This window comes from Pelodiscus sinensis, chromosome 6 (assembly GCF_049634645.1).
Source record: "Pelodiscus sinensis isolate JC-2024 chromosome 6, ASM4963464v1, whole genome shotgun sequence".
Classification (NCBI taxonomy): domain Eukaryota; kingdom Metazoa; phylum Chordata; order Testudines; family Trionychidae; genus Pelodiscus; species Pelodiscus sinensis.
The window spans coordinates 22,618,458-22,742,432 of NC_134716.1; the positions used below are offsets into that span (position 1 = coordinate 22,618,458).

The 123,975-nt window shown below is 41.9% G+C and overlaps 1 protein-coding gene across 11 annotated transcripts; it reads left to right on the forward strand.

Moving 5' to 3' along the window:
• Window positions 1-5,261: 5,261 nt before the first annotated feature.
• Window positions 5,262-114,722, forward strand: FREM1 (FRAS1 related extracellular matrix 1). 11 transcript variants are annotated; one of them, XM_006117829.4, is made up of 37 exons: window positions 5,263-5,693; window positions 20,377-20,883; window positions 26,452-26,546; window positions 29,402-29,703; window positions 30,212-30,408; window positions 32,446-32,769; window positions 35,280-35,388; window positions 36,282-36,413; window positions 41,341-41,685; window positions 41,995-42,137; window positions 43,453-43,649; window positions 44,907-44,997; window positions 46,286-46,453; window positions 46,743-46,951; window positions 47,443-47,536; window positions 50,850-51,102; window positions 52,745-52,942; window positions 54,262-54,447; window positions 58,078-58,274; window positions 60,102-60,327; window positions 61,766-61,910; window positions 64,585-64,726; window positions 66,090-66,285; window positions 67,560-67,824; window positions 77,199-77,613; window positions 80,412-80,613; window positions 82,134-82,278; window positions 85,983-86,112; window positions 87,420-87,492; window positions 91,036-91,185; window positions 93,574-93,812; window positions 96,255-96,302; window positions 96,589-96,768; window positions 97,685-97,813; window positions 98,638-98,753; window positions 112,743-112,828; window positions 113,972-114,722. In XM_006117829.4, the coding sequence occupies exons 2-37, from the start codon at window positions 20,653-20,655 to the stop codon at window positions 114,169-114,171; spliced, it is 6,558 nt and encodes a 2,185-aa protein (XP_006117891.2). In that variant the 5' UTR covers window positions 5,263-5,693; window positions 20,377-20,652; the 3' UTR covers window positions 114,172-114,722. The 11 variants fall into 11 exon arrangements, 8 of the variants coding, with proteins under 8 accessions (XP_006117891.2, XP_075787664.1, XP_075787665.1 ...); XR_012904626.1 differs by lacking the exon at window positions 98,638-98,753 and having other exon boundaries at window positions 113,972-114,109; XM_075931549.1 differs by lacking the exon at window positions 54,262-54,447.
• Window positions 114,723-123,975: the final 9,253 nt, after the last annotated feature.

Consider the following 123,975-nt stretch of genomic DNA (forward strand, 5'->3'; position numbering starts at 1 on the left):
TTACAAAACTGTTTTGGAAGTGATGTTCTCATTCAAAAGGAATTATTGGGGGCGGGGGGATGTTCTGCAGCCTCTGTATACAGGAGGTCAGACTACATCATCACAGCGGTCCCTTCTGGCCTTGGAATCTATGAATAACTAAGAAATCCCTTACTACTTTTGCATCCACCTGTGCTCTTTGCTCCTGCCTGCAGCACAACGTAACACGGTGCCCTTAGATCACCAGAGCATGCAACAATAAACTGGTCTCTTGAGCAGCCACCATGTTACTTGCATTAGATATAAAAGCAAGATGGTGACAAGCACCTGTGCACAATTCTCTGCATAGAAAAGTAGCAGAATTCTAGGTATTTCTATTCTTGAATTATATGAACATGCTGGTAGTTCACCCAGCTCTACAAAGTCCATAAGGAACAGTCTTCAATGAATGATTTATTTGACACATTTCGCCGCTTTTTCTGATTCTGTAAGTGAATTTCTCAGTCAGGCTTTGATATTATTTTGGGTGACAAGTTTATTTCATTCTTATTTTGGGTGACAAGTCTATTTCGTTCTGTTGATTACTCTCCAACTATCCACTTCAACTGCTTAGTATTCACCATTTGCACTGTGTAATTAGCCAGTGCATTTGCTCCCTAATTAGATGACTCCAGAAGATATGCACAGCTTTCAATGAGACAATATGAATCTTCCCATCATGATTTCTCATGTGAATGATGAACAATGAAAAAGTATTTGCTCACTGGAACAGGGGTGGCAGGTTTGTAGAAATTTTGGAATAATTTTTAAAGAACAAAGCTTCTTCTTCAGTAGACATTGTCAAATCATTTTGCATTTGGAGCTTTTGAAATCCGATAGTTTTTGCTCTTCTGTATTGAGGGTTTCAAATCACTTTGCAACTATAGTTCCCAGTCTGGCACGCAAGCATGTGAATAGCTTTGAGACATTGTATCTGTAACATTACTAACTGATTGGAGAATAGTGACCTTAGTGGGTCAAACTCTTCCCCTAATTATACTGGTGTGAATCCACTGAAGTCAATGATATTGTCATGGTGTGATGAGGGGAGATGATTGTGCCAATGAATTAGCACACCTAGAAGTGGGTAAACATCATTGTCCCTGTTTGATAGGGGAACTGAGACATGGAGAGGTTCTGAAATGCCCAAAAATCTTGCACAAAATTTTTTATAAGTGCTGGTGCTAGTACTCAGAACTCCTGACGTTATTGCTTAACTTAAAGACCTTCCTTTCTTGCATTGCATTGTGTTGGACAATATTTGGAAGTCCTATCCCCCATTACAAATGAAGTTCTCATTGAAATCATGCCTGCACATATTTTGGCCCAAATTCTCTACACAGCAATATTTCCCTCTACTGGTTTGAACCTTGCAATTTGGAGTTAAAAAATCAGCTTGCTAACATCTGATAATTAGCTGTTGTCAGTACCTGTATCATAGGTAACTTCCTCCATTCTCTAAGAATAAAAGCATACCTTGCTATCACTCTCATGGAAATGTGCCCTCGTTAAAACTCACTTTACGTCACAGTTACATGCTTTTCTTGTTTCAGACAACACAGTGAAGTCATGGTTCATGAATTAAGAGGTCAATTGTTTGTCACTGAAGCTGAAAATATGTCCCAGAGGTTAGGCACCTGAGAGAGCCTTTAAAATGTTGTTAGGTTTCTGTGACACTAGTCCTTTGAAATAATGTGTTTGGGTTTTTAAAAAATACTTATTAAGGAAGAAACCAGCACTTGCCTTGATCACCGTCATCTGGAACTCTAGCTTGGAATCTTTTACCACTGTATTTGAATGAAGTGGCACATATCAGTGATACTTTGTTGTTGTTAATTCAGAAGAAGTTAAACTCTTCTGCTACATAGTGTAAAGCTCAACAGGTTGCTGGATTAAAAGTCTCAGGGGGTAGTCATGTTAGTCTGCAACTAAAAAAACTTAAACAAAAAATGGTACATTAGCACCTTAGACACTAACAAAAATATATAGAGATAGCATCATGAGCTTTTGTGGACACAACCCACTTCTTCAGATGAATGGAGTAAGGGGTCCGGAGGTACAAATATAAAGCAGAAAAAGAGGGAAGAATAGGAGGGAAAAAAACTGTCAATTAAAGTGCCTGTGCTAAATGAGGCTAATAGAGTGGGCTGTATGTGTCTGATACTTAGCTTTTGATGTCATTTGGGTGCTGAATACAAGGGCCCATCCAAGATATGTCTTTGTTCAATCCTTGGGTGAATCTGTAAAATTTGCATATGAAGGCCAGTTCTGCAGACTCTCTCTAGTTGCTTCCTGAAATTACTTTGTGAGAGGATAGCCACTTTTAAGTCCATTAGTGAGTGCCTGGGCAAGTTAAAATGTTTCCCAACAGGTTTTTGTGTGTTACCATTTTGAATATCTGATTTGTGTCCATTAATCCTTTGTTGTAGAGGCTGTCCAATTTGGCCAACATGGCAGAGGAGCATTGCTGGCACTTGATGGCGTATATCCCATTAGTGAATGTGCAGTTGTATGAGCCTCTGATATGGTGATTTAGGTCCCGTGATGGTGTTGCTTGTGTAAATTTGTGGACAGAGTTGGCACTGGAGTTTATTGCAGAGTGGGTTTCTGGGTGAGTATGTTTGAGGTGTGATGTGTGGTTGCTGGAAATAATTTGTTTCAGGTTAGGGGATTGTCTGTAGGCAAGGATAGGCCTGTCCCCCAATGTGAGCAAGGGATTGTTTTCCAGGATAGGCTGGAGATTAAAGATGCACTTGGAGGAGTTTAAGTTGGGGGCTGTAGGCGATAACTAGTGGTGTTCTGTTATTTTGTTGTTTGGGCCTATCTTGAAGAAGCTAATGTGTGGGTACTTGTCTGGTTCTGTCAATCTGTTTTTTTTCCACTTCCCCGGGTGGGTTTTAAGAATGCCTGATAGAGATCCTGTAGGTGTTTGTGTCTGTCTGTGGGATTGGAGTAAATCCGGTTGTACCTTAGGGCCTGGCTGTAAACAATTGATCGGGAAATGTGTCCTGGATGGAAGCTAGAGGCATGTAGGTAAGTGTAACAGTATAAGGTGGTGGAAATGTGACCATCATTTAATTGTAGAGTCGTGTCAAGGAAGTGAATCTCTTGTGTGGATTGGTTCAGGCTAAGGTTGATGGTGGGGTAGAAGTTGTTAAAATCCCTGTGGAATTCTTAAAGGGTCTTCTTCCGGTGGGTCTATATGATGATGATGTCATTAATGTAGCATAAGTAGAGTAAGGTGCTAGGGGATAAGGACTGAGGAAACGTAGCTTATCCATAAAGATGTTGGCGTGTTGTGGGTCCACGTGGGTGCCTATAGCTGTGCCGCTGACTTGAAGACATAAAGTGTCCCCAAATTGGAAATAGTTGTGGGTGAGGACAAAGTCACAGAGTTCAGTCATCCGGTGTGCAGAGCGTCATCAGGGATAGTGTTCCTGGCAGCCAGTAATCCATCATCATGTGGAATGTTGGTGTAAAGAGCTTCTACATCCATGGTGGCCAGGATGGTGTTTTCAGGAAGATCACTGATGTTCCGTGGTTTCCTCAGGAAATCATTGGTGTCTTGAAGGTACCTAGGAGTGCTAGTAGCATAGGGTCTGAGGAGAGAATCAACATAACCAGATAATCCTGCTGTAAGTGTGCCAATGCCTGAGATGATTGGAAATCTGGGATTTCCAGGTTTGTTGGTGTTGGGTAGCAGATAGAAAACTCCTGGTCAGAGATTTGGGGAGGGGGGTGTTTGTATTGATTTGGGCCTGAGTTGTAGCAGGGAGTTTCATGAGTAGAGATTTAGGGGTTTTTTGGAATTCTTTAGTGGGATCAGAGGAGAGAAGCCTGTAGAATCTGGTGTTGGTGAGTTGTCTGGCAGCCTCCTGTTCATAATTTGTTCTGTCTATGGTGACTGCAGCACCCCCTTTGTCAGCCTCTTTGATTATAATGTTAGAATTGTTTCTGAGGCTGGGAATAGCATTGCATTCTTCATGGCTGAGGTTCTGAGCTTGATGATCCAGAAAACCAACTCTTATGTGGAAAGAGACCAAACTACCCTGCATACACGTTCATTACAATTGAAATTATTTTTACTCATCTTAGGAGTCTGGCTTCATATGGATAAAGAGGTGGGCCAGGGAAGACAAAATTCCCCAACCTATGTGGCAGACAGGACACGGTGCATCAGTGAAGCTGTTCCTATGGCTGGTACTCTCGTCCGGCCGTGATGCAGTAGCACATTCTTACCATATTTCCATGAAGGGAACTTGATCTGTCTGACACTAACTCTCATCAGAGTCCTGTCAGGTTTAAGAAATGCCTAGGCCTAATATTACAGGGCACTGTGTGACTTCATAGAAGCTTGTCAGAGCTGAGGGAACTACCCAGCAACTCGCCAGATCAGGCACTCTGCCAGCATATCCATTTTCTTGAGCTCCCCACTTAGTTTGGTCTTGCACCTCGGAAGTCAATGTGATTTTTTGCAGGTGGCTTCAGCAGGAGCTGGATCGATCTCTGTCTGTATTGTTGAATTTCATTGCTCAGGTGATGAGAAATGGCATCATTCAATGCAGTTAAGATTAGGCTTGGCTTCCGAAAGAGTGGGCTAGGGATCCTCAGCTAAATGAATCCTCTAGTCCTCTCCCACTTCCCACTCATTATGTTGTGGGGTGCAGGTATTGCACAGACTTAACATACCTTTGTGATGGCTGCAGAGCTGCTTTGATGCCACTTTCAGCCAAGGGGAAGGATCTTTCTTCTGCACAACTCTTTAGCACTGTGTCTCTCAACACCTTTCCAGATTGTCCCAGTGAGCCTATTCTCCTTCCATTTCCTGTAGTTTCATATGGGAGTGGGGGAATCTGAACTTGTTACTGCTCTTTATTATAATTTGAAAGAATATTTGCAACAAACATGCTTTAATTTTAATATTTGGACTGCAATAATATTTCCACTCTCAGCCAGTTGAAATATTTCAACTCGTGGAAAGGATCTATCCTGTAATCTAAACACATTGCCATCATAATGTACTTGATTTTGATTTTCTAGCCATCCTGACATGAGCTCAAGACCTGCCTGGTTATCCTTTTTTCTTATCTTTATTTGAATAAAGCCTTTTTCTTTCTTGTTTAGTAGTGGAGAAGGGGGTAGGTTGGAGACATTTCTAGGACCACCATTTACAATCAAACTTTAGCACTTAACTAAAACAAATACAAAATAGTCTAACAGAAGCGGAGGTTGGGGGAGGGAAATGAGCAGACAGGAGCTCAGTTCTTCATTCCAGCAGACTCAACAAGCAGCAGAAGGGAAAGATCTGGGGCTTATTGCCAGAGAAACATTTCTTAGTGTAAACATTTGAAGGCATCTTTAGAATGCCCTTATCATAGGGAGCCCGGAAGCTTTTGTACTCTGGAAGTTTTCAACTCATCACCAGCTTGGCAGGCAACTATGGCAAAAAGACTTTTTATTGTGGATTTTTAGTACACAGAAAACTAAAACCTAGCTGACCAGAAAGACTGGAATTTCAGCTCTCTCTCTCGCCCCCTCATTGGATTTTTTTTTCTCTCTCTCTCTTTCTGCAAGCTCCTTAACTCAGAGATTACTTGGGTCAGTGACTGACTTTCATTATCCCTCTTGTACCAGTATACTCTTGTCTCCAAGCTCCTGAAGGAATATTGCTACCTGTAAGTATTGTCTCTGTGTCCTTCCTCTCCTATTGAATATATTGTATCAATTGAATGAATTTAGAATTTAGTTGTAGAATTTAATGTTTTTACTTAATGTTACAACAAGGCATACAGGCAATATTTACAGTATTCGGTATGAAAGCTACATCCCAATTTAAGATGCAAAAGAGGCACTAAATATTGGACTTACCAGTACCTTTAGATTAGAAGTGAAAGATTCCAAGTGTCATATTATCTTTAAATGATTTTTAACTAATTGATATGTATTTTTAAACTTTCTTTATTCTACCATCAGCACACTAACAAAGGTTTATACTTTTATATTTTGTTACTTCTACCTTAAACTAAAGGGTCTGGCTATATTTTTTAGCAAAGTTTCTTTGAATGTGTTTTTTTTTAGTGAAACACACTAAAAGAGAGAAATGTGGTACCAAAACTTGAATGTGCTTTTAATATTAATAAAAAGGCAAAGTAAAGCCCTTCAGATAGATATATTTACTTTAGCTGGGAGACTCTGAGTTTTTAAAGCATATTTTACAGATATATTTTACCTTGCAGTAGAAATTTTGAGTTAAGTTTTGTTTGCTGTCTTCTCTTGACCTGAATTCTACAGATGTCATTTGTAATATATTTTAAAGAAATGCTTCACTTTTCTCTTCCTACATTGATAAAAAACTAATTCCAAAATTCAGCTTTCTGGTTGTGTCTTGTTTAACTTTTCTCCTCAACATTACACAGAACATTAATAAGCCATGCTGCTGCTGATAATTATAATTATAAACTTTTTGGAATTTATGATCTGGGAAATTCTATTAACTGAGTCAATTAACTGATTCAATGCTACTGGATTGGTACAATGAGCAAAATTCATCTCCAATGCTAATCATGTACAGTACCCAGTATGTGCATATGAAGCACTGGAACTTGACTGTGATCTGCTGCAGCTGTGCTTCAGTAATATAAGAGCTCATGTCTTAAGTCACTTGTCCTCTGTCTTCCATTATGAACCTTCCCTATCATTTTTAAAGGTTTTCACCTAGTACTTAAACACAGAATTAGAGCTTCTGCTCTGAATTCTTCTTCTAATTTGAAGTAAAACCTTGCTTTGATGCTAATTTAGTGTTCTGTGATATGAAAAAGTCACTGTATGAAAAAGTTGGTGGGAGCATGATCTTTCGAGTTTATTTTTCCATGTGGACATTGTAATGCTGTTTAATTGCTCCCCTCCCCTGCCTATGCAAAAACAGTGACCCCTCTCTTAAGGAGAAAATGTAATACAAGTAGCTTAGAAACCAATTACTTTCTTTCAGGGGATGAATTTCTGCCCGGATAAGGGAGATACTCTTTATATTTTAGGAACTTTCCCAGAAAATGAATTTCCCACACTATTATGCCCATTAGCTATGTTTAGTGTATGGAATGACTATATACTGATGATATACAGAGTTGTGGAGACTTGGTTTGGATTCTAATCCTATATCTGAGACTTTTTCTACTGAGAGGATTTGTGCTCTATGCAGAAATAGACAAGTAATACAGCAAAAACAGGTCCATAGATACATTCATTTAAAAATAAATTAATGCCTCAGTTATGTTGTATTCAGTTTCTGCAAGAATTCAAGTGATCCAGGTTAATAGCAACCATGTTCACGGCAAGTGAATTTCAGCATTCACACCAGAAGTGAGCTCATCCAGTGAAGGAAAAGAAACGTGATCTGACCAATCACATCTGAGCAACACATTTAAAATGGTCATTTAAAATAGTTATGATCAAATGGTCAGTATTAGTTGAATGATGAATAAAACTAGAGGAAATAGTTCTCTGCTTCTAGATAGACTGTGGGCAGAAAGAAAAGATATTGTCCACTGGGAATTATTCACTTTGCTCTATTTAGCATGATTACAAATGATTCTGCAATGGTCTCATTTTGCACAAGGATAACCTTCTCTCATACATATAGCTGTCTGTGGAACCAGTTATTGTACCTAGGTGGTCAGTGCAGATGGCAGCAGCTCCTTCACAATTTGCCACATGAGATACTAAGGAAGATTCATTTGCCTTTTATGCAATTAGGTGAAAAACTTGACTAGGCTGAATCAAATGTTTTATTTTGTCTATAGCTGCCATTATTGTGATGGCTGTAAGCAGCATTTCAAAGGCTCTAAAAGCCAGCTGTGAAGATAAACTGTAGGTATTTTTCCATCTTATTATATATAAAATATTGATACATTGCTAAGGAGTGATGTGTTACACTTTTCATTCCTAAATTACCACATTTACAAGCCTGAATTAACTCTTATGAGAGAGACTATACATGTTAAAAATAATGCACTCACCTTTGTAGGTTAATCAGCAATTGCAATTATTAATAGCAATACCATGCATGTATACAGCATCTTTCATTCAAGAACCTCAGATTGCTTACAAAGAAATGTGTTATTCCTACTCCACTGGTGGGGAAAATTAAGCACAGAACAGTTCAGTTACTTGCTTGAAGATCACACACTAAGGCTGTGTCCAGACTCAGGGGTTTTTTCGAAAAAAGTAGCCTTTTTTCGAAAAAACTTCACCTGCGTCTAGACTGCAGCCGCGTTCTTTCTAAATTAAATCGAAAGAATGCGGCTTTTCTTTCGACGGTGGTAAACCTAATTCCACGAGGAAGAACGCCTTCTTTCGAAAGTGCTCTTTTGAAAGAAGGCGTTCTTGAAAGCAAACAGGCTTTTTAGAAAAAGAGCATCCAGACTCACTGGGTGCTTTCTTTCGAAAAAGCGGCTTGCTTTTTCGAAAGTTCCACGTGCAGTCTAGATGCTCTCTTTCGAAAGAGGCTCTTTCGAAAGAGGCTTGCAGTCTAGACATAGCCTAAGTCAGTATGAAAGTCCAGAACAGAGCCCAAGTTTCCTCACTTCCTGCTCAAACCACTAGATGACACTGCCTCCCTCTCTTTATGGGATACTCGCTGATGTTAAATTCAAGCATTCAAAAGCTGATCTTTTTTAGAAGGTTTGAAAATTCTCAGTTAAAATTTTCCTCCAACTACTGCCTCCCCGGCTACTTCTCATATGTAGTGATAGGAAGTTCCCTACAACTTCAATTTTAAATGACCTGTCTGCTGTCTGTCTATTATATTGCACTCTTGGGGGGATGAGGGCCACCCATTTATGCACACTCTCACTCTCCAATGTTGCATTTCCCTTTAGGAGACATTTGGTAGCTCACCTTCCTGCTTTTGTGCATCAAGACATGGTAATGCTGTAAATGGTATTCCAGGCCCCTCAATTTATAAAGCAAAACACATAGCCTGATTGCAAAAAACCCAGAGTGCCTGGTATCCCTCCCTCTTCATATTAATTGCCAGTTTTACACAAAAGAAGAGGGGGACCATACATGCTTCAGGATTTCATAACTCTTTTAGTATGTTGCAAGGAAATTTCAGTGTATTCTTTAGTTTTAAAACATGGATACCAGCAAAACCACTGGAGAGGATACTCGATTTTATCATCAAAAGTGAAGTATGGCGTACTGCCTGATAATGCAACATAGAATAAGGTAAAGCGAAAACTCATTTACCTCTTACCAGAGGTAAACAGTAAAATAGCTGGTTATGGAATAGTTGGGGAAATGTTTTAACTGGTAATGTTCAAACTTTCCAAAAAGTTTGATGTGTGATTGACTGAATTCCTCTGTTCTCAAATAGAAGCATAATGTTCAGGGCTCGTGCTCCTATTTGAGGACAGAGGAATTCAGTCAGTGCATAATTCCACAGGGCTCAAAAAAGAGGGAGGGAGGATAACATGGCAAGTAATATTTTACCAGTGACATAAATTCTACCATAAGCTGGAATGTGTAGTTTCCTTCAGACAGCTATCAAGACGATACAGCTATTTATTTGTGCATGGTATTTGTGGTAAGGGACCTATAATTCCTAATAAAAAATATATAATTGTTTAACGGTGTAGGTTACATTCAGCGCAAGGGCTGCCCTCTGCTCTAGGGGAGGAGTCTGCCGGCAGCAAAGCCTCCTCCCTACGCTCTATACTGAAGAGCCTGCAGCGCGGGTAAGCATGTAACCACTGAGAATTCTCAGCGGTTACACGGTTATCTTATGACACGATTTTTAACATCCCTAGAAGAGACCCAGTAACATAGATTCAATTTTACCTTCTCAGCTTCTTATGGGTCAGTTGTTTTCTTCTGGGGATAAATGAGAAGAGTCTAGAAGCCTCCTAGGGAATTTTTTTATGTGGAAAATATTTACAATATTAATGCAGTTCAACCCAACAACTAATTTCCAGCTGAAGAGACTGAAATGCATTAAGAACTGATTTTAATTGTTGGTCTCTCTAATTGCAGAATATGAAATGTCCCTTTTAAACAATGCAGTCTCTAGATCTAAGTTTTATAACTCTCAGTATGAACAAATAAATATACCACTTTAAAGAGAAACAATGCGCTAAAAGGAACTGCGTGGAAGACAATGTTTTAAGGAGAGACAGCAATGGACAGCACATGTTGGTTAGTCTCAGTCAGAAACTATGAGCTATTTAACCACAATGCCTTTTCAACAATGCACTGTTAACTGTACTGGGGTACTGTGTGGTTTTTGAAGAGGTCTGCGTTATTGAAATAAAGTTTAAAGGATCCTGTTCCTGATGGAGGAGAGGGGCTCACAAGACCTTTTTAGGACTTGTCTGCACCTGGAGAAGCCTAGAACACCTGGTATGGAGTATGTATTGTTAAATAGCTATTCCATGTTAGAACTCTGTGTGGACACAGTGATGACACTTAAAAATGTTCCAGTTGTTTTAGAAAAACAATATTTGTAATTGGATGTCTTCAGTAATTGCTAGGATAAGGAAATTCCATGAACAATGAAGCAACCTTATAGGTGTTTGTCTCAGGAAAAATGGCAAGGCCCAGAACCCAGCTATTCTGGAAAACACATTGGGTGCGTCTAGACTGGCAAGATTTTGAGCAAAAGCTTTGCGCAAAAACTTGCCAGCTGTCTACACTGGCCACTTGAATTTGCATAAGAGCACTGACATTCTAATATAAGAATTCGGTGCTTCTTGTGCAAATACTTTGACTCTTCCGCTCAGGGATAAGCCCTCTTGCTCAAGAATACTTGTGCAAGAGGGCCAGTGTAGACAGGCATCTTAATTTTTTGCACAAGAAAGCCTGATGGCTAAAATGGCCATCGGAGCTTTCTTGCGCAAAAGTGCATCTATACTGGGCACGGATGCTTTTGCGCAAAAGCATCCATGCAAATCTAGACACTCTTTTGCAGAAATACTTTTAACGGAAAAACGTTTCTGTTAAATGTATTTCCGCAAAATCATGCCAGTCTAGACCCAGCCATTCAGTTTCATCCTCAAATACTGTAGGTTTGTCTAAGCGCAGCAATGTTTTTCCCCGGGGACATGGGCATGCATGGCATTGTGTCAGGATGTGATATGAAGTAAACTGAGTATTTCAGTAAACATAAAACAGGTTAAGTGTGGATGAAACATAGGGGATCATTGGCATTTTTGGCATTGGCTGCCTGTTGTATAACCCAATGTTCCACTGATGATACCTGATGTTACAGGAATTAAAAGGAAAATCTGTTTGTTTGTAGTCAGTCTCATAAACACCAAGAACACAAGAAGTGACAGGAGTGACAGCCCACTTCTTCCGGAGTTTTGAGTCAGCTGAAGAAGTGGGCTGTGCTCATGATACCATCTACATGTTTTGTTCATCTATAAAGTGGTACCAGACCATTTGTTATTTTTAAGTTTATCCTGTACAGACTAACTCAGCTACCCCCTGAAGCTTCTATATATACAATGTTCACTCTTATTTCAAGATAAGCTGCAATACAAAAAGGGCAGGTCCTTTCTATGTCTAGGTTCTTTGATGTAGATCAGAGTGGAAGTGGAGGGATATGCCAGGAAGACCTGGATACATCTGAAATAATTTTCTGTCTGAGGGCTGTTTTCCCTGTTTGAGAGAGAAGATTGCTGTGAAAGAATGATTAAAGCATCATGCACTGAAATAGCTAAAATCAAAGGACAATAACTTTTTCAAGTAACAAACAAAAGTTACTTACATAGATAAGGGCTATTTGAAAAAGAAAAAAGGGGGTATTGTTCTCTAGCATCACAAAATTCAATAAAAAAACTATGCTAAGTATCTGGTTTCTGTATGGCCTGTAATCTGTGTTTGTGGTGAATGGGACTAGTACATTTAACAACAACTTGCCAGAATTGTGCTTGTGGTAATTGCATGTGACAGCTACATAATTTAACAGCTCAGAGTCCCTGCCTTTGCCCCTGGCAAAGTTTCAACTAGAGTAATAATCTGTTTCTTTCCTAAAGCACTGTAGGACTGATTTTGTTCTTTAATTCTCTTTTTTTCTAGTGTGTATTTTTTCTACCTCACATTATTTTTTCTTAATATTGTTCATTACAAAAAAACCTCCCAAACCTACTTTTACCCCATACTAGCCACACAACACACTCCTTACCCCCCCCCCCTTTAAAAAAATACAATTGCTAAGTGAAAACTTCCAGGCATCCAGAGATTTTGTCATGCACAGTGCAACTCTCATGGCCTGATCCAACTCCCTCTGAAGTCAAGGAAAAACTCCCACTGATGTCAGACCCCAGCAATTAAAGGTCTTTTACAGAGTATTCTGTACTCTAATTAATTGGAAGCCATTGAGCCTATTTCTGATTTTACTTATGGTGGTTTTACACCAGTATAAGGCCAATGAAGTCAATGGAGTTAGTCCTGATTTGTATCAGATTAACCATGATTACAATTAGGCACAGAATACACAAAGATAAGTAAGCGCATGAAGGAATATTTCCTAGATTCTTTTAAGGTGCACATTGGTTATTTAAAGACCATCTTAAATCCTGCCATTTGATTGTGCAAAGGGATTTAAGACATTATTGGGGCAGATCCTCCCCCAAGGACAGGTGCTCAGCTCTTACAGACTTCAGTGAGAGTTGCACAAGTATATCGGAGGACACAATTGAGCCTTATAAAGTTTCCATAGCGTTCAAGTTTGTAAGGAAGTGATATTTCACTACACTTTTCTAGTGCTTGGAATGTGTATTTCTAGCCAAGTAACACCTGGTAGCATTTAAGAATGGCACATTTTTTTAAAGGAACACATTGTTTCAAAATAATGTTTGGGCTGAGGATGATTTGCAACAAGACATCCTGCTTTGAGATGATTTTGTCCACTGATTGCTTGAATGACTTGCAATAGTAATTCCAGATTTAAAATTGACCATACTCTGAATGGCGGATGTTAATCTCAAGGCTCTCACTCGAATATTTTTCATTTTTGTGCTTCTCTATAAGGGAAAGGATTCCTTATATCCTTCCATTTTCAGCCATCATGTAAGTGACTGAAAAAAACCAAGGCTCCCATTCTTAACAACTTAGAGACAGCATGGTCATGGACAAGGGAGATGATGGCGGGAGCCTATGGAGGGAATGTGTATATGTGCACTGATGTAAGAGTAGTGCTTGCAGGCACAAGTGGTTAAAACTGGTCCCTAACAGACAGTGACAAAAGGGCAACAGATCCATCTTCAAGCATTTCAAAGAGAAGACACCTCCCCTAGGGTATGTGTAGGGGAGTAGGGGTGGGGAGGGGCTGACTCTGCACCCCTGCAAGGGATGCGGCCTCAGGGAGAAGGGGTGGGGCTGATGTCAGCCAGCCCTCCGGGTTCCTGGGCCATAGCGTGCCCTCATCCCACAAAGCCACTTGCAGCACTTGGTGTGTCACTCCAGCACTCTGGTGGCAATTCAGAGAAGGAGAAGGAGGGCTAATCAGATTTGAGCAATATTTGCCCATTCCCCCTGGAAAATGAGAGAATGTCTTGACTTTTTTATGGAAGGGGGCAGAGTATGTGGAGGGTTAAAGTGTGGGATGCTCGGGCCCACTGATGGGGGCAAAGGGGGCAGCAAGAGCCTCCCACCCCTTCAACCTCCACACACTCTGCCTCCCCCATGCATAAAAATGTCAAGACATTCACTCATTTTCCGGGGGAATGGGCAAATACTGCTCCAATCTGTTTAGCCCGCCTCCTGCATGTGCACACCTTACTAATTGACACAGGGCAATTAATTTTGCAGAAAGACAGATAAGAGCGGCCTGCTGGGTCAGTCCAAAAGTCCATCTAAGTCATTATCCTGTCTTCTGAGAGTTGCCAATGCCAGGAGCATCAGAGGGAATGAACAGAGCAGGCAATCCTCAAGTGAGCCGTCCACTGTCACCAGTGCACTGCAGCACAGTTTCACAGGTGATTAATTAGGCCCACCCAGTTAGTGAGCTCCCTGCAGGGAGCCCTGAGCTTCTGACTGGGGGAGTCTGATTAATCACCTGTGAAGCTCTGCTGCCCTGCAGCTTAGAGGGAACACTGACTGTCACCCATCTCCATCTGACAAACGTACTTGTGCCGTTGCCCTGCGTTTATGGGACAACGTCCAGGGGCACAGAAACTAGATTGGCTCATTCTTACACTGATTCAAGAAAGGCAAGTAAGTCTGACATGGGTTGTGGCCCAGGCTCTGAAAATGCTTCTTATGTGGCGCAAGATTGGGCCCTCTACTTCTGCAGGCTCACTGGGCGCACAATGCCATTTTGTTCCCAAACAATATCTATGTTTATCTCGTTCTCCTGTTGTCCACGCTCCAATTCCATCATGTCTTGCAAAATCAATAGTGTCGGGTTCTGTTAATACTTCAGGGGACACCTCTATCAGTTCATCCCTGCGCCAGATTGCATCTTGTCTGTGGATTGAAATAATTATTTTCTGTGTGAAACAATGACCCTGTTCGGTGTTAGGAAGCACCAAGCTACCGGAGATGCCTTCCGTTGGGACAGATGTAAGCCTGTGGGTCTGTTCCCTTGCAATCATGGACAAAGTGCTACAGAATAATTAATGTCCCAGTCAAAGCCTAAAATCAGTAGCAAAATACAGGACAATGTAGCACTTTAAAGACTAACAAGATGGTTTATTAGATGATGAGCTTTCGTGGGCCAGACCCACTTCCTCAGATCAAATAGTGGAAGAAAATAGTCACAACCATATATACCAAAGGATACAATTAAAAAAATGAACACATATGAAAAGGACAAATCACATTTCAGAACAGGAAGGGGATGCGGGGGGGGGGGGGGGGAAGGAAGGTAAGTGTCTGTGAATTGATGATATTAGAGGTGGGGAGAGTGGGATGTCTGTGAGCTAATGGAATTAGAGGTGATAATTGGGGAAGCTATCTTGGTAATGGGTAAGATAGTTTGAGCATTTGTTCATTCCTTCCCGGAGAGTGTCGAATTTTAACATGAATGACAGTTCAGAGGATTCTCTTTCAAGTGCAGATGTAAAAGGTCTTTGTAGCAGAATGCAGGTGGTTAAGTCACTGAGAGTGTCCTTTCTGGTTAAAATGGCAAGAAACTGTTTTTTCTTTGTGATCTTGTCTGATATCTGTTTTGTGGGCATTAATCCTTTGGCGAAGTGTCTGAGATGTTTGTCCAATGTTCATAGCAGACGGACACTTTCGGCACATAATAGCATAAATTATATTTCTGGATGCGCAGGAATATGTGTTCTTGATCTTATAACTCACTTGGTAGGAGCTACTCTTCCTACCTCAATACCCGCTGTGTTTTTAAGAAATCAGAAGCTTATCTGTAAGTGGACAAAGGGTTAGAAGGTGAAAGCAGTCCCGATTCTGTACAAATGCCTCATTAATTCGGCACTGGCTTGCATAAATGACAACGTTATGCTCCTAATGCACAGTCTTCTGTCTTTTTGTAGTCAATACACAGCTTTACATGTGGTAGTGTGACAGCACTGTGAATGGTCAAAAGGGAGGTAGGAAAGGCCATGCTCGAGCTGGAATTGTCTCTTCACCTTCCTCTGCAGACTTCTATCTTCCAATCTAGAAGTTTCTCCTCAAAACTGAAGCCAGGGACTTATCTCAGTTCCTTCTTCCAGCGTCCTCGAGCAAGAAGAGGATATGGAAAATAGAGACGATCCCTAAGGGTATGTCTACACTACCCGGCTAGTTCGAACTAGTGGGGTAATGTAGGCATACCGCACTTGCAAATGAAGCCCGGGATTTGAATTTCCCGGGCTTCATTTGCATAAGACGGGCGCCGCCATTTTTAAATCCTGGCTATTTCGAACCCCGTGCTGCGCGGCTACATGCGGCACAGAGTAGCTAGTTCAGATTAGGCTTCCTAATCCGAACTAGCTATGCTCCTCATTCCACAAGGAGTACAGCTAGTTCGGATTAGAAGCCTAATCTGAACTAGCTACTCCGTGCCACGTGTAGCCGCGCGGCACGGGGTTCGAAATAGCCGGGATTTAAAAATGGCGGCGCCCGGTTTATGCAAATGAAGCCTGGGAAATTCAAATCCCGGGCTTCATTTGCAAGTGCGGTATGCCTACATTACCCCGCTAGTTCGAACTAGCGGGGTAGTGTAGACATATCCTAACAGTGGCCACTATAGTCTCCATTAGGCTTTAAATGCTATTTATAGGTTGGGATGTGATGCCATTCTATGGATACTAGGATTACAGCTGATATAGTCTAATAATCCTGGCATGGCAAAATGCATGCCAAACTTCTATAACAGGTATCCAGACTTCTTCTTAGTTACATTCATTATCTATCTCTGTAGTGCAATTAAATGCCTCATACTGCTGCCCTTTACTCAGTGATATCCAATGTAGGAATAGGCGAGTTATCCCATTAAGGATTTATATGGCTGGGCTCCTGGGCTGTAGTTTCTTATCTGTGGGGATGTTGTCTCCTTATATTGTACCATAAAGCACCATGTACTGTAGAAACCATTCTGATTAGTTACTAAATTAAAATCCAAAGAAATGTTGAGGTGGATTATTAGCTGCTTAAATAAACTGCAAGTATATTTGGGGGAGGGGGATTAGGGTTCTTTTAGAACACTTTACAAATGTACATAGCTAAGAATGGAGAGAATATATTTCTGTTCATTTCCTGAATAGTTGCCCTTATTATGGTTATTTATTTTGGTCCTGGATTGCCCTTGTTTGCATGTGTTAGGAATTGCTGATTTGGAAACACCACTTATAGAAACGACAAATCTGGGAACTGGTTACCCGTGGTTAAATAACATTTTATATGGACTTTTTTCTTGAAGAGAAAACAAAATGTATTTAAAACATTATAAACAGGTCAGGAACTTGAGTGTGAATCAAAGTTCTCTGCCCTTCTTGGGCAAATGAAACTGTTGTCTAATGATGCAATATATGAAGAAAAGGAAGACACTGGATTGTTTTGCACTTATTGGGACCTATGACTTGAAAAAAGGCAGAGGTACTATATACCAAGTCATTTTCAGTGCAATATACAAAAGCTTGACCTTGTCATTCTTAATATACTGCACTGTTGAATTGCAGACTATTTAAAGTACTATTCAACAACATTAAGCAATTTGGGGTACATCTAGATTGCAGGGTTTTTTTGGGTATATCCTGAAAAAACTCTGTCACATGCAGGGAACGCATTTGCTCTTCTGCTTTTTTTTTGCGGAAGCACAGACATGCTCCTTCAGAAGCCCTGTGTTCCTCGTCCCACGAGGAAGAAGGCATCTTCTGAAAGAGGTTTTTTTTCATGAAATTTGACCCAGTGTAGACAGGCCAAATTTCAGAAAAGCCTCTTCTGGAGAAAAAAAAAAGTGGAAAAAGGTGTAGTCTAGATGTTGTGACGGTCTCTACGTGGCTCAGCAAATTACTCACCTTCTTGAAGTCAATTCCAGACCAACTGTAAATTAGTACAATTCTAGGGAAGTACACCATGTCTGAATCTGATGTGGTAACACTGTTTAAAATCCAAACCGATGCCTGCATACTTTATAAATTTATGCTGTAACAGATCTGTGCCACCTAAGTTTTTACATTTCTCATATGTCAGATACCACTGTAATTTGGAACTTCACATCAGTAGAAGGTGTTGGATGATAGGATCTGCCTAGTGTGAAAGCACAGAACTCCACCTTTTGAACCAGAAAAGTATCTCTATGAATTGCTAGCTATATAGGGCCTATGACATGCAGCTGAGCAGTCTGATTCTATCCAGTTAAGGACAGCACACATTAACTAATTACTGACAATTTATTTACTGCACCATTGATTGGAGCTCAGCAAGCAAATACTGCAGAGCATGCTGGATGCAATATTTCAAGTATAGTAGGAGGCAGTCATTGGGTGTTATCATGTGTCTCACGGTTACTTGGGGAGATGGTCCTACATCATATTGTGGTGATGAGACATAGCGGAGAAGAAATATGTTTGAAATGTGTTTCTGCTCCCAGTCAGGTCAATAGCCAGATACATGTTTGAATAAAAACCTCTTATCTTTGTATGGGACAGTGGTATAGGGAGGTGGATGAGGCATATTTTTGGTGCTCCCCACCCACATTCCTATTCAGATTTGACTAGGCTGGGAAGTTGTGGGGTTGCAATACAAAATGGGGCAGGTAAAGAAGGCCCTGATGCTTTACCTTACCATTAACACATTTCAAAAAATAAATGGAATCTTGCATAAAAATGGATTTCCTAGTGATCATCTGTCTTTCTCAGGCTTTGTCTAGACTGCAAGGTTCAATTTGGAAAAAGAAATGTAATTCGTGGTATGCAAATTGTGTATCTTTTTCCGCTTTACTGTCGAAACAGGCTTTTCTGAAATTTGGCACGTCTACACGGCACCAAATTTCAGAAAAAACTACTCTTTCAACACATCCCTTATACCTCATAGAATGAGGTTTATAGGGATGGTGAAAGAGCGCATCCGCTTTTTCAAAAAAAAATTTCGGAAAAGTGGACACCTTCTTTGAACACGGCATTGCTTTTCCGGGCTACCTCTGGTAACCCGGAAAAACAATGCAATCTAGACGTAGTTCTAGAGAGTAGAAGTGTCTACTGTTGGTATCATTTGTCCGGGGGTTTTATGGAGGTGACTATTGATTTATTTAAGTTAGCTTTTCAGAATGGAAAACTTCTTTAAGGTAGAAGCAGATCTCCTATCTGACCTAGAGAGTTTTGAGGAGAGGAGAAGTGTATTAGCAGGTTGTTAGCCAGGAGTCAAAGCTTATGTTCCATGGCTGTCACTTTTAGCTTTTTCCAGAAATGAAGAAGATCAAAGGGCAATGGCTAGAGTTTCAGTGGCCAAGTTCTGTCATAGTTGGAGTTTGCTGAAATTGACCACAACTGGTAAATTCTAGGGTTGCAAATATATGCTAAAACAAACAAAGAAAACCCAACCATGCTATGAAACAATCAGGTATCTTTTCTGAGTTGAGGTTTAAAGGGTTCAATTATGTAATCAGGAGCCTAATATCAAGGATGTGAGCAGTTCCATTGAAGTCACATGGCTTAAAGCTAGGCATATGCTTAAATACCCTGCTGAATCAGGATCAAAGTGAGTGATCAGCCTTATGCAAAACCATAGTGATTAGTATGTACAATTGTAGGGAGCAGTGGGGCCAGTATACCAGGAAAAACCTTAGCAGGAGCTGAACTGTTACCTTTAAGGAAGGAAATGAGACAATGAGAGGTATGTAGTTCTAGATTTTTATCATTTTGGGGGAAAAACAACTGGTGGCAGCACAACTGTGATTAGTTTGGACATTGTATATAAATAGAGGGTGAAGGTATTCGAAAATTTCTCATAGAAACTTAAGGAGTGTCTATAAGGGCCTGTAGTTTTACCATCATGGAGATATTTAAGAGGTTATCAGATTTTATTAGAATAATGTAATTCTCTAAATGTTATGAAACGTCTTTAATTTGTCTGGGAAATTTTAATGTTTGATTCTGGGTGTGAAGGAGATGCGGGTCAACTAAGCCCCTAGCTAGATAAATGGACTGTGACATTAGAAAGACTGTTATTACTCAGAATTCAGCTGATTTTTAACAAGGTTCTTCATTCAAAGAACCCCAAGCAAAGTAAATTTACTGATACTCTGTTTATCCACCTCAGAAGGATGAAGGTTAACTCTAACTAAGCTCTTTAAGAGCCATCAGACAGTTTTTATTTCCTTGCTGCAGCTCCTCTTGGCTGGAAATGGCAAACTGCAGCCAATGGGAGATGAGGCTCTGTGCCTATGGACGTTTGGATAAACAAAGCATCTTGTGGCCCACCAATGGGTTACCCAGGCGAGTGTGCAACCCAACTTTGAAAATCCTTATAGTAGTAGATTTAACAAATAGAAGGTAGCTCCAATACCCTCCATGCAGATATACTGAATCTAGGAAACTATTTCTATCTCCATTTGTAACCTACTTAGCTATTGTCTTAACACACTACTCAGAACAGAATCCAGTTCAGACTCTCATTGTGGCTCTGCAATGCTAACAAGAGTAAAAAGTAGTTGGATGTAGGATTCTATACACACTCAAGATTCAATGTATGTATATGTACAAGTTTGCAGAAACAACTCAGAATTCATAGACGTGAATTGAGTGAGATGGTGCCATTTCTAAATAGTCCATTTTTTGACCATGACTACACTTAATATTGCCTAGAGTCAATTTATTTTATTGTTTGACATGAACTACAGTTGTAGAACTTATAAGAGATCTCTTTGTCTACCTGTTTCATACCACATTTTCCCTCTAATTTTTTTTTTTGCAGGATTAGCAGACATATAAAGCACCCTGAAAGCGCATACATCATTTTTGTCACAATTGGTCAACGAATTTTATTAAAGCCCAAGAACACTCTGAAAGGTGCCCTTGTCCAAATTTCAATCACACGGGCATATCTTAATAGAAAATATATAGTACGTTATTGCCTGCGACTAAAGCTGTTTCCCTTAATTATATGGTGAAGTTCTACGGTAGAACGAAGAGACAATCTCTTTTGTTTGGGACGTTTACTAGTTGAAGGCAACTGGATTTCCCTAAAAATATGAAGCCCTTTGAGATTACCTGTTTATTTCCACTGCTCGCTGTTATCCTGAGATGCATCTGCTCCTCCTTTGTCAGCGTCAATCTTGGGGTGAAAGTGATGAAGGGCCAGTCTGTCTTCCTGTCAGAAGATGACCTGCAATTTTCCATCCCGAGAGAGAAAGATGCTTGCAAAGTGGAAGTTGTGATTAATGAGCCAATAACACAGAGGGTTGGGAAACTAACTCCACAGGTATGTAGGGTCAGAATTTTACTTCAGTGTTGTTTCTTTAGTTGTGTGTGTCTTACAAGATGTGAAATAGTTTTATTGTAAAGAGCAGTCATCTGAAAGGGTGAGGTGGTAATTAATAGACATCCTATTACATTGCCTTTGTGAATGACATTTAATTTTTCATTAAAAAGAGTTGGATGGATGAGAATGTTATCACTAGTACTGCAAACATTTTGTTTATGAATACAGTAACACCTGCACGTGAAGGTAGAGTTGACCAGTATCTGGTTTCCACTGTAATGATCTTAATCAGCAGGTCTTTCAAAACTTTTGTTAGAAGTCAGTGTGTAATCTACCAGCTGCTTGTTTGTGTTCAGTGAGGAAAACCAGTGTCCCCAGGGTAATGCATAGAAGGCAAAAACTCTTTATATTTTAGTCACGCAGTCGCTACATAGGGAGCAATTAAAAATAATCATCACATACATTAAGCACATTGAGTGCAATGTTATTTGTTCTGCTTCTCAATGACCAGATTACTAACAGATGGGAAGTATATAAAAGGATTTCGTTTTCTCTTTACACTTCTAATATGTAGTAACATCAAAGTGTACTTCATGTATCACCTTTCCTCTAATCTTTCTGGTAAATTTCACCATATGAGTTTTTTAGAAAGAAACTCTTGGTAATAAGCATGGACGAACTGGCATTGATAAGAGATGAATAAACACAAAACAAACCATAATCAAACTTTATTTCCTACTAAGATTTGAAAGGGTAGGGTTAACTTTAATATATGCAGACTAATGTATAATCTCCTTGCTTCCTGATTTTAGAAGCAGAAGTAATAAACTCCCCAGAGAAATATCACTTTCTTGAAGTATTTGTGATCTGGGGAACAATTTTTTCATACCAGAATTGCTTAACTAAACTGAACTAAAACTTTGAGTTAATTTTTTCCTGTAAGAGCCTGAGCATCTGCAGACTGTAAGGGCAAGTAGAGAATGCTGAAGTTGTGGTGCTGGGCTATTACTCCTCTACATGCTGTTCTCATTACAGCTTCTTTGAGTCATTCTGGTGACCCAAAGGAATTGTAGAACTAGTTTAACTGCACATGGAAGATTCCCCCAGTGTGGAAAAATCCTCAAGTGGGACAAAAGCCCTGCATTAGCTTCTATATGTCCTCCTCCTCCCCTGCTCCTTCTCTCCCCCTCTCCCCGTTGCTTTGGACCCTCTGATATTGGAGACATATGTAAGAGAAAAAAGGGGAGTGGCCAATACTTCTCTATGGCTAGGTCTACACTGCAAAGATAAATTGGAAAAAGAAATGCAATTTGCGTACTGCAAATTGTGTATCTCTTTCCACTTTACTGTCGAAAGAGGCTTTTCCGAAATTTGGGGCGTCTACATGGCACCAAATTTCGGAAAAAACTCCTCCTTTGACACATCCCTTTTTCCTCATAAAATGAGGTTTACAGGGATGGTGAAAGAGCACATCTGCTTTTTTGAATTGGATGCGACATTCCTTGGATGTGGCATTGCTTTTCCGGGATACTGGAGGTATCCCAGAAAAGCACTGCAGTCTAGATGTAGCCTATGTCCTAGTACATCCCCCAGGGCTAGAGTGGCTCTTTGGGGAACATGCAGCTGGGTGAAAGTTTGAGCAGACCTGAAGATGTTGCAACTTACTTTTGAGGACTGCCTCAGTTCATAGGCTCAAGGGAGTGCAGGCAACATAATACAATCTGAGCTGCATCACTAGCCTGAGCTGTGCCAAGAACTAGATTGGAGCCACTTCTCCAGGAGCACCGTGGAATATGATTCACCAGAACCTTATTACTTGGACATCTGGAAAACACAGCCAGCGGCTGTTCTCTCATCCACAGCTCCTTCTCTTCCTTCAGTGACCAGGACCCTATTAATAAAACATTCTACCCCATGTTGATAACAAGGGCCTCTGTTCTACCTTTGCTATTTGGAGGAGGCAACAACCAAAGCAAAGGCTTTCCTCTCCATTCCCCCAGCATCCAGAGGAGCTGGGAGGGCCAACTTTTTGACTGGTGATGGTGACCTTCCATGTAAACAAACAATTGGGTGGCACCCAGAACTGTAGCAGCCTCACTAGGGCCTCCTAGGTCTAGTCTGGAGTGAAGAGGCCTGCTCTACTTTGCTGTTGTATTTGGAGCCACATGGCTTCATCCTCGACTCTAGTCTTTGTCGCTCGTCCTTTTGTGGGAGGCTGCCTGCAGACTCAGGCAGACGTCACTGCAACACTTAGACTCAGTTCATGTTTCCAGTCTGTAGTTTGCAAAACCGTTAAGGAGAGAACCTTCTTTCAAGATGAGAGCTTAATGAAATAAGAGCTTTTAATCTAATCACATGGCTTTGTGAGGCAAAGTCTTAGGCACTGTCCTAAAGTGGTAACTCATCCTGAGAAAAGTTTTTAAGCTGGCCCATGGTTGGTGCTGAGCATGCCCTCTGTCCGTGCCCCCTGTGGGGGAGGAGAGCAAAGGCAACACTTGCCCTGAGGCTCTTAGCTACAAAGGTGGAGCTGCCCCCTCCCTTTTCTTGTCAGGGGCCTGTGGATGCTGTCAGTGCCCCTGCCTCTGTCAACTAGGAAATGCTGCAGTCAGATCTAGTCTCTGGACTGATATGTTTTACTGCCATTACAGTGAGTAATGTGCTAGGAATGTGTGACAATTTAATTATAAATTATAATTGAAAAGGAGTTGAAGTGGAAAAAACAAAGCTAGACAGTAATTAGGAAAAGATTTAGCTCTCCTTTGTTTTACTTAGGAAATTTATAGACAATTACAGTTGCCTGTTCATATAAAAGGAAAACATATTAGGAAACATAAAACAGATGTTTCTTTTAGCAAAGCAGATTGTGCCTTTATTTTATTATCACTATCTATCAATGGTAGGAAGCCTGTGTGGAAAGGTCCTTCATTTTTTTAAAATCTCCCTTGTTATCAGTTAAGAACAAGAACTAATGATGTCTTGTAAAAATGTTTATTCATAAGATAAACCTTCTTCATCTGGTGAATCACAAAGCCTAACACCAGAGATGCAAGATGAAAACTGGGTTCCCAAACTCCGAGGCCAGATTCTCAACCTGTATTGATCTGTGTAATGCCATGGAAGTGGAAGGGGCTACATGGATTTACACCAGCTGTACAGCTCTGAACTCTGGAGAGCTAGCACATAGAAAGGGTTTAAAAATTATACATTCTGCATATTTGTTGTTTGGGCGAACGGCCCTAACTTAAGCTGAGTATTCTTTCTTAACATCATGCTTTGAGAATTTCAATTACCATAAATTAACGTATATAACCCGCAGGTTATACATGTTTTTACAACTTCCCATGCCCCACTGGGTATACATGTCCATGAGTATACACGTTTATTTTTACTCATTAGAATTGGGTTGGGTCAGCTCTGTTCTGCTGCAGGGAGGGCCTGATGAGCTTCCAGTGCGCCTGTGCTGTGCTCTCCATTCCCCCACCCGGAGGAGGGTGGGTTGCGCCTGGCTGCGGCTGCGCGGGGCCTGGGCACAAATGCGGCTCCCCTTCCACAGGCCGGCCAGCTTGCCTGCGCTGCACTCTCCGTTCCCCCCGCTGGCAGAACAACAGATGGATGGAATGCAGGACCCACGGGTTATACACGAGTGTGGGTTATACATGGATGCGGGTTATATATGCTAAAATACGGTAACACTTTCTAGTTCACTAATTAAAATAATATTTGCATACCATTCCTCTCTATAAAAAGAACATGCATTTCACAAAACTTTGATTCACTTAGTTTGTTAACCAAAGTCATCACTAAACAAAAAAGAGGCAGGTTAAGGTTGATAAAACTGATCAATCCTCAGAGGTATTAGTCTGTATCTGCAAAAACAACAAGGAGACCTGTACTATACTATAATCAGTTAAGTCTATTTTAACCCACCTTTATCTACCTGTAGAACAAATTAACCCTTTAGTTGCTGCATTAAAATATTATTGTCTGATAGGCATTTATGAAAATATTCGAAAGCCCCAGAAACAAATTACAGCTTGGCTTCAAGACTACAAGAACAACATACAGCAGAAAAGCACAATATATTTTTAATGTTGACAACCTGATGCAATGTAAATACGTTTATAATAGTAAAAATAATGTAAATTCTAGTTTTGTAGTATTTACTGAAAGGAACAAAAGCTAGTATTTTCATCCCACATTAATTAACAGCTATTCAATTATCTAAGGGTTGACCTATTGCGGAATGAAAGAGTGCTGCTGTTGAAGAGAGTTGCTGCCTGGGATAAAGATACATGGCATCAGTGAATCTATGTCTTCACATCAGGCATTAGTTCAGCAAAGCATTTGAGTATGTGCATGAATCCATCATTATTCTACAAAGCACTCAAGCAGGTCCCGTTAATAGAACTTAAGCGCATGCTGCTTTGACTGAAACTAACTTGTACTTTTTAAAATTGTAGACTCCTGGTAGCCCCTTGGTGCCTAATATTTCTCTGCTCCTTTTTGCTAAATCTACCACAATTCAGGGCAACTGCACTGGCATTTCCTCTCAGTGCTTCAGCCAAAGCACCCACTCTCAGGCTTCTAGCTCCCCAGCCATTGCCTTTCTGGATGGAATCAGATATGTCTCTCCCTTCTGACTGGCGTCTTTTCAGTTCCCTGTCTTTGCTGTGTGGTTCACAGAGCAGACGGGTTGCCCAAGGACACATGTTTGCATTTCCTTTGGAAATGGTTAACAGATGTAATTTGCTACAATTATAATGAACCACACAATACTTCCTAAGCAAACCTACTCCATTCTTAAACTAAAATATACAAGAAATACACTGAAAACATATTTGTTGACATCACAAAACATTTACAGAGAAGATGTAATAAAAATAATAAATGAACCAACATGCATGCTAATGAGCTTACCAGAATTAACCCCAACCCTGACATGGATTCTGTCAGGAGCAATCCTCCAACCTTGCATCCAACAGGAGTTCTTGAAAATACCATTTTATCATAATTTCCTTTCAAAAGCATCCTTCTCACAGCATGGTTAATTCACACTGTATACAGTTTGGGGGTCTTTGGGATGGAGTTTTCAGAACATGCAGCTCCTACTCAATGGGTATCTTCAAAAGGTTGGCTTTGGAGGGGAAAATGTGCATTCCCCGCAAGATATTTCCTAGGAAATCCACTTCACATTTATTGTTCCAAAAAGACCTTGGATGTTCTTAATGCCTTCAAGAGATGGCATTAGTCTTGTCTTCCTGATAAAGTTCCATATAATTTCACAATAATACCTAATCCTTTGCAGGTCATTGTATTAGAAATATAAAGATGATAAATGTAACTCAGTTACGTTTAACTTTTATTCAGTGAAGTTTGTTCAGGATATGGATAGTCTGGCACACACTGCACAACAAAAGTGACTCTGTGTTGTAGAAACAAACTGCAGGTTAGAAAGCGTGCTTTGGTCTAGCAGCAGTTCAATGACAATCAAAGCAGAACTAAAGAAAGCAACTCTGGAGCCTGACTTTCATGACAGCATTTGCTTCTCTATTTTTTCTACCTCAATAGGTGTTTGACTGTCATTTCCTTCCTAATGAAGTCAAGTATACTCATAATGGTTGTCCAATTTTAGATGAAGACATGGTCATGCTTCGGCTATACAGGTAAGCAGCACTGAAGTATTATTATGCATTGTTATCACTAGTAAAACTACTGTTTTTCCCATGAAGAAAAAACACTCCATGTTTCAGGCAAATAAAAATTCTTCAGTTTATATCTGCAGTAACTACTTAAGCACACCCGAAGGCATCATTAACCAGTAACCCATACCGTGAACTATTTATAGTTTTAGCTGTCAAAATGTATACAAGAAACACTCTGATGACATATTTGTTGACGTTGCTAAACATTGGGTTATTTGTACAGTAGAGAAACTGATTCTTCGTGTTACTCTTAGTACTGACAACAGCACTTACAAAGTGTATGACATTCTCAAAGTGCTGACATTAAGGGTCAGATTCTGTAACCCTTACCCCCACTGATCAACCTTTTCTTCCACAAGTAATTCCTTTGAGTTCAACAGGATTTCTTGTGGTGTGAGGTACTATTCAGTGTAAGCAAGTAAATGACAATCAGGACATACATAATTCTCATGATTCCCCTTTACATATAATTTTCCTGGATGGAAAACAGAAACATACTACCACTGTCCTTTCCACTGGGGTTTTAAATAATTTATTCTCTTTTCAAAAAAAGGAGTATATCAAACTTGCCTGCTGCCATACTACCATATTCCTTCTATTAATGGCACTTGGGTTTTCAGATAGGATGGTAATTGGGGCAACACAAATTTTTAGTATATTTATCCTCACAGCATCCCGAAGAGATATAGTACAGTACTATCAAACCCATTTGACAGGTGGAGAACTGAGGCACAGAGAGGCTACGTGACTTTCCAAAGGTCACACAGCACAGCAGAACCTACTAAGACCCTAATCCCCTGGCCACTAGATCATCCTTTTTGTCCAGGCACCAGAGGAATGACAAATGGGAATTAGAATAGATAACAGTGCCCAGAATGAGGGATTCAGGAACGGAATGTTTTCCTTGGAGGAAGTTGTAGCATGTCAGTATTCAACACAGGCTCTGCTTGTCCCCTTCTCTTCCTTGGGTGAGCTCCACTGATCTCCTTCTCCCTAAGATCGGAGTCTATTACAGTCCTGTCTCCATTTTGATATTAAAGGTGACAGGTGACATTGTTTATCACATCAGATGTGCAGGTCTAACTTTCATAAACCTATGAGCAGTGTAATGTTAGAGCACATGATCCATCTTCGAGGAAGACAAATTGATGAGATAAGGATACGTGGTTTCTAACTGATCTCATTAGCGTGTACAGAGGAAGCACAGCCAGAGGGTAAGAGCTACGCAGAAGATTTGTGGTTCAGCAGTAGCAAGGCTTGGAAGAAATAGAGTCAAAGCCAGTATTGGAAGAGGAGGAAGCTGAAATCAGGGTGTAGGAGTAGGCAAAAGGGAAAGAAATCCAGTCCATGAGCTTGGTGGAACAAGTTCCTGGGAAGTTTTATTAAACAAGAACAATTTTGAACTGGATCCTGAAATGAATAGGGAATCGGTGGAGTTTGAGGATGAAGGTGGCATGATCATACTTTTTGTACATGTGGAAGGGGGGGGGGGCTGCAATATCTGCACCTACTAGAATCTGGGGATCTAAGATTTTAAAACGCCTCAGAGAAGGGAGTTGAAATAATCAAGATGAGGAGGCACTGATAAGTTTCAGCTGTTGTAAATCTGAGTGTCCTAGAGATGGTGTATAAGTAGGTAGCAGTCCCACTCTGAGTTTTCTAGCATAGTACACATTCAGGGGGTAGGATGCAAAGTCACCCATGTGTTTCTGGGAACCCCTTATTGCTTGCTTACATGAGAGCAGCCATAAAATTCCCTTAGCTTGTTTGTTCTCACTGTTTCCTGCTCTAAATTCTGGACCTCCTGCTCTAAATTCTGTATACTTTATGTGGCAGGTCCTGCGCTTCCTGACAGTTCTTAAGAAGCCTCAGAAGCTTGCAGCAACCCTCGCACTGCCTCTCTGTGCTTTTAGAGAGAGGGTTCCCCACTTAATGAGCCCTTTGCCTCATCAGTCAGTCATTAGCTGGGAGGGAAAAAAAACTCTTGCATGGACCAAAAGTCCCCTTTCACTAGTGGCAATTCACCAGGTATGGGGGAGGGTTGGGGGGAACCTGGGCCTGCCCACTTATTCCAGGATCTGGCCCAGGGACCCTTGGTAGCAGCTACTTGGGGGGGGGGGGTAGGGGAGAGGCTCTTGACCTTATCCCCACCATATAGTAGCCTTTTCTCTGGGCCACTTTCCTAACCCTCCCGCAATACCTTCTCCCTAGTACCTTGAGAGAACAGTACCTCTTCTGTTTTCCCCTCACAGTCTGTCTCTCTGTACTACGTCCTCTGTTGTGGTTCATCCCTCTTTCTCCTCTCCCCTCCTTGTCTGAGGGGAAGAAGCCTTTTATAAGGGACCAGCAGGCCCTAACTGGCTGCAGGCTGGCTCAAATGAGTTCCAGGTGTCTTCCTGTCTTAATTGCTGGGGCAGCAGTCTCCGGCAGTCTATTCAGGGAACAAGGACATGGTCACCCAACTGCCTGTATACCTGCCCTCCCGCTAACTCCTGTAGCCTGCTGTCTTTTGCCTGCCACACTTATGCGACAATCAAATCCTTTATTATCCTGGATTCAAACAAATAGGAAGTATCTGTTGTGGGATGAGTCCATGGAAATAATTGTCCAGTTCCAAGTCAGAGCTCTTAATACCAGGGCGAATCAGGAGAAAAGCCCTTTAGTTCTATTAGGGTCATAGAACTTGACCACATATTTATGTAGCAATAAGGAGATCTGCAGAAATGGGAAATTTCAGAGTTGAGGATAATGCTGAATTCATGGGCAATGGAGGAGGTTGGCTTGACATATTACTAAGCATCTTTTGTCCTTTACAGATTTACAGAAACTGAAACGTTCACAGAAACGTTCATCCTTCAGGTGCAATTACTTGAACCAGATTGTAATATCATCAAAATCAGCTCCAGTGGCCTGGAGGTCCCTGAGTTTTATGGCCTGTCCAGGGTGATTGACAAGAATATGCTTACTTTTGACTATGACAAGAGGACAAACCTGGAGTGCACCATCACACTGGCCTCGTTAGAAATGCTTCTACCAGCCCACGGTCAACTTGTCATTGGAGAACCTCAGCAAGAAGAGCCTCGTGGAGATCAACCTCATAGCTTCTTCCCCAGATCCAGTATGCCATGCTTTAATTGTTTGCTTTAACGCTTACAAAGAGAGGGGGTGGAATACCTGCCACAATAATATCCTTCAGATATATTGCAAAGATCTGGTTCTTAAAATGGATGTGGTGATGCAACTGAGAGAGAGAGAGGAGGAGAATATTAGGGATAAAATGGGAGTTAAAGATGCTCAGTTCTCTGATTGGCTGTGTCTTTGTCCAAAGATGGACAATAAAGCTTCTAGGCTTTGAGTCTAGTATTGTTGGATTAATATCTTAGCCAGAATTAAAGGCTTACTTGACAAGAAACACAACGAAGAAATTGAAGTAGGAGCTGGAAAATATCTGTCAACCCAACACAATTATTATTCAGGGAAAGAACGGAGGGGAAAAGGTTCTATGCTGTGTCATGCTGCCCTTTTATGACACTTTTAGCTTAGCTACATTGATTGAGCTTTCTTATAATGTTTATCCATTCTATTCTTTAAACAAATATTTTACAACTGCTTCTGTTGAATTCTAGAGCACAGGACGAGCCAAAGGTGCAGGAGTGGAAACTGTGTTCCAGAACTGAAGATGATTCAGAACACCAAAATGAGCTGTGAGGAATTTTTGCTGATGGGAATTAGATACCAGCATCTTGATCCTCCTTCACCCAACATTGATTATGTTCCTATCCAGCTGCACCTCACAGACAGCAGAAGCAAAATTCTACACAAGGTAGAGCTTTCTACAGCTGTGTAGCTTCTCATATTCTGTCATGTTCATGACTGTATTTATGTGAGTCAACAACAGGCCAAATTAATGGCTGCTATAAATCCACTGAAGTAAATGGAGTTACAATGGGGACAAATGCTTTTAACTCCTCCTCCAATACTGGCAAGATCTGCAGCTTCAGGGGATGAGGGGGTTCAGTACGCAGGCTGCCTTGGGGAGAGAGGAAATAAACACATGCTTGAATAACTTGACTACCCAGAGAAGCAACTACTAAGCATTAAAAAAAGGGGTGAAGAGGGGAGGGGAGGGATGGTGAGGAATGGGAATAATGATCATGACAAGGGAATGGTTATCATAAACTGAGTAGCTTTGTGCAATAACCTCATAGCGAGAGTCTGTGTAGTGGTTAAAATACAGGAATCAAGGCTTCTATTATTGGCCCAGCTATTGACTACTAATGTGACTTTCCTGACCAAATCACTTAAGACCAGTTTTTCAGAAGTAGGCAGTAATTTTGGATCCAAGAACTGATTTGCAGGGGCACTGAAACCCAGAATTTCAGCTGAAAATCAGGCCCTTGGAAGCTCAAGATGAGCACCTAAGAACAAGATCAACCAAGAATAGGATTTGGATTCCACATCCTGGTGAGTCAGTGTCCCCATTTGTACACTGTAGATACTATCGCTTACCTATATCACAGCAGGACAGTGAGCATTCATTAGTGCCAGCAAAACTACTTGGAGATGCTGTCATGAGCCTATCCTGGATAGAGAACCCCTTTTCACTTTAATTGCCCCTTTTGACTTTAATTGCCCACACCCCAGCAAGTATGAGTTGCAGGTGACACAAACAAAACAGTCCATGGTCACCAAACAAAGTTAAATAAAAGCATAAAGGAAAAGAAAGAAACCTGTTAACAGCTTCAGTGAGAATATTGATTCCTCTCACTTCTTTGAACCTCAGCAATAGCACAATCTGCCCCAGAGTCCATCAGGTCTCCATGATTAGTCTTGGTCTCTCCCCACTTCCTTAGCCCAGAGGATCTGTGCCTTCCTTTCTGCAAAAGCAGAGGCTCTGTTGTCTGGCAGACCTCTCTCCCAGAACAGGCGGGCTCTTGTTGTCTTCCCAGTTTTGCAAGCATCTGAGTGGAGTCTCCTTCTTTGAACTCCTCCTCCAATCCTGGCATGATCTGCAGCTTCCAGGGGCGCAGCCGAAGCAGTTCCTTAATAGTTCACAGGTTCTCAGTGTGGGTGATTATGCTGCCCTTCCCATAACATGGCAGGGAAAACCCAACACAAAAAAGTTGAAAACAGGTGGATTAGTTCTTTAGGACTCAGTTCAATAAAGGAAATAAACACATGCTGAACCTTAAGTACAAAATATGCTTAAATACCATTGGAGTACTCCTCTACTATATATTTGAGAGAGTTTGTGAGTCTGTCTGTCTGTCTATCTGTTTGTTCAAGAACTCCTAAACGGTAAGAACCACCACATTCGATATACAGATTCCACTTATAACTTAAAGCAGGGTAAGGGTTTGGATGTGCCAGGAAAATGGGATGGGACTAGAATAGGATTGCTTCTCATAAAACCATACAGAAAAGAGACAGAATCACCAGGCCGCTGAAAGGGGCTGCCTGGGGGCATGCCCCCCCATCCAGGAGCCTCCCACCCCTCGGCACCCTTTAGGGAGTGCTGAAAATCCCCCCCTCCCTGATTTGGATGGAACATTTCAGGCTGTTTCCCTTTGTCAGGGAGAGAGGAGAAGTGCACAGTTTGCTGCATTCCTCGCTCTGGCTGAGAAGCGCCAGGAGCAGATGCCAGTGACATGGACCCCTCCCCTTGCAGGGCAGCCTGCGTACTGAACCCCCTCATCCCCAGCCCCACCCCAGAGCACTGATTTAAATGAAACATGTACATTTTCATTTCATTGTCTAAAAAGAAATGTAATTGAGTCAAGGGCCCAAGCAACGCTGGGTAAATCTAGTCTAATATAAAATTTGAACCATATTTTGTCCTGACTTTTTTTCCCTTTCATAGACAGAGCATGCCTGGCTCCCTGTCCGAATCAAAGGTGCTGTTCCCAACCAAATCCCCAGAGCTGCCTTCATATCTATGTTCATCCTGGAGGTGGACCAGTTTATTTTGACCTCCTTGACAACAACAACATTGGATGCCGAAGACAGTGAAACACCCAAATCCCTGCTAGTGTTCAACATTACCAAGCCACCCTCCCAAGGCTACATCACTCATCTGTTAGACCATACCAAGCCTATCACCTCCTTTACATGGAAAGATCTCAGTGAGATGCTTATAGCATATCAGCCTCCAAACAACAGCCACACAGAGAGGAGGAATTATGAGGTAACAATGGGACAAACAGAACCTTTTATTCCCCCCACCCCCAGCATTCAAAAAGTTACAAAAAGCTATGTTCATTTCTAAGAGGTTTCTATGAGCAAAATTCATTTTTAATTGACATGAAAAATACCTCACTAAAATGGGAAGTATGTTTTAATTACATACCTTGAAGGCTGATTTCATTAGTGGTAGGACTCCCAGGGGAAGAATCTTGTGACCCTGGTGAGCTAAGATAAATCCACTAAAACATCCCCTCAATCTACTGTAATGCTCAACCTTGACTGACAAAAACATATCACTTAAGGGATCTTATTTCTCTACATTCCTGCCCATTGAGCACTGACTTCCTCACAGACATTTTTCATGAAATTTTATGCCTGGTTGTGCAAGAGCCATATTCTCCGTATCTACTGGAGTCACTAGTATCTACTGTAATTTGCTTCTGCGGTCTAGTGCCATTTATACACAATAGGCCTGGTTCTGATCTCATTTGCTTGTCTTTCATATCTTGTAATCCCACTGTCTACACCAGGGCTGGGCAAAATATAATCTGGGGGACAGATTCAGCCCAGGAGAGCCTCAGCCGGCTCCCTGCCTACTTGCCCCCACCCCTGTTTGGCACTCAGAAAAGCCAGGCTGCAGGGCCATGTGTGCATCTCTGAATGCTGAGAGCCCAGGGAAAGGGGGAGGGAGGGAAAGAAGGATTCTCACGCTGGCCCCACTCCCACAAGCTCCCATTGGCAGGTTTCCAGCCAATAGCAGCTGGCTGTTTGCAGGACAGCAAATATGGCTCTTGTAGCTGCTCTAAGCACAAACACGGGAGTGGAAGGCAGGACTCTGGCTAAAGAACCTGCTGGTCTGCTGGCTGAGAGCCACCCAGGTAAGGTCTCCTAGCCAGAGTCTGCCTCTGGCACCCCAGCCCCTCCCTCCCCCTACCCTCTGCCCCCTCCTGCACCCCTACTCATGTACCCTGAACCTTCTGCAGCCCTGCTCCAGCCCCCATACACCTTCCCAGATACTGCATCCCCTCCTACGCCCCTGCTTGGGGTCACAATCCCCTCCCAGACCTTGCAACCCAATCCACTGTCTCTGGTCATAACCCAAATCTTTGCACCTCCTCCTGTACTCCTTCCCCAGGTCACAACTCCCTCCCAGACCCGGCACCCCTTTCTGCACTTCTGCCACAGGTTACAACCTCCTCACACACCATACACTCCTTCCTCCTACACTCCTCCTTCCAGGCCAGAAACCTCTCCTGCACCTGGTAAACCTTGTTGCATGAGGGATAAGGGATGGTTCGAAATAGCACATCATTTCGAAAATTGGTCCTGTGTAGAGGCGCCAAATTTCAAAATAAGCTATTTTGAAATAGGTTCAAAATAAGATACGCAATTTGTGTAGTGCAAATTGCCTATCTTATGTTGAGTTTAGGGTGCTGTGTAGACTCATCTTAAGATTAAACATATTTTACATTCTAATGAAATTGCACATAATTTCCAACACTACCCATTTTCAACATACCCATGTGCTCCTCACTTCAGGCCTGTGCCACTGGGTTTTACTTATTCTTTTATGAAGTCTTCTTGATGCATTATTCTTGATATAAATAAACATTTGTGGTTTCAAGTGTTATAGAAATGCAACGTTAAATATAGTACACTAATAGGAAGGAGAAAGAAAGAAGAAGAGGTGAGATAGGAAAGAAATTGTGTATTTTCAGAAGTTGAGATCTAGGCAGATGGCTGCAGGTGGCAAGATATGCAAAAAAGGACTCATTCTAACAGCGTTGAGGTATATGAAGATAGGAAGTCAGTGGCAAAAGAAGTGGACGAAGTAAGTAGAGATACAAGGTCCATGCAGTAAAATAGTATAGTAGCTTAGTCTGCTCCCAGTCGACAAATAGGGCCTGGCAATTTTAGCTCAGGGACTCTCACAGGAGTTTAAGCAGGAATAGCAACTTCCCAAGGAAATTAAATATCTGCCTGCTGGGCACATCTTTATTAATCCCTGGAAAGTGTTTATGTTTTTAAAACTTATTTTAATTTTTATAGCTCATGTACTTAATTTTCCCCAGTTTTTATTTATCGTATTATGCTTGACAGACTTATAAAGCGGCAGCTGAGCAAGGAATGTACCCCAACGCTTCTTTTACTATTGCAATATCCATGTGTAAATGCATAGTCTACTCTAGTGCAAATTAAAATGTATGTCTTTCCTGTTAATTTATATAAATTTACAACTATATTAATCTTATTTCCTCTGCATTAACTGTAAAGAACACAACATAGGAAGCCAGAACTATAAGGTAGTACGGAAAACTGGGAGGGATGCCTTTAGTGACATCATGAACCACTTGCGATTTATTCCTTTGGTTATAATATTATCAGAATCTCTTGAAGTCTATAGAGCCTTATCTTTCAATTATCTGCATGCTGCATATATTTTGTATGCACATAGACAAAGGTATTTCAACCTTTTTTTCCCAACAAACGATATGCCCTTTTATATAACAGATGGAGTTAGAGGTTCATGACTTTTACTTTGAAAGGAGTTTACCAATGACTGTGCATATCTCCATCAGAACCACAGATACAAATGCTCCTCGGGTTTCATGGAATACAGGTGAGATGGAATTTCACTGAATGAATTCTGCTACAGAATGTATGTTTATGCAGAGATGGGCTGAAGGGACAAAGTTCTGGTCTCAATCGACAGTCTGAGCAGCCCAAAGTTCACGGCTGTGTAGCTCTGAGTCGGAGTATGTTTATTTGTTTCCTCCTCTCTATTTTTGTGTGATCCAGTCATAGAAGCCAGAATAAATGTCAAAACGAAGCAGAATGAAAACGCAGAGTAACAGAAGAGGGAAATGGGGACATGAGAAAAATCAAGATATTATTTAGGATTGACCTCTGAAAAGATGGAGAGCATAGGGTGTGCAGATTAATATACAAGGTGCAGAGGGAATGATATGGGAAACAAAATGGGTGGAAAGGCATTTAAAAAAAAAGTGGCAATAAGTAAGTAGTAAGTCATGACTAACAACTTAGAAAAGCCCAAGGATCTGTGATGTGGGAGGATCACATATAGGATCTTACATTTAGGGGCTATGGAAAATTAAGTGATAAAGTAATAGAAAGGGATACAGAAAAAGAAGACTGGAATTTGACTGAATGATGCACATTTAATTCTCTGTAGTAACTCAGAGCCCTCCCCATCTAGTACCCTATCTCTGGCTGTTCGAGATATTTGCTGCTAGCAATCACAGATCATGCTCTTGTACATGGTCTCGTTATACCATCCCCGCCAGAAACTTATCAAGATCAATCTTGAAGCCAGTTAGGACTTTTGGCCCCAGTGCTCTCCTTGAAAGATTATTCCAGAATTCACTCTTCTGATGATTAGAAACCTTCATCTAATCTCAAGCAGACTGGTTAACTGGTTAAAAATATAGTTTAACATTTTAAATCGGATTTTTGTCATCTTTACTGTCTGAAGCAATTCTTTGTTCTTTGAAGGCCTGGATCTCCTGGAAGGGCAGTCCCGACCAATCACATGGCAACAGTTTCAAATAGTGGACAATGACAACATCGGGGGTGTTCGCTTGGTCACAATTGATGGCTTGCAGCACGGACGGCTGACTGTAAGAGGTAAATTGCCATTTCTTCTTTAGGGATTTGGAAACAAAATGCTTATTGTTTGATCCACTAAAGGGGGAAAGCACAAAAGCATTTAGGCCCGTAGCTCCCATTGAAATCAATGGGAACTGTATGCCGAAATTCCTCTGAAATCCATTAAGTTACACCATTATGAAACCAATGTCTCTGGAAAGAGAATAAGGCCCAAAGTGTCTTTATGCTGTTAGTAGAGAAGAGTAGTTTTCACTTTTGCAAAAATGTTGTATACATTGCAAAATGCGATGTACATTAGGAAAACAAAACCATGGCTAGTTTGGAGCCAAATCCCATATGGTTTGAGGAAAAGGTTAAGGAAAAGATCCAGTCCTTACTTATTTTGGTATAAACAGCTGCTTAAGTTTATTCACTTTTGCTGAATTTATATATAATACTATAAAAATACAGTAAATGAAAAAACTCTGTAAGTGGTTAACTGCAAAGATCTAAGCAACTGAACAGTATCTGGTTATGAAGATCTTGATCTTGAACTGAGGGTATGTCTACACTACAGCGCTAATTCGAACTAACTTAGTTCGAATTAGTTACTTCGAACTAAGCTAATTCGAACTAACGCATCCAGACTAAAAAACTAGTTCGAATTAGCGTTTTGCTAATTCGAACTAGCATGTCCACATTAAGTGGACCCTGAACCGGGGTTAAGGATGGCCGGAAGCAGTGCCGGCAGGGCATCAGATGAGGACTTAGAGCATGGAGCTGCTGCCTCAGGCTAGCCGAGGGCTGTGCTTGAAGGGACCCGACCCCCACCCCGGACAGACAGTTCTCAGGGGTGCCCTGCTTGCAAAGCAGTCCTGTCTTGGAGTGCCCTGAGTGCCCACACTGGGCACATCACAGCACTTAGCCATCAGACCGGCTGCACTTGCCATAGGCTGCCATCAGGGGAGAGGGGGCAATTGGGGGGCTGCAGGAGAGCTTCCACCCCCAGAAGCCCGCAGAGCCAGCCCAGTCCTCCCCATCGGGGGTTCATACCCCGTTCCTCCCTCACCTTCCACTTACCGTTCCCTAGCCCCCATTCCTGATGTACAAAATAAAGAAAACGTGTGGTCAAAAATAGAATCTCGCTTTATTGAACAAAACTCGGGGAGACTAGGAAAAGGAGGTGGGAGAGGGGACGAGAGAGGGTGGGAGAGGGGAGGGCAACTAAAATGATCAGAGGTTTGGAAGAGGTCCCATATGAAGAAAGGCTAAAGAGACTGGGACTTTTCAGTTTAGAAAAGAGGAGACTGAGGGGGGATAGGATAGAGGTCTATAAAAGCATGAGTGGGGTGGAGAGGGTGCATCAAGAAAAGTTCTTCATTAGTTCCCATAAAGAAGGACTAGAGGACACCAAAGGAAAGGAATGGGTAGCAGGCTTCAGACTAGTAACAGAAAGTTGTTCTTCACAAAGCAAAGAGTCAACCTGTGGAACTCTTTGCTGCAGGAGGCTGTGAAGGCTAGAACTAGAACAGAGTTTAAAGAGAAGTGAGATAAAGTGATGGAGGTTGGGTCCATGGAGTGGTATTAGCCAGGGAGTAGGAGTGGTGTCCCTGCCCAAAGTTTGTGGAAGGCTGGAGAGGGATGGCACGAGACAAATGGCTTGGTCACTGTCTTCGGTCCATCCCCACCAGGGTCCCTAGGGTTGGCCGCTGTCGGCAGACAGGCTACTGGGCTAGATGGACCTTTGGTCTGACCCAGGACGGCCACTGTAAGCTCAGGGCTCAGGGTCGGGGGTCTCAGTGGACCACCTTGATTTTCATGCACACCTGCTCCTGGGTGGCCAGGCTGGCAGCTCTCCTGCCCTAGGCGGCCACTTTCCTGTGCCTAGTGCGGAGGTCGTGGACGAGGTCCACGATGTCCACACTAGACCAGATGGGTGCCCGCCTCTTGCGGTCCCGGGCAAGCTCCCGGGAGCCGCCAGCCTGGTCCCGGGAAGAGGGGGAGGACTGGGGGGCATCGGGTGGCTGGCTCGAGCCATGCCAGGTGCAGGGTCTGCTAGCTGGGTCCTGGCAGGCTTGCACCTGGCACGGGCACCGTAGCCAGCCCGTGCCCCTTTAAGGGGTCCGGGGCCGGGAGGGGGGCAATACAGTTTCCCTGGTGTTGGCCAGAGTGGCCACCAGGGAAAGCTGGGGAGGGCTAGCCTCCCACTAGTTCGAATTAAGGGGCTACACGCCCCTTAATTCGAACTAGTAAGTTCGAACTAGGCTTACTCCTCGTAGAATGAGGTTTACCTAGTTCGAACTAAGCGCTCCGCTAGTTCGAATTAAGTTCGAACTAGCGGAGCGCTAGTGTAGCGCCTATCAAAGTTAATTCGAACTAACATCCGTTAGTTCGAATTAACTTTGTAGTGTAGACATACCCTGAGGGAGTAAAAATGCGGTACTGCTGTGCATGGATTTATTTTGTCCCTATTTGTCAAAAGCACACTCAATGATGTCTTCTGTTGTACTGAAACAAAATACAGGACTATGTAGCACTTTAAAGACTAACAAGATGATTTGTTAGTCTTTAAAGTGCTACATAGTCCTGTATTTTGTTTCAGCTACACCAGACTAACACGGCTACATTTCTATCACTATTCTGTTGTACTAACACTATTTTAAGAGACGTTTTTGTTACTTAACTGTTTTGCTCCCTCTGCTGACTGGCCACTTCTACAGCTATTGAATAATAATAATACTAAGGTAGAGGCAGGTACTAAGATGTTGGTATTTTAAAACAATTATGTAAAAAGAGGTGAATTCAGTGATGCTGGAACAATTTTTAGAGTGAGGGTATTGAGCTGCACTCTTCCGCCTTACACCATTTGCACCCCTCAACAACCCAGCCACGAACCACAGGCAGAGCCCAGGATGCAGGGCTAACAAATGAGGTCCCAGGGGCTGCAGCTGCCAAGAACCTTGGTAGCAGCAACGCCCCTGGTAGCTGGGACCCCAGGGCTGACAGCAGAGCCTACAGGACCAGTGGCAAGGAGCCGAGGTGGTGGCTAGGACCCCAGTGTGGGGCACAAAATTTGAGTGATGGTGTAGCACTCCCTGCATTGCTACTTCCCATGCCTATGGGGGAATTTAAGCAACTAAATGATATCTCAATAAACTAGTCACTCAACCTGAGTAAATGTGACCTAGTTAAAATGTAATTATTTTCTTTTGCCACTTATGTACTAAAGATGAAACTAAAGAACAGTGGCATTTGCTAAGGACAGCTCCTACATAACTATATATCATTTAGAATCCAGAGTTTATCTAATGTAGATGAAATTTTTTGTCTAAACTCCTTTACAGTATTGCTGTAAATCAAGTCCAAACGTGGCTTTTTAGGGTGCTAATCTTTCATGCAGTGAATGTTGCTTAATAACAATACAACATTCCTTAAACATTATTTGTAGCAGAAGAATAGTTTTATTACTTTAAAGACTTATGGGCCTAATTCTTTATCTCATTTACACCTTTTCACATTAATGTAGCTCCATAGATACATACAATCAGAGTAAGGTTCCAAAAAGCTGTTAATGTAGTTTCTTTGGAGCCAAAAGAGACATTATCAATATAAAAATCATACACTTAAAAATCCTTCCCTCTATTATTGTAACAACTTTGATTATAAAGCAGATCTTTCACATTCTTTCAAAGTGATTTTTCTCTAACTATGCAGTGTTGCTATTTATAATGGTTTTTACATTTTATTTGGCTTGGCAATGAAGTGAGACTGCTCCATTTCACTTTAATTGTGATTGTCAGTTGTACATTTTGCTATTTATGCACTCGCACAATGCTGTTCTGTTTGGGAAAATATTTAAAGAAAAGAAATTCATCCCTATTGTTCAAATAAAAGAAAAATCATTAAAGTCTTTTTAAAAATGTTGTTGAACTTGCATATGTGCACAGATATAAATGATTTCCGAATACATATGCATAAGACAATAAAGTACATATGAAAAGAAAATAGGAAACTCATAGGGGCTGTTTATGGAGCAAAGAAAGGCTTCTGAAGCCAGGGAACTGGTATAGTCCTTTGGCATAATAGGTGGGATAGCTGTTGAGAGAGAGACTCTGTAAAGGGATTTTGCCCCTTGTGTGCACTGTAAAGCAGTGCTGTAGGCAGCTCTCTCTGTACAACCATACAAGAGCAAGACATAAAAAGTGATTCTTCTGCTCTACTCTTCACTGATTAGGCCTCATTTGGAGTATTGTGTCCCGTTCTGGCCATCACATTTCAAGAAAGATGTGGAAATAATGGAGACGGTCCAGAGAAGAGCAACAAAAATGATTAAAGGCCTAGAAAACATGAGCTATAAGGAAAGACTGAAATAATTGGGCTTGTTTAGTTTGGAAAACAGAAGACTGTGAGGGAACATGATAGCAGTTTTCAAGTATCTAAAAAGGTGTTACAAGGTCGAGGGAGAAAAATTGTTCTCCTTGGCCTCTGATGATAGGATAAGAAGCAATGGGCTTAAACTGCAGCAAGGGAGGTTTGTACCTTAGGAAAAACTTCCTAACTGTCAGGGTGGTTAAACACGGCAATAAATTGCTTAGGGAGGCTGTAGAATCTCCACCCCTGGAGATATTTAAGAGCAGGTTAGACAGACATCTATCAGGGATGATCTAGACAGTGCTTGGTCCTGCCGTGAGGACAGGGGACTGGACTTGATGATCTCTCGAAGTCCCTTCCAGTTCTAGTATTTTATGATTCATTCAGCCCACTCACTAGCACTAGTCTAGGTTACTCATCACTTGTCTATACGACAATTCATATTGTGGGGAGTTTTGTTTACCATGAAAGTTATATAACTGTTCGAAAAATATATAGCTTATTGCCTGTGTTGGCCCATGTTAATATTTTAATATTAATATTTTAAAGACTGAACTACATATCTTTGAAGCATCTTTTTTCCTTGTTTTGACAGGAGGGAAAGGATTCATGTTCATGGTCTCTGACCTTAAGGCTGGGGTTGTTCGCTACCACCATGATGACAGTGACTCTACAAAGGATTTTGTGGTATTTAGGATCTTTGATGGCCACCACAGTATTCGCCATAAGTTTCCAATCAATATCCTGCCTAAAGATGACAGCCCCCCTTTCCTTATCAGCAACATTGGAGTTGAACTATATGAAGGGCAGACGGTTCTGATCCAAGGCTCTATGCTTCAAGCTTCTGACATGGACTCCAGTGATGACTACATATTCTTTAATATTACCAAACTACCACAGGCTGGAGAAATCATGAAGAAACCAGGACAGACCCTTATAGGTAACCTAAGAAATCCACAGCAAGATGATTTTTAGATACTTTTTGTTTGTATAAATTCACCTTTCCCTCCTCATCAGTGGGGTTCAGATCCATCAGTAAGGATGCTCTTACGTTGTATTAGTATTATCTTACATATTGAAGAATTATGAAGTTATATCAAAGTTTTTATTAAGGAGTTTTCAATCAAGAAGAGAAACTGTATAATTGGTCTCTCCCTTATGAGGATTGAGATAAGAATAAGTTTTATCAATGAAAAAAATTATAAATAGTTCCATGAAATGTGTTTTCTTTTATTCTTTGATTCAACAGGCTATCCTGTTATTGGCTTTCTTCAGAGAGATCTGTTTAATGGACTAATTTATTACCGTCACTTAGGAGGAGAAATATTTGAGGATTCCCTTGAATTTGTCCTGTGTGATAGCCATGACCCTCCCAATCTCTCAGAGCCACAGGTAGGATTCATTGCAGCATGTGGAGTAAATATCAGGACACCAGCATACCTTCCTATAATGGATTGTTGAAAACATTGTGATTTTTTTTTCTTTCTAATAGTCGGTCTTAAAGTTCAGTATAGGATGTGAAAACCAAGCTGGATCCTTTACCAATAATAAAATTCTCCAGACCAAATTCTCCCCTTGTTTATAACTCAGTAACTCAATTTTCTTTAATTTTTGTCTGATAGAAAAATACTGCCAGTTCTCAAAGACATTAATGGAGATTGTATCAGGTGTTGACAGGTCAAATTCATTCTAAGGGTTAGATTCTCAGTTAGTACTAACTGGCAGTAGCCCCTTTGAAGTCAATAGATCTGCACCCATTTGTACCACATCTGGATTGATCTGACTGAATTTAATGTATTTTTTTTTTACTTTAGAGGCACACTGCCAAGATTTATAGAATTAAAATTTGCCTTCCTGAATATTTATGGTATATTTTACACATGAGTCCATCAGTTATTTTTCTATACAGATTTTTTAAAAAATAGGTTCAAGGCCTTCCTATCTTTAAAAAATATTTGAGCCCCAGCGCTTATGTACAATTCTACAGTAGCAAAATGGTGTACACTGTAAGTACAGCCGGTTAGAATTTTTTCTCAAAATGTGCTTTTGATGGAAAATGCTATTTTTATCTACACTGAAACATTTGGGAAAATATTACCATTTTGAATTCTTGCTTCAAACCCAAACACATATTGGAATTTCATTTCTTATTTCCAAATTTTCATTTCAGAATTTTTAAAAATTATGTTTTTTTAAAAAGTTTTTTAACGTTATATTAATTGTATTATTTTACATTATTTCATGATAATTTAGTAGTTCAAAAATGAAATAAAATAAAAGAATATATAAAATCATTAAGGGTAGCTGATACATACTACTATTTTTTTTTTAAATATCTTGTCTTCTGTCTCTGGTCTGCAGAAATTTTCAAAAATATTTGTTTTGGTTCCAAATGAGAAAGAACCAACTTTTGAAATGGCAAGATTTCCCATGCACTCGAAATTCTGAGTTTTAACCAGCTCTAATTGTAAGCTCCTCAAACAAATAATAAGGGAGAATAACCAATATTACAAGTGTATGCATTTTGCAGGAAAAATCGAATTGGAAAATGTACTTCATTTTGAAAAGATTTGTTCAAATATTTTAAATCTGACCTAAATAAACTCTGGGGGGAGGGTTTCTTAAAGCATAATTCTGAGAGTTCTACAAGCAATTAGTATGTTTCCAATACTCTACCAAGCCTGTGATATTTTTCTGTATTCTTTAGGTGATGATAGTTCACATTATTCCTGTGGATGATCAGCTTCCAAAAGAAGCTTCTGGAGTTACCCGTCAACTAGTTGTTGAGGAAACTAAGATAGCTCATCTAACTAAGAAACATCTCCATTTCATAGACATGGAAGCACAAGAGAGGGAACTCACCTACATAGTAACCACCTCTCCATTTTTCTCTTCTACTCATAGGTATGTGAGAGTGAATGTACATTTCTCCTCACAGGAGAGGAGCAGGCATCATGTTGATGGCAAAGTAAGACTGTTGCCATGGTGCACACACACATGTCCCCAATTGCGCATGCGTGGGCCTACCTGTATGGAGCTAGTTGAAGGATTGGGATCTACTATATTAATAATCATGCAGGTCAAAGTCTAAAACAGGACATAAGGGGCAACATCAGGATGTTAAGAGAGAGAGGCAGAGAACAGACAGGCGCACATGCTTTTTTTCCCCCTATTTTTGATTGAGTTTACCTTGTGTTTCACTGTGGCCCACTGGATGGTTCCTAGCACCCACAAATTTTATGCACAGTGAATCCTTATATATATATGTGGTGAGTGACATTTTAGCTAATGCACCGGGGTGAACCAGGGACATCCAGAGCTAAAAACATGAGCTACCACAGGTTGAGCTGAAGTGTCAGACTGTAATAGATTCTTATCTTTATGAATCAGGCACAGAGAAGGATTTGTAACCTACACTCACCTGAGGGTAACATATTCTAGATATTTTGCCCATTTGGTGAGTTACCAGTACTCTCCCCAATTTACCCAGAGGAAGGAGTTTTGCTTACTACTGCTGTGTGGCTGAGGCAGAGGATCAGCACATTTTTGTATGAAGCCAGCCAACCGAGAACCAGTCTGCAATTTTGTAGAATGACTACCTGTCAGGTAGGCACATGGTTAACAGCGTTGAACAAGACAGTGGGCTAATCAGAAGAACCGCAGCTGAATCCCTATGGTGGGCAGAAGAGAACTCAGAAGCCAGGTGCAGAGAAAGACAGGAGGGATGTGGGCCTTTTAATATGCATATGTGATGTGAAGTCAATATACTCAAGATCATAAAAAGGGGAAAAAGTGACTCCAAACTATTCCATACGGTGTGAAGGAGATCTTGCTAATAACTGTAAGAATGTGAAGAGCTTATGTGATCTTAATAAAACAATGGCAGAAGTTGTTTGCAAGAGGTTAAACAGAATAGACTGTAGGGGTCATGTTCAAGCTCCCAAAGCAAATAAATAATGAAGTCTCTTTGGAAGGGATTTGTGTGTGTATATAAACATTAAAATAAGAGATTTGTAAGTTTGATGCACATCATTTGACAAAGTCGAAGGATTAGGAAATATCATACGTAGACAGCGGAGACAAATTTTGCATAATTATCTTTTCTCCTGTTTTAGAAGTTTTGCAAGTCAGCACATAATGTGTGTATGTGTCTTTGTACAGCCCCTCCGATGCGGGGAAGTTGTTTATGATAGACAGCATGCCAAAACCAATCAAAGATCCTGCTGCTCCAGCATTGAGATCATTCACTCAGGTTTGTTGCTTAATGATACCATACTGGAACTGGACCTGGTTAAGAACTACCTCCAGTGGGGCTCTCATTTTTCTTCAAGTCACTTCCTTTCAGGCTGTCATGAGGCTTAGATGTGGAATCCAGCCATACACAGTGCTATCACTATCTCAGTTTAACAAACACAAAATTCAGATAACTCAATGCAGATTTTAAGGAAGTGTCTACTATGACTCACATAAGTAGGCATAGCGCCTATTGAGGCTAAAAGGCACTGAGCTTGCTTCGCTCAAAGTATTTGGCTCAAAGTATTTGGCCTGAGATGGCATAATGTCAGGTTAAGAGATGGCTACAAACTGGGGATGGTTTGGGCTTTGCAAAGACTCATCAATCTGATTTCTTATCACCTCTAAGAGTCTTTCACACTGGCTGAACTCCGTTGGAGAAGTTCTGTGCATCCACATTTTTTTGTTTGAATTTTAAATAATTTGTGTTATGGTTTTTTATTATGTTGCAGTTCAATAAATCCCATTCTTATTAATATTTTTAAACTGCCTGGTCATCACAATTTACTGTATGGGTGAATGTTGCAAGCAGTTTTCACTATAGCCTTTTAATTGGGGTCCTGAACCTGAAAACACTTCACTAAGTTCATAACATCAGTTTCTGGAGGGGAAACTTTGCTGATCATTTTAATTTTCTTCTAGCATCTTCTTGTTGTTTGGGTAAACAAAAGCTTGTGCCATTAATAAATATTACTAAAGACAAATTCAGAGAGTTCTAAAATTCAGAGATTTACAGATATTATAGTGAATCATAGATTAATAGAAACATAGGGTTGGAAGAGACCTCAGGAGGTCATTAAATCCAACCCCTTGCTAAAAGCAGGACCAATCCCAACTATTATGTATTATTGTAAAAGTATTATTATTAGGAATGTAGTATTAAAAGCTATACTATGATGATGGTGGTTATATAAAAAGATTTTGGGGATGGCATATCTTCAGCCAGGCTGAATAATCCATATGATGTTTGTAATTGTAAATTGCACCTCCACAGATCTGGGTCTTTGCATCTCTATCTAAATAATTCATAGTGAGAGGTGCAGATACTCAGATATGTGCCAGTAGTTGTAATGTGGGTGCAAAGATTCAGAAGGGAATTTTGTAGGCACATGCCAAACCCAAAGAAAAGATTATACTCCTTAAAATGTAATGTACCCTCACCAATTTACCCAGAGGAAAGAGTTTTGCTTAATACTGAAGCTTTGAAATGACATGTTCCCTTTCTTTTTCCTCCTCACTTCTTGCAGCATGCTGTGAACTATATGAAAGTTGCCTATATGCCCCCTATTCAGGACATTGGGCCTGAGCCCCAACATGTCCAGTTTATTTTTTCAGTCAGCAATCAGCATGGAGGCACTTTGTACGGGATCTGCTTTAATATTACAATTCTTCCAGTGGACAATCAAGCTCCTGAGGTACATCTGGGGGAGGAAAGTCTGTGCATGAGAAGAAGGGAGGGAATCTCTGAATATGGATATTGCTTTACTAGACAGATAAAACACTGCTGTAATGATCCATCTGTTACCGATTGGCAGCTGGGAAGAATATTTGTGCTACGTGTTGTAGTAATTTCCTAACATCCTCCCAGCATATAACAGACAAGTTAAACCTTTGGCATTTTGATATTTATCATGTTACATCTTTTAAATCTAAAATTTAAAGGTGCAAATGAAAATGGCAATTCATCTCTTCCCCTCTGTTCAGGTATTTACAAACAACTTGAAAGTAAAAGAAGGGGGACTGTGCATCATTACAGGGAACCATATTCTGATGTCAGATGTGGACACAAAACAGGATAACCTCCACATTTACCTTCAGAGGCAACCGCTACATGGAATAGTGGTACTAGATGGATTTCCCATGAATGAAGGTGACAGGTTCACCTGCAAGGACCTGCAAACATTAAGAGTCAGGTAAGAAAAGGGTCCTGTTTTTAGTTTTGTTTGTATTAGTTTGCACAATCCAACTGGTATTAAATTACAGAAAACATAGAAAGCAAGAGCGTCAGCTTGTTTGAGCTGGCATAGCCTAACCCCTGTGGAGCTCAACAAATTAACACCAGCTGAGCCTCTGGCCTACAATGTTCTCTGCAGAGTCTTAAGTTTGCATTAAAAATAATAATATATCATTACCACATGGTGAATGAACTGCTGAGTCAAAAAACATGTTGCATTAGGGTGAATGGTTGGTTAGTATGGGTAGCGCCAAGGTAGTAGGGCCAAAGAAGGCCCTAAACACTGTATAAACCCACATCAAGGGGTATAAGTAGTACCCAGACCTTTTTGCACTGGGGTAAATTTTCCATTTTGGGGACACTCATCCATTTTGCTGCAAAGCTTGATTTTTTACTTGATGCAGGCACACATTGTCCATGTGAAATTAGTGCAGAATTTAATTCCCACAGGTATCAGCACGATGGCTCTGAGACTCTGCATGATGACATCCTCTTTGCAGCCACAGATGGCATTAATTCTTTAGAGTTTGTCCTACAGGTCAAGGTCAGTGTGTTATTCCCTGTTTGTACTCATGAAGGCATTCATCCGCAAAGAAAATGATAGAGCATGAGTTTTGAAAGCCTTCAGAGCACCTCAGAAATGGGAAGGCGTTAGATGGGCTTTTTGCTGTTAACTTTGGAGCTTATGTGACAGTATTGGTTAGAGAGCAAATTTGGCAGGTATTACTTATGAGACATCTGCACCTGCTCCTACTTAGCCACTACTGTCAGGAGAGAATCCCCAAAATTAAACTTGGAACATGTGTCAGATCAGTGAAGGACATGGTTTTCTTTCTGAAGACATCAGTTCCGTACTTACGGGGAACATAGCAATATCATATTCCTTTTTTTAAAAAATGCACTTTCCTTCCAGATCTGTGATCCTAATAACTCCAGTGAATGCTTGGCTTGGGTTGCAAAAGCTGCAAAGAAATGTTTAAACCAATTTTTCATTGGAATTAAAGGAAAATCACAATCTCTTGACCATTAGGTTTTGCAAATGTTTGTTTCTACAAAACTTAAATGAGTATGGACTTGGTCTGACATCGTCCTTCTAAGATCTTTATATTCTCTTTCTCTCTCTCTCAAAAAAAATTGTTTCCTGTGGGATGACACAGTGACATCATCATGCCACTCTGCATCCCACCTGCCTCCTCTCTCCCCTTTCCCTAGTGCTTGGGAGCTGGGAATGCAGCAGCCTCCTTCCTCCCCCCCCTTCCCTCTCCCCAGTGCTCAGGGAGCCAGGGCTGCTGTGCCATGGCCTCGCCCCCACAGTGGCCAGGGGGAGAAAGTCAGAGCTGGCAAGGCCTCGGCCCAGCGTCCCCCTCTCACCTCAGTGGCCAGGGGGAGAGAACCAGGGTGGGTGAGGCCCTGGCTCAGCCCCGCCTCTGCAGCAGTCAGAGGGAGAGAGTTGATGCCTGGGGGTGGAGTGGGGGAAATCTGGGGCTGGTCTGGCTTCAGCTCCCCCCGGTGTCTGAGGGAGAGGAAGAGCTGGGGCTGGCCCAGCCTCAGAGCAGCCAGGGTGGGGAGAACCAGGACTGGATAGGCATCACCCCCACTGTCCCAGTGGCTGGGCTAAGAGAGCCGGGACTGACCCGGCCTCAGAGCAGCTGGCAGGTGGTGGGGAAGTCAGGGGTGGGCCGGCCTTGGCCCAGCGACCAGAAGCGGGTAGGGGGCAGGCCAGGGTTGCCATGCTTCGGCCTGGCCCTCCCTGGCAGCAAGGGGAGAGCCGGGGCTGCCTACTCCCAGAAAGAGAGGGGTTGATGATTGTAGCAAATGTGAGGCACAGTGCCCTAGCTTGTATATATAAAGATAAAGGATGTATGGTCACACAACCTCCTCCAGAGCACCCCCTCATGGCCAGAGATGGCTCTGCAGCATCCTACTTCAGTTCTCCTCTTCAGGGGGCTTCTTTATAAATTTCCACATAGGCTTTTTTGTTCAGTAATGCCAATTTATTAGCATAAGACACAATTCCAGAACTCTGTCCTGGAGTTTCTTAACTTCCCCCAGTCTCCTCTCTGGAGCTCTTTTCAGCCTTGACAGGCCATTCGCAGCTTACAGAGCCGGATACTTTTTCCACTTCGGTGGAATCTGTTATCCCTGGCCTTCAGACTGCTCACCCCAGCTTTTCCTCAGTCTTTGCCATGGCTTCCTCTAAACATACCCCCTCTCTCTGAAGCTTCCTGCTACTTTTATAAGGGAATCACCTGAGCTCTGCTCCGGTGTGCCATCTGATTAGAGTTGGCTGAGGTCAAGCCATTAGGTCTTAAAGGGGCAAGCTAACCTATTACAGGACAAAAATATACAAAAGTGCTTGGAGTGCCGAAATCTTGTGTATTTAGGTGCTGGTTAATTTCAAAGCACAGTTGCTAGAGAAGAACTGGATTCAGTCCCAGCACTTCCCTAAAGCCAGATTTACTAAACATTTCCATAAGGTGGGCTATCTGTTAGTAGAGAGATCATCAAGCCAACCCTCTCCCCTCCAAATCATGCTCCAGTTTGTGATCACACAGTGTTTCACTAGCAATAGGGAATTGCACGTGTGAGATTTTGCAGTGTTGCCATCCCAAGTGCTCAAAAATCACGAGTCAGGGCCTTTCAGAATCATGAGACTGGCTTGAAAAATATGAGATTTTTAAATATGAAGTCTCCCCTTCAATACACACACACACACACACATGTGTATGCACAGTTCCTCTGGCTGGACCTGAATCAAAGCAGCTGCACTAAGTGATCATTTCAACAGTCCTAACTGGCTTTGCAGACTCCATAATTAAATTTAGTGATCATGATAATACTTCTGTATTACATTTCATCCGAGAATCACAGAGCACTTTCCATTATTTAACAGCACACTGCATTGCTTTGAGGTAGATAATGACTATTCCAATTTTATGGATGGGGGACAGGGAAGTGAAGTGGCTCATCCAAAGTCATGCAGTGAGCTGGTATTCCAGTTGACTGTGTCTCGAGTGTCAGTACCTGGTCCTAACCATTAGACCATAGTAGTTGTAGTTTGGAATTTTTCCCCCTTCTTTCTGTCCCCCATCATCTGAGCATCATGGTGTTTTTGTTCTACAACTCGATAGTTTTTAAAATGCCAGAATATTAGTTGAAAAGGGCACTGTTTTCTTGCGCCTGTGGTAAACTCCTAACTACTGTAAAGCTGAAAAAAGATGCATCGTGTATACTGCTGCATCTCCACTGGAATCTTTGGAGTTGTACTGGCTTAGACAAGCAGTGAACTTGGCTGGAAGTTCCAGGCTTATCCCTGTTGATTTGCACTCTTACCACAGGTTATCAGAATATGTCTGATGAATTAGCTTTCTGATGAGTTATGAATGGCATTGCTGCTTCAGAAAAAAATATTAATGTGTGTGGCTGATTGAATCCTGCTGTGTACTTAGTCCTTACTCAGGCAAATTTCCCCTTGATTTCAGTCAGACTATTGTTCCTTCATTGTTAGATCCTCTTAAATGAGGGTCCCGGGATTTAAGACTTTTATAAGATAAGGATTGGCTGTCACTAATTTAGGATACAGTGGTTGGTAGTACATGCAGCCTGAGCGAAGAAGCTAAATTTTCTCTGTCTTTTCATTTATTTATTTGTTTCACCTTTAAATGCGTCCTGGAATATGTCTGGTTTTTTAGTGGATATGTTATTTATTCCAGTTTTTTGACAATTTATATATCTGCAAGTCTAATCATTTACTTTGGTTGAGCATGCCCCATGTTTCCTCTCAGTGAACTGTGCTGGAAAGGAGTAGTGATGAAGTGACATGTACTTGATGTGAAACTGTGTGTCTTTCTGTTTAGGTATTACCTGTAAATGATGAGCCACCTATCATGAAAGATGGCCTCATTCCCCTAATACAATGTCCAGAGGGTGAGGAAGTTGTGATCACTTCAGAATATATTTATGCCAATGATGCAGACACTGATGACATGAAACTGATGTTCATGCTGGCTCGACAGCCCTACCATGGGGTTGTGAAGAAAGCTGGTATCATTGTGGATCGCTTCTCCCAAGCGGACATTGTCTCTGGAGTAGTGATCTACAAGCATACTAGTAAGTGAAACTAAAAGCATTAGATTGGAGGTACAGCCAGATATCTTTAGGATTTTGTATAAATCCAGATTATGCCTAGCTCCTCACTTGGAGATACTGAAAGGCTGCATCTACACTACTGTATATAAATAACCGCATGCAAACACAGCTGCGTAAGGTGGCTGTGGCCCAAATGTGCTGGAACACACTTTCTAATTTCCTGTTTGAATGAGAAATCATCACATGGCCAGTTTATACAGCTGGGGTTTTAATCCTTCTAAATATATTCAACCATTGTTGGATATTAAGCTAAAATACAGTTCCTTAAGATGATAAAAATAAGTCATAACATCTTTGCAAGTATAAACATTTTTCACAACTAGGTTTGGATAAATCAAATTATTTTTATACACCAGAAAGGGCTGGAATATAACATTATTTTTATACTCCAGAGATTTAATAGAACAACTGAAGAGTCCCTCAAGTGGTTGATGTTGTCAGCATGGTAGACTGAAACACCTGTTCTGGAGAGTTTACAATCCTTTTGCACTAGAAAGTAAATTGTGTGGTTTGACAGACGGCCATAATATTAGCAGCGAGCTCTTTTTATTTTCTTTTTAAAATCAAAGCAACTTTTCTTTTCTATAAGCATCATACACGGTTTGGATTCATTTGATTACTTTTTGTGTTCCAAGTGTTTGCATGTCAAAAAAGCATCAATGACTGCACATGCAAATCAAGGTCAATTGCAGCTCCCTGAAAGTTCAGTCTTTAGGTTTCTCTTCAGGGGTTTTCCCTGGCTAATAAGTGTTTTCCTTGTATATGTGTGTGAACACTACTGTTCCAACTCTTGTTTCAGAATAGAGTTGAGAATAGACTTGACCTTTTCACTATGATTTTTATCTGTAGTTTAATTTGAACAAGGAGGGATGCAGTTGAATATAGCCATTCTTGAGAGACTTATATGTAATGCCATAGAGGAACTGGGGAAATGTCTCTACACTTCAAGAGTTTATTCAGGCAAAACTGAGATTACTTCGGAGGCATTATAATATATTTTGTTGTCCATTTAGCAATAAACCCCCACATTTGGCAGTGTCAGTTCTGGGGAATATGCAGTACATATAGATATGAATATTTCTAAGTCCATAAAAAACATGCTGGTATGATTTTATTGCATCTTCTTCCTACATCCTTTTGTCAGTTCTCTTCAGGACGTGGATGCATTTCCATCCTCCATCAGAGGATTGTCAGTGAAATTATAGGCCTGTTCTCCATTGATGCACAGGGGATTCACAACAAGTAACTCCCGTCCTTAATAAATTGGGTTTTGAGCTTTAATTGGTCGTGTGCAAAATAGACCTTCCCTGGAGGCAAAAGATACAAAGTAGATTATTTGTAGTAAATGGTATTGATTAACATATCATTTTTCATCTTGTTCTTAAAACAGAGTAGGGCTGTATATAGATTCTGTTTGCAATCTCTGAAACACATATAACTGAGAAGTTTCAGTGTTTTCATTTGAATTGTGTTGATTTTATATCCTGTCTCTGTCCCAGGATAGACCTGTAGAATATTGTTGACTGCCCATGACTGATACAAGTCACTGCTTCATCGAGTTTTGGTTTCTTATTGTGGAATATCATCTATATAATTTTTCCAGGTGGGGAGCTTGGCCTGACTCCTTGCTTTGACACCCTAACCTTGGTTATCTCAGATGGTGAAGCTGGTGTGGATGTGAATGACTGCTGTTATGATGGACTTCTTCCTCCTCCAGTTCCACTTCATGATTCCTTTCCAGTATATGACCTTAACATCAGTGTATTTCCAGTGGACAACCAACCACCATCCATTGCAATTGGTGAAAAGCTTCCTCTTTATTTCTAGTCTATTATCTTATCCCTGTATAAGCTAGTGTTGGCTAGAGGCTAGCATCTCAATATTTGCTAGCACCAAAAATTGATCGGATAGGAAGATAAATATGCAAAACTTGTCATAGGGACCAATTTTTCAAACAGGCAGCCTTCTTTTCTGCAGGTATAGTTTGCACCTAGAATTTCATTTCAAGTGCAAATCTTAGTAATTGCCATTAGCTCAGTGTGCAAATCAGGTAGCTAGAGATTCAAATACTCAGATCTGCCCCAACTTTTTTTTTTTCTTGCAAATGCTTCCAGAAAGTGAGGCTGAACCTCAGCCGTCTGAAAATTTACTCCATATCCTTCTAGTTAATAAATCATATAATAGAAATCATCCTGAACCAAAAACTCAGATCCAAACAGCCCTGAATGTCACAAAAAATTCAGAACTGATTAAATAACTGCTGGTATTACATGAAACAAAAATATAGCCATAAATATCTCTACTTTATCCTACTATATCTTAGAATGCATTTGACAAACTGGCCTTTTCCATATGAAGGTAGAGGGGTAATATTTATAGTACTTTCACTTTACTCTGTTAATTGATAAAGTCAAAGATAAGATTGTACACTTAATTCATTTAATATATGTTCTTACAAGGGTCAAAAAACAAATAGTAAAGAAAATAAGTCATCTTGTAGTTGAAAGCCTAAATTTAATCTACCAACAGACCATTGTTAGATAGATTTTTCCATTGACTTTGATGGGTTCTGAATCAGGCCCATAATACATGTCACAAAGACTCACTTTCTATGGATGTATCTTTTTCTTTTACAGTGCTATTTTATAAAGCTACTTATTGTAGGCATCATGTATATGTTCTGTACTGCAAAAGAACATTTAAACATATGTATGGGTAACTTTGCAATTTGCAGCCTATCACCCGAGCAATGTTCTGGAAATGAAGTATTGTCCCAGCAGGGAAATTAAGCTCTGATGCATGAAAAATTGTTCATTATGAGCAATTCGTAACAGCTCTCAGGCAATTAATGCTCTGAAAACAGAGGTAACAACTGATCTTGAGCAGCACATAAACCATACTTAATGGCTTATCAGTAAAATAGTTTTGTAATTTTCTCTTCAACCCCCACCCCACCTGCTTACCCCCACCTGGAAAGGAGAGTTGATACCATGATTAGAAAACATTTGCACCAGTCTGTTTGAAGTGCAGTTTCCCATTAGCTATTGTGCCAATTTCTTCAGTAAAATATCCCAGTAAGTTGAGTTAAATAATACTCATCATCATATCGTTTGTGTTTAGGTGCCATGTTTGTTGTGGATGAGGGTTTCTCAGCTGTCATTACCACTAACAATTTGTTTGCTACTGACCCCGACACCGCAGCAGATGACTTAGAGTTTGTTTTGGTTTCTCCTCCCCAGTTCGGTTACATTGAAAATATATTACCTTCTCCTGGGTTTGAGAAGAGCAACATTGGTATAAGTATAGGTAGGTGTAGAACCAATGGCAAGAACATCAATACATGCATGTTACATACATGATTAATGGATTGCCATGCAGTAGACTGATGTGTAATCATGGCAGATGCCATATAAGTGTATATAAATAAGGAGCATTGAGTCTGTGTTGGAGGGATTCAAATAGAGAATGTAACCCTGTGAACATAAAGAATTTGCACTCAGATAAAATAAGCATATTTCAGTGTTACACATTTGAGGTGCAGTCTGTATTAGAAATTACAATATATTAGCCAATTTTCTCTACTCTGCCTTGTCAACATTTCTCCCAACCTCCCTCCCTAAACACACATACCTGTTTTTTAATAGTAAATAACTTATAACCCTATGTGCATGATTTAAAAAAAATAGATGACTCAAGATAGACTCTAGACCTATGTTTTCAAAATGACTTAGTTATTTTAGTTGCCTCACATTTGAGTCGGGGGGGAAGGCGGGAGAGGCTCCCAACTTCAGATGCTTTAAAGGAACCTAATTTTCAGAGCAGCAGTTTCTGAAAGTCAGGACTCTTACTGGTGTTTCAGGTTGGGCACCTCAAGTCACCAATCACTCTTGAAAATGTAGGATTCTTGCAAGGGACTGAGTGATACAAGCCTCAGTGAGTCCCATTGGCTTTTGTGAGCCTCGGTTAACAGGCCTTCCCAAAATCTCTCCCACAGTCCCTGTTTAGACAAACCTTTTTCCTATCTAGTTACTTGTGTTTACTCTGTGCAAACCAGGTATCTTCCATAATGAGGGTGGTGCAGAGCTGCAACATCCTAGGAGGAGCACCACGTCAGGCATTTGGGGGGCAAAGCAAATCGGACAGCTGCCCCAGAGCCCAGCAATTTAAAAGGACCTGGGGCTCCCAGCCACTGCCATCTCAGTTGTGGCAGTGGCCAAAGCCCCAAGCCCTTCAAATCGCTGCTGGACCCCCTCCCCACTCTGTTGGCATTCGCCCTGTGGCCCTGGTGCCACTGAAGGGTTGGCTGGAGAGACTAGCTCCTAGCCCCAGTCTTTCTTCTTTAGACTCCGTCCCTTCCATTGGGGGAAGGAGGGGAGACAGAACTGGCCTCCCGCAGGGCCTGGCAGTCCCTCATCAGCACTATTGTCTCAACCTCCCAATTTGTGTCAACAGATTCTGGCCAATACTGCTCATGCTAGTGCACTAAAAATAGCTTTACAGACAGTGCTTTGAAGTTGTAGCTTAGCTGCTGAAGCCTACAGAGAGGGGTGGGCTTGAGAGAGTCTAAGCCACAACTTCAAAGTGCTGTCTAGAACATTAGTTCTCAAACAGGGGTATGGGTACCCACTGGGGCCTTTCCAATGGGTATGACAACTTGTCTAAATATTTGCCTCATTTTACAACAGGCTACATAAAAAGCGCTAGTGAAACCAGAACAAACTAATAGACAATGATTTATTTCTAGTGCTCTGTATACTATGCGCTGAGATGAAAGTACAATATTTATATTCCAGTTGATTTATAATATGCTAAACATGAGAAACTAAGCAATTTTTCAATAACAGTGTGCTATAACACTTCTGTATTTCTATGTCTGATTTTGTAAGCAAGTACTTTTTAAGAGAGGGGCAACTTGGGGGTACATAAGACAAATTAGACTCCTGAAAGGAGTACAGTAGCCTGGAAAGGTTGAGAGCCAGTGGTCTAGAGTGCTTGTGTGAACCCCTAAGTCTGTCAACCCCTTAGCTATAACTATTCAGACATACCTTACGTGGCTAGCTAGCACAGCTGGCTTGTGATTGGCAGGAATGCAGCCCTGTCTTGCTCCCCGCACCTTGAACATTAACTTTGCGGCACTGTGCACCCCAGACAGATAACACAGAGACTCTGCCTTCTCTGTCTTGAACTTCAGCTCAGCCATTATACATGTTGCACAAAGAATGGGAGATGGGGCTCTTCTAAACCCACAGTTATAAGTTCAATCCTTGAGGGGGCCATTTAGGGATCTGAGGCAAATCTGTCAGGGATAGTACTTGGCCCTGCTGTGAGGCCAGGGGACTGGACTCAATGACCTCTCCAAGTCCCTTCCTGCTCTATGAGATGGTATAAGATGAGGCAGACTATGGCTCTAAATGAAAAAGAACCTACCCAGGAATTAAGAAACTTACACTGATCTGGTCCTGCCTTGTGCCATTTACTTAAACCACTTCCACAATTGGACTACTGATAATCATATTTGATCAGTTTGGGCATGCAACTCTGAGCCATTTAAAATGCTTACATTTATACTACTGTAAGAAGCAGGAAGACACTGTTCACAGTGATGTCAGATTACCTGTCTTGGGAAAAGTCTGTACTTCTTTTGGCTCTAAACCTCGTGAGCTATGCTGGATTTGAAAGAAATTGAACATGACAGGTTAAATTCATTCCACATGTAACTTCACCTTGAGTAAGGATAATTAAAATGTGTGCTATTTAGAAAGATGTACTATTTAGGCTTGGTCTACATTTAAAAGTTAGGTCAACATAGTTATGTTGGCCAAGGGTGTGGCAAGCCTCCCCCGTTCCTCCAGTGTCCAACATAAACATGCTGACCTAAGTTCCCAATATCAACACAGCTATGTCACCAAAAGAATGCTTACCTCAATGTATAGCTGACTTCATTTGGGGAACTTGTGTTCCCATACTGATGGGGAAAGTCTTTTCTGCATCTGCACTTTGCCTATGTAGCTACACAAATGTAATTATGACAGTATAGACTCCATAGTGTAGACAAAAAGGCTACGTCTAGACTATAGAGTTTTTCCAGGATACCAGTGGTATCCCGCAAAAACTCTGCCATGTCCAGGGAACATGTTTGCTCTTCCAACATTTTTTGTGAAAGAGCATACGTGCTCTTTTGGAAGCCCCTGTATTCCTTGTTTCATGAGGAAGAAGGGCTCTTCTGAAAGAGAAGATTTTTCCAAAATGTGGCCCAGGGTAGATGTAATGTCTACACTGCGCTGTTTTGCGCAAGAAATATGCAAATGAGGCAAAGCATGGAATATCACTGTGCCTCATTTGCATAATTCATGAACAGCCGCTTTTTGTGCAAGAGGCTTTTGCGCAAAAAGTGTCCGCTCATTAATTATGCAAATGAGGCACGGCAATATTCCACACTTTGCCTCATTTGCATATTTCTTGCACAAAACAGCACAGTGTAGACATAGCCCTAGTGTGGTTCGCTGTCCCATGCAGTGGCACCTAGACCACAGCAACAGCTAAGAACAAGATACCTCTAAAGCATTGGCTGAGACCTAGATGGCTTTTAGCTCAAAGAGTAGAGGCTCCTATAGTGAGGTCCCAGGTTCAAATCTGCCTGGTAGCAGTTGCATAGATGAAAAACTGTCAGAAAAAGGTGCACAAACTGTGGAGTGCAATTTGCATACCTTTTTCCGATAAAACTCCATAGTCTAGACATAGCCAAACTTTGTTCTCTTTAGGGCTCATATTCCCTAGATTCCTCAGCATTTTAAGAAGGCTTAAAGATCCATCATACCCAAATTATTTGTACCTGGAATGTGCATGGATTTACAAGTGTTTAATGGGTTACAGTGTTTGTTAAAAGAAGATGAAAATAAACGTTATGTTAATTTGTTATCTCTTTTAATTCCCTAGCTTCATTTCAGCTGAAACACCTGATAGCCTTGCATATCAATTATGTGCAGTCCAGGCATGTGAGAACAGAACCAACTTCAGATCAGTTTATGATTTATGTCACTGATGGGAAGCATCATTCAGTGGAGACCCCATTTTATGTCCTGATCAACCCAACGAATGATGAAGTCCCAGAATTCATAGCAAGAAACATAACTGTAAGGAAGGATACAAAATACTAGATATCTAATGACTTTTGTGCCAGAAAATATACAGCCAGTAGATCCTTTTAAATATACATATTATCATCTTCCTAAGACCTAATCCTCTTTATTTGGCCTGCACTATCATGATTCATCCCAGTGCAGGGAAACACAAGGTCTATTCATCACATAAATCTTCTGTCATCCCTTAAAATCTGGTGTTAATGTTGCACCGGCCTGGTGCTGGTGCTCTGCACTAGAGTGAAATTCACCATTTAACCACTTCAGTAGTGTTTTAACTACTTACCTGAGCAGACTTGATTTATGTATATTTCTGTACATTGTCTATGTATATTAATCAAATTGCTTGTATAGACATGTTTGTGTATATACATGCACAGATGTAGCTTCAGTACATTTCATGACTCCAAATCTCAACACACCCAGGGCTAAATGCCATTTTATTGGCAATTTGCACAGATCTTGGTATCTGAGGTAAAAGTAAGCTGGTACAGTCCGGTATGCTGTACTGTCAAGAAACTGTCTGGCAAGGTCCGGTACACTCCCCAGTACATCATATGGGAAAGGCACTGTACTGCTCCCAGCCCCTCCATGAAGTTGCCTCTCAGGAGAAAAGAGCTGGAGGGAAGGATCCTGGAATGATATGGCAGCCAGAAGAACTGCTGGTGTTCTGCTCCTTTCCCACATGCTCCTGCCCCTCCTAGCAGAGAAAGGAGCAGAACTCCCTGTCCCACCCCACAGCCCTGTCTGCTGCTGTATGGAGAGGAGACAAAGCTCCATGGAAGAGCATGGGGGAAAGGCTGGGGCTTCTGTTCCTTTCCCCAGATCAGGGAAAGCAGCAGTTCCCCAGAGCAGGGAAAGCAGCAGAACTGCTCCTCCAGCAGTTGTACTGGCCCCATTCGCCCCCCCCCCCCCCCCCAGGTAATGTGGGATGGGGAGAGAGGGAGAAAAGCATGAGGCCCCAAGCTGGGGTTGGGTTGAGGCCTCATGAAGATTTATGTGGGATAGTCATGTGGACCCCTTAGCTGGTGTGTGTCCCTCCCGCCCCTCCTCCCCCCATACTGGGAAGAAATTAATTTTACATTTACTCCTGCTCGATATCCTTTACAATACTCTGGTACAAGAAATTGTCAACTTTTCTTTTCACAACAAAAAAAGGCAAGGGGCAAATAATGTCACCACAGAAGCATAGATTGAAATCCTGGTCCCAGCTGCCTTTGAATTCAGTAGAGTCAGGATTTCATCTTCCATGAAGCCCATGGAATTTGGATGCAACTGGAGCGTACGCGATGTTTCACAAAACTGATTTTTTTCAAACTGTGTAGAACTGTCATGTAGGCTCTTCTTAATGTATGTAAGCACGGCCTCTAAAAATAGCATCTTCTCATTCATTCCTGGCTGGATTCTCAGCATGGCACAGGAGACAGAGGAGAACCAGGGAGCTGATTTCTTGTGTTTTATTGATCTGTAAGTGGCAATTCCGGCAAATACTTACTGCTGAGCATAACAACATTTACTACTGTGAATTGTCCCATTGACTTCATTTGGGCTGCCATAATAGTAAGCAGTGTGCTGGTAAACAAATAAAAGCTCAAAGAATCAAATTTTTGAATAATAAAAGAATCTTCACTGAGGAACTGTAGGGTTGGGATTTTTCCCCTTTTGGTTTCACAGGAACCTCTGTGATTTGTGGGGGGAACAGGCTGCTCTATGTGAGGGATAAATATTCCATTTCTAATAAGTAAATAAATAAATAAATAAAGCTACTCTTTCTACAAACAAATCATGGTTCTTTTTGCTTTATTTTGTTTTTCTGCTCAGGTGCAGGAGGGCCACATACAAGAACTAGATTCCTCTGTAATCAACGTGATTGATCTGGATGTTCCTCAAGATCATCTGATGTTTACAATTATCCAGCAGCCCCGGCATGGATTCCTCATTAATGGAATTTATGGCAATGACATAATGAGTTACAAACGATTCATTAGCAATCACCACAATCATGAGTTTCCTGTGCATGACTTCTCCATGAAGCTTCTTAAAAATGGTAAATGCAGTATTTCCTTTCTATCAGTCCTTCTGTACCATTAAAAATGTATCCTAAAGTGACATTGAAAGAAACATTTGCCACTTATTTATTCACCTGGCCTAGATGTAGTTTCATAGCAAACTTTAAGAATAGAAAACTAAATGTGAGCGGCTTTTTCTTAGTTCCAAATATTTTAATCAGAGGCCTGTATATGAAATGGGTATGGTATATAAAAAAACAGCTTGTTCAATTAAGTGAAAATAAATCTGGATTTAACAGGTAGCTTTATGGAGCCCTGTTTTGTCTGGTGTTTTAAGTGCACTCGATAAATATTGCTCATTTAAATCCTTGCAGTCCTTTTGGCAATGTGTAAATGAGACTGGCATAAATATAAAAAATGACAAAAAATGATGTCAGATTCTTCTCTAAGAAAATATAATGTTATTTTTAAAACAATATTTTCTGTCCATGATAAAAACTTTATGGAAGTTGTATCTATTGCAGTGATAATGACAAATATGTACGGTCTATCCATTATGCTTATTTCTTCCTGGCTCTATTTCGAGAAGAAATAGTCCAACTCATTTAATTTTTTGTAATTACTTCTCCAGTGTTTGAGTATTCACAAGTGGGGTTTAAGTGTCATTCATTTGCACTATTGTGGCACCCAGAGGTGCAATGGAGATCAAGTCCTCATTGTGTTAGGCACTGAACAAACATGACAGTTCCCTATAGGACATATAGTCAAAGTGAATAAAACAGGTAAGATGGGAGAAAGGAAATACATTGTCAGGCTTTTTTAGATTGGGAACTGAGGCACAGAGAGATTGAACAACTTGTCCAAGGTCACACAGAAAGTCTTGTATCCATTCTTTCAAACATAATGCCAGCCTTCCTTCCTAAAGTAAGCCCCCACCCCGCAAGGATCAGGTAAGGCACAGAAGAGTGTTTTCTGAGCATCTTATCGCCCAGGCAAGGGTGATATTTTGGGAGCATGTGGGGGGAGCATAAGCCCCTCATACTGGGACACTGCTTATTCTTCTTCCCCTCAGTATCAGGAAACAAGGGGAAAGTATGCAGCATGACTCTCACCAACCTCCCACTCCACACTCCTGAAATGGCGCCCTTGCCACAGTCAAGTAGAAATTTTCAATTGGGAGGGAGGAAGGGATGGAAAAAAATATAACCTATTCATTCAGAGCAAAGATAATTTGGAAAGGAGTTTCATTCTTTTAACAGGTCATACTGCTCTCTTTTAGTTGCTGGTATACTGATGGATTAATGAACAGCTGCTGTTTACTTGGCTTCTCGTGTACTAGCTGAAATAAACGGGATGTGACCAGAAGCTATGGTGGGTTGGGGAGAGAAGGAGGATGATGAAGGCAGAGGGGACATGTCGTGAAATAGATTTTGAAGGAGACAGATTTTATTTTCTCTTTTCCCCTCCTCTCCACAGGACTGAGGCTGGTGTACATGCATGATGACTCTGAAAACCTCACTGATGGTTTTACCCTCCAGCTGTCCGATGGGAAACATAAAGTCCTCAGAACCATTTTGGTAAAGGTCATCCCGGTTAATGATGAGAAACCAATGCTGAGCAAGTAAGCCACATGTTCCTATCCCCAATTGTGGAATGTGTTCAGATGAAATGATTCAACAGTGATCAACACAGCAAAATGGTGATTAATAGGGCTATTCTGCCATAAATAGCCACAGACTAATGCCAACAAAGATGTTTCTGCATGTTCCACCATAGGACTGTTCAACAAGAGCATTCCCAACAAAGGTCACAGTTGATAACAAGAAGTGCCTACATCACAAAGTTTGTTTTCATGTTTTTTATTTAGGATATGATATATATGTAGGGATGTATTCATTCAGACCTTAGTTAAAATATTTAAACACATCCGTAATCTTTGTACTCCCTCTGCTGGCCAACACATTCAGTGGGGTTGACTTTAGCGATCTCAAAGACTAATAGATTTATTTGGACATAAGCTTTCATGGGTAAAAACTACCTACAATAGCTTATGCCCCCAAAAATCTGTTAATCTTTAAGGTGCCACAGGAGTCCTCATTGTTATTGTAGATACAGACTAACACAGCTACCCCTTGGAAATTTCTCTCTCTATTTCTTCTGGCCAGTGGTGACATGTAGCTATTGTATACATCAACCAGCACTGTGAAAATAGCATAGGATTTGAGAACCATTGGACTCCCAGCCAGCTCCAGCACCCTCTGGTCCTGCCGGACCACTGATATGGCCGGACCAGAGAGTTCCAGACCAGAGAGATTCAACCTGTTCTAGAATTCCTTGCTAAACACAGAGGTATATATTACACTTCAGCTGGAGTGATGACCATAGCTTAGAATACAGAGTACAGTTTACATATTAATAAAATGAAATGAGATAATCATAATTACTGAGCACATATCCTTTGATATTTTTCTAGTTAGGATAAAGCTCAGTACATCATTCCCCACATTTTCTCTTTAGAGTGAGGTATAGAAGTGACTGCAGATAAGTGTGTTTCACCTTCTATGCCAAGATGAGTCCAGAAACTGTGTTGCTGCCTTGACAGGCAGTGATTAGATCTTATAATTGGTGATCCCCAGTTGGGGAATCTTGCTCACCCACTGATATGGGATCACCTTTCCTTCCCACGTTAGCCTTGTTCTCCAATAGCCTGCACATATTATGCAGCTGGCAGAGTAAGCAGTTTTGAAAAGAACAGACAGAATGTTCCTGATTTAGCAGACTCTGATTCACTATGAGTCGTGCACAATTAACTTTACATCTTCTTCCATTTAGCTATATGGATCACCTTCCCTAAATGTAAATCCAATGGGTTTCTTTTCTACCCCAAAGCCCCTTCTAAAGACCCTTTACTCAGACACCGGAAACAATTAGCCAACTAATTCCACTAATGAGATGAAGAATTGGGGTCAGATGACAGTTAGCATTTTTAAAAACGTACCTATAATGGCTTTGTGTTTTTAACCCATCTTCTAATCCCTTTGCATGTTGCTTGTCTTCGTAGATGGTAGGCTTTTTGGGGCAGCGATTGTGTCTCACCTTATCTCTGGTTGGCATCTAGTACATAGTTTCACTTGTATAAAAGTAACTATAGTAAAATTATATGATGGGAGAGCTAAGAAGCAGGTACTAGCTAAAGGGAAGGAAATGGAGGGAGAGAGAGACTGAGAATTAAATTGTAGTAAGTCTCTGGGGGAATTTTAAACCATTTTGGGACTTCCATCCTACCTGACTTGGGGGGGGGAGGGTTTGTGTGCAATGGCAGCGAGAGCCACCAAGAAGCAAACGGTGGTAAGCAAAACCTTACAGTGATTTGTTCCTAAAGGGCTAATGGAAAGTCTGATTAGGGAAGTAAAGGCAACCAGCAGAATGGGCCTCTGTTCCTCATGAAAGTTCTTTTTCAGAGCTTTGCCAGCCAATGATTAAACAGCCAGGCTACGTCTAACACTGGCATGATTCTGAGTTTTTTCATTAAAAGTATTTGCGCAAGAGAGCGTCTACACTGGCATGTGCTTTTGTGCAAAAGATGTGCTTTTGTGCAAAAGCATCCGTGCCAGTGTAGACGCTCTCTTGTGCAAGAAAGTCCAATGGCTATTTTCGCCATCAGGCCTTCTTGCGCAAGAAATTAACGTTGCCTACACTGGCCTCTTGCGCAAGAATACAAGAATACTTGCACAAGAGGGCTTATCCCTGAGCGGGAGTGTCAGAGTATTTGCGCAAGAAGCACTGATTTTATACATTAGAACGTCAGTGTTCTTGCGCAAATACTCGCGGCCAGTGTAGACAGGTGGCAAGATTTTGCACAAAAGCAGTCGCTTTTGCGCAAAATCTTGCCAATGTAGACACAGCCCCAATTAATTAAGTCACCGTCAGAGCCAATAGAGCACCTATTGATATGGTCTGTAATAGCAGTTTGGCCACCTTGTTCATGCTTCTCCTCTACGGCAATCCAAATAATGACTGTAGAGGGGGCAGACAAAATTGATACTTGTTAAATCCAAAATTGCTTCTGATCTGTTTTGTTTTTGTTGCTTTTCACTGTTGTTACAAGAAACCAGTCTTCTCTGCTTGTTGTTTTGCAGATAAATGTGTTCTTCTTTAGTCATTCCATCTGCAGTTATTATTCGTGTCAGCTTCTGAGTAATCCATTTCCTGGCAGTGCTATCACTTGTTAGAAAGATTACTTTTCTATTTTCACATCAATGCACGAGGTTTTTCTTTTTCTTTTTTCCCCCCAGGAAGGATGAGCTAGAGGTGAACATGGGTGAAACCAGAATAATTTCTAGTGCTGTTCTGTCAGCTGAAGATAAAGATACCCCTAGGGAGAGAATTTACTATTTATTTGAAAAAATTCCAGAATATGGGCAGCTTCAGCTCAAGGTTAGTCTTTGTGCTTAAAGAATAAACAAGCAAACAACTCTCTCTTGTTAAAACAAAAAGAAGCTGATTCTCCTTTATCCTGAATGCCTTCCGTGTTTTGGAATACAGTGCTACGGCTAGCTGACTTGTGTAGCTGAACCATGCAAGATACTAAATCAGAGGTTTTGATACTAGTGGTGGGAGTCTCAAGTCTGGTGAAGCAAAGGTTAAAACCATCTGAGGATCTTTACAGGATAATGGTAGAGATGGGAGGAATAGGAAAGAGAACAACTAGACGAAAGGGGATGAATGAACAACCCGAGAAACAGAGGATGGGGAGATATTTCAGAATCCTGGAAGAAAATGGAAGGAGACCTCACAAATGAGACTCTAACAATTGTTTAAGAGAGAACCTATCAATAGGGGGAGAAAGAGAAAAGGGAGGTCAGAAAATAAGTGTTTGAGAGAGAAAAAAGGAATAGAGGAAAAAATAGGATAAAAAAGCAAGGCAGAAATAACAATCTTTTCTTTTTCATGTATGTAGAAATTGGATATTGTATTCCAGGTAGCATGATTCTAGAAGACAAGTGGGACTTGGTTCTGAATGAGGGTGTTGGAAATGGGAGCCTAGTGCCCCAAACACCAGGGAGGGAAATAAACTGCTGTCCATGGTGTCCAATATTTGGCCAGCTATTTGGCCGATTGAGTGTGGCTAGTTGGCTTGAACAATGTGGCTAGTTGGCCAGTTGAGTGTGGCTAGTTTGCTGTAGTAGTAGCCACAATAGTGGCTACTGCTTCAGAACGGAATATGAGTGTGTCTGAAGCCTGTGCTTGTTGGTATTTTAACATCGTTTGCTCCAGCAGCATGTAATGCTGGGACACAACTCCTGCTCAATACCACATAGTGTATTTGTTGTTAGATATCTTGAAATCTTCTGCAGTGCAGGATATTGCATCTGACATTTTAATTTTTTCCAGGGAAAGAGTCCATGGTTCCCCAATTCTCCCTACCTCTCTCTAATTCCCCACAGGCTCTTCACTTATGCCTGGCTGGCTTTGAGCCTGAGCAGAACTAGGAGTAATGGGATGAAATTAAGAAATGGAAAATGTAGGTTGAATATGAGGAAATACTTCCTAGCAGTGAGTTCTGTTAGGTTCTTAGCATGTGTTTTTCCTCCTGCTCCTATGGCTGCAAAACTCCTTCCAGCTAGTGTCCCTGAAACTTCCTATTAGGTAGGGGGTCCAAATTGTGAAAGGGGAATACAGGTAGGCTATTGTTGGCAATGGTGTAAATATCTGAACTATGTCTACTAACTGAGCAAAGTTAACTTAGGGGAACTTATGGGATAATGTGAGGTTGCTGACAGATTTTTATTCTTTCTAGGTTGGTGGGGAGTGGGTGACTCTCCAAACTGAAATGAAGTGCACCCAGGAGGAAATAGATATGAATCTTGTGAGATATGTGCATACAGGAGCTATGGGATCCAGGAACCAAGACAGCTTCACATTTCATCTGTGGGATGGGGACAACAGGTCCCCAGCACTGGATTTCCACATAACTATCAAGGATATAGAAAAGGGTAAAGATCTGGCTAATTTTGCATTCTACCATGCCTAATCCTTATACTAGGGCAATCTGAAAAAAATAGCCATTTATGATCCCTTCTTAGGCCTTAACCCTTTAATGAGCAGGGTCTAACTATCTTCAGCGGTCTAATTATCTACCGTAGTATCTGCCGGCAAAGAAGTCCTTGTGGGATTGGATCTATTAATTATTTTTGAAGAAGGCTTCCTAAGATTTCAAAAGGTTGTATACTCCGTTCATACTTTATCCTTCACCTCATGGGACAATAAAGTGGGTATTGTACATATTTTGTACATGGGTAAACCTATGCAAAGAAAAGTGGGAAGCAATTTCTTCAAAGCATGTAATGAGAACAGCAAAGCTGAGCGTATGGTTCAGGATTCCTGACTTCTCATGGAATTAGGCCTTACTTCCTTCACTGGATTTGTATTACAAAAGATGTTTCCTCTATTGTGGATTTATTCTTGATAAATGTGACACTACTTGAAAACATGAATACATCTACCTACATTATGTAGAATCCTATATATAGTAGCCCAATGTCTGTGACTCTAACACTGAAATGCTGGCTGTTGCCTCTGGGTGGCGTTGTTGCCTCAGTCACGTCCTTCGCCTCCCGCCGTGGCACTCAGCTGACTTCTGCGCCGCTCAGCCGGGCCACAGCGGGGAGCAAGTGGTGCAATCGGCTGTTTGGGTGCCGCGGTTCCCATGCAGCACAGGCGCCATGGTGCCCAAACGGCCGATTGCACCACTTCTCCACCGTGGCGGACCAGTAGAGCGGCGCAGAAGTCTGCCGAGTGCCACGGTGGGAGGCGAAGGGGGGCGGGGCGGTGACATACAGCGTGACAGCGGCTCCAGGCCCCACCCCCTTGCCGTCATCACTCCGCCCCCCTTCGCGTCCCACTGTGGCGCTCCATTGACTTCTGTGCCACTCAGCTGGACCGCTTTGTGGGAGCAAGCAGCGGTTTGGGCTCTGCGCTCCCTATGCAGCATGGGGAGCGTGGAACCCAAACAGCCATTTGGACTCTGCAGTCCCCTGAGTGAGAGAGAAGGGGGAGAAGAGAAAGAGAGAGATGGAGAGAGAGGCAGGAGGCGGAGGAGAGGTGAGGTGAGGTGAGGCAGTAGGAGGAGGAGGAGGAGGAGAGAGACACGGATGTGGAGGAGAGACCCGAAAATCCCATCTTATGATGGGCTATTGGCTACTGTTATAATAATAGGCCAGAGAGAAATATAGATGACACTTTTACCTTGGTATCATGTATCTTGCAGGGGATATTGCTGTTTTCATAAGGCCACTTACTGTAACTAAGGGGGATAGAGGTTACTTGACAACTGATGTTCTCCTTGCAATTGATGGAACTGACAAACCAGAAGAGCTCCTCTATGTGATAACTTCTCCACCTCAGTATGGACAGCTGCAGTACGTCAGGTATCCTGGAGTCCCCATTGCAAGTTTCAGCCAAATGGATGTAGCAGGTCAAGCAGTCTGCTATGTCCACAGTAGCAAGGCAGCTGCTCCCCAAGATCTATTCAGGTAAGCTCTGAAGAATTCCTTCTTGCTTGTTACTTTTGCTAATAACAAAACTGATGGAAAGATGGTAGTGATGGTGCTGTAGCAAATAGCCAGTGTTTATATGACAAGAGGCATTGCTTCTATCTTGAATTTAGCCCTGACTTACACTATCTCAGGGGTGGCCAACCCACGCCTTGTGAGCCTCATAGCTTCCCCCATGGCTGCCCCACATGCCCCTACAATTGGCCCCCAGTCCCCTATGCTCACTGGGTGCAGGGGAACCATCCAACACAGAAAATGGCGCCGGCCAATGGGAGCCTGACGTGGCCAAAAAGCCTGCCCATGGGGCAGTGTCCTTTTTTTTTTGCTCAACAATTTTGGTGCAGCTCTTCACATTTTTTCTGCTGCTGTTTCGGCTCTCTTTATTTAATGGGTTGGCCACCTCTGTGCTCTGTGATCACTACTCTTCCTTTAAAACATGAAATAGGAATATGGGCTATATTGGTTTGTCTATCATGGTTCAAATATTGTTAGAACATGCAAATAAACTAGGCCAACAGCAACCATGTGAGGAGAGTGGGCTTCAGTAATGTTCCTTGTGGCATTTCTCCTTAAACTATAATATTTTTCTTGTTATTTATGACACTGATTTTAGTATTAAATTTGTCAGTAGACAGGAGACAGAACTGGGATGCACATTCTTTCAATATTCACCTGAAATCCTTCAGTACCATATATTATTTCAACTACATGTTCTTTATATTCCGTCTTAAAAATCTATGGATTTTGCTGCATCATGTTACAATTTGTGACTTTGCAACATATATTTTTGTGGGGATTCTTTTCATTGTTGTTTAACATCAGTCTGCTGATAACTTGTCTAGGTGTTGCCCTACCATGGTTTTGATGGGATTTGTTATCTTCATTTTGGGATTGCTTGCTTTTAACTCCAAGGTTGTCAATCTGCCTCTCACCCATCACTGAATACAATGAGCACGTTCAATAATTCCTTGGTGCCCCTGACTGTCTGGCCTCTCATCTGGCCCTCTGGATGCTGTGCTGGCCTTCATGCTAATCTCTTTTCAAATGCTCACGTTCTTCACTCACGCAAAGAAGAATTACATGGTTGCTTCACACAAACAAGGATTACATAATTGCTTTTGTAAACAAAAAAAGATCTAGTGCAAAATGTTCTAAAAAGTAAATACTACTATTACTACTATTCTCAAATTTAAAAAAGAGAGCAAGTAAAAGGGTGACCATAGTGAGTCCCAAGGACCCTTCTGGTCTGTTCTTGCCTTGACATCAGTAACAGACACAAACAGCCCGTTTGGATCCATCTTTTCCAATGGCACTAGTCCATTCCTTTCTGCAAGTCAGGGTACACCTAGGCACACTATTGCACAAGGGTACATTTTAGCTACATGGCTACAACTGAAGTATTGAGATCTTTGCTAATTTCCAAAGCATTGTGGTTGGTGTTCAGTGACACACAGTTTTCTAAGGCCCATGGAATTCCCAAAACTTCCCATTTCACTTTGCACAGAAGATCTTTTTGACTGTTGAAGGGAAGATTTAATTAAAGGGTAAATCTTTAGCAAAGCACCTAAACAAAAAGGCTGGCTTGATTGCTGGGGAGCTGTGTGGCATAAAAGAATTGCCTCTCCTCCCCTGTAGAGGGCACATGGTAGTAGAAGTTGTGGAGTGGCAAAGATATAAGAATCTGAACTAAAGTGGAGCCTCTCTCTCTGGAATTCCCATTTAGGGATGTAAGTGACTAATCGATTATCAATAAGCCAATGCTTATCGGATAGTCGACTAGTGACTTGACTAGTTGCTTCCCCCTGCCTTTGCTGGCTCTATCAGAGAGAGGCAGCAAGGTGGGGAGCAGGATCCAGTGCTGGGGGAGGGGGGAAGTTGGCTAAAAAGCCGGTTCCACCCCAGTACCATCTCCATGGGGTGAGGGAACTGGAGGCGCTTCTGCCTTTAAAATATAGCAAGAGCAGAGCTCTTGCTACATTTCAAAAGCAAAGCACTGTACTCCTGTCTTATGCACTCATCTTATAGAAATCCCATCTAAGTTGTATTTTCATTCTCTATTAGTAAGTAAAATAATAGCTTTTCAAAAATAATAGCTAATGGCTCAGATACTTCCTCAATCAGCTCCTTGAGTATTCTGGGATGCATATCATCAGGCCCTGGTGACTTGAAGACATCTAACTTTTCAAAGTAATTTTTAACTTATTTTAACTTCAGAACATACCCAATTTTCACTAGCACCTAGCACTATGTTAATATCCAGTCCAGGGCTGGCCTTACCATGAGGTGAACTGATGCGGCCGCCTCAGGTGCCAGACTGTAGGGGGGCACCACTAGGACCCAGAGTGTAAAAAATTGTGTCTGCTGTTGGTGCATATATAGGTAGCGGAGCAGTACCATGAGAGGAGCAGGAAGAAGGCAGAATTGAGCACTTTCAAAGTTTTGGCCCAAGCGAGGGAGCATGAGGGCATCATTTCAGCTCCCCGCCTCAGGTGCCAAAATGTTGTGGGCCGGTCCTGTTCCAGTCACCACCAAACTTCTAGATGAAAACCAATAGAAAGATGTTAAGCTAACCCTAACCCTCTCCCATTTCCACATTTTCTGTTATTGTTTCTGCCTCTTCATTGAGCAATGGGCCTACCCTGTCCTTTTTCTTCCTCTTGCTTGTAGAATGTCGTCTTATGCCTTCGCCTTTCTAATTTTGCCCTTATATATTTGTGTTATTTCCATCCTTTGTACTTTGACCTAGTTTCCATTTTTTTTATAGGACTCTTTTTTTATTTTTAGATCATTCAGGATCTCCTGGATGGTCTCTTGTCATACTTCCTATCTTTTCTATATAGTGGAATGGTATGCTTAATAATGTCCCTTTGCTCCCTGACCTTAATAAAGTCTGCCTTCTTGAAATCCATTGTCTTTATTTTGCTGTTCTCCCTTCTACCATTCCATAGAATCATGAACTCTATCATTTCATGATCACTTTCACCCAACCTGCCTTCCACTTCCAAATTCTCAACCAGTTCTTCCCAATTTGTTAAAATCAAATCTAGAAAAGCCTCTTCCCTAGTAGCTTTCTCCATCTTCCGAAGTAAAAAATTGTCTCCAATACATTCCAACAACTTGTTGGACAGTCTGTGCTCTGCTGTGTTATTTTCTGAACAGATTTTGGATAATTGAAGTCCCCCATAACCATCTAAAACCATTGAACTGAATTAATCGATAACATATCCCATTGATTCCCCCATTCCTCTTTTGTTTATTCTAGATGGAAGTCTGAAGCTTGGGCTATCCATCAGGGGTGTGTCTAGCCTGGCAAGATTTTGCGCAAAAGCAACTGCTTTTGCACAAAAACTTGCCAGCTGTCTACAATGGATGCTTGAATTTGCACAAGAGCACTGACTCTAATGTACAAAATCAGTGCTTCTTGCACAAATACTTTCACGCTCCCGCTCGGGAAAAAGCCCTCTTGTGCAAGAATACTTGCGCAAGAGGGCCAGTGTAGACAGAGAAGAACTGCTTTGCGCAAAAAAGCCCCGATGGCTAAAATGGCGATTGGGGCTTTTTTGCACAAAATCACGTCTAGACTGGCCACGGATGCTTTTGCTCAAAAGCACTTTTTTCACAAAAGCATCCGTGCCAATCTAGACGCTCTTTTGCGGAAATACTTTTAACAGAAACACTTTTCCGTTAAAAGTATTTCCGCAAAATCATGCCAGGCTAGACGTAGCCCAGCTGTTTTTCTATGGCTTTAAGGTTGGTTGTTCAATACTTGAGATCTCTCTGCCTGAGGTATTAACATATCTTGATTATCTCTCTGGTTTCAAAACCAATTTTAATAAATAAATATACTAATAAGGTAGCCAGATTACATTCTTTGACACAGCTCTCTTTTGAATAATCATAAATTAATTTAAATACCTTGGTGCCTATCAATTTGAATCCTCATATTAGTGTAATGTCTTCCTGATGATTTGCTTCCATGAACCAATGTAATAATAACAACACAGGTAGGTAGGCTCAAACTTGGCAAATTGTAAATTTGCCATTTTCTGTCTCATATTCCAGTACCTTAATAACAGATCTTTAGCTGATGTACACAGGAACATCATACATCATTTATTCTTTCCCAGTTCTTTGTCTTCCTAAGAAACAAGAAGGTCTCGCTCTGCCTAATATGAAAACTGGCTTTTGGTGACAGAAAGTGAGAGCAAACTCACCACAATGCAACTTGTGTTGGGAATCTTCTTTTTTTTTATCAAAAAGAACATAAGAATGGCCATACTGGGTCAGACCAATGGTCCATCCAACCCAGTATTCTGTCTGCTGACAGTTGTCAATGCCAGGTGTCCCAGAGGCACTGATCAAGCAATTTCTCTCCTGATATCCATCTCCACCCTTCTGACAAACAGAGGCTAGGGACACCATTCCCTTAATGGACTTAACCTCCATGATTTATCTAGTTCTCTTTTAAACCCTGTTATAGTCCTAACCTTCACAACCACCTCAGGCAAGGAGTTCCACAGGTTGATTGTGCGCTGTGTGAAGAAGAACTTCCTTTTATTTGTTTTATCAACAAATGACTTTGTTATATGACGGAAGAACTTAAAAAACAACGAATAGGCCTGCAGCACCTTAGAAAAATACTGTTTGTGACCATGGGTGGCAGATCATGTAGGCGAAGGAAGGCACAGCCTTCCCAAAACTGCCTATGTGCCCGACCGCTGGGGAAGGCTGAGACCATGGCGCTGCGGCTCAGCTTTCCCAGACACCGGAAAGGCTGGGGCTGCGGTGCGGCAGCCCAGCTTCCCCAGCCACCAACGAGAGCTGCCCCGGAACTCCAGGTGGCCAGGAAGGAATGGGCTGGAGGTGGGAGGGACTTGGCTCCAAGGGTAGGCTTCATGCAGAAGGCGTAGACCAGGGGCTTACCTTCCCCAGCTAGGCCTTCACCTGACACCAATGTCTGTGACCGTCAATAATGTATTCCCTCATGTACATAGACTGTGCCTTTCCTTCTTGTGCTGTGCATCTCATTTCAGTACAATACGCTTATTAAGTCTTCAGTAACATTAATTCTCCCACAGGATTTTTGAATACTATAATGATTCTTTGACATGCTGATGAGCATTAATCTATTCTAGTTCCGCAAGAGGAGGAAATGAAGAAATACAACAGAATTTGTAGACAAAAGTTTGTCACCTTTAAAGCCCGGTTGGCAGTCTAGTGTCAATCAAATGCTCTGTCACATGCCCAAGTTCTGGGTTCAGATCCTGAGCCAGCTGCACAGGCCACATAGACTGAAGGCAAAGTGTCTGGAAGAACAAAGTTCCCGATGGTGTTCATAATTTATCCCCATGGGCCATAGAAAAGAAGGGTGTAACTAGAGGGAGATTCTCTACTGCACACAGCCTTTTTTTTTGGGGGGGGGGGGGTTAAGCTGATGAAAATGCAGATCATGTTCTGCAAAAATAATGAGTTTTGAGTAGAACCAGCTGAGAATTGTCCATAAAAATATTTCATTTATTAGTTTTTGTTTTGCACAGAAAATGGGATGTCCATAATATTCACATTTTCTATGGGAAATTTTCTATTTTTCCAACATTTATGGATTTTCCTTTGGGCAAAGTCAAATTAAGTATTGGGTTACCCTGATCAAAATACTGTAGTTTGTTGAACCAAACAGAAACATTTAGTTTTGGGTCAGTTCTATATTAATTTGCCTGAGCTGCCATGGTGCCTCGTGGGAGTTGTAGTTTAGATGCCTCCATGTCTCCAGTCTCCTGTAAGGGCTATGCTCTCAGATTGGACTACATCACCCATGAATCCTTACATTCCCTTGTATGGTAAAAGTTTCATGAGGCATTTCAACAGTTTTATGATTGCAGTATTTCTTGGGAGATGTAGTCCAATCATAGAAGAGAAGTCCTATGTGACTTTGTGGCAGACATAGTTCAACAGTGAACCTAGTTGAAATGAAATGTTTAGACATTTCTGAATCAATATGTTCAGTTCAGAATATGAACTTTTCATTCTACAAAAAAATTTATATTGTGACCTTTTGTCCCCATTTGAAAAAAAAATCAAACATTGAAATATTTGAATTTCCTATGAAGTGGAAAGTCTGATTTTCAACAAGCTCTAGCTGTGCTTATTTCTGTAACAGAGAACACAAGTGAGTGAGTATTTGTTAACTTCCTTGGCTTTGTGATAGCCATGAAGCAATATGGTATTGTATAGATCAAACTTGCACAGTTTAAATTAAATCACTTCAAATCTTTGTGGGGGTGTGATTATTTTAGTTTGAGTGACTTTTCAGTTTAGCTCAAACCAGTTCTTAATTACTTTAAGATTATCTGAAATAGATCCAGTTTAAATTAAAGTAAGTGTCCACACACCCTTTTGCATTTGCTTGACTAAATCAGTTTTAAATGACCTCTTCAGCTAAACTGATGCAACTCTGCATGTAGACAAGCTCTTCATTTTCTGTCTGGATCAGTGGAGCAGAACCAAATTAGAAAGGCTGGCTTAATAAAAGTAAGACTGTGGTATTTTAATAAATATGTCAGTATGAATCACTATAATTTATGTGCCTTTCTGTTATAATTTGGCAAAGAATTTGGTTGTGTTTAGGGATATAAATACAGTAACAGATTATTTTCTTTTTGAACTAGGAATGGTAACATTAATTATATGAGGTTGGGGGAGTTAAATGATCAGATTTTTACCTTCCACTGAAGTACTTTCTTCAGTAATAAATTTTCTTGCATTGTTTGGTGCTGCTGGCCTGGAAGAAAGATTTGGCAATGCTTGTTTGGACAGATGACTTCAAATGATTAGCAACCTGACATCAGATGCTGGCAGCAGGACGCTAAAAGAACATGCTAATGTCCTCCATTTTGACACGCTGGCTTGCTTTTGTAATGAGCTGGCTCTATTTATGATTCCATTTTTATCTTTTAAATGCCATGACAGATGGCAGGTTCTGCAGCCAACTCTATTGCCATGGAACTGCAGAAAGCATAAAACTTTGGTAATGGTGAAATCAAACCATGCGACATGTCCTTCTAACTAAACCTGAGAGTTCTGCCCCAAATTTCATCAGAGTGATGAGAAATTTGGCTGCTTTTCATTCCTTGGGGAAAAAGAGTCGCAGTAAATCTGAAATAAAAAAGACTGAAGTGTAGAAAGAGGAAAGTAGAGGAATAGGAACTTCTTGGACACAGCCTCTTCATTATTTGCTAGATCAAGTTACATCTACTTTGTCATTTTCAGCCTTATTTATGTATCTAAGATAGTCACAGAATCTGTCTAGTGACCTGTAGAAGAGTCTGGATTAATTTTTTGTACACATGAACTGTTCTTCCTAACTCTTTTTATTAAATATTGGTTTCAGAGATTTCTCAGACAACCATCCAAGGAGATCTCCAAAAAGGTGGCTTTGTCAATTTGCACTTTTCCTCTTTCTATAAAGCCAAAAATAATCTTTCATGACCATGAAAACTCTTTTGTGCCTGTTATTTAGTATTATTATTTCAGCGGTATATTGGTCGAGCTAGATTATCAGTAGTACACCCCCTTTATCACTGGCACAGTAACTTCAGGTCAGTACAGACAGCTGCCACTATGTTCCCTGCTGGGAATACTGCCCTTAGTAAACATACTTCTTCTAACTCCTATATAGTCTCTGGCCTGCCTATATTCATTCCCATCTGTCTCATGGCATAATGCCTGCTTACAAGTTGGTCAGACCCTAATCATTGGGCATTGGCACAGGCAGTGAAGGGTTTTAGTTGGACAGCCTGTGTAATTCTGCAAGTCATTTCCATGATGAAGGTCACTTATAAACAAGGTAAACCACTGCAATCTTAGTTCTGAGCATTTGGTTCTTTTAATACCTCTCTGAGTTCAATTTGCAAGATTCTCAACCTCCAGATCAAGGTGAAACAAATTATCAAGTTGTCGACTATCTTTTACTTGGTTTATGTAAAATGGCAGTCCAGTGCTGAGAGGAAAAAGCAGCTAACTGGGAATGCATCTGTAGTTATGCTTGAAATATCAGTTGCACTTTCCCATGTTAATTTACAGTGCTGAGCCTGATGATGCATGCACACAAAGTGCAGTATATTTTGGGAGGTAGGATGGGGGTAGAGGAAATATATCAGCACAGAAAACAGCTTATTGAAAAGCAAATCTTTCCACTTAGTGCATCCACACTGTGGGCTAAAGTTGAATTACGATACGCAACTTCAGGTACATTAATTGCTTAGCTGAAGTCAAGTAGCTTAACTCAGCTTTAAGTGCTGTCTACACAAGCAGGAAGCTGAAAGAAGAACACTCTTCCTTCAGCTTCCCTTACTCCTCATGAAATGAGGGTTACAGAAGGCTAGGTCTAGACTACACTCTTTTATCAGAAAAAGCTACGTAAATTGTGCTCAGCAATTTGCATAGCTTTTTTCTGATTGTTTTTCCAGAAGAGGCTTTTTCATCATTTGGTCCCAGGACCAAATGGAGGGAAAGCCTCCTCTTTCGGAGGAGCCCTTATTCCTCGTAGAATGAGGCACACAGGTCTCCCTGAAAGAGTGCATTTGCTCTTCCGCAAAAAAAAAGAAGAGCAAATGTGTTCCCTGGATGCGACATATCCCGGAAAACCCCGCCAGTCTAGATGTACCCTGAAAAGCCTGTTATTCCAAAATTACAGGCTTGCTGTGTAGACACACCCTCCGTTATTCTGAAATAATGTGAGTTATTTCAAAATAAACGTGCAGTGTAGACGTAGTATTAGATGGATAGCATAGTCATTAGTACACATTTCCATCCTTTGGGATTTAAACTCAGGATCCTTGAGTAAGAGCCTTACACTGAACTATACAGCCACTCAAGAGCTGAGCTATTTCATTAGGGGGGAAGGCCATTGCCAATTAGGTAATGAGAAAAATAATTAAACAAAGTCTTTGGCAAGTGAGGTCCTTTCATGAGCATTGTGCATGGTTCATGAACCAAAAAACAGCAGAAACAACTTTTAAAAAAGCAGTGAGTAGCCCTGTGGCACCTTTTCAGCAGACACACATCACGGGACTACTTTTTTGTTAAAGTTGCTTTTAAAGTTACAGACAAACATGGCTACCCCTCTGAGACTGAAAAACTGCAAGATAGATATACCCTAAGTTGTGTGACTAACTTCCCTTTGGTCTAGGCTTGAATTAAGAGAAAGGCAGATACTGTCGGAGGTGCAGTTTTTGATGTGTGTTTCAGAGTCAATGCAAGGCAAATCCTTTAGTAAAGGTGTGTATTATCATTTCATTTCAGTAGATGGTGAATCAAGAACACATGTTGAAGGCTGCCTTGCCTCTCTTTGCCAGATTTATCATCAGCAATGGACTGAAGACTAAACATGGAACGTTCGAGATCATGCTGGAAACAGTGGACCAAGCTTTGCCCATAGTGTCTAGGAACAAGGGGTTAAGATTAGTGGAAGGCACTATGGCACTCCTTTCTCCTGATGTCCTGCAGCTTTCAGACCCAGACACTTCCTCAAAGAACCTTACTTTCCTCTTGGCACAGCTCCCTCAATATGGCCATCTGTACCACCGCGGGGCAGTGCTGCTGCAGCACAATTTTACCCAGCAAGATGTGGACAACATGGACATTGCATATAAACACGGAGGAGGGGATTCCCAGATTGACAGGTTTACATTTGTTGCAACAGACAGGACTAATGCAGGCTTCCTTGTAGATGGGAAGGTGCAAATGGAGCCTGTGGCATTCATCATTCAGGTAAGTATGGCCAATCGGCCTGTTTTAAAAAGATGAGTAAAATTAGATTAACAAATATAAAAATATTGGCTCCAATGGGCTTAGTGCTAGAGCTTCCTTGCTGTTCTGCTTCAGGGACTCAGCAATGGTAGGGATGGCCTCACAGGATAATTAACCAACGGAACTCATTGCTACAGGGTATCACTGCAGCAAATAGTTCAAAATGGATTAGACAAAAGAATAGGAAAATATACCATCTCTGTTACACAAAGGTGAGATGAATATTACAAGGCTTTTCAATCTTCAAGTATTAAGGCCTGTCAGGGGTGACAGCCCTCAGAGGCCCTTCAACCTTATTCTCTTTATTGAGTGACCTAACAGCCCCCAAGTCTATTTACAGAACAGCCACATGGACTCAATCACTATAGGCCCCTGTATTCAGGGTATTCGAGCCCAGTGGCCTCAGTCAATATGTCCACCCATGTATTTGGGGTATTACAGCCCAGGGGCTTCAGCAACATAAAAGCCCCATCTTCAGGATATTACAGCCTGGCAGTCTCAGTATATATACATGTCCCTATATGCAAAGTATTATGACCCCATAGCCTCCGTTGATATACATGCCCCTATAGGCAGGGTCTTACAGCCCAGCGGCCTCAATCAATATGTCCGCCACCTAAAGTCAGGGTATTATGGCCCAGTGGCCTCAGTCAATATGCACAGGTAAAGCTCCCACCCCATGCATAGGTAAATGAGGAGGAGGTAGGGGGACCCAAGCCCTCCCTCTCCACTGGATCTCAGCTCAGGGCTCTGTTGGCAATGGCACAGTCCACTGCTCACTTAGCAAGGAAACCTGCTGCAACACACTGAGCACTCAGGGAGCAAGTCCCTGCCCTAGGCTACTTCCTACCAGATCCTGGCAGACGTCCTCTCCGTACTCTCACTTAAGTCCTGCAGCTTCTCTTGTAGCACCTCTCGGCCTGGCTGCCACTGCTTGGTCTAGCTGCATTTCCTCCCCTGAAGCTCCCTCGGGTCTCTTTTCCCTTCAGCAGTCAGCCCAGACTGAGCTGCTCCAGCAGCCTTTATAGTTAGTCTCCAGTTGAAGCAGAGCTGTGGGGGAGGGGCCTTCTCAACCAGCAGGGCCAAGGTAACTCCACCAGCTGCAGTGTGGGGTTGATACACCTCATCACAAGGCCCCAAAGTTAATGCCAGCTGCAATGAGGATGAAAACCTGTATTTTCCTCCCAAAGGTATATTGCACAATAAGTTGCACTTGATGTGGCTGGGTGTTGTTGGGCATACGAAAGCATCTGTCATGAGCCACATCCAGGAGAAAATACTCAACTAGATAGCCTATTGCAGTTCTGTGAGGGAAAGTATGTTTTACAACTCTTACAAGAATCTATTTAAACTTTAACCCTGCCCTAGTGCTGAACCAGAATCCTTTACAGAGTCCTCTCTCCTTACCAGTATCAGGCTATGTCTAAACTGGGAAGGTTTAGTGACAAAAGTGCTGTCAACATACAAAAGTGGCCAAAAGTAAAAACCAGTCAAACCATATTTTCTGCCTCCCATTGTCAACATTTCATTGCCACATTGCTAGCACCCTATTGACAAATAGAGCAAAGCAATGTGGGTAAGCAGTGCAGTGTTGTAGGAAGGCAGAGCTGATACCTGTGCTCCTTTCTATTCCCTCTTAGTTGCTCTGTGAGTTTTCCGTGCTGTGGCATGCCAAAGTAGCATAGCAGTTTCTCCAGCCTTTCTTCTGTAGCAGCAGTGTGCCTGCCACTGTGTTCCAAGTGCAGGTCAGAACAGAAGTAATCCAATGATTTGCTCTTTGTTCCCCAAACAGAGCAGCTCATTCAGCTGTCAGATACTTCTGGGAGCTTTGAGAGGGGAGGGTGCATGCCTGCCGGGCACCAGATATCACAAAACACTGAGTACAGCCATCAGGCTCAGCATTGCAGGATATTGACAGAAGCCAGCTCTCTCAACAAAACAAACAACAGAGTCTACATTGACTTTTTGTCATCAATAAGGGGAGGGAAAAAGACAAAAGTCTCTCACAGGGCTGGATGTTTTTTGTCACCAAAACTAGGGGTTTTTTCCAACAAAAGCAGCATTGCACTGTAAACATGATCTTTCTTTTGTCAACAAAAGGCAGTTTTTGGCGACAAAACGTGCTATTGTAGATAAAACCTCAATGCTTGCAATCTGTATTTTCATCCTTTCCTTGCCATTAATTCCAGATTCCTATCGTTTGCCTACCATTAGCCTAACCCAGTTCCTCTTCTCCATACTATGATTGTTCCTTTGGTCTACGATTTCTCTCATCTTGAAGAGTTCTCATCTATGTCAGCAATAGGCCTACGTGTGTCTGTTTTCTTGTATTATTAAGTTCTTGTATTATTTGGCATGTTTTAGCATCAAGTGACTCAGACTGCTTTGTATAGCAAAACATGAGACCTAGTAAAGTACAGATTTAGCAAAGAGGCTTCTGAGCCTCATACTGCCTGTTCACAAGAAAGCTTGAAGATGGATGGGGATGCAGAAAATAGTTTTGTGGGAAGATAATGGGATGTAGATGGAGCAGGAAGCACAGTGGGAATTTGACGGAAGGAATGCCTGACAGCATATGTTTAGGGATGGTGAGGCAAAGGTAGCTCAGGATAGGAAAGGATATATTGACCAGGTCAGTGGGAGAGATTACCGAAACCTTGATTCAGATGCCAGTTGGTACCTGTGTACTCCATAAAATTCAGGGTAATGTCTGGTTCTGTGAAACAAATGCACATTTGTTGTTTTTAATCCTGATTCAGGTGGACCATTTGGACAAAACTGCACCAAAAATTGTTCATCTCCGTTGTGCTTCAGATGTAGAGCTCCTAAAAAATGGCAAACATGGGATTTACATTACTGCCAGGTCCTTGAAGGCATATGACCCTGATACAGAAGAGGATGAAGTTATTTTTAAGATTTTACGAGGCCCTCGTTATGGCTACCTGGAAAATATAACAACAGGTATTGTTCTCTAACCTCTTCATATGATGCTCTAAAACAGTCGTCACCAACCCAGTGATCATGATCAACTGGTAGATCTGGAGCCTCTGCCAGTCGATCACCAACCTCAGGTATGCTGTGTCTGCCCTCCCGGCCCTGCACTGCTCCCTGAAGCAGCCCGTTGACTGAATGCAAGCGTTCTTTGCAGCCCCTTCTGCAGTGTCTGGGAGGGGGGTAGTGAGGTAGGTCTGTGCTGTTTCCACCTCCAGCAGCATCCAAGCAGCTTCCATTAGTTCAGAACTGGCCAATGGGGCAGCACTTGAAGTTGCCAGGCAGCAGTGCAGCACATGAAGGCTCCCTTCCCTCTTCTCCTCTCTCCAGGGGCCACGTACAAAGAGTGCCTGCGCTCAGCCAGACAGTGTTTCCAGGAGCAGTATGGGGCCGGGCAGAGCAGTTTGCCTGAGCCCCACTGTGCTGCTCACTGGGAGCTGCCTGTGATTAGCGCCCCCCAGCTGCAGCCTGCGTCCTTGCCCTGTGTGCCAGCCCTGAGCTGGCACCTAACATCCCTCCCAGAGCCTGTACCCCCTTCTGCACCCCAACAATCTGTCCCATCTTGGAGGCCCCTCCTACATCCAAACTGTCTCCCAGAGTGTTGGGGTGCAGGAGGGAGCGAGGGGTGCAGGATGAGGCTTCAAGCTGCGGCAAACTCCCTCTCAGAGCTTGCACTCCACACTCCTACACCATATCCATAGCCTGGAGCCTCCTCCTGCACACTCCCTCCCAGAACCTGCACCTTTCATCCTCTCTCACACCTCAGTCAGATGAAAGTGAGTCAGGGAAGGGAACAGCAAGCAAGTCGGGGAGAAGGAGGGATGGAGAAGGCAGGGCCTCAGGGAAAGGGGTGGAGTAAATTCTGGGTTGTCCTGAAATTCAAAATGAGATCTGCAGCGTAAAAAGGTTTTAAAACATCTTGTGATACACTGAGGCAGATTTCAAACCCTGTGCCCCTATCTATATAGAGAATCTCTTAGCTGTGCTAGAACAAACTGAATTATGATTCTGGGCTTCTTTGAGAGGCTCAAGTATGATAAGAAGGTTCCAATACTAGTATCCAGATATAAATTGATGAATTCTTAAACACCTTGGTCACCTATTTCATAGCTACTACTTAAGACCTGCTTTTTGCAAATGAAGCTTGAAACATCAGAGTAGAAAGGGACAAAGCCCTGAGGAATCACAGACATGTTATAAGCTTAATGGCAGATAAAACAATGATAAATATTGAACAAAGGAAGCTAATCTGTACCCAGGTAATTTGATGTGATGTCACCTGCGAGCTGGCTAATTGCCAGACATTTTTAGTAAATAGTGCAGTGGCCCTGCTGGGAGAGGAGTTTTCTGGAAGATCTAGGAACTACATTGCAGAATTCTAAGAGTTAATAAAGAGACAGTTCTATAATAATCAATCCAAACCATGTGGCTTTTGCTAACCCTTGTTTCACTGGATTTTGATTGATCTCAACATTTTCCCTCTTTCCCAGGTGGATTTATTCAGGAAGGATTCAGCCAAAAGGATTTAAATAGCAAAATCATATTTTATGTCATCAATCCATCCTGGGGGGTGAATTCAGACAGTTTGGATTTTCAAGTCACAGATCCCACCAGAAACTCTGCGGCCCCCCAAACGTAACTTAGATTTTCTATTCTAAACAGTTCAATACATTGTGCATGACTTGTACACTGGACTTCTTTCTGCCTCAGGTCAAACAAGCTATTGGTGGGTGTGAAGCTGACTTAAAAAACAATGTGGATACATTTTCTCAGATTCAAATTGCATCATTTTTTCAGGAAACTCTGAATAAAAGAGTAAAGAGATTTTCCTTATGAATGACCATGAAAGAATGAGGAAGCTGTTGTCTCCTTAGAATGAAGAAATATAAAAGACCAGTTTTTGATCAAATTCCACATTTCTCACAGTACATGACCGTGCAAGTGTGCACACACGCACATACAGATGGCCCCTTTAAGAGAAATGTAAAGGGCCCTTAATGTAAATAAGGTCCATACACTTAAATACTGCCTTGGACAGCGTTGTCCGATTTATATACATCCTCTGGCAGCTAGAGGTCATTCTAAGCCTGTGCTGAGAGCAATGGCCTTTCCAAAGCAACAAAAAGAAAACATCAGGTAATAAAAACTGTAGGAGCTATGTTCTGCATAATACGTCGAAGGAAAAAATATAGGAACCTTCTGCCTCCCACTCGTGTGCTGCTAACATTTAACAGGCACCCACTGAAGTTTCATCTTAGCCTGTGATAAACCCCATGAATCCAGTGTGTGTAAAATAGTTGATATGAGACTGGGGAATCAATAATTTAATGTAAAATATTATCTGATAAGAATAACCAATGAAGGAGACAGCATCGCTTTGGAAGTAAAATAAGCTAACGAATCAAGACTATTTTATTTCAGAATAAGCATGTCCATGCAGGGATTTAATGCCATTTTAAGTAATTTAGTTTACATTAATGCTTTTAGTTAATTCAGATTAACTTTGTGTGTTCCAGACAAAGCCTTATTGAACAAAATTGTATTTGGCTAGAAACAAGATTGACTATGTTTTCAAGCAACTTGTTTAATCTGAAGCGAGTAAAAAAGATGGCAAAGGATGTTTTACATGTGGTGTTTACAAATCAGACCCAATGGAGGAGAGAAAGGAGAAATGGTTGATTTCACAAGAGCTTTGGGTACATCTACACAGCAACATTATTTCAAATTAACTTAGGCGGTGTCTACACAGCAGGCAGTTATTTCAAAATACTGTCAAGCTGGAGGACTTCTTACTCCAATTCCTGTAACCCTCCCTTGTATGGAGGAGTAAGGGAAGTTGGAGGAAGAGTGCTCTATTTCAAACTAAGTGCTGTGTAGACCCTCCCAATTTCAAAATAAACTACGCAATTGACATAGCTCAATTTGTGTAGCTTATTTCGAGTTAAGCCCTGTTGTGTAGACACATCCTATGTGAGCACTGATTCATCATGAGATAGTGAAAGGAGGTCTCAATAGCTGGGATTGAAGTTACTGCAGTACCAGACCATGTCAATAGATGTCTCTGTAGACAACCTCATAGGAATATGGCTAATCTAAGCACTTTATTATAGCACTTTACAGTCTCAGAGATGAATTATTGTACATATTTTCCACTAAGTATTTAAAGACCTCTTACCCAATTTTGGTGCAGTCAGTTCTGGGGTTGCATTGTATGTCAGCACCAATGCACAACATATTTTAAGAAGAAAGCTCAAAAATAACAGCTTCTCATATTAAAAATTCAGGGGAAAATTCTAGAGAGGCAGAATGAAGGTACAGTAATTAATGGAACTGGAGTTTGGTCTTGGCTTCAGGTGTTTGTGTTTTTAATTAAAAATGATAGCACACTCAAAAAATAGTGGTGACTTGAAAGTATGTATCATTTCAATGAAAGCACAAACATTTATTTGAATGATGCTGAATTACAATGTGTTCAGACTTTGAACATTTCCTGATATGTAGATACACTGAGGGTGAATATTCTTATTCTTAAGTGCTATACTGTGTGCTTTACAATGCCAGGTAACTCTCCGCATGCAACACAAGCCTCCGCTACATTGGAGGTTTCCTGGCATAGCTGTAGAAGAATATTCTGCTGTATTTGTTCTTGTACATTTTAGCTATTTCAAAATACCTCCCATGTATGGACACTGAATTTTGTAATAAAAGTGATTTTTATTCTGGATAAAATAAAATCATCTTTATTTTGGAACTGAATGTTCCCATGGGGGAGTTATTCTAGAACAGCTATGTCAGTATAGCATTTGTGCTAAGGCTATACCAGTCAGTTTCCCCATGTAGACAAGCCCTAAGAGACAAGATTGATACTCAGGAAATCACATCAGATAAACTAAGATGTAAAAACATTGTCAAGGAGGAGTTCAATACAGGAATGATGGATAAGTGACATCAAGTTTTAAGGCACTCACCAATGCAACCAGGGGGGTCTCAGTGCTCCCCAGAAATACGCAAACATCTCATTGTTCTTCTTTATGGCATACATTTACAATATCAATTTTTATCCTTTAGGCCTCTGATATAGAATCATTTCCAGCAGCCCCTGCATTAACATTACATCCAGTATATAGATGTTACATATGTTACAGACTTTACAAATTGGTTCTGAAGGGGTTTGTTTTCCCATTAGTATCCAAGGTTTTGTGTGTGTCTCTGAGGATACGTCTACACAGCAGCATTATTTTGGAGTAACTGATGTTGTGCCGAAATAACATAGTGCACGTCTATACTACAAGCTTTTATTTCGAACTAATGTTGAGAGGGAAGACTTCTTACTCTGACTCTTAGTAACCCTCATTTCACAAAGAGTAAGGGAAGTTGAAAGAAGAGTGTTCTTTCTTCAATTTCCTGCTGTGTAGACAGCACCAGAAGCTGAATTAAGCAATTTTGATTTAAGGTACGGAATTGACATAGCTGAAGTTGCATAGCTTAATTCGATTTTAGCCCTGCTGTATAGACGTATCCTGTATGTGTGAGGGGGTAATATCCAATAATTCTAGCCATGGTCATACTCCAAAAGTTTGGAAGCTTTCTAGATAATGATTTAAAGTGGCATAGCTGAGGCATTCTCTCATTTCATCTCTGACTCTCCACCCACCCTCTTTTTTATCTTCAACCTTTTGAGGGGGCTTATCCCATGTTTTTCTCCATCACCATTCCCAGCTTGTGACTCTATAGTAAGTCCATCCCAAATCCCTCTTAACTGATTCTAGGGGGAGTTTTATACACGATTTTAATTTAGCAGTCTTTGGTGGCTGGTTTGAAAGACAGGCATTGTTACCTGTGGGAGTAGGGGGATCACAGGAATGGGGTATGTTGAGTAGATGAGGGGTCTGGATACAGGCAGAGCTGTAAGATGGAAGGGAGGAAATAAAGGGTCACAGTAAAACAAACCTAAAGGGAGGGAAGAAACAATGGCCTTATGTGAAATCAAGCAGGAGAGAGAGCCAGGCTTAGCCAAACAGATCTTAGAATCAAAGTTTGGTCCCACTGAAGTTCATGGCAAAATTTTCATTGACTTCAGTGGAGACAGGATTTGGCCCTGAGAAAGTGTTCACATTTGGTTCTGTGGGTAGATGAAGTCTTTGTTGGAATTCTGGTTTTCCTACATCTAATTAATACAATCTCTCAAACAAACCTACTGATTTGAAAACAAAAACTTAGTGTGTGTATTCACTGAATCAACAATCAAGAGAGAAATGGCACTTGTACAAAAGCCAGCAGGGGGGATGACTGTGAACTGCAAGAGTTTTTCACACAGATTTTCTTTCCTCCCCCCACAGTCTGGAACTGAGGTGGTCTCAAATTGAAATGCAACAGGCTGCGTATGAGGTGTGTGAGAATGTGGGAATGTTGTCTTTGAAAATCACCAGAACAGGGCATTCCATAGACTCTGCCTTTATTGCAGTGAAGGTAAGGTTAAAAAACAAAATTTGTGTGGGAAATGAATAATGGCCAGAAGCAGTTACTTTCTTTCTTATAATTACAGGAGCTGTTTGATTGGGTTGGTAAGCATGAATCATGCTCTTTATAAGGAAACAGGTCATATGGTTCAAGCCGTGTCCATTTTCTTGCAGGGTTAGAGCTAATGCCGTTTCTCTGGCAAGCACCGCATGTTTTTGTTCAATAGCTTACAACCCAGTTCGATGAGAAATTGTAGACTGATGGCTGTAAATAGCCCTAACTGAAAACTGATCCTGTCCTCACTGAGCACAGTGGAAAATTTTCCCGTTGATTTCTGTAGGGGCAAGACTGGATCCATAATGATGTATCTAAAGCTGTTTTCCCTTTATCATGGATAGAATTGTTTATACTCTGAGGATCATAGTCTAGTTGGCATTGAGCTTTTGACACTTGTAGGCCAGATAAATTAAGCCCAGGAGAAAATATACAAGGTGAAAACTCCCAAATTCTACCTTTTGTGAAAAGTAATGGAGAACCACGATTCCCCAAGCTTTTGTATGTACATGGCCCTTCTGATGAGGCAATGGTGCATAAGGCCAACCTGCAATTTATCATGGGATGGACCCTACTAACTTTGCAGTGCAGATACTGGGGAAGTATGATCTCTTAAGAGCTGATCATTCTCAAATTCCTTTCCCATAATTCCCCTAAGAGACAGACAAATTCTCCTGCAATTGACACTATTGACTGGAAAAGAATCCAGGAGCATATCAGTGCACAGAACTATGGTACATATTCCCAGACACACATAGGGCAGTGCAGGAACAATGAGGACAAATAATGCAGGAAGACTGTGAGGATGCTCATACTCTTGCTGGGCTAACCCCAGTTCCAATCACCCAGGCCAAATGTCCAGTGTACACTTTCAGGGAGTTATTGTGTCTGTTTCAAAGTGCCGGCTATAACTATGGCCCCAGAATAAAAATGCTAAGTGATTCCTCTTATACAGTGATTAGAGATGTGAAATTACAAGATAAATAATGAGCTTTTATATTATGACTTTCAACCCAAAGGCAAGGTTGGAGTTTGGGGGAAACAGAGGCTCCCCTGTTAAAACTGGCAAGATTTAATTTTCTTCCTATTTCTTTTCTCATTCAGGTGTCACAATGTATCATACAGTACTGTGTGTGCTTTTGAGAATATCCATTGTAGCTTGCAGCATATTAGAATGCATTGGTTTGATTAAATAGACTAAAAAGATTTAGAAAGATTAGGCTTTTCCATTGTATGGTATTCTCTGTTTAATTTCTTCTTAGGTTAAAGAAGTGTCTGCTACATTGGGAAAGGATTTTACTGTGACTCCCTCAAAGCTCATTCAGTTTGATCCAGGTATGTGGTGGCATATCAGTTCTAATTGTACAATGAAATGTGAAAGGTGCCATATTGGACAGCAAAGTCTTTTAACTCATTAACTAAAAAGGTAAAGCAGGGTCATTGCCAGTGTAATCTTCTGCACCCTAAACTCAAACTGTTCAATGAACTGATCAGTCTCCATCTCCATTAATTCCTTGACCTCTCCACTGAGACTGCTAACAAAGGTGGCATTACTGCCAAGCGTAATGGAAGCTTTAAGGGTTTTCACATTTTTATAATTTGTGTCTGAATACTACATTGTGTGGAGGGACTCCATAGAATGTCTTCTAATACAGCTTATAAAAGAGAACTCCAAATAGCAGACACAATGTTTATTTTCTTAATTGAGATGAAGTAATTTTTACTATGCTCTTTCTAAAGAGATAGATGCTTAACTGCTATCCTTTACAGAAGTGCAGGGTGGTAGTTGAGTGAACAACAGAAATGGAAGAAATACAGTAATTCCTCATTTAACACGATAGATGTGTTTCTGAAAATGTTCATGCTAACTGAAAACGTGCTATGTGGGATCAATTTTCCTGTTAAAAATAATGGAAAAAGTGGGGGTTGCATTTCAGGTGGTGGTGGTGAAGTCAATTTTTTGTTGGTACTGGGTCGTCAATGTCAACATTAGATGATGTAGATAGAACAGGGCTATCTTGTTCATCAGCTGATTTTTTTTTAGGTTGAACACAAAAAAAACTTTTGATAGAGAGCTGCTTTGCTGCTTTTTGTTTTTTGTTGTGAAGTTGCTTGTAGCAAGATATGGTGCTTTCTAAGCTTTTTGCTACTTTTGAGCTCCATTCACAAACAGGATGATTCTCATAAAAAATGTTTATTACATCACTTATAAACACAAGTCACCGCGGTTTGTTAAAACACAAAGATAAACATGTGAGTGAGCAGAGGATCACTGTGACCACGTGTATTCATCTGCTCTTGTGTATTACCACCATTTTCACCAACTTATACCGCCATGCAAAGTAGTCTACCACTGGATTATCTACCACTGGCCCTCCCAGTTCAGGGTCTCCCTCTCCCCCCTCCTCCCAGTTCAGGGTCCCCTCCTCCCCCCTCCCCACAGTGCACTCCCTTCCCCATGTAAATAAAAAAATGCCTTATGTACAGCAAGTGCATTTTATATATTGGGAGGTGAGGGAAGGGTAGCAGGAAGGGGTGGTGCTGGAAGCGGGAAGTGGGGGCACAGGGGCATCCCTGCGGTCAGAGGTATAGGAGTGGCCTATTGTGGGGCCTGGTCCAGCATCACCCGGAGGGCTTTCCGGACCCGAACCCCTCTGCCGGGTGGCAGCCATGTGGGGCTGCTGGTAGGTCTGGCCCTCACCTACCATCCACCTGAGGAGGAAGGTCTCCCCGCTCCCCTCAATAATATTGTGGCGCACGCGACATGCAAAGATGACCTCTGGGATGTGGTGCTCCCCCATGTCCAGGCGGGTCAGGAGGCACCTAAACCATGCCTTCAGACGGCCAAAGGTGCTCTCGACGGGATTGTGGGCCCGGTCCAGGTGGCTTTTGAAGGTGGCCTGGCTGTGGTCCAGGTGGCCGGTGTATGGCCGCATCAGCCAGGCCATCAGGGGGTAGGCCGTATCCCCCAAGATGCACACTGGCATCCTGACATCCCCAATGCTGAATTCCCGCTGGTGAATTCCCGAGGTGCCCGCCTCCAGCCTGTGGCACAGGCCTGAGTGCCTGAAGATGCGAGTGTCATGGGCCCGCACAGACCACCCCGAACTGGTTCGTCACGGAGCGGTAGCTGTCCAGGGTGGCCAGTTTCCAGAGGGCAATCGCAACCGTCTTCTCCACAGAGATGGCGGGGCACAGACGGGTGTCCTGCTTCTAGAGAGCAGGGGTGAGCCAGGTGCAGAGCTCATGGAATGTCCCCCTGCGCAACCAAAAGTTCTGCACCCATTGCTGGTCTTCCCATTGTCCCAGCACCATGCACTCCCACTGATCCCCACTGGTGTCGTAGCTCCAGAGGCGCCTGTCAGTGGTGGGGTACGGCTGCCCGAGCCCAACTGCAGTCGTGGTGAGGTCCTGCACCTGCTGCCCAGTCTCCAGCTCCTGCTGGAGCAATGTGGCTCCCCGGTGGAGGAGCTCCACAGCCTCTGTAATGGCCATGAGGAGCGGATGTTGCTGGCTGGGGTCCTCCTCCAGCTCCATGGCTGTGACGGTGGCAGCGAGGGTGCCCAGGGGCACTTGCCAGGAACAGAGGTGACAGGTGCTGTTCTGGCTCTTGCTCTCTCAAAGGGGTGTGTGAGCATGCAGCCACAGGGAAATGGCCGTCCAGGAGTCCCTTTCAGTACGTTTCCCAGTGGGGGTCCGGCGCGTGTCCACAGACGCTGCTGGTGACCTTCTGACATGGCCGATTTGCTTCCGGAGACACGTTCTTGTGCAAGGGCTTCCCGCCAGTGTGGACACTTTCTTGCGCAAGAGCTCAGCATTCTTACGATGTGGTTCTGGCCAGTGTAGACGTTTTCTTGAGCAAGAGATCTTGTGCAAGTATACTTGTGCAAGATATTCCTGTGCAAGAACCCGCCAGTGGAGACATAGCCTAGGTGTGTGGGTTACAGAAGTATTTACTTTCAATGTGTGTTGGGTAAGAGCCCATAATCTCAGATTGAAGATGCAATTGAAAGGAAATGGAGACCAAAACAAATGGGAGGCCAATACTGGCAGCATAAATAAATAATACTGTATATATGTATCTTACTACATGTATGCAGAATATCCATCTTAAATCTGAGTCAGTTTTGTACAGAAAAATAGTACTAATCCGAGAGGTTTCCCTAACAATAATGCCTATGCTGGAATCTGGGTCTGATCAACTAAAATGTGACTTTTCCTAATGGAAATGTTTAAGAGAAGGTCTTTGCATATTATCATGCATTCGCCTCTAAAGCTGTGTGTGTGAGTGTAAATATATATCTACACACATATCACATACTGTCATTTGATGTATGTTTATTTATTGGCCTTTCAACTAATGACCAAAATACTCCTCTGAATTAGAAATAGAATTTGTTCTCATTTCTACTGGTGTAAATCTGAAATAACTCAATTAAAGCCAATAAATTTCTCAGATGTTATAATTGAGGACAGAATCTGGCTTTTGAAATATAGAACTAAAAGTGCAATTTTTGATTAGTTAGCTAAATATTTTAAAGAATTGTAGCATCTCTAGAATCAAGATTCTGAGATAAAAAGAATACATCACATTTCTCTTTAAAATTGCAACTGAACCCCTAAATCTATGTATTGTATCCATCATTTCCCATGTCTGAGGCAGCTTTTTGTTACACTGTGTGCACATGAACTGAATCATCATTGTCCAGGAACAAAATTATTTGAGAGAACAGCAGGAGTCCAGTCAGTTGGTATGAGCACAATAGCATACAGAGGCAATTCCATTCTAGCTGTAGACATGTTAATTAATATTTTTTTTGACACCCAGATTGATTGAAATAGCAATTAAAGAGTAATTAAAATGTTTACTTCTGGTAGGAATGTCAACCAAGACGTGGAATATAGCAATTACCTATGACGGATTAGAGGAAGATGATGAGGTCTTTGAAGTAGTTCTGAACTCCCCTGTGAATGCAATTCTTGGCACCAGGACAAAAACTGTAGTGAAAATTCTGGACTCAAAAAGAGGTATTCATTTTTGATCATCATCTTTAAAATCTGAAGCAATATTGGCTGATTAGCCACTAACTTTCAACAAAAAATGTTGCCAATACTTACCTTTAAATCAAAATGCTTAATTTAAAAAAAAAAAAGAAAACAGCATGAAGAAAGCAACAAGTATTAAAGAAAAAAAAATTGCTAATCACAAGCATATTAGATTTTAGCATTCATCATTATTTTCAAAGGAATTTATTTTGAAGGTCGATTAAAATATTTTTCTGGTGTTTGTGTAATAGTTGTTGCGTTCCTTCAGGAAAGATGTCAGAAAAAAAATTAACAACTGAAACCAGCCCTTAAATTCTGTAATATCCTATTAGTTTGGGCAGTTCATAGATTCATAGAAGATTAGGGTTGAAAGAAACATCAGGAAGTCATCTAGTCAAACTCCCAGCTCAAAACAGAATCAATCCCAATTAAATCACTCCAGTCAGAACTCTGTCAAGCCTGGCCTTAAAAATCTCCACCAGTTCCCTAGGTGACCCATTTCAGTGCTCCACCACTCTCGTAGTGAAATAGTTTTTCCTAATATCCAACCTACACCTAGCTCCCCCCCCCCCATACTGCGAATTGAGACTTTTGATTCTTGACTCTATTCATCCTCTTTGGAAACCCTCTTCAGGCAGTTGAATGCTGCTATAATATCCTCCCTTACTCTTCTCTTCTACAGACTGAATAAGCCCAAATCCCTCAGCCTCTCCAGAGCAAGGGAGATTGGTGTGGGGGTTGTGGGTTTCAGTCCTCAGGCCGCCAGAGTCTGCCCTGTCCATTGGCTGGCACTAGGCATATGCAGGATAGGGCAGCACTATGCTGTTGTATTTGTCAGTGATTGACTGTGGTGTGTTTTCATGTGGAAACAGCTGAGGAAAGTACAAGTAATTATCTAGACAGCTAAATGCTTTGAGGATTGGAGAATCTTCTTCTGTCTTGTCACTAGCAGAACAGCAAGAACCATCAAAATGTAAAAATGAATTTGGATTAATTTGGCAAAGGTCATTTTTAAAGATGCAGCATTTCATTTTCTGTTTAGTAACTCAGATGACCAGATGTCCAAGTATTAGAGGCTTTGTCTTACCCTAGCTCCATCCCCACACACATACTCCCCATACTAAAATAAATGTCCATGTGTTTCTCATTTGCTATTTGGTCACCCTATTTGTTAAAATGATGTAAATCCAAATTACTCAACTGAAGTCAGAGCTTCATCAGTATAAAACTGGTTTGAGAGGGAAATAGGGCCATGTCAAAGCCTGAAAAAGAAGGGACCTGTGACTTATAAGGCCAATGGGACCAATGGGCTGCGTCTGATTCACTAATAGGAAAGATACTTGGGCTTTATAAGGGAAAAAAGAATCAGCCAGGAGAGGGACTCAACTTTGTGTGAGAAATAGTTGAAAAGCTGGGGATTGCTGCTGGAGACAAAATAACTGGGGAGTTGTTTGAGGTGGTGCTGAGCTCCTGATAGGACTCCTGAGGGCAGCAGACTTTGGGAAGCTTTCTGAAGACGGTGGCTTTGAAGATCCACAGACCACAAGTCCACAAGGAGGAGCTAAGTAACTCAAAGGACTCCAAAGGGAAAGATAATAAAGAGCACCCAGGGAGAGCTGATGTGCTGTGTGACGGGGGAAGCTGAAGAGATGAAGGACAGTGAAAGTGATTAAACATGCCTCAGTCCAGTGGTAGACCAGAGAGACTGTATTTGAGGCTTCAAAATAGACAGACCTTCAGGAAAGGAGGGGATTGAACCTAATGGGAAACTAGGACAAGAGAGACTGTGTCTGAGCATATTCTAGAGGCTTTGGTGTGTTTGATGGGCATTGGGGGACTTATTGGTAGCTCCTGGGTGAAGTGAAACTGAGGCCAGCTGCTGCTGAATCATGTAAGGGTCAGAAAAGAGTGCTACAGAATACGTATGGTCACTTGGGGTGCATCTACACTTAACCCTTACCTTCAAATAAGCTATGCAATTTGTGCTACAAAAATTGCATAGCTTATTTTGAGATGATTTCAAAATAAACAATGCCAAATAGTTAACTATATCTGAAAATCTATCGACCAAATGGGTACTTTCAACAGGTACCTCTGAGTGCATTTGATTTGCAGGGAGTTGATTTTATTTACTTGTGCTAAAGTAATTAGATTTTTACTTCTCACAGATCATACTATCCCTGAAAGCTGTTTTCCTCTAGGTAAACAAATCAGAGAAATGAGGACTAGTGAATAAATAGCAAATCGGCAACATCAAATGAAAAATCATCCAACTTTTAATGACAAGCTGTTTCAGTGCCCTAGTCAATGTGACCAGCTATCTGCTTATATAAAAAAAGCCTGACCATCTGCCATCTTGTATGCTTTCAGGTCAATGCAGCTCTTTCCGATCCTCTGGCCAAAACAAGCACAACTTATGGGGGACAGGCACATTGCTTCCAGTTTCCTCAGGCTCTTCATTGCTCTCCAATCCCAGCACTGTTCACTTGGAAGAAATCCCACCTTCCTCTTCAAAAGAGATGATGGTGCATAGAGGGGATGTGTTACAGGAATTCAACGTGGTGAATCTGTCAAGGATGAGGCTTAGAGCCGTCAGAAATGGCAGAATAGTAAGGCAGATCTATTTTACGGTGATGGGATAGTGATTTTAAATAGTGATCTGACCTGAATTTACTGTAGCTAGAAAATATCTGTGCATTGAGTAAATAAGATTTAAGAGGCTTTTGAGACTATACTGTATCTTCTAAAGTCTTGAAATGGAGGATGTGTCTATCCAGGGGTGGATATAGGGCAGGGCAAACTGGGTGGCCGCCCCGGGCCCCGCCCTTCAGAAAGCCCCGCGCATGCACCGTGGCGCTGCTGCGCATGCACATGGCCTCACTGCGCATGCGCCGTGGCAAAGGGGGGTCCAGAGCCCTGCAAAATGGTCATCTGCCCCGTGTCTATCTGAGAAAGCTGAGTTGAGGAAGGAAATGTGTATCAAGCAGCTAACCAAAATAATGCAAATTCCAATGGGGTAGATTCTCAGCTGGAGTAAATCAGCAGAGATCTATAAAATTAATGGAATTAGGTCAATTTTTCAGAACTACCAGCTGATCCTGAAGGTACCAGAAAATAAATAAATAAATAAATAAGATGTACCTAAATTGGAAAAAACAGTGCAGACACGTCACGAGGCAGATTTCATGTACCCTGATGTGATTCATATGAGATTGTGATCTTTAACTGGTTATATAAACAGACTTTGTGTGCCCTTTTGTGTATCAGGCCTAGTCTACACTTAAAATTTAGTTTGATACTGCTATGGCACTCGGGGGAGTGAAAAATTCACACCCCTAAATGTTGTAACTAGAGCTGTCTCTTGGGTACAGCAAATTGGGGCAATCTTCCTAGGCCTTCGGGGGGACTCTGTGGGGAAGTGAGGCAGGCAGATGGACAGGAGGGGGGAAAGGTGAGGAGGAAAGAATAAAATGGATGGATTCTGAGCACTCCCAAACAGCCCTCCTAACAGAACCCCTTCCTCTCTCCCAGTGCCTACTGCCTGCCACAGATCAGATGTTTCATAGCATCAGGCATGGAGGGGAGGAAGAGAGCAAGAACATAGAGCACTCAGGGGAGGGGGCAGAACTGTGCAGAGCAGGGGAAAAGCAGGGTAGGGTGGGGCCTTATGAGAAGAGCGGGAGTGGGGTGGGGCCTGGGTGGAGCCAGGGATATCACCACCCAGCAAATTAGGAACTTGGTGCCTATATCCTGAACCTGGCAGTAGGTATGCCAACGTAGCTCCCAGTATCACACAGCTTGGTTGATGGAAGAGTGTGTCCATTGATCTAGCTAATTTTATTTCTCAAGTACAGTAGTTCCCAACTTTTTTTTATAATGTGGACTGGCAAACCCATTCACAAATGTTTAGCAGACTGGAAACATTATATTTGCATATTCATTACACAAATAATTACTATGTAAATATGCAAATGTGGTGTTGCCCAAAAGCCTTGGCCCCCAAAGCCACCATGAACAGCTGGTTTCAGCTCTAGCAGTCACCATGTGGAAGATAGCTGCCACAGCCGAAGCTGGCTTTTCACAGTGGCTCTGGGGCCAAGGCTGGGGTACACCCCTGTCCTCTGAGCCCCCCCAGTGCCACCAAACTCCTATTTCCAGAGCCCCACTGCACCCAACCCCCCCAGAGACCCTCCAGTGCCAGCTTCTAGTCCTCAATATTATCCCTGTATTCAGAGCCACCCAGTGCCAGTCCTGCCCTGTAGCACCCCCACTATTAGTCCCATCCCCAGAGCCCCCTAGTGCCAGCACCTCACAAAGGATACCCCAGTGCCTACCAGTGTAAGCCCCCCCACCTCTTAGAGCCCCGCAGTGCTAGCCCCCCGCCTCTTAGAGGCCCCTGTCCCAGAGTTCCCCATCACTAGCCCTTCCCCCGGAGTCCCCAGTGCCTGCCCCAGACCCCTCACCTAGCCCTGCGCTACCTTCCAGCTGCCATTTGAGTGCTGCTGCCATGCTGGGCTCTGCATGGTCATGCCACCGTGCAGCAAACTGCCCCTGCCCGGCACTGGTAGGCTGAAAGGCTGTGCAGGACATGCCTCTCTGAATTGCCATGGTAAGAGGGGAAACTCTGGGTGGTGTACCCCAGCCTTCCCTCAGAGCCACCACAATCCAGTAGCCAGCGGGTCACGGACTACACCAGTCCGTGGACCAGCAGTTGGGAACCGCCGCTCAAGGAGATAGAATTCTACAATGACAGAAAATATTTTTCCATTGCTGTAGGTTGCCTACACTATGAGGTTATGCCAGCATAGCTACAGTACTCTACTATGCCAATGTAGTCCCTGTAATGTAGGACAGGTTTAATTGCCCACTTTTGGATGTCTGCCTCCATTGTAGAGGGAAAAATTAAAAGCAAGTATAAAATCTGTAGTGTTTGCTAATGTAGATTATCCATCATCAGCTACCCCAGTAAGACCTCCATGAAAGCTTCAGATAGAAACCTGCTTCTATATTGTGTATATATGAAAACTCATTTTACTGTCTGACCTTTTCAGGTTCGTCCTTCATCTGTGTTAAGAAATGGCACCAATGTGGCTTTTAGAGTAAGAATATTATAATGTGGCTGCTTATGTGATTCTCTCCTTATTGTGTCTTACCTTAGCTGCATGTACAACTATTTTAATAATTTGATGTAGTAAATGCTGATTGCATGTTCTCATTCTTTTTGCCTTTCTGGAGTGTGTGTGTGGGGGTGGGGGAAAGGGCTCTTCCCTTTGATTGACAATAATTTGTGCTTCAAAATTCCTTTCCATTGTTGTGAGGAGAATTTGAAGCTGCTTATGAATTGTAATCTTCCTTTTTTCCCCCCCTGTTACTTTAAAAATCAAGTATCAGGGGTTGGTTTCTCTCAGAGCTGAGAATGACACCTCATCAGCTAATGCAAACAAGGCTAATGAGTCAATAATTAACCAAGGGCAGACAAAGATAAATATGATCTCCTCCAGGAAGACAGAAGTCCCACAAGCTGATAAGGCAGAATTAATATCTGAATCACACGCTAGCCAACAGGTCTGAAAAACTTTTGTTTCATAGGCATCTTCACCAACTGTTTTAACTCAAGTTGTTATCTGAGATATTTCTCAGAACCCCATATCCTACCTCCAAAATTTACTCTTCTAGTTCTTTAGACCAATGTAGCCAATACTTGGATAAATTAGCAACTCAACATATTTAGTGTGGCATGTCACAATAGGCACAGAGTCTGGGGCTGCTCTTGGGCTGAAGCACCCACAGAAAAAAAATAATGGGTGCTCAGCACCCTCCATCACTCCTGTAGATCAGCACCTGCTGCCTCTCAGGGTACATCTACACTGCATGGCTATTTTGGGATATCAGAGGTATCCCAAAATAGCTACCCTGCGTCTACACAAGCTGCCCGGTATTTCAAAATATTTCGATGCCACTGCTATTTCGGCATCCCAGTAAACCTTGTTGCACAAGGGATAAGGAATGGCTTGAAATCACACGTTATTTCGAAATTTGGTGCTGTGTATACGTGCCAAATTTAAAAATAAGTTATTTCGAAATAGATTTGAAATAAGATACACAATTTGTGTAGTGCTAATGCGTATTTTATTTTCAGTTTAGGGTGCTGTGTAGATGCGCCCTCAGTGACTCTCGCAGATCAGCTTCTTCCCTACCTCCCAGTGCGTCCTGCTCACCTCGGATCAGCTGTTTAGCAGCATGCAGGAGGCACTGGGGGAGAAGGAGAGGGGCAGGGGTTGGGCAGGAGCAGAGTAGGGACGGGACCAGCCAAGGGTGGGGACTGGGAGGAAGGGTAGAGTGGAGGTGGGACTAGGGATGAAGCAGGTGTCGAGCCCCCCCAGGAGTCTGAGTAAGTTGGTGCCTATGTATGTCATAATCTGACCATTCTGTTCCATTTAACCATTTTGCTTCAATGTACAAATATTATTCCTTTTTTTAGGACCCAGTCCTCTCATTTCCAAAGAGCTGCACTCCTGATTTAGAAGGGCTCTTTCATTTTGACGAACACACCCAAAACTTATTTCAGTGTGATGGGATTTCATGGAAGTTATGGACTTCGAAAAGCAAGGTAACTATTGTCTGGCCTTTGTATGTGTTTAATTTAAAGCTACCCCAAGGTTAAATTGTATAGTCCTTTCCACAAAGCATTTTGATTTTGTATTTTGGTTGATACATTCAGGCTACATTTTGGAGGAGTAAAAAGGGAACATTTCTTTATAAGAAGTTTCAAGAAGGCTTAGCAAAAACCGGTCAAAATAGTGTTTCTTGACATGATGTTGATACATCTTAAACATCTTTAGATGCAGTTTCATCGGTGTTGCCTGAATCAGCTGGCACGGGACAGCAGCTGGTGTTCAATGCAGTGTAGACAGACCCATAATGTACAGTTCCTACCATAGTAGCACTGCTGGGTGCTACCATAATGCATGTAGGAAAGGATCCAACAAGAATAATTGGAAGGCTGGAATGTATGCCTTACAACAAGAGACTCGATACATTTAGCACGTTGAAAGAGAGTTGGGAACTCACTTGATCATGGGCTCTAAGCACCCATATAGGGAACTAATATCAGCAGGCTCTTTAATTTAGTAGCTAGACAAAGACATACAACCCTGTGGCTGGAAACTGAAGTTAGACAACAACACCCAACAAAATTATTAATCTGAAAAAGACTGCTTTGATCTTGTGCATGCCTACTCCACTAGATGAATGTTGCATGCATTGTATCTTTTGAAATTACAGATGTTGAATTAAAAACAACTCCTTCAGTTTTATTAATATAAACAAATATTTGCATTTGTTTTGATCCAGAAGGGGCATGTAAAGCAGCACTTTCAGAAGGCTGATGCTTGTAACAAGTCACTGTAAGCATAAGCAATCTATTTATTTCAGGATGTTAGCATGAAAAAATGCCCATCTGGATGGAGCCATCATGGTGGCAGCTGTTATTTCCTGGTTACAGATCAGAAAGCCACTTGGAACACAGCTGCTCGGGCTTGCCGAGAACAGTAAGTCTTTTTCAGATTGATCATTTTAATTGGTAGTTGGGTGTCGCTCTGACCTGCACCGAGTGGCTTCTTAGCCGCAGTTGATTCTGTTAACCCCCATTGCATCGATGCTTTACAACCAAGGGTTCTGGCCCCATTCAAGAACTAATATAAAAATAAAAGCCCAAGAAAGGTTAATCTCAATATGTTTGTGTTGGATTCTTACCCCACCATCTTTAAGATTTCCATTCCCGCAATGCCTTGTTTGCAGTAGTGACACTTTCCCCAGAACATGAATGAATGGGGAGTTGGGGAGGAAAGTGAAGACAATGTCTCACATACTTCACCCTCCAGCTCATTAACTAACACTTTCCTGCTTCCACGGCATCGTTCGAAGAACAATAGGGACAGTGTAACCAGCTGCAACAATTTTCTTGTGTGCCTCACAACATTTGGGGTTTGGTTTTTTTGCTTAAAATGACCAAAAAATGACTTGTTTCTTGGAGTCATGTGAAGACATGAGAATTTTGGCTTGAATTTAAAAACAAAATTTCTAGCCCTCCAACTTGTGGAAAAAAGTTAGAACCTCTACAGTTCTCCAGTACTAGAAGGCAAATAAAGAGAACCCAGCACTAAATGACTTAAAGGCATATAATTTCTGAACAATCTTGTGTTTTGTTTTCTTTTCTTTTTGGGGGTAGAGGGAGGCTGACTCATAATTTGTGAAAACTTGGAGCTGGAAATGCTTATAGCACAGACTCAACATAACCCTGGGGAGGCGAGTTTGTTTATTCTCTACCATACAATGGAATCTGGGAGAGCAGTGATGTTCTGTTAAACTTTATAGTGCTGAAGCTTAGCAGAGCACACATATGGTGGGTGCATTTCTTCCTTTCTTTCTAGTCTCTTCACCTACTGTGTGATACATCCTTCTATCCTGTAAGCATTTCAGCATGCTTAGTCAGGGTGGGACCACATTTCTCATCCTTACTTTAAAGGGGCCTCAAACTCAGTTTATCATATAAAAATGTATTTCTGTGCACAAGTTACTTTCACATCTATAGGACATTCATTGGGCTCACAGTTCTGTGGTTAAAAAACTCCACAGAAGTTGACTGAAGCAGGAGAGGAGGGAGTAAAGCAGGATGTAGGGAACCCCCAAGCTGTGGGCTGCATGCAGTTCATCACAGTTAACCATTGGTGGGTGGCTAGACAGTTTGCTTCCTAGATCATCCATAGGCATAGACCCCTGAATCTCTGGTTGGTTGGGATTCGACATTCTTGGCCAATGAGAACTGTGGGAAGCGGTGAGTGCTGGGCCACCACTTCCATTGGGCAGAGCTCAATGCCTGCAGGTGTTCAGGTAAACAAACCCTCTCGTGTCCTGGCAGTGGTTAGCACTGTCAAGTCGCGTGTGGCTGGCCTGCTGGAAGTTCTCATCCCCTGGAATAAAGGAAGGGGCCAGGGAGATAGGAAAGCAGATGAGTCATTTCCTAAGATCCCTAGCTAGAATTCTCCAGGATCCTTTTCTGTCCTTAGCAGCCCTCTGAATGCTGGTTCCAACCCGGATAAGAAGCTCTGGGGCATGGATAATGGTGGCAGACTTGTGGAGTCAGTTGTGATGAGGTGAAAGGGTTCAAGTCAAACAAGGACAGCAGAGGGGCCAGGCCTCAGAACTGTCATGCAATGGGGAGGTGTGGAGGGCTACAGCTGGCTGACCAGAGGGATGCTATAGGGAATGACTGGAGTGAGGGATGATTAGGACCAGGCTCATCCAGAAAAGTGGCTAGGGAGGAGCCAGTGTGGGGGTTGAATGAGGCTATCACCCTAGGGTTGGAACCCATGTTTCACAGTCACTGACCTCGGCTGTCCTTGGGAAGGCAGGGAGCAGGAATAGAAACCTCCCAACATGAGGGCCAGCATAGCAGGATAGAGACGGGAACAGAACTTGGGAAGCCCTGCCAGCCTCTAGGGACTTATTTCTCCTGGAGCCCCTGATAGATTCTGAAGCTGAGTTGAACAGGGGCCAGAACTTGTCTCTGCACCCAACTCTCTCTGCCCCTCCCCCCACACTTGGCTCCGGGCTGTGATGGGGCTGTGCAAGTATTGCTGCCCTTGGGACTGCTCCACTGGGACTGTAATGGCAGGGGCAGCGGCAGCAGCCAAAGGGTTCTAGAAGAACTCTCCTTAGGGCTCTTCGGCAATAACCACCCCACTCCAATCTGCTTCTCTAGCTCTGTGGCCCCTTCCTTTATTCCCTCTCTGCTCCCATCCGGCTTCGCTCGTATTATTGGAGCTGCCTCCTTTATGCTCAAGGTTTAACTGATCAGCATATTTGGGGTTGGGAAGGAATTCCCCCTCCCACGCAGATTGGCAGATGCCTGGGATGGGGGAAGTTGCCTTCCTCCTCAGCACGGGGCATGGGACACTTGCGTATCTGGTGGATTCTCTTTAACTTGAAGTATTTAAATGATGATTTGAGACGTCAGTGACTCAGCCATAGCTTAGGGTCTATTTTACAGGAGTGGGTGGGTGAGGTTTTCTGACCTGCGATGTGCAGGAGGAGGTCAGTCTAGATCATCAAGAATGGTCCCTTCTGACCGTAAAGTATTAAGAGTGGATTTTGCTTGATGTGGGCTGTGGCCTCTGAGCTTGCTTCCCAATCCTGAGATTTTGGGGGGTGAAGAGGTGAGCAGGGGAAGATCTTATAATGCCACTTGAATTTAGATTTGTGGATATTGTGGCACGGGCAGTGGCTTGGGCTAGTCACCAGAGTCAAAGCCCACCTGATCCTGGGTGGCTAGCTGCCCACACCACTGTTTTAGCATGCTAGCTTGAGCTGGGTTCTCATAAGTCAATTCACCTGCGCTGCAAAACACACCTCCCAGCTGCAATGCAGGCCTACCCTGAGGCTTTGTAAGTGGCAGACTGCATGAGACGTGAAAGTGGATTGGGCCTAGCAAGTACCCATTTGGACCCTGCTGCTAGTCTGTAAAATAAAAGGTGCAACAGAGAGGAGCCACAGGTGAAAAGAGTTTACTGGGGACTGGATTAGAGCATCTGTTTTGAGCCAGAGGAGCATAGAGAATCAAAGTACTGCTTAATTGATTCCTGATCATTTGAGTCTACTCTGGACAACTGGCAAATGTTAGGCCTTAGTTCTTGTTCCAGCCCAACAAAATTCACCCATCCTAACTAAAAGGTCAGCTCAGGTGGACAGCTCTGGCCATTCTTATCATGAATCTCAAGGTGGTGTTCATACAGTTCCAGCTCCTGGACCCAAGTGCTCACAGCAGAGTCCCACCTTCCCTTTTTAAAAAGGAAGTGTCTAGGCCTCCTGACTATAGAGAAAAGTTGGGAAAGTGTGATGCAAGGGCACCCTAAAAGTTCAGACGTCAGAAAGCAAGAAACCTCGTTTTTGTTAATTTCATTATTTCAATGGATCTGGTTGGTGATCTGTTGATAGCTTGAGGTTGGCAATACAGTCTACGGTACTTCTTCCCAACCTACAAGTGAAAGGGAAGGGGAAAGGTCCCTCTCCTGGCCTCTCTGCTGTTTGAGGCAGTTTTCCTCTGGTTGTATTTATTGTGGCAACAAAATTTGCTCCCACATTCATTATGACTTTGTTTTGCCTGGTGAGTAATATGAACCATATCATGACCCTTTTCCTGTCTTTTTCCAAACAACATTCCTAAGGACAAAGTCAAATTAAGATAGGCACCTTCAGCTACGTTAATTGCATAGCTGAAGTCGAACTAGCTTAATTTGGCTTTTGTTGCTATCTATACTGCAGGAAGTCGAAGGAAGAATACTCTTCCCTTGACTTCTCTTACTCCTTGTGAAAGTACGATAACTGGCATCAACCAGAGTTCCCCTTTCGCTTCAAATTAGCTGTCTTCACTAGACCTCCAATTGTGCTGGAAGATCGACAGCAGCAGCTTAGATCTTCCTTGGTAGCGTAGACATACCCAAACAAAGCTGTCAGGTCTGCAGATCCTGATTATTTTCTCTCTCAAATCCCTTTAACATTCCACTAACTGGGAGGAACCCTCCCTAAATTATAGAAGTCAGACTTCTGTTCTCTGGGAAGTCCACCTTGTGTGCGACAGCAGCTGCAGAGACTCCTTTCCTTCTAGGAAGTTGTGCATAATATGAGAATTAAATAAGGTTACATTATGGTTGGGAACACCAAGAGGAAAAGTCAAGACTATCAGCCAACTAAAAAGGAAAAAAACAGAAAAAAACCCACCTGTTATGAGCTGTGATAATTTAATTAAAGCCAGAGACTTCTGTGTTCCTCCCCCCTCTACTGCAAATGGCTTACAGATGTGTAGGTCCCAGTCTCAGAAGATGTTTAATTCATTTTAAAGTGCTGATTGGGAGATAAGTTAATACATTGTTTTATTTTTCCATTTTTTTCTTTTTGTTACTGGAACAGATCAGTAGTTTCATTCCCAAAGTAATGCAAGTACAGCTCCTTGTTATTTTACTGGTGATATTAGAGCTGTAACGAGTTTCAGGTGATTTGAATTCCAGTGAAATAGCCAGCTTTCGAACTCTGAAAAACTCATTTCACTACCTGGTTTTCATCTGAGGAAACTGCTCTGTGGATTATTACTGGCCCTCCCCCCAGTTTTATAAGAAACAGTTGCTAGTGGATGTACAATTTAAAACCAAAAAAAAGTTAAGCAACAATGTGGTTTTCAACCTGGGGTCTGTGGACCCCTAAGTGTCCACAGACTATGTCTAAGATTTCCAAAGGGGTCTGCACCTCCATTTGAAAATTAATATTATCCCCAATGAAAAAAAATTGAAAACCCCAAGTTGGCTGTATAAATAGTCCCTGCAGAATCCCTGGAAGATCAACAAACTTAGGCCTTATCTAAACAGAGGAGTTGTATGGATATAGTTAAAGTAGTACCCGCTTAATGTGGATGCAGTTAGACTAGCAAGAAAATGAACCAGTAATCCACATTAGCAGTTGTGTTAATATAACCACAATGCTAAAGAAAATCACATCCCTAACAAATGAAGTTCGTATATTGGTACAAAAATTGTATGTCTGCCACCTCTCAGAATGGGACATAAATTGCTGAATTAATGACCCTTTCTGAAAACATCCTTGCACCACATATTTCCCATTTGTAACTGGAGACAGTACAAGCAAATTAATAGCAACAGCCTCAGCCAAAAATACTTGGTACATTTGACTTAGGTCTGTAGGTATGTTTCCTAAGGCATAATCTGGTCCATTAATACTATAAGGCTGTGTCTAGACTGGCCAGTTTTTCCGGAAAATCAGCCGCTTTTCCGGAAAAACTTGCCAGCTGTCTACACTGGCCGCTTGAATTTCCGCAAAAGCACTGACTTCCTACTGTAATACTATTCTGCTCCCATTCAGGCAAAAGCTTTTGCACAAAAGGGCCAGTGTAGAAAGCTAAGATTTGTTTTTTGCAAAAAAGCCCCAATCGCGAAAATGGCGATCAGAGCTTTTTTGCGGAAAAGCGCATCTAGATTGGCATGGACGCTTTTCTGCAAAAAGTGCTTTTGCGGAAAAGCGTCCATGCCAATCTAGACACTCTGTTCCGAAAATGCTTTTAACGGAAAATTTTTCTGTTAAAAGCATTTCTGGAAAATCATGCCAATCTAGATGCAGCCTAACAGTGTATAGGATTGTTCATATCATCATTCTGACAGGACTGATCATTAGGGAGGAATGAACCTGAAGACATTCAGATTTGGGCTCTGGTTGCAAAGTGGCAAGGTTCAAGTTTCAGCATTGGGTTGTGACATAATCATTAGAATCTGCATTTTGAATGGCATCTGAACCGGTCTGTTCAGCCCTCTAATAACAAGTCATGACATTTCACAATAAAATGATTCCCTTGAAACAGATTCATTCTGTGTTTTATGTAAACAACTAATTGCTCTGCCAAGCTTGCATCATTTCTGCAACACTACTAGCAAGGAAGTGTTCTCTGACACACAGTGTAGACATGACATTCCATGGGTTACTGACGAATGTTTAATACACAAAAAGAGGGTTGCACAGTGGAAAGGATACCTTCCATTTAAGTAACAGAAGTGTTTTCAACACTTGTCAAAGTGCTGTTTATGAATCTGATTCTCTCAGCTCAATTCTCCCCTGCCTCCAAGCTCCTCTTGTCATGAGGGGAGGAGAGCTCCTTTATAGTTCCCTGATTCGACACTAGCCAGACCCAGCCATTGGTAGAGCAGCCTACGGTTCTTGCATCAGTTGAGGAACAGTGCTTGCACAGGAGCTTATTGCTTCTGATATAGGCCAGTAGGTAGCTCCCCTCCACAAGGGGAATTTTCTAGGGAACATTTATGATCATGCACTTTCCACTGCCTGGCTATATCTACACTCACGTCTTCTTGCACGAGTAATATGCAAATGAGGCTAAGCATTGAATATCACCAAGCCTCATTTGCATAACTAGTGAGCCGCCATTTTTTTCAGAAGAGGCTCTTGTGCAAGAAGGAGCATCTACACTGCCCCTTCTTGCGCAAAAAAAACCCTCTTGCGCAAAGCTGTTCTTCCTCTCAAGTAGTAGGTGTAACAGCATTGCGCAAGAGGCTTTTTCTTGCACAAGAAGGGCAGTGTAGACAGCTCCATCTTGCGCAAGAACCTCTTCCGCAAAATGGCGGCTCATTAGGTATGCAAATGAGGCTCGGCGATATTCAATGCTTAGCCTCATTTGCATATTACTCGCGCAAGAAGACGTGAGTGTAGACATAGCCCCTGAGTAGTACAAAGGATCCAGGAAAATCAGGGCCTCTAGTTCATTGGCCAGCAACCTGTTTGCACTCTCCATGCTTTATCATTTAAATAAAACTTACTAACAGGACTCAGAATGTAGCTCTTCAGGGCAGCTGCCATCTCTTTGCTGTGTATAGCACAACTGGGTCCTGGTCTGTGACTGGGCTTCCCAGGTGCTGCCAAACTACAACTAAAGAACAGATGTAAGGCCTTGTCTTGGAAGCTGCTCAGTACCTTTGGAACTCCCCTGGTCTTAGAATCATAGAATCGTAGAGCTGGGAGAGACCTCAGGAGGTCATCGAGTCCAGCCCCCTGCCCAGAGCAGGACCAATCCCAACTAAATCAACCCAGCCAGGGCTTTGTCAAGCTGGGACTGAAAAACCTCTAGAGATGGAGAGACCATCACCCCCTAGGTAACCCATTCCAGCGCTTCCCCACCCTCCTAGTGAAATAGTTTTTCCTAATATCCAATCTAGACCTCGCCCACTCTAGCTTGAGACCATTGCTCCTTGTTCTGCCATCTGTCACTACTGAGAACAGTCTCTCTCCATCCTCTTTGGAACCTCCCTTCAGGAAGCTGAAGGCTGCTATCAAATCCCCTCTTCTCTTCTTCAGACTAAATAAGTCCATGTCCCTCAGCATCTCCTCGTACGTCATGTGCTCCAGCCCCCTAATCATTTTGGCTGCTCTCTGCTGGACCCTCTCCAATGCGTCCTGGTCCAACTGCGTTAACTAGTACTGGTGCTAAAGGCCCCAATGACCATATGACAGCCTGGGATAGCTGGGTATGGGATTGCCCCAACCATTCCTCCTTTACTGTCCAGAAAGTATGTGATGAATAGTCTTTTACAGCTGTTCACCACCACCCAAAGGTCTCCCTCTGTTATAGGGGTTCTTTGTGTACAGGGGTCCTTTGTGGGTCCAACTGGCTATTGGGCATTTTTAGTTTGGTAAAAAACTTTCTAATGCACTGGAAAAAGGATCTAAAAGTTCTCAGCAAATTCTTTATGCTAAATACCTTGCATATTACCACAAATACCCTCAAAAGGCACTATCTAGCTGAGAAGTTTGCTTAGTTGGAACTGATTGTTCTGATGTGATAGGTGCTTTTGAATGCACGGTATAAATTTTAAAGCACAGAGAAATAAATGTAAATAGACATATTTGGAACCAAAGGAGTATTGTGTATATTTTAAATAAAGTGGTATGTCCTCTTCAGTAGACCTTTTAATTAGGCTATGTCTAGACTGCCCCCTCTTGCGCAAAAAATATGCAAATGAGATAGTGTGGAATATAGCTGTGCCTCATTTGCATAATTAATGAGGCTCCATTTTTGCACAAGAGGCTTTTGTGAAAAAAGGAGCTGTCTACATGTCTTTTTTGTACAAAAACCCCCACTTGTGCAAGAACCATTCTTATGCATTTTTTTCAGGAAGAACGGCTGTTGTGCAAAAACCTCTTGTGCAAAAATGGAGCCTAATTAATTATGCAAATGAGGTGCGGCGATATTCCATGCTTCGCGTCATTTGCATATTTTTTTGCGCAAGAGGATGCAGTCTAGACATAGCCACAGGGTTTGGTTAGATTTAGATTTAGCAGCTCCATGAATACCATTCTTTTGTCATTTCCTGCCTGTCTGGCACCCAGCCTAGGTTAATGCTATTATCATAGGTGCACCTGTAGCTCACACACATAGTGGATGTGGTTCACTGTACCATGTAGTGGCACTTAGACCACTTGCAGTGAGAGATAAGAATGAGTGAACTCTACAGCCTAAGTTAAGAGGCAGTTGGCTTTATAGCTCACGTTGTAGCGGCTTCTACTCTAAGCTCAAGGTCCCAGGTTTAATCTGCCGGGAGGTGGTTACACACCTTCAGAGCTTTTTCTCATTTTGTCTAGAGTTCTGACTACTTGTAAGAATTAAAAATGTCTTTTCATACAAGCATGATTTTTAATCACTATCTAGATCAGATCACTCTTGAGATTAGATTTTATTAGAGCCAGACCTTTGCTTTCTTCTGGCTGCAATTAGATGCTTCTATTATTTGGATTGAAATAAGAGGTTGATCTCTTTATTGCTATGATCATTAGCATGTATATCACAGATTTATAACAGTCAGTGAAGCAACTGTCTCTACTGCCAGTGATTTATTTTTACTGAATTTTCATGACCCAATCCAAGGATAGTGATATACTGCTGTTAAATTATTTGGTTCCAAGGTTTAGAAAGAAGGGCAATATGTAAGCAGAGGCTCAGCTGCTGATTGAACTAAGTGGAAGGCACTGTAAATCCAACAAGTCTTTACTGAAGACATTTAAGCTTCATCTAACTACAGTTTCTGCTGTGTCAGGAATAAGTTTCAACCATGTCCACTCCTTTCCCCACTGGGAGGGACAGGGCAGGGCAGACAAGGAGCAGAATGCTCCCACCTCCACCCCCCCAGCCCTGTCAGAGACCTGGCATGCAGCTCTGAAGAAGTGAAGTGGGGCTGGTAGTTCTGTTCCTTTTACCACAGAACTCTGCCCTGCCCCCCAGTCCTGTACATAGACAGCTCCTCCTTTCTCCATTGGCTCCTTTTCCCTTCATCTGTCATACTGCTCTGAGTCCCATCTCCTCCCAGGTAATATGCAATATGGGGCAGGGGGTGCAGCAGAGGAGAAGAAGAACCTGGGTGTCCTGAACTAGGGGCAGGGTGGAGTTCTGAGGAGGGGGGCATTACGTGGAGAGTCACATGGCCCTCCTCTTCCTATGCCAGCAAAATCTTTTGTTTACTTGCACCGCTGGAGGAAGTACAAGGAGAAGGGTTCAACAGAGGAGGCCTCAGAATTTCTACTGAGAAAGAAGGGCAATTGCTAGTTATCTTATGTGCCTGTACATGATCACAAGAAGCCTGGGAAACAAACAGGAAGAACTGGAAGTCCTGGCACAGACAAGGAACTGTGATGTGACTGGAATAACAGAGACCTGGAGGGGTAAGTCACATGACTGGAGCATTGTCATGGATGGGTATAAACCATTCAGAAAGGACAGGCTGGGTAGAAAAGGTGGAGGAGTTGCACTGTATGTAACAGGGCAGTATGATTGCTCAGAGCTCCAGTATGAAACTGAAGAAATGCCTGTTGAGAGTTTTGGGATTAAGATTAGAGGCCAATACGACAACGGTGATGTCATGGTGGGCATCTGCTATAGACTACCAGACCTGGAGAACGAGGTAGACAATGTTTTCTTCAGACAACTAACAGAAGTTTTCAGATCACAGATCCTAGTTTTCATGGGGGACTTCAATCACCCTGACATCTGCTGGGAGAGCAATATAGCAGTGCGCAGACAATCCAGGAAGTTTTTGGAGAGTGTTGGGGACAATTTCCTGGTGCAAGTGCTGGAGGTACCAACTAGGAGTCAAGCATCTATTGACCGTCTGCTCACAAACAAGGAAGACTTGTAAGAAGTAGAAGTAGGTGATAACCTGAGCAGCAGTAACCATGAGATGGTAGAGTTCAGGATTCAAACAAAAGGAAGAAAGGAGACTAGCAGAATGAGAACACTGAACTTGATACAAGAAAACTTTGACTCCCTCACGGAATTGATCCGAGGATTCTCTGGGAGGCTGAGGAAGAAAGGAGTCCAGAACAGCTGGCTTAGCTGTATTTTAATGAAGCCTTATTAAGGGTATATCTAGACGACATCCCTCTTGCGAAAAAAGGGATGTAAATTAGACATATTGAAAGTTCAAATGAAGCTGGGATTTGAATCTCCTGAGCTTCATTTGCATAATTGCATCACAGCATTCTTTCAAAAAACGATATTTTGGAAGTGAAACTGTGGTATAGGCGCAATTCTTTTGAAAAGAAAAGCCTGAGGAGTACAGGATCTTTCTAAAAGGCTTTTTCTTTTTGAAAGAACTGCATCTAGATCGCGTATTCACTTTTGAAACAGCGTTTTTTGAAAGAACACTGTGACACAATAATGCAAATGTAGCACGAGAAATTCAGATCCCGGCTTCATTTGCACTTTCGATATGTCTAATTTGCATCCCTCTTTCGCAAGAGGGATGTAGTTTAGACGTACCTTTTGAGTGCAGGTACAAACCATCATGGTGTGCAGAAAGAATAGAAGAGATGGCTGGTAACTGGCTTGGCCTAAATGAGAAATCTTCGGTGAGCTTCATCACAAAAAGGAGACTTACAAGAAATGGGAACTTGGGAGGAGTATAAAACTAGGGAGGAGTATAAAAATATTGCTCAAGCATGCAGAGATGTGAAGTATAACAAGAAAGGTTTCTACACATACGTAAGCAGCAAGAAGGTCAGGGAAAGTAAGGGACCCTTCTGAATAGGGAAGGCAACCTAGTAACAGATGAAATGGAAAAAGCTGAAGTACTCACTAATTTTTGTGCCTCGGTCTTCACAGACAAGTTCAGCTCCCAGACTGCTGCACTGGGCAGCACAGTATAAGGAGGAGTTGAGTAATCCTCAGTGGTGAAAGAACAGATTAAGAACTATTTAGAAAACCTGGATATGCACAAGTTCATGGAGTCAGATCTATGCATGAGGGTGCTGAGAGAGTTAGCTGATATGATTGTGGAGACATTGAAAACTCATGGCGATCAGGGAAGATCCCGGACAACTGGGAAAAGGCAAATGTATCTGTCCATCTTTAATAAAATGGAAGAAAGAGAATCTGCGAACTACAGACTCACCTCAGTCCATGGAAAAATCATGAAGCAGGTACTCAAGAAATCCATTTTTGAAACACTTGGAAGGGAGGAAGGTGATCAGGAATAGTCAACATGGATTCACCAAGGGCAAGTCATGCCTGACCAACCTAATTGCCTTTTGTGATGAGATAACTGGCTCTGTGGATATGGGGAAAGTGGTGGATGTGATATACCTTGACTTTACCATAGCTCTCGATATAGTTTCCCAAAACATTCTTGCCAGAATGTTAAAAATGTATGGCTTGGATGAATGGACAGGAATCTGGCTAGATCATGAGTCTCAACAGATAGTGATCAACAGGTTGGTGCCTAGAGGGTAGCATGTATCAAGCAGAGTGCGCCCGGGCTCAGACTTAAGGTCAGTTTTGTTCAACATCTTCATTAATGATCTGGATGATGATATGTATTGCACCCTCAGTATGTTCGCAGATTACACTAAGATTCAGGGTGAGACAGATTTGCTGCATGGTAGGGATAGGGTTCAGAGTGACCTAGACAAATTGGAAGATTGGGCCAAAAGAAATCTGATGAAATTCAACAAGTCCTGCACTTAGCATGGCAGAATTCCATGCACTGTTACTGGCTGGGGACCAACTGGCTAAGCAGCAGATGTCCAAAAAAGGACCTAAGGATCATAGTAGACAAAAAGCTGGATATGAGTGAGCAGTGTGCTTTTGTTGCCAAGAAGGCTAATAGCATATTGGGCTGCATTAGTAGGATCATCGTCTGCAGACCAAGGGAAGTGATTATTTCTATTTGGCATTGGTGAGGCCACATCTGGAGTGTTGCACTGAGTTTTGAAGCATTACCCCATCACCACTACAGAAGGGATGTGAACAATTTGGAGAGACTCTAATGGAGGACAACAAAAATGACTGGGGCGGGGGCTAGGGTGCATGATTTATGAGGACAGGCTGAGGGAACTGGGCTTATTCAGTCTGCAGAAGAGAAGAATGAGGGGGAATTGATAGCAGCTTCAGCTACATGAAAGAAGGTTCCAAAGAAGATGGAGCAAGGCTATTATCAGAGGTGGAAGACGACAGAGCTAGGAGCAATGTCTCAAGTTGCAGTTGGGAGCGGTCTAGGTTGGATAGTAGCAAAAACTATTTCACTAGGAAGGTGGTGAAGCACTAGAATGGGTTACCTAGAGAGATAAGAAATCTCCATCCTTCTATGATTCTGTGATTTCTCTGTTTATACTCCAGTTGTCCCAATCCAGTTATGATACTGTTCCAATTTGAAGTGTTAATAAGACTTAACTTTTATTTATCCAGGGCTTTACTATTGGTCAGAGGATGTTTTTAAAAGAGAATTTGGCCTACAAAATGGAGCCATATCGTAACCAAATTCCTCAGCACAGTTTTATTTGTAGGGTAGATGGTACTTACCTTACTATTGCAAGAGACAACTTGTTGCTTGGAAAACAAACCACCTACCAAATTAATTACATTTACTTTTAGGGCCATGTGAAAGAATTTCTTGTGACCGAATTAATATTTGGGTTTAAAAATATCATAGCAGACTTACCCAGTGCTGCCCATGTCCTTTGCTCATGGGTCTGATGCTGTGGGTGGTGCAGAAGTCAGGGCAGGGCATTGGAGATGTGGGGGCAGTGCAGGAGGCTGAAAGAGGAGGGGATGAGAGTGAGGATTGGGAGATGAGGAGGAGCTCAGGATGGGGTCAGTCCTGACCTACATAGACCTTTTCTCCTCCTCCAAACCCACCAGCCGCCAGAGGCATTTTCTCTCCTCCCACCTCCCACCCTTGGCTGCCAGGGGCATTTTCTCTTCCCTCAGCTCTGCCCCCCAGCCACCAGGGGCCTCTCTCACACCACTGCTATGGCAAAGGCTTGCGCGGTGGGGAGCATTTGGGACAGGCAGGCTACTTGCTTCGAGTGCTGGCAGGCAAGATGGTGGAACCCCAGCTCCGTTGTCCACTCCCTTGGTGGTATGGATGTCCCCAGTGGGAACTCTACTGTATAGGTCTCCCCTGCAGACTCGCTGTCCCTAGTGTCGCATCCCTCCGGACAGCAGCCCCTCCCTTTGCATGTTATAGAAAATAGTCCTTTTCCCAGGGCTTCCAGTTGTCCTAGCACAACCAAACCCCAACCTTCCTTTAAATTAGGAGAAGAGCAAGCTGCATACCAAATTTGGTGGCCCTAGCTCCTAGGAGGAATTCTTGAACAACTCACTTGCAGACAGACACACTCAAAATATATATTTATTTTATATATAAAAATATATTTAAATAATTGACTAGTGACTACATAGTCAATTTCATGTTTACAGTGCAAACTAAACCCCCTGCTTCCAAATTATTCTGGCCAGATGGACATGAGTTATTTAAAAAAAAAAGCTTGGATAAAGGGTAATTTTTGATCCAAACATCAGTTTTAATATGAAATTGTAATATGTGTCTTACAGAAGAATAAACACTCATCACAGAAAAGTCAATTAGAAAGATGTCTAACTGTGTATTTCTGATTATCCTATCTTCTCTTTCTGAGCACAGATATCTTGGAAGTCTAGCAAGTGTGGTCACTAAACAACACATGCAATGGCTGTGGGATTTCAGTGGAAGGAAGCCCTTTTGGATAGGCAAGTATACAAAACATTTTGTAAGTATGATTGTCCCCTGGAGGGCACTAGTGCCTTTATATGGGCTTTCCTTGGGAAATGTATAAAAGGAAATGTGTAAAGCACCTATGCAGTTCTGCATATATTTATTTTAGAGAGGTATTTCATCTTTATTCTGCCCTCTCCTGGATGCTGAGTTTAATGTTAGTGCAATTCCAATGACCTCAGTGGTTCAAAGCTGTTGTAATGGAATGGAGAATCAGGTCCAACAAATTTTGTGAGTTCACATATTCCCATCTTTGCACCTTGTCTAGACTAGGAAAACAAGATGTGTCTTAATATGTTAGCTAACATTATTTTAAACACTGTTTATGTGTTTGGGGTGAACCAACTAACATTTTAACGGTGATAAGCTATACCTGCACTATGTGAAATGAAATGCTTAAAATTATTAGCCAACATCTTTTCAGATATGAAATATTTTCTTTGTCTAGACAAGGCCTGTATGAATGTTAAAAAACTGACAGTAATGTATTTTTACAGGGAGGTAAAATTTGAAGCTGCATTCTTGAACAGAATGTGCTTACCAGGAACATGAAGGGCACATCTACATAGCAGGGCTAAAGCTGAAATTGGTTATGCAACTTGAGCTACGTCAATTGCATAGCTTAAGTTGAAATAGCTTAATTTAGCTTTTGGTGCTGTCTACACAGCAGGAAGTCTGAGAAAAAGCACTCTTCCTCTGACTTCCCTTACTCCTCATAAAATAAGGGTTACAGGAGTCAGAGTTAGAAGTCTTCCAGTTCGCCATTATTTTGACATTATGTCAAAATAACTGCTTGTAGTGTAGACACGGACTATGTTATTTTGGAGTAACTGACATTATTCCAAAATAACACCCCAAGAAAACTGTTGGACATAAAGTATAGAAAAATGGATAGAGATTTTTTTGGGATGAGTGATAGTGAGGGAAAGGATGCAGTCTCTTTCCTCAGAGGGTGCTGGTTGTCCTTCCAGAAGTTACACTGTACTTTACTTGCAGTGCTGGTATGCTCTCATAGTTCTCACTAGAGGAACAAAATAAGAGTCTTTCTTTTGTAGCAGGAGCCTTCAGAATGGAGGTGAAATGCATATCACTGACTTGATCTTTTTTATTCATGTTAGGCTTGAATTACCATGTCAATCCTGGCCACTGGGAATGGAATGGAGGAGAACCTGTCACCTTCACAAATTGGAGAAGAAGACCATCTCACAGTTCAAAGCAAGGAAAGAATTGTGTTTTGGTACAAAGGCGAGGAAACTGGCAAGCAAAAGACTGTAGGAAGGGTAATCGCCATAACTATGTCTGCTCAAGAAAGCTGTAAATAAAATTGACACTCATCCCCATCTGGCCTTTCTTGTGCACAGAATGAGTAACTTCTATATTTGCAGTGTAATGAGGGTATAAGTGTAGACAAAAAAATTCATTATTATCAAGGTTTATTTTTATACTCCTATTGTGATATATTTGTGTCAAATCAAGTGACTGTGGTAGTAGCACTGTGCTAAGCATAGCCAGAAAGTGGTGGGCAAATAGGCTTGTACTAGAGAACGCTTCAAATTCAAGCACCACTAAGGTCCAGAATATTTGGCTCTTGGTTTTGGTTTGAGCTCATTAAAACAATAGAAGCCACTAAATTCAGACTTGAATCCAATTTCAGTTTTCAAACACCTCCAAAGTATTTGGATTTGTCACTTGTTCTGAAGAGATGCCCATAGACTAAAGCCTTAGATCTTATACCTAACTGCTATTTATATCTATTCATTTATTTTAAAACAAAAATAAACTAACACAACAGTCCACTTGCAGGTTCCATGATTGGTGAATGTAAATTGTCTGTTGAATTCAGCCACAATAAAACCTACAGTTCTATTAGCTTTCTTTGTCACTTGCAGTTATAAGGAAAGAAGGAGAAGAGGGGCGGGGTAACAGGCTTATCTGCCAAGTGAAGTCTGTTTCTGATATTGAGGTGCTATTAGGGATCTTAGTGCTTCTGTCATTGTTGTCCTAGCATAGCACCTGATCCAGAATTCACTGGAGTCCATGGGAAGAATCCCAGTGAGAGTTAGATCAGGCCCACTGTGCAGAACTGCCGTGGGGAAGGAATTCCGCTTTTGTCTTTTCCCCACCTTGCCCACCTGCACAAGTCCAGCCATAATCTAAGTTCAAGGACTTTAGCTCCTAATTGGATCTGCCCACCTGGACCCAAATGCAGGTATAACACTTACAGATCTGGCACCTTTTTACAAATTTAAGTTTATTTCTTACAAAGTTTTTAAAAACTCAGAATTTAATTGGAAGAAAAACTGCTAGAAAAATAACTTCTTAATGTTATTACTACTGCATACGTACTGTACTCACTATAGAGTTGCTTTGTCTAATGAATCTCTCAAAGGAACCTTTTTGCCTCAATACCTAACCAAGGGTATGTCTACACTACAGCACTAATTCGAACTAACTTAATTCGAATTAGTTAATTCGAACTAAGCTAATTCGAACTAGTGCATCTAGACCTAAAAACTAGTTCGAATTAGCGTTTTGCTAATTCGAACTAGCATGTCCACATTGAGTGGACCCTGAACCAAAGTTAAGGCTGGCCAGAAGCAGTTAGGACTTAGTGTGGAGCTGCTGCCTCAAGCTAGCCGAGGGCTGTGCTTAAAGGGACCCGACCCCCACCCTGGAAAGACAGTTCTCAGGGTTCCCCGCTTGCTTGTTTACCTCGATGAGGGATAGCAAAGCAGTCCTGTCTTGGAGTGCCCTGAGTGTCCACACTTGGCACATCACAGCACTCGGCCATCAGCCTGGCTGCACTTGCCGCAGGCTGCCATCCAGGGGAGTCAATCGGGGGGCTGCAGGAGAGCTTCCACCCCAAGGAGCCCGCAGAGCCACCCCAGTCCTCCCCATCGGGGGCTCTTACCCCATTCCTCCCTCCCCTCCTTCCATTTACCACTCCCTAGCCCCCCTTCCTGATGTAAAAAATAAAGGACACGTGTTCAAAAATAGAAACTCTCTTTATTTAACAAAACTGGGGGGGGGGGGGATTAACCTCTGGGGAGACTGGGAAAAGGAGGTGGGAGAGGGGAAGAGAGAGGGTGGAAGAGGGGAGGGGGAAACCTGGGAGGAGGGAGCTGAAAGGGGGAAGCCGGGGAAGAAGAAGGAGGAGAAGTATAAAACTATGGTACACCGTATCTTCAGTACAGTGTACAGATGTGGTCTCATCACCTCAAAAAAAATGTTTTGGCCTTTGAAAACACCAAATGAAATGAATGGGTAGCAGGCTTCAAACTAATAAAAGAAAGTTCTTCTACACAAAGCAAATAGTCAATCTGTGGAACTCCTTGCCACAGGAGGCTGTGAAGGCTAGAACTATAACAGAGTTTAAAGAGAAGTTAAATAAAGTCATGGAGGTTGGGTCCATGGAGTGCTATTAGCCAGGGGGTAGGAACTGTGTCTCTGGCCTCTGTTTGTGGAAGGCTGGAGATTGATGGCACGAGACAAATGGCTTGGTCATTGTCTTCGGCCCATCCCCTCCGGGGTAGCTGATGTTGGCCGCTGTCGGCAGACAGGCTACTCGGCTAGATGGACCTTTGGTCTGACCCAGTATGGCCATTCTTATGTTCTAAGCTCAGGGCTCAGGGATGGGGGTCTCACTGAACCACCTTGATTTTCATGCAAACCTGCTCCTGGGTTCGCATGTGGCCTTTAGTGGCAAGGCTGGCAGCTATCCTGCCCTAGACGGCCACTTTCCTGTGCCTAGTGCGGAGGTCGTGGACATTAGAGGCCTCCCCCCAAACCTCAATGAGATCCACGATCTCCGCACTAGACCAGGCGGGCGCCCACCTCTTGCGGCCCCAGGCAGGCTCCTGGGAGCCACCAGCCTGGTCCCAAGAAGAGGCAGAGAGCTGGGTGGCAGCGGGTGGCTGGCTCATGCTGTGCCAGGTGCAGGGTCTGCTGGCTAGGTGCTGGCAGGCTTGCACCTGGCACGAGCACTGTAGCTAGACCGTGGCCCTTTAAGGGCTCCGGGGCCGGGAGGGGGGCAGAAGAGTTTCCCTGGTTTGGCCAGAGTGGCCACCAGGACAAGCTAGGAAGGGCTAGCCTCCCACTAGTTTGAATTAAGTGGCTACACAGCCCTTAATTCGAACTACTTAATTCGAACTAGGCGTTAGTCCTCGTAGAATGAGGTTTACCTAGTTCGAATTAAGCGCTCCGCTAGTTTGAATTAAGTTCGAACTAGCGGTTTGCATGTGTAGCGCCTATCAAAGTTAATTTGAACTAACGGCTGTTAGTTCGAATTAACTTTGTAGTGTAGACATACCCCAAAGGACATCTGAGGTGAATAAAGCAGTACAGTGAGAGGATAAGTCACTCAAGCATGGAAGACCTATAGAAGGCCTACCATTTAAACTCCCCAATATGGCCATGGGGAGGAAAGGGGAATAGATGAGTAACTTCTCAGGGTGCATCTGCACAGCATCCTTACCTTGAAATAAGCTATGCAATTTGCGTAGTTTATTTCGATGTGATTTCGAAATAAACCTCTATTCCGAAACATCCCTTAATCCTCATGGAATGAGGTTTAGAGGGAAATTGGAACAGCACACCCATTATTTTGAAATATATTTTGAAATAATGGGCACACTTTCAAGACATGGAATAGCTATTTCAGGATACCGGAAGTATCCCGAAATAGCACCACAGTGTAGACATACTCTCAGAGAGCATCTGCACCTCAGAATTCAGAGGAGGGGAAATCTGTTCCAGCTTGGAATAAGACAACGTAGATGGGGCTGTTGAGCCAGGCAGAAGCAGGCCATGCATGACCAAATTTAATCACCTCATCTATCACCACCTTGGGAGAACAGAAGGGTAGCAGTAAAGATGGCAATAACTTGTGCAGAAGACTGTGCCAGCAACCTTGCTTCTTTTTCTGTGGTTTTGTATGCATCCGTGTATGTAAATTCCATCACCCATCCCACTTAGTTCCCTCTGCTAATCTTAAGGCTTTGGACCAGGAGAGATGATATTGTACAGTTATGCTGAAATCCAAGAGAGGACAAAGACCATGGGTCAAATCCTGCCATCCTTATACAGGCAAGCTCCCCCTCCTCCTCCAGCAATCTCAAAGGGAGTTGTGCATGAGTAGGGGAGGATTTATCCCTATGTTTGTGTCATACTCTCATTTAAACCAGCCTTATTTACCGTTATTGAAGAGGATTTTAATATGGCTCAATCAACTGTGCAAACTATGTATGCTTAAAAGCCTCATTAGATTTGTTTCCCATACAATAATTCAACTAAAAATCTTGTTTGCAGAGTATTTTGAATGTTTAGATATATGAACCGTGTTAATCATTTCATAGTATCTGAATGTTCTTTGGGCTTTCCCTAAATTCAAGGATAGAATTGAATACCTTTGTATTTCCAGGTTCAAAGAATGTAATGAATGCAAAGCAAGTTAATGAGAAGACTGGATGGCTCAAGGGATTGATAGTGGGAGGGATATAGCATGTTTCCATCAGTCACTGGTTTGAATATATTCCCATGTGAGAAGTGACAGAAAGACACCATCTCAAGGATGTTCAATGAACTATGGGCCTGATCCAAAGCCCACTGAAATCACTGCAGTTGTTTTCATTGACTTCAGTGGCTTGTGGATTTGATTCTCTTAAAGATTATAGGGTATGAGGTTGTTCAGGTCTCAGAGGACAAACTTGTCACCAAAAGTTCTGAGAGTCCTATGCAAAGGTCTAAAACTGAATGTGTGTGGAAGATAAATTACTAGTCTCGCCAGACTACACCTATTCTGTGAGTAAACAGAGGATTTAATTTGCCCCAACTGTCCAGCCAGCACCTTTCACAAATGTAAAAAAAATGTGCATAAAAGTTCAATGAAAAAAATCATTCCTTGGGGAAGAACCTGTTTTATTGAATTTATGTTAATCGGTATATAATAAATTTTATACAGATCAAGTTTGCCATTTTAAAATATTAATTTGGAAACAGAAATCCAGAAGAGAATGTTTCAATTCCCTCTAGTGGGCACTGCATCTGTGAAGATTATTTACATTTTGATTCATGTTCATTCTTTCTAAATACTAGAGAGAATTATGGATATGGGTCTCTCAGTACAGTGGTTCTACCTTATTTAAATAGCTGGACTGGTGCTAATCTAATATTCCTATAAAAATAGTGTGTTACATGCATTATACGTTACTGTTAAAATTAAATATATGCTGTATACTAATAAAATCAATTGTATATGAAATACCCAAGTATTTCTTCTTGTAACAGAGACTGTGGTGATGAGCATATTCAAAATGTGTTTAAGTGATGATCAAAATGTATCTGTTGTAGACTATATACAGCTATTGAAATCGGTTTTCCTTTAATGTGTCTACCTCTTTTGGGTGCATACATTGGGTTTTTATTGTGGGATTACCAGTGAATATTCGACAGCATCTGTTTTTTAAGCAGAAGAGCACTGGGATATTTATTTTAGGAAATAAATCCAAGGAAGGGCACAAGTTTTGCCAACATATATAAGAAAGGAAAAAATGAGATAAAGGCATGCTGTCAAGTTAAAAATCACATTTAAAATTTGATTGATAGATTCATAGATTTTTCAAGCGAAAGAGACCACCTTGTGATCATTTGTTCTAGCTGCCTGGATAACACAGGCCATAGAAACTCACCCAGAAATTCCTGGACCATGTTTGAACACCACAAATCAGCTGTTCCAGCTCTGGGAAGGAGGGAGAGGAGTAGAGATGAAGCACGAATCAGCAGCATCAAGGTGCTCCAAAAGTGCTGAGAGGGAGGAGTAGGCAGTGTGGCGCTCCAGTGTACCAGTGTATGAGAGGTACATGGGGAAAGGGGGAGACAGGAGATGTCTGGGCTGCAGGTGGAACCCCAATTCACTATTCTTGGCTGCCCATCACTGATGTAAATTTAGTGCTGTTACCAATAACAAAATACCGTTTGCTATAACATTACCATTACGCCAACAACAAAAACTTCTGCTATAATAATAATTCCATGGCATCATCATCTTACAGATGCTTAGATTATGCTGGAAATATTTTCTAGCTTTTTTTTCAGATTGTTTAGAGAATTTTCACTGCTCTCTTTCATCTTTCATGTACGTGAGGGATTCTTTCAAGATTTTAATTTCTCTCAAACTAGTCCAGATGCCTCGCTTTCCCCCCTTCATCTTCTACCTCACAGTAAGCCAGAGCAACCTATCAACTGGTTAGTATGATTTCCAGCTCTATACAGAATGTGGGTGAGATTCTCAGTTTAATGATATATAGATTCTGTCTCCAAGTGTTCTCAGAAGATGCTATCATATGTGGACATTCACACAGAGCCTAATAGGCTGGGACACATAGAACTAGACATGCGTCATCTCATGGATTCTTGTTGCATCAGCAATCCCAAGCTGTCCATGTTGATTTTCACACTATTTCCTTTATTGATATCTAGCAGAAAATATAATAAATTCTTCTGGTGCTAACAATATCAGGTGAATTCTGTACAATCCAAGCCTACTGAGGTGTTCAGGGCAACTGCCTCTTCCTAATACACCAGTAACATTTTTGCTTCTCAGAAGCAAAAGGTCCCAACAAATCACGTATATTTTAATGCTGCACAGCCTCTTACAGTGATATTAGGACTAAACTAGCTTCAATACCCAGGTTACACTAATGCTTGCCATTTTCATTCTTTACTTCAGATATGCTGAATCACAAAATGGATCTCACACATTTTATTTATTATAAATAAATATTGATTCTACATATCTCCTAACTTCTTTCTGAATTATTTTTGTTGTCCCTCTCTCCATCTTTCCCTCTTATTTTGCAGTAGATTAAGAGCTATATTACTTTCTCGAATATTTTTGTGTAGATTTTCCCACAGCATTGGGTTTTATTACTATATGGCAAGACTAAAGAACCAACACATTTAAAACACTAATTCTATTGGTTCCATTGTATGTAGAGGGCAACATTTTTAAATTAAATGTTGACATCAGTTTGGAATGCTGGTTTTATTCCTGTTAGGATAAGCACCCTGGCTGTGTCTACACTGGCCGCTTTTCCAGAAAAACTTGCCAGCTGTCTACACTGGCCGCTTGAATTTCCGCAAAAGCACTGACGATCTCATGTAAGATTGTCAGTGTTTTTGCAGAAATAGTATGCTGCTTCCGTTCAGGCAAAAGTCTTTTTCCAAAAAACTTTTGCGCAAAAGGGCCAGTGTAGACAGCAGAGATTTGTTTTCCGCAAAAAAGCCCTGATCACGAAAATGGCGATCGGGGCTTTTTTGCGGAAAAGCGTCCGTGGCTAATCTAGACGTGCTTTTCCGCAAAAAGTGCTTTTGCGGAAAAGCATCCTGCCAATCTAGACGCGCTTTTCCGAAAATGCTTTTAACGGAATACTTTTCCGTTAAAAGCATTTCCGGAAAATCATGCCAGTATAGACGTAGCCCCTGAGAAAAACAATATAAAATTAGTATGAAAATCTGTTATACAAATAAAGAATCTCACTACAACAGAAATAGGTCATGTATATAAATTTTAAGGTGTAAAAGCCACCAAATTTTTTGTCCTGTTATATGTCTCAGAAGCCTATTGGTTAATTATTGTAACTGTTTTATGAAAGGCAAATATGTGACACTTTCTGCCTTTTAATAAACCTCAATAAACTAAAGAAAGAGAGTGGGTTTTGTTTGGAATGCATTATAATTGGGGAATGTAGTATAAAATAGTAATTCATTATTAATTAAGTCTTTAAATTGGTTCTTTAAAGGTTTTATCTAGCTACAAGTTTAAAAATGTTGTTCATAATTTATACTATGATGACCCTATTTAGCTCAACAGAAGGAAAATAATTCCCACATTGACTAAGAATGTTTAGGCATCAATTGGCATTGTAACTAATTACTCAGTTTATGTCCATGATTACTGAAAAAACCCAACCTCTGAAGCAAATGAATAATGATATTTTCATTTACAAAGCTCTTGTCATCTGTAGATCTCTTAATTTTAAAAGTCTGGAGATCATTAATGGTGACTAATTCAAGGTAAAGTGGTGCACTGAAAAATAAATTGATATGCAGTGAAAGTCGTTTGAATCTGAGCACAGTATTTAGCTCACAAAATGTAATATCCAAAATGGAGTGAAAATACTCATTATCCAAATACTAAAACAGAAAAAAATGTGTATATGTACGTGTGTGTATATATGCAGATACTAGTTATTCCATACAGTTGTTGTCTCAAGGAGTAAATTTGTAAATATTCTCTTTGGAATTTTCTGGGGAAAGTTATATTTCCTTCTGCAGGGAGGAGCTAAAGGAATTAAGGACTGAGCGTAGACCCCTGCATTGTATTAGCAGAGAATCAAATAACTAGATGCACTGGCCTGGAACTCAGGTAACATGAATCCGTTAGCTCTGCTACTAAAGAGCTGATTATTTCAGTTTAGTTTCTGCAACACTCTTTTTCTGCTTTGTTTTTTTTAATAACATAAGCACTTCTGGGGATTGTCTGTAAGTACTTCACAGTGACTAGCACACTGGAGTCCTTATCTCAGTTGGAGCCGCTAGATGCTACTGAACTATAAATAATTGTAACAATAAAACAGCATAATGCACAGCATGTATGCAATACTTTGCTTTTGCTCATTTATATGTTCTTTGCTGACCGTCTTTTTGTTGACCTCAAGAGGAGTTGGCTCAGGACACACAATCACACACACACACACACACACACGTTCTCCTGCAAACTTGCATGTGATTGTCTTTAGGCTACTCATTTGCATAAAATTGTGTTCACAAGATAAGATTAAAGTTTGACATTTTCAAACTGTTTTAGGGCTATCCCAGCCTAAACCAAACAAGTGAAAAAATTGCTGTGCGGGTGAAAACTCCTTTTTGTCTCCTGTTTTAAACATTAGTATGTTGGTCAAGATACAAATATATCTAGTCCAAGTCTGTAGCCAAGTGACTAATTGTTAAAAAAAAAAGATTTTTAATGTCAGAAAATGTGTTTAGTAATTGATGGTTACTGTTCAACATGCACAACACCAGCGAAATGTTGGTACATTATTTTGGTTAAAGTTATTAAACACTAAAAATAGGAAATTAAATTTAGAATTGTACGTTTATAGAATGTCTTTACTAAAGCGCTCATTTAACTTTTCTACATTTGAGTTAGCCCAGCTCAGGCAACCATGGCTGCAGTTGAGCTGCGATGGTCACACAAGTGTATCACTCATTAGTGTATGGTAAGAGTTCTGCAGGCATATCACATGGGGCTTTGTGCTGTAGTAAGCAGAGGCAAGCTACGAAATTTTCCCAGTGAATTGTGGCAAAACGTGTTTTTCTGGACATGTGGAATTGTGGAAAAGCACTCAGGACTAGCAACACTCTGGAGGCTCTAGCCTCTGCCCAAGCTACAGGCTATTCCCATTACCTTTTGCAACTAATGAGTTGTGCTACCTTAAACTGAAGTTTATAGGCCCTAATGGGCTGGCTAATTCAAATTGGGCCCACCACTATGCTTGAGTTACAGGATTTTGTGTGTGAATGGTTAAGAAATTTGGGTAACATTTGAATTATAATTCAGATTAACCTTGCAGTGAAGATGTCTGAATCTGAAATAGCTTTGCATCAGTGATGTTGTAATGCACATACATAGCAACAATAAATGCTGCAAGACAGTGCCCCATAAAAACTTTATAGGGCAATTAGTTTAGTCCAATTAGAGAGCAATAAACTAGCCTCTCTGAGGTGAAAGACAAATAATGACATGCATTTAGCATGATAAACTAGGTCTTTGACACTAACATTCACTTTGATTTAAGCCAGTCTCACACTTTTATTGATATTCAAGTGGAATCAAGGATGTGTACAATAAACACAGGTACTAAAATGTCAAGTATTGTAGTTCATCTTCAAAACTAAGAAGTGTTATAGCGTATAGGCATGTTGGAAATACCTGTCAAGGACAATTTTTTTCTTACTCCTGAAGCTTGCATAAAAGTAATTTTGAATTCTTTAGACATTAAGGGCACGTCACCACAGCAGGGCTAACATCAAAATAAGATATACAACTTGAGCTACTTCAATT

Bases quoted from the DNA above. Each gene is read 5' to 3' on its own strand.
- FREM1 (XM_006117829.4), top strand. From the start codon at position 20,653: ATGAAGCCCTTTGAGATTACCTGTTTATTTCCACTGCTCGCTGTTATC. The intron at 41,686-41,994 runs GTAACCTAAGAA...TTGATTCAACAG, and splicing joins ACCAGGACAGACCCTTATAG to GCTATCCTGTTATTGGCTTT. The intron at 77,614-80,411 runs GTAAGTATGGCC...ATCCTGATTCAG, and splicing joins CTGTGGCATTCATCATTCAG to GTGGACCATTTGGACAAAAC.